We start from the raw sequence: 136369 nt of genomic DNA, 5'->3' as shown, positions 1-136369 counted from the left end.
ACAAGTACATGGGAGTTCCCTCTCTTTGCTCAAGAGACAAAACCAATTTGGTAGCGTGCATATTTCATTCTTGTCCTGCTAAGTAAAACCACTTGGGTGACTCTGTTTTACTGGACTGGGGAGAAAAAGTTAATTTAAGCTTGACCTTCTTTTTTTCCCTCCCTCTTTTGGAGATTCCTCTTTCTCGTTACTTCTGGGGGGAAAAAACCCACTCTTTTAAAGCTAGGGGGACTGGTCCTCCTTACAAATATGACACTGAATGGGTCGATGATGGGCTCAATTGATTTCAGAATTCGGACTGTCTTGCGTTAGGATTTCGCTTCTCCGGCGCCTCTGATTTGATTGACAGTTCCAGAGATCCTTGGTACTGTTGTTCCTGCGGCATCCTGAGCTTTTGCACGGAACTGGCTGTGTCGTGTTCAGATTAACCTGCTGCCTTGCATCGTTTTAAGCCTGGTTTGTTGGCTTTTTAAAAGTTGTGCAGAATCGTTGCTTCGATTCATTCGATGCTTGGCTCTTCTGCGGAGCCCAGCTGGTGCCGCATAAGTTGTCCACCGGGACGCTGTCCCTGAGAGATTCCTAAGGAAGTCGAAGTACAGAATCGTGAAGCGGGAAGGGACCTCGGAGGTCTTCTAGTCCAACCCCCTGCTCAAGCCAGGAGGCCCTGTATAATTTCAAACAAGTATCTTTTGTGTGTTTGAAGGAGCCGCTCCATCGGGGGTTTGTTAACCGAATAGCAGAGTTGGAAGGGGCCTCGGAGGTCATCTAGTCCAACCCTCTGCTCAGGCAGGTGGCAAGCTGTTCCACTGGTTAATTGTCCTCAATTGTCGGGAGGTTTCTCCTTAATTCCAGATTGCTTCTCTCCTTGATTAGTTTCCTGCCCTCTGGTGCTTAGAGAATAGCTTGACCCCCTCTCTCATTTGGGGCAGCCCCTCAACTATTGGGACACGGTGGTCCTTCTTTTAAAGTAACAAAACGATGGGTGATTTCCCATTTATTAATACAGCTGTAGTAGTAGTAGTATTATCAGCTAGAATAGAGCAACTCGTGAGCTGCAGATGTGGATTTGCATAATTGTGAGTGTAGAATTTGGACGCCTCGGTCCCTGTTTGGTATCAAGAGAGGAAAAATACAGTTGCTGCAGCTGTAATTATTAAATTACTTTTTCTCACTTCCCATTCCAGGCCAGATTAAGCCCAGCAGACTCTGTCTGTACCAACAGGGCCCCCTAACCTCACAAGATTTATTCGGGCGTCTATTGAATTTATAGGCCGCCCGTCTCGCTATCGCTCGCGCTTGATCAAAGCCACAGCACAACACGTCCAAAGAATAAAACTTTAAAGTCAAGTAGGAAATTCGCCGGTTTGGGGCAGTGGGGTTATTTGCAGATTATTTTCACTTTTTGGAATTCGAGCAGGGGGGTTTAGGCAGCTAAATCGATTAAAAACAAACTTGGGATCAGCTTAAAAACCACCACAACAACCTACCCCTAATTAAAGCCAACCACAGGGCGTGTGTTTTCGTCCCGTGTTAGTTACTTTCATTCTAGACAGAAAGTCGAAACATCGGTTTGTTTTTCCTTCCACTTCCTAAATCGTTTTTAAAAAAACAGAAACATTATTTCTTCTCTGTGTTTAAAATAGTTTTCTTTTATTTATTTTTGACCTATTGCAAATAGAGATGCTGCTTTCTCTGGTGATCTCTTTTTTTTTTTTAAGGAAACCTTGAAAATGGATGAATTCCACTCCCCAAATTAGCAAGTTTTGTCTCTCCTTGGCCTGCGAAAATGTAGAAGCTTCCGTTGATTTGTGGTTTCTCGAATCGGATCCACGTTCCTCCAGGCCTTCCTGTCCTCTACCGTCCCCTGGAGTCCATTGAAGGTCAGGCCGACTGCTTCGGTCACTCCATCCAGCCACCTCCTTCTCTGCCGTTCCCTTCTTCTTCTTTTGCCCTCTGTCGTTCCCAGCATGAGGCTCTTCTCCAGGGAGTCCTTCTTCCTTCTCATTAAGTGGCCAAAGTCTTTGAGTTTCCTCTTCAGGATCTGGCCTTCTAAAGAGCAGCCAGGGTGGATCTCCTCTAGGACTGACCGGTTGGATGGCCTTGCAGTCCAAGGGACTCAATGCAGGAGTCTTCTTCTCCAGCACCAGAGTTCAAATCTATCCATTCTTTGGCGCTCAGCCTTCCTTAGGATCCAACCTTCACAGCCCTCCATTGCAACGGGGAAAACTAAGCCAGGGTGATGCCTCTGCTTTTTAGCATGGACAGTAAAGGTAAAGCTTCCCCTCGCACATATCTGCTATCGTTCCTGACTCTAGGGGGCGGTGCTCACCTCCGTTTCAAAACCAAAGAGCCAGCGCTGTCCGAAGACGTCTCCGTGGTCATGTGGCCGGCATGACTCAACGCTGAAGGCACCCAGAACGCTGTTCCCTTCCCACCAAAGGTGGTTCCTTGCATTTTTTTAACGTGCTTTCGAACTGCTAGGTTGGCTGGGACAAGGAACGGGAGCTCACTCCGTTAGGCGGCGCTTAGGGATTCGAACCGCCGAACTGCCGACCTTTCTGATCGACAAGCTCAGCGTCTTAGCCACTGAGCCACCCTTTAGCATGGGACAGTACCGGAAGGCTATAGGACGCATTCAGCGTCTGCTCTATTTTCTGCCTGATTTGGTCTCCCCGCCAGGGAAGTTCAGTTCCGCCGATTCTTCCCTGTTTGGCTAGCTTTCTTCTTGCAGGGAGCTATGAAGAGGGTCAGCCGGCCATTTCCCACACCGCGGTCATCCCGGGGACTCTTAATACTCTTTATCTGTTCTCTTCCTGGAAATTGAGACAAAGCCCCCCAAAATCATAACTTTATCTCATCTTAAATTTAGGTTCTTTTGAAGGATGAAGCTGCTCCATCTGGGTTTTATTAACAGAGTTGGATGGGACCTTGGAGGTCATCTAGTCCAACCCCCTGCTCAGGCAGGAACCCTTAGACCAATTCTGACAAAGGGCTGCCCAATCTCTTCTTCAAAACCTCCACAGTTGGCGCATTCACCGCTTCTGGAGGGAAGCCATTATTCCACTGATTAATTATTCTCCCTGTTAGGAACTTTCTCCTTCATTCCCAGTTGCTACTCTCTTTGTTTAGTTTCCATCCGTTCCTTCTTGCCCTGCCTTCAGGTGCTTTGGAGAATAAGGGGGACCTCCTCTCTTCTTGGGGGCAACCCCTGGGATTCTCTTGTTCTCCAGCTCCAAATTGAGCTTCCCTTCCCAGGGTCCACCTCCTCATTCCAAAGCTTTCTTTCATTCATTCATTCATTCATTCATTCATTCATTCATTCATTCATTCATTCATTCCACTAGGGCAGAGTGAATCTCTGAGGCTGCCTTGGTCCTTCCAGCCCCCTGTTACTCCTGATCGGGGTGGATCTCCAAGGATCCCTGAGCCAATTTATGATTGGCTGAGCCAATTTATGATTTGCAACCAGCTGCAAAGTTGAGTCCAGGGCCCTTCCCCTCGCCAACGTTTGAGACCCACGGACTTCAATTCCCTGAATTTGGGGGCATCAAACTCTTCAAAGTTGCCGCATTCGAAAAGCTCTGGGTGGCCGTGGCTGGAGCCAGGCGGCATCTGGGTGGCACACCCATCCAGATGTTCAGGCTGGGACGTATGTCGGCTGTCCCACACCCCGGCTGCCTTTCGCCAGCGAAGCCCCGAAGGGATGGGAAGTGTGGCACCTCAAGCACATCTGGAATGGAGGAGAGAAATTCCATCCCCCCAGCCGGGCCCGCTCTAGGCTCTGCCTCTTCTCGTCACACACAGCAACTTTTTAAATTTTATTTTATTTTATTTAAAAAATGGAATTGCCCGCAAGTGGGTAAAAATTCAGCCATTGGCACCGTCGCCTTGCCAGGGGTTAAGCTGGGCAGAAATTCTTTCCATGGGCCTATCCTTTTGCGTGTGTGTGTGTGTGTGTGTGTGTGTGTGTGCTCGTTCAATCCCCTTCCTCCCCTTTTCCCTTCCCTCCTCTTCCTCCCCTTTTCCCTTCCCTCCTGTTCCTCCCCTTTTCCCTTCCCTCCTCTTCCTCCCCCTTTTCCCTTCCCTCCTCTTCCTCCTCTTTTCCCTCCCCTCCTCTTCCTCCTCCTTTTCCCTTCCCTCCTCTTCCTCCTCTTTTCCCTCCCCTCCTCTTCCTCCCCCTTTTCCCTTCCCTCCTCTTCCTCCTCTTTTCCCTCCCCTCCTCTTCCTCCCCCTTTTCCCTTCCCTCCTCTTCCTCCTCTTTTCCCTCCCCTCCTCTTCCTCCCCTTCTCCTAAGACCCTGGCAGGAAAAGTTCACACTCATGAATGAGAGGCCAAATTTGGCGGGGTGCCAGCATCTCCTTTCCACTTGGGGGGGGGGGGAGAGCAAGCTGAGCCAGCGTCCCCCCCCTCCCCCATGCCGGTGCCATCAGGGGTGGGCGCCAAAAGCGGGCGCCGCCTCCGATGCCACCGACCAACTTATTCCTTCCTTCCTTTCTTCCCCCCCCCCCCCCCCGAAAGCAATAATTCCATGTCCTGAGGTTAAAAACCGGCTACGACTGGTTTTGTTTTTTTTTTATTTTATTTTTTCCCCCCTTCCTCTCCCCTGCCTCCGCTAGGCATCACGGGTAAAAGCAAACCTTTCCTCTCTCTCTCTCTCTCTCTCTTTCTCTCTCTCTCTCTTTCTCTCTCTCTCTCACTCACTCACTCTCTCCCCCCACCTCCCTCCTCTCCCCCTTTCTTTTGTTTAATATAACGGCACCACAGATGATTGGCAGCGACGTGCCCGTTCGGCGGCGGCTGGGCTCGGGCTGGTCCCTGGAGGGGGATGGCACACCGCGGCCACCCCTGTTGCACCGAGGGGGCTTCTGGTGGTGAGAAGGCCCCCCCTCCCAACTCAGCCCCCCCTCTGCCCTCTTGGCGCGCGCCGTTTCCCCCTCCATCTGTCTGCCTGGCCCCCCCCTCTAGACACGAGAAGAGGGTGGTAGAATACGCTACCTGTAAGTACCCATTGGGGAGACCTTTTGCTCCCCATCTTTATCCCTTCCTCCCCCCTTTTTTCTTCCTTCCTTTCGTCCTTCCTTCCTTTCTTTCTTTCTTTCTTTGGGAAGCCCAAACCAAAGCAGTGCACCCCTCAAAAAGGGAGGAGGGGGAAATCAGCCCCCCCCCCAATTCTTCTCCATCTTCCTTCTCTCTTAACAGTCAATTCTTTATTTCCCCCCCCCTCCGCTCCTCCCCACCTTCCAGTCCTGAATTCGAGGCGTCATATATTTGCGCCTCCCTTTGCTCCCCGGTCCTGGAGGGCGGGGGGGGTCCCCACTACCAACACCCCCAAGATCAGAAGTGGGGGTTAAAGAAGCAGCTCCCTCCCCGCCCCCGTGCGGTCAAGTGTCTTCTATTGTCTGGCATGCTGGTAGTTGGATCGAATGCCCCCAGCCTTCTCCTCTTCCTTCCCTTGCGCCCCCCCCTCTCTTCCTCCTCCTCCTCCTCCTCCTCCTCTTTCCCCCCTCCCCCCTTCATGTCAGCTCTCTGAATGGAAGGCAGAAGGCTGACGCTTCTCTTAAGGGGGGGGGAGGCTGGCCCGCTGCCAGGGGCTGGGAATCTGGCCGTCGTGTGTGAAGCTGCGCGCAGGGGCGAACACACAAAAGCTGTGTGTGTGTGTGTGTGTGCAAAGAGAGAGAGGAGGGGAGGAAAAGCCTTCCCTTGCGGGCCGAGGAGGAAGTCAAATCGCAGCCCTCTTATATAAGGCAGGCTGCGTCATGGAGGGGAAGGAAAGAGGGGGGGAGGGCTGGAAACCCACCTACCCCTCCATCCATCCCTCCATCCACCCGCGAGGCTTTGCGTTTCCATCTGGTCCCAAGCTGGATTTTTTTTCCTTCCCCCCCTCACTTTTCACCGGGGGGGGGGGAGTGTCGAGCCCCCCCTACCCCTTCCCAACTTCTCCCCTCTTCCCACTTTGCTCAGGAATCGAAACGATTCGCCATTTGTTAGCCCAAAAAAATCCCTGCTCGTTTTTTCAGGTTTTTTTTTCCCCCCCTCCTGATTTGGGATTTGAGTAGAGGGAGTCTTCCAACTTATAACGCTTCGTTTAGTGACCAGAGTGAAAACGGCCCTGCGGGGGGGGGAGAAAAGTGACTTACAACCGCTTTCCACACTTTGGACAGTCAGGTGATGAAATTTAGACGCTTGGCTCGTATTTATGACGGTCGCGGCATCCCCGGGGGAAGGACGGGGGGTTCCCGCGATTCCTTTTTCCGACCGTCTTGACGAGCAAAGGCAACCGGGAAGGGGGAGGGAGAGACAGATTCGCTGAACGACCGTGCTCATTTAACAACCGCCGGGATTCCCTTAAGCAAGGTGGCCAGAAACCGGGGCAAAGCTCCTTTAACAACTGTCTCGTTTAGCAGCGGCGGTTTTGGGCTCGGTTTGCGGTTGTAAGTCGAGGACGACTTAACGGAGAAGTTGGGGTTTGGGGAGGCTTTGGAAGAGCTGGGCCACGGTGGCAACTCTGCGCTCATTTTGGCCCGTGGACTTTCGGTATCTCCCCCCTCCCGCTCCCCGCGGGCAGGAGCCTTAAGTGGCACTCTGCACATGCAATGTCCATTTGCTCCTGCCTGAAAGTTGTTGGCGCGGCCAAATTTAAGACGGGTGTCGCAGGTTTGGTGAACTTCAGAATGGACAATGCCGACAGGATTTTGGCCTCCCACTCCCAGAATATCGTTCTCGACTTAGTTACGAGGGCGCTGAAAAAGGAGACTTACGACCCTTTTTCACACAACCGTCGCAGCCTTCCCACGCTCAAGGGATCAAAATTCAGACGCTTGCCAACTGACTCACATTTATGACGGTCGCAGCGTCTTGAGGGGAGGGGTGCTGTCCCGTGACCCCCTTTTGCGACCTTCCGACCAGCCAAGTCAACAAGGGATTCATTGAACGACCGTGTTACTAATTTCACGGCCGCAGCGATTTGCTGAAAATGATTGTGGCAAAGAAAAGGGACGGAGCTCACGCTGCAAACGTCTCGCTTAACAACCTCCGTTTCGTTTGCTCCGTTGTTGGTCGTGCCTGTCTCGCCACCGGGAGTCACTCAGGCGCCAAAACTTTTGCCAACTTAACCTTTCCCGTCGTCGTTTGTACACTTCCAACTTGCGATATGCTCCGTACAAATCTCCTGCTCGTTCGTGGAAGATATCTTTTCGTTTTAAGAGAAATTCCATTTTAGAGGAAATTGAGCAGAATTTGCACACACAACCCCCCGAAAACTCTTTTTTTTCTCTCTCTCTCTCTTGGATCGGGAGATTCGGAGTCGGGAAAACTTTTTATCAGAGTCGCGCGAGGAACGCCGGAGTTTTCATCCGCTCCGCTGGCAAATTTTCTCCTTGACGGTTTGAAGTTGTTTCATTTATTGATTTATTTTTGCAGCCTCGCTTTGCGGGGTTTCTCTAAAATTATAAGTTGGTTTTGGGGTTCCTGCTCCTAAATTTAAAAAAAAAATGCTTTAAGACCTGGCGAGTCGGTCTTTCGTTCTTCTCCGAGTTGAAGAATTTGGTGGTTTGGTTTTTAAATTCCCTGCGTGTATAAAATTCGATAAAAGGAAATCAAAATGCCCACTTTCAAAAGAGGGTAGGGTGTTTTTTTTTAGCTCGGCGTAACTTGAAATCAAGTCTGGGAAAGCAGATAATAAGGTCCTCTTAAGTTTCTAGTCCACTGATTTTTCAACCTCTGGAACTTTTCAGACTTAAGGGAATTCTGGGAGTTGGAGTCCGCCCACCTTAAAGTTGTTGAAGTTGAAATCTCTCGCTCTTTTGCATCAGACTGCCGGCCTCCCCACTCCTCCCTCTTTTTTAATATCCAATTTACCCGTGGAACTGCCTGCCTCCAGAAACACTGAATGCTCCAAGACTGGAAGTTTTTAAGAAGAGACTGGATGGCCATTTTTGTCTGGAATGGCCTAGGGTCTCTTGCGTGGACAGAGGGGGGGGGGTGTTGGACTAGATGACCTCCAAGGTCCCTTCCAACTCGGTTATTCCTGTCCCAGCTGCTGGCATGCTCCGAATGGGGCTCTCGTGTTGTTTGAAACGAAGACACAAACACACTCGAAATCCCTCCCCATCAAAACATGCCCCTGTGCCACGCAGGCCTAAACATCTTCCCAGGCGTCGCTCGAAGAAGTGAGCCTGACTGTATCGGCCTCTTCTCCACCCACAAGTCAGTTTCCTTCGTGTAAAATTTGAGCTTTTTTTTTAAAGAAAAACTAGAGTATCTTTCTAGGAATTTCTCTCCACGGGCAGTCCTCCAGTTACGACCGCAACGGAGCCCCCAAATTTGTCTTGCTAAGCGAAACGGGCGTTCATCCCCTTTTGCGGCTCTTCCCGCCGCTGTCATTCAGTGACTCCTCGCCGCCGTGACGTTAGGCCCGCAGTCGTTGACGCGAATCCGGCTTCCCCATCGACTTGGCTTATTCGAAAGGGTCGCTGCGACCGTCATAAACGCGAGCCAGTTGCCAAGTGTCTGAATGTTGATCCCCGGTGATGCTGGAAAGTTTGTAAGTGTGTGGGAAAATACCGTTCGTAAGTCGCTTTTTTTTTTCCCCAGTGCCGTCGTAACTCTGGACAGGTCATTAAGTCAGGGACCACCTGTAGAAGCCCAACAGGCCTTTCGCTTGACATTTTGGCGTTCGGATCCGGCTGGAAATTTCCCTGTCTTTGCAAGCTCTATTTGAGGAGGGGGCTTCCCTCCCTACCTCCGTCTCCCGGTTTCTAAAAAATGCAGCGTTTTTCTTCCTTTTTTCCCTGGTGACATATTGAGGGGGGGGTGTATCACGAACCCCTCGAAAGCCAAGGGAGCCGCATTTTGGGGAGGGGGCTTCGTCTTTGGCTGCAGAGCAGGCCGGCTCTCCCTTCCTTTCCCCCCCCCTTCTCCCTTTCTCCACCTTTGCTCCCCCCCCCTCCCCAGCCTTAAGGACCCATCGCCGGCATTGTGTTCGAATCGCGCAAGGGTGGCGACTGTGGGTCGTGATGAGAGAGAGAGAGAGAGAGACTGTCCAGAAGGACAAACCAGGGATCTGGACTGGATCCAGCGGGCTGATTGATTTAATCTGCTGGCATTTCCCTCCTCCTCTCTTTTCTCTCTCTCTCTCTCTGTCTCCCCCCCCTCCTCTTTCTTTCTTTCTTTCTCTCTCTCTAGACCCCCTGCCCGCCCTCGGTAACCTGCTGGTTGTCAGTTCCTGCTTTCCTTTTTAGGAAATTGTCCTTTTTATAGCATTGTATGGAAACGGCTGTGCGCCTTGGGAGACAGCCATTTTGTGCGTTGTGTCTCGAAATGCATCTTTTTCCCGGCACACACGCGGCTTTTCCGCTTTCAGCCACGCGCTGAGAAGTTGGGAAGAGAGAGAGAGAGAGAGAGAGAGAGAGAGATGCAAACGGGCAGGGGACTAGAGGAGACGGAGGTGGGGAGAGAGATCCAGGAGGGAGGAGGGGAGACACACACACAGAGAGAGAGAGAGAGAGAGAGAGGTAGAGGTAGAGAGAAAAGGAGAGACAGAGAGAGAAAGGGAGTGAGAGAGAGAAAGGGAGAGGTAGAGAGAGAAAAGGAGAGAGGGAGACAGAGAAAGGGAGAGACACAGAGAGAAAGGGAGGGAGAGAGAAGGAGTGGGAGAGAGAAAGGGAGAGAAAAGGAGTGAGTGAGAGAGAAAGGAAGGGAGGGAGAGAGAAAGAGGCAGCCCCCTGAAAACCTCCAAAGGGAGGGGGTCTGCAGGATGAGCTGGAAAAGAGTAGGAGGGGGAATTAAATGGGGATTCTCTGTTGTCCAACCTCCTAGTTGTCCCAAAGATGCTCTTTTTTTCCCTCTGAAGACGTTTCGCTGAGACATGGAGTGAGCGTTGCCCGATTTTACAACCGGCCTTAAATCCACATTTGTTAAGTGAAAACCATTGCCGTCGATAATTCAAGAAATGAAAACAGAAGGCTCACTTTTTAGGAGTTGCAATTTATTTTAAGCCGCCTTTTTTATTTAAAAAAATGATTGCAAAAATGTCTACGTTGAAATGAACTAGGGCTGAATAAGGGAGGAAGGGAAGGGAAGGGAAAGGAAAGGAATGAAGGAAAGGAAGGAAGGAACGAAGGAACTGTTACAATAGAATAGAGCTGGAAGGGACCTTAGAGGTCTTCTAATCCAGCCCCCTGCTCAGTGTGAGCCACAGCAGAAGGATGAAAGAGCCACATTTTGATCCAGAGCCGCAAGTTGCTGCTCCCTGATTTAGACAGTTCTCTATTTAGGTAGATGTCTCCAATCGAGAAAGATCCTTGAAGAATCAACTTGAAATTAAGAAACCTTTTATCCTTTGGGGGTTAAATATTTCCGATTTTGGTTTCTGTTGAGAACAGATTATGGATACCGTTGATACCAAAATGTACTGTAGGAAGGACAACGGAGCATTTGTCCAATCGGAGGACTGTTTCCGAAGGCCAAGCTAGCTCGGATGCTAGGACAGTAGATATTGGCCACTACGGTCAACCACCGAGGGATGGGTGGCTTTGAATGGTAGACGATAAAATTTCGGGGTTAACCGTAGGGGTCCTTGGGTGTTTTCTTAGCTGGCCCTTCTTCTTGAGATGTTTGGCTGCCCATCTCGAACACGTCATTAGATGATGGTTTCTCATTCTTTGCTTTCTCCTTTCCTCCCCCTGGCAGGATGGACCGCATGAGCGAGGATACTCTCCGTCTGAACCGCTTGAAGCGGACCCTGGACCAAGCCGAAGAGCGGGACGATGTCTTGGCCAAGCGGCTGAAGATGGAGGGCCACGAGGCCATGGAGCGCCTCAAGATGTTGGCGCTGCTCAAGAGGAAAGACCTGGCGGGCATCGAGGTGCCCCACGAGCTGCCCGTCAAGCAGGATGGACTGAAAGTCTACGAGGAAAAGCTGAACGGAAACCTGAGGCCCCACGCCGACGGGCGGCCTTCCGGGAGATCCGGCAAGGAGAACATCAACGATGAACCAGTGGACATGAGTGCGAGAAGAAGGTAAGGGGTCCTCTCACTTCTCTTTCTCCCCCGGGGCTGGCCTGGAGGTGCGGTGCCTATTAATTTAGATCCGTTGGAAAGACTTTGGGTGACAAACGTTGCGTGTCCGAGTTCATAAGCGTTTGGGCTACAATGGCATTCTCCTTCCTTTTTATTTTGATAGATATTACTATCAAAATATTTGGTATTTGCCGGTTCTCCGAACTACTCAAAATTTCCGCAACCGGTTCTCCAGAACCTGTCGAACTTCACCCCTAGAACAAAACCTTCATGGGTTGCCTGTGGTTTTAATTCTCTTAAACCGGGGTTAGCGTACCGCCAGCTAACGGTTCGAAAGCATTGGTGGCACCCTAAAAAAAAAAAGCCCCTTACTCCCACCCTTCTTAATCGCGACCTGCCTCCCACGAAATGACAGCACGTCTGAAACAAGAGAGGAAGGCCTTTCCTGACCTCCCTTAATAGAATTATGTTAATGTGTTAAAATTAATTAAATTGGCTTTAATAAGCGAGGCGAGTGGAAGCGGAGAAGAGCTGAAATGCCTCCCCCCTCATTAAAACGGGCAAGGGGGGGTGGGGTGGGGGGAGGTTTCAAGGAAACAAAATTGTCCTTTCTTATCTACCTTTCCTGCAAATTTCCCCTCCGTTCAGAAAATACCGCGACACAGTAGCCAACGTTTTGGCCCCTAAGACTACGGCGTTTGCAAAGATTATTTTATGCGGCGAGATCGCGCCTGAGTTCTCCCTTAGATAACTCGCTTCTGAAAAGATCTGTTCCCGAGAGCGACATCACCGTCGTTATTTTGGAAGCGTTCCAACTCCTCCAGCTTCTAATCTTCTCCCGAACGCTGGTCCCAACAGAGAGGAGGAGGAGGAGAGAAGGGTCAGGGGTCCATAACACGTACTACTTTCAGCCTCGGGGGTGTAGAGAACCCGTGCTACGAGACCACGATGCCGGAGGGAGGGCGGCATAGGCCTCCATCAGACCAAGGTTTAGCAGAGTCCCAGCCGTCAGCTGCGAATCCCTGACTCACAGGCGCTTTCGGGTGGCAAAGGGACAAGCTGTCAGCCGTAGGCGGGCGAGGAGCGTCTTCGAGGCAGAGCCACCTCGGATCTCGCTCGGGTTGCTGGTGACAATCCAGGCGCGTCTGCTCGCCATCTGCCCCACCGCCTCCGCTGGTCGGTCATCCTCTCTCTCTGTCTTTCCTTAACCTTGAACAGAAACAGAAAGCGCCTTCAGCTCAGCCGCGCATCCGTGAGACCTATAAGCTCTTTATCTCTTAGTTGTCCTTGTCTTCTGGCAGCTCTGCGCAGGCGCACGCTGGGAACAGGCTCCAGCTGTTCCTCTGCCTCACTGCTGCCCAGCTCTCTCTCTGCCTCCGACGCAGAGCCCTCGTCTGAGGTTTCCTCAGCCCCCCGGGACTGAGCCTTGTTCCTCTCCAACCTCCTCACTGTCCGACTCTCCTGGCCTCCGGGCGGACCACAACGCCAGGGTCTTAAAAGCCGAGTCCCCGACCAGGTAGACCAGACCGGACACGATCTCATTCTACAGCATTGTAGGCCTACTACATCAAGAGAACCTTGCAAGTCAATTCTCCCAGCCTTCTCCTTTGCGGCTTCAGAAGCTTGGGGAGGTCCCTTCTTTTTCTCCGCTCCTTATGCAGCTCTGGGCTCTGCCTTCCCTTATCTGATCGTTCCCAGGCGGCGTTTCTCTTGCCCTCGTCTCTCAAGGTCTTTCTCGCATACCACGAAGGACAGAAGGTCCTGGATAGGGAGGAGAAGCTCTCTTCTCTGGATTCAGCCAAGCCTCCCGGGCAACCAGGATTCCTTCAGGAGAAGATCCTTCCACCTGCGAAGTTCAATCCTGCCACCCCTTCTTCCCAACTCTTCTGGAGATGAGCCGGGCCGTCTCCGATGACTTATCTCATTCCCCTCTCAGGAATAGAACCCCTCTACGGCGGAGGGCGTTGTGAGAACAGGGCCCTTTCCAGCCCTCCTGGCTCCTGTGGATTGGGTGGGGGTCCCTTGGCCCACAAAACCCCCTGCCTGTGACCCTCCCCTCTGTGTGATGTCACAATGCAACCAGTGGCGCTTGGTTACCACCGGGTGGCATCCTCCGTCTCCAAGCGACGGGAAAGGGGCCGTCCGCCTCTGTTGTCCATTGATTCTCTTCCAGGTCTACGATTTGGCTTCCTCTGGCCGAAAACGGCCATGGAATTCAGGTATCGGTCGGCGTTCTGATGCCAGGGCTTCTGGTGTGGGCATTCGGCCGAGAATTCTGCCCTTAGCCACCCGCTGCTCCCTTAGGAAGAACTGGTTTTCATCTCGTCCTTGTCTCCTGCGGCATCAGAACAGAGCTGGGAGGGACCTTGGAGGTCTTCTAGTCCAGCCCCCCCTGCTCGAGCAGGAAGCCCTCTACCATTCCAGACAAATGGATGTCCAATCTCTCCTTAAAAGCCTCCACTGATGGAGAACCCACGATATCTGGTGGCAAGTTGTTCCACTGGTTAATTGTCATCACTCCTCGGGAAGTTTCTCCTTAATTCCAGGTTGCTTCGCTCCTTGATTCGTTTCCATCCGTTAGTTTCTTCTCCTGCCTTCTGAGACTTTGGAGAATAATTTGACACCCCCCCCCCCCAAAAAAAAATCCCTCTTCCTTGGGGCAGCCCCTCAACGAACTATCATCGTGTCCCCTCTAATTCTTCTCTTCTTTAAACTAGCCAATACCCAAATCCCGCAGCCGTTCTTCCCGCGTTTCGGTCTCCAGGCCTTTGATCATCTCCATTGCTCTTTTCTTCTCTCTTTTGTCGTTGGAACTTGGAACTTGGCTAGGGCACACCAAAGGGCTCTACCGCCTAAGCCCCAGCCCCGGGGGTGATTTTGCAAAATAAACCCCAGAGAGAAAGAGGGGGGGGAAGGGGAAACCCCTTCGGTGACTCATCCTCTGCTGGGTGGGTGGGTGGGTGGGTGGGCAGGCGCTCCGTCTGTTTGCTCAGGTGGGCTTCTGTAATTGAGTACCCCAGAGCACAGACGAGGCCCTTCACTCCATCTGCCTTTTCTTCCCCCTTTCTGAAATCAGCAGCGATCAAGACAGGGGACGGCTCACCCCTTCTCCGGACGTCATTGTCCTCTCCGACAACGAGGCCTCCAGCCCTCGCTCCAGTTCCCGCATGGAAGAGCGGCTGAAGGCAGCCAATCTGGAAATGTTCAAGGTACAGCAAAAGGGACCGGAAAACAGAACGAGCGGGGGTTGCGCCAGAGCGCACAGGTTCCCAGGCCTCTGAAAAGGGGTGGGTGGAGGGTGCCCCTCCGCCGAGGGCCAACAGGAGCCGAGCGTCCCGTCCCGTCCCCCTCCTGCAGGAAGGAAATTGTCCCTCCATCCTCACCTCTTGGTCTCCTTTCCCGCAGGGGAAAGGGGTGGAGGAGAGGCAGCAGCTCATCAAACAACTCCGGGACGAGTTGCGGCTAGAAGAAGCCCGGCTGGTGCTGTTGAAGAAGCTACGGCAGAGCCAGCTGCAGAAGGAGAACGTGGTACAGAAGGTGAGGCCGGGCGCGCCGGGTTCGAGGAAAAGGGGATGGCGGAGAAGCCCCCCCCCCTTACAGGCTGGGGAATTCTGGGAGTTGAAGTCCGCCAGTCTTAGAAAGTTTTAAAAAGAGAGGTTCAGGTTCAGCTGAAAGCCGCATGGACACCTTAACTGTTTACTTTCCCCCCACTTGCCAGGAAAATTCTCCCCAGCCAGGTGGGGTAAGATCACTCACGCACACACACCCCAAACTCCCCCGCGAGGTGATCAAGAAAAAAAATCACCGTATTTTTCGGGGTATAAGACGCACCTTTTTCAATCAAAAAAAGGGCCGTTTTGGGGGAGTCTGCAGTGTGCAAAAAACTTTTTTGTTTTTTTAAATTTGCCTCTTCAAAATCTTGGTGCGTCTTTCACTCCGAAAAATGCGATTCTCCAAGGCCCGTTCCCCTTTCTTTGTTAATCCACAGACTTTCTCGTTTTTTTTGTTGCGTTTTTTCTTTTCTTTTCTTCCTCATCCTCCCTTTCTTTCTTTCCGCCAGACTCCGGTCGTCCAGAACGCAGCGTCTATCGTCCAGCCATCTTCTGCCCACGTCGGACAGCAGGCTCTGTCCAAGCTCCCCTCCCGACCTGGAGTCCAGGGGGTTGAGCCCCAAAACCTCCGAACATTACAGGTAAGGGGACCCCCCCCCCCACCCCCGAGACGTGAATCCACCGGCTTCCTTTATCCCCGGGTGGTCGGTGTGTGGCTCATTTCCCTGTAGTGGGAAACGAGCGATGGAAAACCAACTGCTTGGATGGTCTTAACCAGGGCCAAAGGTTCTTGTTTTATTTTTTTGTCTTGAGCCCTTCCAACTTTCAGAGCTCAGTCACCGACGGCGTGTGATTGTGTGTGTCTTTTACACACTTTCCTTTATCTTCCACCCCTGTGAAATCGGTCCGAATCGGCACCAGAGCAATTCCCTGGGAACATCCTTGTTTTGTTCAGTGGCATAACTCCACGTAGGACCTCACCTGTTGAAGGTCACGTCAAAACCCGAAGTACGAGCGAAGCTGGGAGGCAGACTAGGCATGGTTAGGTTAGCCTGAGTTGGAAATTCAGATTTAAACCAGCCTCCGCTGTTGATTCCTTTGCAGGAGATCATAATCCTGAGCTCACGTGTAAAATTAAGATTCTTGGTTTGGTTTCCTCTTCCTGTAAACAGGAAGAATAAACTTAGTTTAGTTATATGAGTGAATGCAGATAGTCTGTTGAATTCTGACACCGCGAGAAAAAAATATCTTATTCAACCACTCGATGCACAAACTTCTACTTATCCCAACCAGGAAAATTAAATTAAACCAAAGATCATCTTTAAAACAGAAAACAGAACTTATAACTGCCCAATCGAAGTGGTGTTTTCTATTTCTATTGTTTCTTATCTTTGCCCTGTTGCAAAAAATAACATAGGTAACACACGTATGTTTTTCCTAAATGAGCGGGTGGTAATTGGAAAATAATAATTCCAATAATTTATCCTATGTAAATTTCCTCTGTAATAAATTCTATCGAACTTAAAGAAAAAGAAGAAGACGTTAGAACAGAATCGGGGGGGGGGGGGAGCGACTTGTGGCCATTTTTCACACTTAACAACCGTTGCCACAAGCAAATGGGGAAGCCAGGTTCCCTGCAGTAACCCAAGTTACTAACTTAACATCCGCAATGATTCTGTGGGAAGGGAGGTCGTAAAACGGGGCAGGACTCGTTCCGCAGCTGTCTCGCTTAGCCACGGACATTTTGGGCTCCCGTTGTGGTCGTACCTCGAGGACCCCCTGCCGTATTCTGATCAGTGGCCGAAGCAAAAGTTGCGTTCCAGCTCCTTAAACGTTTTAGGAAATTCTAGGAAGAGGCAGTTTGGCCTAGTGGGGAGAGCACTAGGCTAGGAAGCAGGAGGCTGTGAATTTTAGTCCTGCCTTCGGCAAGAAAGCCAGTTGGATGATAAGCAGAGTTCTCGCTTGGGATGGACAACTCCAGGAATCAGGAATTTGGGAAACTATCCCAGCAATAGCCATCCGACTCTTGAAGGACGTAACCTTTCTCTTGCTTCTTGGGACAGGGTCACAGTGTCATCCGATCGGCCACCAACACTGCCCTTCCCCACATGCTTATATCCCAGCGCGTCATTGCCCCCAACCCCACCCAGCTTCAAGGACAGCGCATCCCCCCCAAACCAGGCCTGATCCGCAGCAGCACGCCCAATATGAGCCCTGCTATCAATTACCAGCCGGTGAGTAATGGGAAAGCTCCTGTTTGGAGAGAAAGGGATGGAAGCGCAGAGGAGAAGAGAGCAAGGGATGGAAGCGCAAAGGAGAAGAGAGAAAGGGATGGAAGCACAAAGGAGAATAGAGGAAGGGATGGAAATACAAAGGAGAAAGAGGAAGGGATGGAAGCACAAAGAAGAGAGAAAGGGATGGGAACACAAAGGAGGAGAGAGAAAGGGATGGAAAAACAAGAGAAAAAGGGATGGAAATAAAGGAGAATAGAGGAAGGGATGGAAATACAAAGGAGAAGAGAGGAAGGGATGGAAATACAAAGGAGAAAGAGGAAGGGATGGAAGCACAAAGGAGAGAGAAAGGGATGGAAAAACAAAGGAGAAGAGAGAAAGGGATGGAAATGAAGAATAGAGGAAGGGATGGGAACAGAAAGGAGAGAAAGGGATGGAAGCACAAAGAAGAGAGAAAGGGATGGAAACAAAGGAGAAGAGAGAAAGGGATGGAACAAAGGAGAAGAGAGAAAGGGATGGAAACAAAGGAGAAGAGAGGAAGGGATGGAAGCACAAAGGAGAAGAGAGGAAGGGAGGGAAGCACAAAGGAGAAGAGAGAAAGGGATGGAAGCACAAAGGAGAAGCGAGGCTGTCACCCCCTAACATAGGACCAGACATTGAAACAGTGTCTTGTGTCTCTCCCCCCCCTCCCTCCCCTCTAGCCGTCCTCCTCGGCCGTGCCCTGCCAGCGAACCAGCTCCTCCGCCATCTATATGAACCTCGCCTCCCACATCCAGCCCGGGACGGTGAACAGGGTGGCGTCCCCCCTGCCCAGTCCCAGCGCCATGAATGACGCCGCCAACTCCCAGGCGGCCGCCAAGCTCGCCCTGCGCAAGCAGCTGGAAAAGACTCTCTTGGAGATCCCGCCCCCCAAGCCCCCCGCCCCCTTGCTCCACTTCCTGCCCAGCGCGGCCAACAGCGAGTTCATCTACATGGTGGGACTGGAAGAAGTGGTCCAGAGCGTCATCGACAGCCAAGGTAACGGATGCCCGGCGGGAGGGAGGCTCCCGATGAACCACACCTGAATTGGGAGAGTCCCCGGTTTTAGTTTTGACTCCCCGGCTCATTTCCCATCTAGCGATCCTCCCGGTTGTTCCTTAGGTTGACTCGCTGGTGGCTTTTCACTGGTGAAGAAAACCAGAGAAATGAGTTCTAGTCCTGTTTTAGGCATGAAAGCCAGCTGGGTGACTATGGGCCAGTCCCTCCCGCTCAGCCCAGCCCACCTCGCAGGGTTGTTTTTGTGTTCTAAGCGAGGCTTCCCGAGAGCCTGAAGCCAACTCCTGGTCCCGACAAAAACCCTTTTATTGATTTCCCATTGAATTCTGCTCCTTCCCATCCAGCCAAGTCTTTCAAGGGAGGATTTACGGTCACAGACTTTATCTGGCTTGGAGAGCTGAAAGGCCAATATCTGCAAAACTTGGCCAGGAGTCTCGGAGAGTCCCGAACCAATTAAGCGAACTAATGGACTCCTGCAAGCTCCACTCCCCAGTCGCTCCTCTTTTATTCCCTCTGGGAGGGGCCCTTCATCGTCTTCCTGTGGCCTTACTCCCAAGTCTCCCCCTGTTCTTTAGCGCTTCCCTTTGTGTCTGGCAACTCTGGGAACAGGCTCCAGCCGTTCTTCTGCCCCACTGATGTCCGACTCCGAAGGCAGCTGATAACCGGCATACGGCCGACAGAGCCCTGCTCCCAGCCTTCCCAGGACTGGCCCAGTTTCCTCCCCAACTTCCTCACTGTCCGACTCGGCTGCCAGACCCCTATAACATTTTGTAGGGAGACTAGGAGGAGAAAGGAGAAGTGGATACGTTCACCATCCTGATTGATTGATTGATTGATTAACAAAATAATAATAACAACAACAATAAAGGCAGGGTAACACTTAAGATCCCCGGTTTAATTGCTTTACGTGGATAATTGGGGCTAATATTACTGCTTCCCTCCTCCTCCTCCTCCTCCCGACCCCTCTCTCCCAGGCAAAGGCTGCGCCTCCCTTCTCCGCGTGGAGCCCTTCGTGTGCGCCCAGTGCCGCACAGACTTCACCCCGCACTGGAAGCAAGAGAAGAACGGGAAGATCCTGTGCGAGCAATGCATGACCTCCAACCAGAAGAAGGCGCTCAAGGCCGAGCACACCAACCGGCTGAAAAACGCCTTCGTCAAAGCCTTGCAGCAGGAGCAGGCAGGTCCAGGGGCACCGGGGGAGGGGGGAGGAGTTGGGGGGGGGCGTGCCCAAGGTGGCGCTCGCTGCGGGGGTTGCGCTGACGATCTCCCTCCCGTCTTCCCCCAGGAGATCGAGCAGAGGCTGCAGCAACAGGCCACGCTCTCGCCCACCACGGCTCCGGCCAGCGTGGCCAGCGTCAGCAAGCAGGAGACCATCATGAGGCATCACGCACTCCGACAGGTGAGGCCGGCCCCGCCCGCCCAGCCCCTTTGCCCACCTGGAGGAGGAAGGACCCTCTGCCTAGGCCAGTTTCCTTAGCCCAGGCGGCCCTTCCGTCAAAATGGCATTTGGTCCCTCCTCCCTTCTTTCCTCCTCTTTTCTTTTCCTTTCTTCCCTCCCTCCCTTTTTTTTTCTTCCTCCCTTCCTTCTTAATATCCTTTCTCTGTCTGTCTCTCTCTCTCTGTTTCCCTTTCTTTCTCTCTTTCTCTTTTCCTTTCTCTTCTTTCTCTCTCTCTTTCTCTTTTCCTTTCTCTTCTTCCTTGCTCTCCCTCTTTCTTTCTCTCTTTCTCTTTTCCTTTCTCTTTCTCTCTCTCCCTTTCTCTCTTTCTTTTTCTTTCTCTTCTTTCTCTCTGTCCCTCTTTCTCTCTTTCTCTTTTCTTTCTCTATCTCTCTCCCTCTTTCTTTCTCTCTTTCTCTTTTCCTTTCTCTTCTTTCTCTCCCTTTCTCTCTTTCTCTTTTCCTTTCTCTTCTTTCTCTCTCTCTCTCTCTCTCTCTCTCTCTCTCTCTCTTTCTTTCTTTCTTTCCTTCCCCATCTCAATCACGAACTCCGGCCATTTCAATATTTCAAAACTATTGAACACAACGAAAAACATCTGAAGCACAAAAAAGACACCCAACATAACGGCACCTTTTCTTCCTTCCCTCCTTCCAGGCCCCCCAGCCTCAAAGCTCCCTACAACGTAGTTTACCCACCTCCGCTCGCTCCATGCTCTCCAACTTCGCACAGGCGCCGCAGCTACCCGTCGCCAGCGGTCTCCTCGGGATGCCAGGTAACCAATTGGGACTGGGAGGAGATGGGTGGGAATTCAGCTACAGAGCCAGCCCCCACCCACCCCTCTCTGCGGCAACACCCTGGAGAGGAGGTGCTTCAGGCTAGATGGACTTATCTTGTCTCTCTCTCTCTCTCTATCTGTCTCTGTCTCTCTCTCTCTGTGTGTCTCTGTGTCTCCAGGAGTCAATATCGCCTACCTGAATGCCGGGATGGGCGGTCACAAGGGTTCCAGCTTGGCAGACCGGCAGCGGGAATATCTCCTCGATATGATCCCTCCGCGCTCGATATCGCAATCCATCAGCGGGCAAAAATAACACCAGCCCCGCCCCCCCCTCCTCCTCCTCCTCCTCCCCCGTGACTCCCCATCTGCGCCCCCCTCCCTCGCCCGTCGCATGCAGTGCCTGTACTGGTGCCTACCACGGAGGGACAGAACCCCCTCCCCACCAGAAAACATTGGGGCTGGGGGGGGGGGGAAAGGAAGAAAAACGAAGCAAAAATGAAGACGAGAAACTTGTCGCGCAAACCCGCCCTCTTGGATCATCTCGCTGGCACCCCTATATACCCACCCTGCCCGCTCTGGATTTTGTTTTGGGGCGGTGGGAGGCCTCAGGCCCTTCCTGCTCCCCCTCCCACTTCCCACTCAAAGTCAGAACTCATCCGCTCGGACGACCCTCCTCGCCCGCGTGTTTTCAAGCTTGTTTTTACGCGCTTATCTTTTTTTCCCCCCTCCTTTTGTTCGGCTTTTAACGTCTGTAATTGCAACCTGTAGAATTTTTCACGGCTGCTTTTTTCTTCTTCTCGTTTTTCTTTTTTACGCCTTGTGCTTTTCCTCCCCTCCTCCCCCCCCCCCCCGCTTCCATGGGAGGGAGAAAAAGGAGACCACCTGGAAAGAACGGGGTTCCTGGAATCTCGGAACAGCTTTTTTTCCATTCCGGCTTAAAAAGGAGGGATCGGTGAAGGGAGGGATTATAATGGTTGCCCCTCTCCGGAGCTGAAGCCAATCCTGATTTGGGGGTCAAAACATCCGCGGGAAGGCTGTGGGAAAACCACCAAAAGTAGAATCGTCCATGCTAGGAAAACGAAACATCTGCGTGCCGGAGATTTGTTGGACTCTATCCTTGAGCGCTGACCACGTCAATCTGGGCAATCAAAGGGATCGAATTTCCCTTCTGCTGAATCTGCAAGCTGCTGACCAGCAGAAGGAGCTCCTGGCCAGGCGGGGACCCTGGATCCTTGCCTTCCGTCATCACTTCCACCGCTTGATGCCAGACGCCGGGAGTCCCCTTCCCGCTCGCCAATTCCTCTGCCCGTTGCATTCCCACTTCTGCTTGGTTTTTTCTTCTCAACGTCATCCGTCCCGGAAGTTTCTATTTTCCACGCGGAGGACAGCAAAGGCGCTTCTGGCCAGGCAGCGACCCTGGATCCTTGTTTTCCGTCATCACTCCCACCGTTCAGTGCCGGAGGCATCCCCTTCCCGCTCGCCGATTCCTCTGCCCGTTGCATTCCCAATTCTGCTTCGTGTTTTGTTTTCTTCTTCTCCTCGACATCGTCTGCCCTGGAAGTTTCTCTTTTCCACGCGGAGACCAGAACCGTGGGAGCGCCTCCCACTCTTGGGGGCCCAACCCTTCCCCTCCTTGCTCCAAAGTATTAGCCCTGGGTTCATCAGGTCGCCTCGGCCATCGGTCCTTCCGAAAAGACCGCCAGCTCCCGGGATGCTCTCGCTCTCGGCTTCCTTTTTTCGCCCCTCCGAACCTCCAAGCACTTACGAATCCGCGGGAGGCGGCAGGAACCTTTGCGCGGATGTACCGAAGAGACGCCGAGACCTGGATTTCGCCCCCCTGGCGCTTCTTAAAATCCTCGGGGCAAGTCGGAAAAGGAGGCGCCCCGTCCCGCCGTCTGAACCTAGACAGCCTGACATGCCGCCCCCCCTCCGCAAATGTGCAATTCTCTCTGCAAAGGCAGCTTTTGCGACCCGGCAGCCTTAGAGGCCTCGCTGATGGCTTTATTTTATTTTATTTTCTCTTGCTCTTTCGAACGTGGGACTTTAAGCCCTCTTTTCGGCCCCCCCCCCCTTTCCCGGCTTGCCCTAGACGCCTCCGTCTTTAATATTCCTTCCCTTGTCTATCCCCGTTGTGGCTCCAACTGCGTGAGTTACATAGGTAAGATTTTGGGTTTTAGTTTGGTTTGGATATTGTGCTGATCTTCCTTCCTTCCTTCCCTCCTTCCTTTCCACTTTCCCTTCCTTCCCCTGTTTATTCCTTTCTTCCCTGTTCCTTCCCATTTATTCCTTCCCAATTTCCCTTCCTTCCTTCTCTATTCCTTCCTCTCTTATAATCTTTTTACCTTTCTTTCGGTGATGTAGGAAACGTGCAATAATTTTTGCTCAAGTATCAAAACAAAACAACCCCCCCCCCCCAAAAAGCACCTGTTTGATTTTCTGCCAAGAAATTAGCCAAAAGAGATGGGGGACTCTGCTATCTCTTCCGAAATTCGATTTAATTTTTTTCCCCCGTAAACTTAAGCTATCTCCTATTCCTTTCTCTCTCTCTTTCTTTCTCGCTCTCCCTCCTTTTCTCTTTCTATTTTTTGGGGGGGATGTAATATAGAAAAAAATACCTTTTTTTAATTTCAAAGATTAATATGCTGGCTTCCTTTTCTTTCTTTTTGGGGGGGGGAGCGGGTGGTGGGGGGGTGGAGTTTACTCTTTAGTTGTAGCTGGTTTGTGAATCATGCTGAGCTTTCGTTTTGTTTCCCTTGTTTATAATTTTATTTTATTTTGTATGTTAACGGTTCTGTCGGGAAAACGGGGAGGGGGAAAAGGCTACCCCGTCCCCCCTTAATTTTCCTTCCCCCCTCCCATCCTTCGCCCCTTCCCCTCCATGAAATTTTTTCTCTTTGCTTAACATTAACCTTGCTGCCCGGAAAAAGGAAAAAAAAAATGCCCCGTTATAACAAGGACTTCTTTGTTGTATATAAACTATTTCTTGACACATGAAAGAAAAGGAAAAAAAAGAAAAGAAATGGGGGGGGGGGGGGAAGGAAGAAAGAAAGAAAGAAAAGGGGGTGGGGAAGAGGGGAGGGAGAAAACAAAATAAGTTGTACATTGTATAGAGAAAAATCAAAACCACAAAAACGAAACAGCTTAGCCATGGATATTGTGAGGTTTGTCAATGTCCTTTTGTAGTGTGAGACTCTCTTTGTGTATGACATTAAAATGGTCAAAATGTGGTTTCCTGGGGGAAGGGGGGTGCAGGAGGGGGCTGGGCACCCTCCTTTTCATCTTCCTCTCCCCCCAAAAAAAGCTGAAATGGATTTGGTGGCTCTTAGTTCCCGCAATGGTGCCTTTTCATCTTCTTGTATCCCTGGACATCTGCCCCCCAACCCAACCCAAAGCCAACCTGGGCTCTGCTCCTCTGAAATCCACCCTAGATTTTTTTTCTCCCCAATTTGTGGGGAGGGGGTGTCCCTTGGGACGGGGGGGGGGCAAGCACAACCTACAAGGACGACCCCGGATCTGAACGATTCCGCTGTAAATTTGCACTGATCAAATTCGCTTTGGGGACAAAGCTACTGGGTTTTGACGTTGGCCACCCCATCCCTTTTCACCTAGAGTGGAGCCCAACGACCCTCCAGATGTTGTCACATCTGCACCTCTTCTGCCTGCGAGTTTTGTCTAGGACGGTGTTTCTCAACCTTGGCTATTTGTTAAGATGGGTGGACTTCGACTCCCAGAATTCTGGAAGTTGGGAGTCCACCCATCTTAAAAACGGTTGAGGAATTCTGGGAGTTGAAGTCCACCCATCTTAAAGAGATTGAGGAATTTTGGGAGTTGAAGTCCACCCATCTTAAAGAGATTGAGGAATTTTGGGAGTTGAAGTCCACCCATCTTAAAATGGTTGAGGAATTCTGGGAGTTGAAGTCCACCCATTTAGAAAGATTGAGGAATTCTGGGAGTTGAAGTCCACCCATCTTAAAAACGATGAGGAATTCTGGGAGTTGAAGTCCACCCATCTTAAAAACGGTTGAGGAATTTTGGGAGTTGAAGTCCACCCATCTTAAAAACGGTTGAGGAATTCTGGGAGTTGAAGTCCACCCACTTTAAAAAGATTTGAGGAATGCTGAGAGTTGAAGTCCATCCATTTTAAGAGATTGAGGAATTCTGGGAGTTGAAGTCCACCCATCTTGGAGATTGAGGAATTCTGGGAGTTGAAGTCCACCCATCTTAAAATGGTTGAGGAATTCTGGGAATTGAAGTCCACCCATCTTGGAGATTGAGGAATTCTTAGGAGTTGAAGTCCACCCACCTTAAAAAGATTGAGGAATTCTGGGAGTTTAAGTCCACCCATCTTGGAGATTGAGGAATTCTGGGAGTTGAAGTCCACCCATTTAGAAAGATTGAGGAATTCTGGGAGTTGAAGTCCACCCATCTTCAAAGCAGCCAAGGTTAAGAACCACTACATTAACATCCAACTTTGAAGGTCCTAAGGAAGCTACCAACTTGGGCATACCTCTGACCATCCGTGGAACTTTGCCCCACAGCTGGCAACCCCTGTCTTCGTCTTCTTTTGGTTTCGACCACCGGCCTCTCTTGCAGAAGTCAGATCTATTTTTTGGGAGGGGGGGGGGGGAGAGAACTTTGAGAAAAAAGCCCCCAAGTTCCCAACATGAGTGCCACTTGGCAGAAGGGACCCAAATTGTAAAGTGAAAATGTGGGGGTGGGGGCTAAGGGGGGGGCAGGGGGGAGAGAACAGGAAACCAGCCCTTTTGCACCATTTTAAGAGGGGTTTTTCATTTCGTTTTTCATTTTTATTTTTTAATTTTGGGGGCCTTGTGTTTTTGGATCTGGTTTTAAAAAAAAAAAAAGGCGATGAAAAGTGGACTAAACAAAAAAAAAGAAAAAGGAAAGTCGTTTTAAATATTGCCAATTGATTATGCAGTGACCTGATTAAAAAATAATAATAATAATAATAAGCTAATTTTTGGAGAAAGGATTAAAAAAAAACTTTGTAATATTTATCACTTGCAAGCTATGTTTAATAAAGAAAGGAATGGTTTATACATTTGGATGTGGCTGCGCTGGTGGTGTGGCCGTTTCGGTGGCGGGAATAACTTCTTCTATCCTTTGAGCTCTCTCCTGCATCTTAACAGCCTTAAAGCCCTTCGTTCAAAGAGTTGGCAGCAGAGTCAGAGAGTGGGGAGGGTTGGGGAGGAACCTGGGCCAGTCCTGGGGAAGGCTCGGATGAGAGCTCTGTGTTGGAGGCAGAGAGGGGGCCAGGGCCGTAAGCCAGTTATCAGCTGCCTTCGGAGTCGGACATCAGTGAGGCAGAAGAACAGCTGGAGCCTGTTCCCAGTGGGCGCAAGCGCAGAGTGGCCAGTCGAAGGGAAGAGCTAAAGAACACGCGTCGACCGAACATCCCAAGTTACAAGGTAAGCTTACGATCCAGTTTCAAACTTACAAACCCCGTTTACAGACTCCCAGTTTGTTTCTTTTCACCAGAAACCAAGGTTTAAATTCCAGTTTCTGGCTCCCCACCCACACGCCGCTTTTGGACAAAGGCTCACTTAGTGACGGCAAAGTTCTTTTAACAGCAGCCACGGAAAATGTCATAAAATCAGTTCGTTTACGAAAGGGAAGGTTTGAACCCCACCTAAGTGGGATTTCCCCCCGTGGGATTTTTCCAGGCATCGTACGATGGAAATTGAATGGATTTCATTTCTACAGTGAGCGATCTCAGCAAACAAGCCTTTTTTTAAAAAAACAAAACAGTAACCGAGGTTTAAATTCCAGTTTCTGTGCCTTGGGGACAAAGGCTCACTTAATGACCGCAAAGTTCATTCTACAAAAAATGTCATAAAATGAGCCTCCACTCCTGCCTCCACTGCGGTCGTAAGTTGAGGACTTCCTGTAACACACCTGGCCGAGGGAAAGGGGGGAGATTCGGGCACAACTAAGATCCCCCCAAGCCAGGATTTCCCAGTGCCACAGAGTCGTTTTTCCCCCCGGTGCTTGGACAGTGTCCGTTACAGGCGCAGCTCTCCCGCGGCGATCTTCCTCCAGACGTCCAGAGTGAGAGGGACGTAGGTCCTCGCGGTAATGTCCAGTACGAAAAGGGGGTCCGAGATCCGGCCGGGGTCAAATCCTTCCTCCACAAGACGGAATCGTTTTTGCTTGAAGGTTTCCGTCATTTCCAGCTGCTCCTGCACAGGAGAAAGTTAGCCCGTCGTTAACCGTGGCGGACAGATCTGGGTTGTTTCTTTAAAAAAAAAAAACACATCCTTCACCCTGGCCTCCCTCGCAGGGCTGTTGTGAAACCGGCGAGGGGATTCGAACCCAAGACTCACCTGGAGACGCAGGAAACGAGGCCAGGCGTACGGAGGAAGCATCTCAGCTACGTGCTGGTAGATTTGAGGGCCGTCGAAGTTAGCGTCCGGCTGTAGCACCAGGGTGGCCATTCCTGCCCGGCCATCATGTCCTAGAAGAGAACGCAGCGAGTCCTTGACTTACAAAGGTCCGTTTAGTGACTGTTGGCGAAGTTACAACGGCACTGAAGAAAAAGGGACTTTGGGAGCAGTTTTCACGCTTACGACCGCCGTATCCCCAGAGTCACGCAATCCAAATTCAGATGCTGGGCCACTGACTCGTATTTATGACGGTCGCAGCATCCAGGGAGGGTTTCACGTGACTCCCCTTTTGCGACCTTTCCGACAAGAGAAGCCGAACGATCGTGTTACTTCACTTAACAACAGCAAAGATTCCCATTGTGGCTAGAAAGGTCGTAAAAGGCAACAAAGCTCACTTAGCGACCGTCTCGCTCAACAACAGAAATGTGGGCCTCGATTGTTGGTCGTAAGTCGAGGATGGCCTACAAAGTGTCTCACCTGTCTTGATATTTGACACCCGCAAAATAATCGGAAAAGGGGAAAGAAAGAAATCCGACGAACGAAAGGAAGAAAATTCGTTCCAGATCAAAACCCAGAAAATGCAAAATAAAATAATGAAGTTTGCAGACTTGGAAAACTTTGGGCAACAAACGGGACCGAAAGTTGCAGGGTTTTTTTTTCTTCTTGTTTTCCTAACTCTTACCTGGGACGGTCACGCCGTAAACCGTGACTTCCCGCAAACTCTTCAACGTGCTCAGAGTTTCCCCGACTTCGGTGGTGGCCACATTTTCTCCTTTCCAACTACGGGGGGAGAAAAAACTCAAAACTGGGAAATCACAGAAACTTTGGGAAAAGTTTGCAAATTTAAAAAAAAAAAAAGTGGGTCTCAGCTCTGAGTTTGGGAACAACCGGAGGGATTTTTAAGGTTTTTCTCACATTTTGTCAGCTGACCAAATTCGATCGATTTAAATTTTTTTTTAAAGGGAAAGTTTGGGGTTTGGTCCACTTTTTTAAAAGTTTGGGGCTATTTAAACAAAAAGAATTGAGTCGCATGAAATCCCTGGGAAAGTTTCCTAGGCCCCAGATCACAAAGCCCATCATCCCTGCCCAGTATGGGAAACCTGAGCCATCTTCCAGAGAGTCTAAATCATCCAATTTCCAATTATAGTACAGATCGCATGATCAAAATACAATGGACTCATATTTATGACGGTCCCGGAGATCCCCTTTAGCGACCTTCTGACGAGCGGGGAATTCGGATTTGCTTAACAACTGTGCTAACAACTGCGGCAATTCACTTAGCAAGAAAGGTCATTAAACGGGGCAAAACTGACAACCCATGCCTCACTTAATGGCATCAATGTTTGGCTCGGCTGTGGTTGTAACTCGAGGACTACCAACTGTGGGTCGTAGGTCAAGGACTACCTGTGAATCCTCTGCAGGCCGGCTGCGGTGGAGATTCGCACACTCCCCACCCTAATTGTCAATGCTCCGAGGTGTTGCTACACCTTCGCCTGCACCGAGTAGTCGCCCAGCCTTGTAATTGGGGAGCTCAAGACAGGATTCGCACCCGGCTCAAGCGGAAAACCAGCCTACCGGTAGGTGTCTCCCGTACGGTCCCAAAAGCTGATAAACCCTTTGGCGTCTTGCACCATCAAGTCCCCGGAGTTAAAATAAACGTCCCCGTCGGCGAAGACGCCGCGTAGCAACTTCGCCTCTGTCAGCTCGCGTCCGCCAGCGTATCCGAGGAAGGGGTTACGAAACGTCACCGGAGAAATCAGGAGTCCTGCTTCTCCTGCAGGAAGACAACCAAGCGCACAGATCATCCTCGACTTACGACCGTTCCTTTTTAAAAAAAAGTTATATATTGTTAAATTTATTGCGACGCCCGTCTTCCCACAAGGAAACTCCCGGCGGCTTACGGTATTAAACCGTTTCGCAACTGTCGGACGTTACGACGTCACTGGAAAAAGTGACTTTCGACCGGGCCTCAACTTATGACCATCACAGCGTCCCCATATCAAGCCATCCAAATTTCAGAAACCTAACCAACGGCGTGTATTTCGGACGGTTGACGTGATCACGAATTTACGCCCTTCCAACCAGCTTCTTAATGAGTCAAAGCGATGGGGGGACGCCAGACTTGTTTAATGACCGCATGGTTGGCTTAAAACACTGCCGTGATTCATTGAGCAACGCAAGGTCGTGAAATTGGTCGTGACTCTTGCCCAACGACCGCAATTGGGAGCAAGGCGGCTTAGCCGTGGGACTTCTGCTCCCAATTGCGGTCGTTAAGCAAAGGACTGCTTGTAAACTCGCTGGAAAACGTGGGGCGGAAGGGGAGGGAGATGGAAAATCCCCCCCTTCCAAAAAAGGCTTCCTCCGTCACCTATGTCCACACGCTGGCACCGGCCGGTGGCCTCGTCTCTTAGTGGACCGCCTTGAACAGCGTCAAAACGAACCAACTCGAAGGGGCTGAAGCACTGAAGGGAAGAAGAAATCACGCTGCAATTTTAAAAGGAAGATTTCTCGTCCCAGCCTCTCGTTCTACGAATGCCGTGCACAAATCTTTTCGCTCTTCTACTTCCTTTTATTTATTTTTTTATTCAGTAACCCCTCTTTTACTTCTGAGTTGCACGGACTTCAGTGACCGATACAAACATCGGCCCTTTATAACGTCCTTTTCCAGGAATGTCGCGATGCCCACCTTATAAATCCAGGAGGCGCGTCCCACGGCCCCCACAGTGTTGGTGTAGTTGAAGAGGGTGACGTTCCCTTCGGTCATGCCGTACGTTTCCACTACTTTGATGTTTCCGAATCGGCGGAGGAATTCGCGCCACACGTCCGGACGCATCCCGCTGCCTATGGCCAGGCGCAAGGAATGCTCCCGATCGGCCGGGCTCTGCAGGAGAGGAGAAGGAAGACAGTAGCCCAAAAACGTCTTTGCAAGTTGAAGTGGGGACAACCGACAACAGGCTGCTGTGTTGACCAGCGAAGAGGGGAGACCTTCACCGGGAAATGATCCCATTTTGGAAGATTGGAGGGACCCTTTGTGGTCGCCAAGCGTTGGCAGGAATCATTCTGAGTTTGGTTGCCAGTGGATCAGGAAAAGTGGGGTTTTTTTATGAGGGAGGGGGAGAATGCTGAGGAGGGGGTACCTCTCCCCACCCAGCATGATGCAGAACGAAAGTTGTTTGCAACGGCGGCCCTTTTTATTTATTTATTAAATTTATACACTGTCCATCTCGCGATCCAAAGCGACTTTGGGATGGCTGACCATAAAATCTTAAAAGATGGGGAAAAAAAATCAATGGGTGAAAACTAATCGAGGAGAGAAGCAACTTAGAACTAAGGAGAAATCTCCTGACAAGTGAGAACAATTAACCAGTGAAACAGAAGTTGTCTTCGGAAGTTGTGAATGTTCCAACACTGGAAGTTTTTAAGAAGATGTTGGGTATCCATTTGTCTGAAGTGGTGTAGGGTTTCCTGCCTAGGCAGGGGGTTGGACTAGAAGACCTCCAAGGCCCCTTTCAACTCTGTTCTATTCTTTTCTATTTCTATTCTATTCTTTCTATTCTTATCTATTCTTTCTATTCTATTTCTATTCTATATTCTATTCTATTTTATATTCTATTCTATTCTATATTCTTTTCTTTCTATTCTATTTATTTTATTGTATTTATTCTATTCTTTTCTATTTTCTATTCTATTCTTTCTAGTCTATTCTATTTTCTATTCTATTTTCTATTTTTATTTATTCTATCTATTCTATTTTCTATTCTATATTCTATTCTATTCTTTTCATTTCTATTCTATTCTTTCTATTCTATTCTATATTCTATTTCTATTCCGATTCTATTATTTCTACTCCTATTTCTATCTTATTCTAAATTGCAATGAACCGTTTTGCTCAGCAACCTGGCACCCCACAATATGAAAGAAGCCCCATTCGGCTTCGTGGGGAGTCTTAGCTTGTCAACTTTATTTAGCAATCGAGACAGGAATTTGGGGGACCGGGGGTGTGTGTGTTAATTCAGGAAGTTACTAAGGCAGAAATCCTTGGTGGCCGAGGGAGGGAGGAAAAAATGAATCAGAATTAGAATGAGTGAGTGAGTGAGTGAATCAATCAATCGTGAATAAATAATATTCACTTATTCAAATATTCAATTTAAAAGGTGGAAAAATGGCAGAAATCCCAGCGGTGATACCAGGGGTGGCCACCGGAGGGAGACATACAGGCCCGCCTTTCTCTGCACTTACCTGTGGCTGGTTAACCAGGTAGCGGCATAGCTCCCCAATATATTGGAAGACAGTCACCCCGTGAGCCCGACAGTCTGGCCAAAACTGGCTGGCAGAGAATTTCCTCTTCAGCACGCAGGTGGCCCCTGGCAAGAAACGGCAAGCCTCTTTTTTCCCCCTTTTCTCAAGAAAACTAAGCAAAGTTTCTAGTCCTCAAGGCTTAGGAAGCCGAGTTTTCTTTCTTCCCCCGCCAGGGAGGTTCCCTTCCTTAAACGTTTAGCGGGATGGACTGCAGTCTTTGTCATGGAAATGGAATCCCTCGGTTGGGGAACAGGAACATGATGTAGAGCCTCCAAAGCCAAGAGCAATCTACCCTCAATTCTCGAGGGGAGGGGGAGCAAGGGAGGGGAGGGGTCCAAAGAGAACCTACCCAGCCCAAATGTGCCCAGGATGCCCAAAAGGCTGCCGGACATGTGGTACAAGGGCAGGGTCAGATAGATGACATCGGAGCTGGAGGCTCCCACCAGCTTGTAAAATCCCAGGCAGAGGATGGTCTTCAGGTGGCTGACCTTGGCAGCCTTGGGGAGGCCTGGAGAGAAGGAAGGAAGGAAGAAAAGGGAGGGAGGGAGGGACAAAGAAAGGAAAGAAGGAAGGGGAGGGGAGGAAAGGAGGAAGAAGGTAGGGAAAGAGAAGGAAAGGAAAGGGGGAAGAAGAAAGAGAACGAAAGAGAAGGGGAAAGAAGAAAGAAAAAGAGAAAAGAAGGGGAAGGAAAGGGGAAGGAGGAAAGGAAGTGAAAAAAGAGGAGAGAAGGGACAAAAGGGGGTCAGATTTTAATAAAAACACCGACTGCTACATTTTCATTGGTTTTATGAATTCAGTGCACAACTTTTGTGCAACAACCCAAGGCAACAAAGTCACAACTGTTGCTTAAAGATGCTACTTTAGGCTTCCTGCTGCTTTCCCGACACACAGAGACCCCGATTCCCTTCCTCCCACCCCGAAGCCCCCCAGAAACCTCCCCCCCTGTCACCCTCCCCATACCTGTGGTGCCGGAGGTGAAGATGTAGAGACAGGTGTCCGTCAGGTGTCGGGGGGTGGAGAGCTCATAGGGGAGGGGCTCCTCGGAGGCCTCTTCCAGGAGATCCTGCAGGCTGATGACGCCCGGTGGATAGGGCCCCTTCCCCATCACCCAGACCCCAACGCCCATCTCCTTCAGGGTGGGGAGGATGGGCTCCACGACTCCAAACAGCTCTGCAAAAAGGGAGGGAGGGAGGGGGGATTCAGCTCCTGTGGGGGTTTTGGGCCCCTCCCCCCCCTCTTTTCCTCTGAGCCTGGTCTACTCTGCAGGGCTGTTGTGAAGAGGGGCTGAAAGAGCAGGCAGGAAGGAGAAGACAAAAGTGCCTCCTGACATAAAGTTTGAGACGGCTCAGACCCATCATCCCCTGCCTCTCACCCTCCCCCCCCCACATGTCAGCATGCAGGATTACCATCCCCAGCCCCATCCTCCCCTGCTTCCCTCTCTCCACGTCTCCCCAGCCCCATCATCCCCTACCTCCCCTGCTCAGGACTCCCCGCCCCTCCCCGCCTGGGAGGGACTCCCCTGTCCATCCCCCCTGCCTCCCTGTGTGCCCGGCCCCATCCTCCACTGCCTCCCCTGCCCATCTTCCCCTGCTCAGCCCCCCTCCCGCCTGGGAGGGACTTCCCTGCCCATCCTCCCCTGCCTGCCCCCCTCCACGTGTCCCCCGCCCATCCTCCCCTGCCCGGGACCCCCGTGCCCATGCTCCCCGCTCACCGTGGCTGGCCAGGAGGGCGCGGGCGCGGCAGGCGCGGAGGCAGTGGGCGAGGGCGGCGGGGCGGAGGGCGGCGCCGAGGAAGGCGGGCCGGGCGCCCAGCTTGGCGAGCCCGATCCAGGCCCAGACGAAGAAGGGCTCGTTGCCCGCCAGCAGCGCCGCCGTCCGCCCGCCCAGCCCGGCCGCCCGCAGCGCCTGCCCCAGCCGGTTGCTCTCGCGCTCCGCCCGCCCGTAGCTGAAGCTCCGGCCCTCGAAGCGCAGGAAGGGCCGCCCGGAGACCCCCGGCGCCCCCGCCAGCCGCCCCCAGCGCTGCGCCACGCTCCCCCGCCCGCCCAGCAAGCCCGCGCCCAGCCACGAAGCCCGCGCCACGAAGCCCGCGTCCGCCCCCCGCAGACCCCGCAGCAGCCACGACGCCCCCAGCCCCAGCAGCCCCAGCAGGAGCAGCAGCCCCGCCAGCAGCCCCATGGACGCCCCTTCGCTGCGCTCAGGAACGCCCGCGAGTCTCTCTGTATGTGTGAGCGTGCACGCCAGCGCGCAAAGGGGCCGGCTGTGTGTGTGTGTGTGTGTAAGGGGAGGGTGTGCAAAGACGGGGGGGAGAGAGTGGGTAGGTCTTCCCACGCACAACAACACCCCCCCCCCTTTGGAAGCTGCCTGCCACGCCAACTTTTCACAACTTTGCCAGAGTTTCCCCCAGCAGAAGCGAGGAAGGGAGGGAGGGAATGAGGGAGAAAGAAGGAGGGAGGGAGAAAGGGAGAAAAGGGAGGGTGGAAAGAGGGAACAAATGAGAAACACAGAAGGAAACAAGCAGAGAGAGAGAGAGAGAAAGGCAGGAGGGGAAAGAAAGAACGAGGGAGAAATGGAAAGGCGGAGAAAGGAGGAGGGAAGGGAGAGGAAAGAAAGGGAAATGAGAGAATGAAAGGGAGGAGGAGGAGAGAAAGAATGAGGGAGAATGAAAGAAAGAGGGAGGAGGGGAGAAAGAGAACAAGGCAAAGAAGAGAGAAAGAATGAAAGGAGAAGGAGGGATAAAGAATGAAAGGGAGGGAGGAGAGGAACGGAGAAAAGGAAAGAATGAGAGAAAAGGAGAGAGAGGGAGGAGGGACAGAGAGAAGAATGAAAGAACAAAGGAGGGAAAAGGGGAGAGGGAGGAGGGAGAAAAGCAAAGAGAAAGAGGGAAGGAATGAGAGAGCAAGAGAAAGAATGAAGGGGAGGGAAAACTTGGCACCCCCTCCACAGGAGAGCCAGGAACTCAGTTGCACTAACCTAGTCCAACATCCACACAAACTCTGGTTTGTTTTGAACTGGGCCTGATTAAATCAAACCCCACCCCCCCTTGCAAACCACAGCAAGCCCAGTGGGCATCTCCCCTGCCCCCCCACCCCCCACCCCCAAAAAAGGACAAAAGCCAAGGAGTTGTCGGTTCCCTATTGGCGGCCATGCGTCATTCCTGGCAGGGCTGCATTAAACCCCTGATTAACCCATTAATCCCTGCTTAAGCCCTGCCAAAAAAAGGCCAGGACTTCCATCCATCATGGTTTCCTGGCCTTAAAACTTTTCCCCTAGTTTTGCAAAGCTGAAATTTCCAATTCCCCGAATCTTTCCCTTCCCCCTCCATCCCCTATGAATTCCAGATGTTGAAGCACAACACACAACACACCCAAAGGAGTTGGCAACCAAGCACCCTTGTTTTTTGCCCTCTGGCCACAAAGACCAGGAAGAGCTGGAACGGCTGCAAAACAAGGACAAAAACAAGCCTCAGAAAGTTTCTTTCCGGTTTTCCGAAGCCCCCAAAACTCCCATTTTTAAAAATAATAATAAAATTTCAGACTTAGGTGGGGAGGGGAAAAAAAAACAAGCTGTCCCTTAGTGTTAGCATTGAAGTCATCATAAGGCTTTCTAAACGGGTTACGGCTTTTGGATCAGGTTTCCCTCTTCTGTGCCTTTTTTCTGCAGCCCCTGGGCCTCCCCTTTCCCTAATAATATTAATAACGGGGCTTCTAATAATAAAGACACAGAATAATAACCATAAAATTCATTAAAAAGGTTTATTTTATTTTCTGCCTGCGATCCCGATATTGTCCACAGGAGGGCACACTTTTCTGTCCCTTAGCGTTAGCATTGAAGTCATCATAAGGCTTTCTAACCGGGTTACAGCTTTTGGATCAGGGACAGAAAAGTGCGCCATCTGGTGGACACTCAAATTTTCCCACGATACCGGCATTGTCCTCAAGAGGGCGCACTTTTCTGTCCCTTAGCGATAGCATTGAAGTCATCATAAGGCTTAATGTACATAAAGAAAATGGGGAGGGGGGGAGTTTCCACCCCCCGCAATGTCGGGCGAAACTTCACACTTTCTCCGCCGTTGCGAACTCCGTCACGTGACGCGCAGGGAACGGGCACGCGCCAAACTCCAGGATAATATTCGGGGGGGGGGGGGCAGGCGGGTTGTACGGAAGGGTCTCCCATTGCTGGGGCGGAACGTTCGTGTGGCGCCCGCGGTTTCCCAGCCGGCCGCTTTTGCGACCCGGACCATCGCGGCCGGAAGTGGCCGGTCCGTCGGCGCGCCTCTTCCGGGCCGCCATGATGGAGGAGGAGGAAGCGTCGTCGTCGTCTTCTTGGTCGGCGCTGGATTCGTTCCGCCGCCGCTGGCAAGCCGAGCTGGCCCGGGAAGGTCCGAGGCGGCAGCGGCGGCGGCGGCAGAAGAGCGGCGGGAGCCGGAAGAGGCCTCGGGAAACGGAAGGCGAAGAGCCGCAGCCGGTGCGAAGCTGGGGCGGCTACGGGGCTCTCCTCGGGGGGCTGCTGGAGGAAGAGCCGCCGCTCCAGCGCCTCCTCCTCCGCATCTCGCCTGAGGGGGACCCCGACCCCGCTGCGGAGACCCCCGGAGGAGGCGGAGGAAAGGAGGACCTGCTGGGGCGGCTCATCCGAGACCTGGTAAGGGGACTCAAGGCTCCTTTTGGGGGCTTCAGCGGGTTCTCCCCTCCCCCCCTTAGATCAGGGGGGTCCAAACTGGGGAACTTTAAGACTTGTGGACTCCAACTCCCAGAATTCCCCAGGCCCTTCAATCTAAGGCAGGGAATTCTGGGAGTTGAAGTCCACAAGTCTTAAAAGTTCCTAAGTTTGGACCCCCCTGCCTTAGATTGAAGGGCCTGGAGCCCCCAACCCCCCCCCCCTTCAAGGGAACCTCTTTCCCCCACTTGGCGCCCTGCAGGGCGGGCTGGATGACAGAGCCCATGATCCCCTGCCGCTCGTCCCGCTTTTTAGATGACTCTTCGATTGCTGATTCTGCTGCGCCAAAGGAAGGGGCCTTTTTCTTTCTTTTCCCCCTTTTTTTCTCCCCCCGTTTTTCCTATTGTGTGATTTTGTGTGTGTATGTGTGTGTCTGTCTGTCTGTCTGTCCGTCCATCCATCCTCTAGGCAGGAGGATCAACCTATCTATCTAATCTCTCTCTCATCTCTCTCTATCTATCTACCTATCTATATCTATCTACCTCTCATCTCTCTCTCTATCTAATCTATTTATCTATCTATATCATTATCTATCTATCTATCTACCTACCTACCTACCTACCTACCTACCTACCTACCTATATCTACCCCTCATCTCTCTATCTAATCTATTTATCTATCTATATCATTATGTATGTATGTATGTATGTATGTATGTATGTATGTATGTATGTATGTATCTCTATCTATCTATCTATCTATCTATCTATCTATCTATCTACTTACCTACCTATCTCTACCCCTCATCTCTCTATCCCTCCTTTAATAAATATTTCAGCAACTTGTGGATGTCGGAAAAATGGATTGAGATATATTCATGCAGCACATAAAAAACAAACAGATTGTTTTGTTAGATTTTGCCCAGTTTTAATCTGTTAAAATTTCCTGATTTCCTGGAGGCTTTTTTTTGGGGGGGGGGGACACACACCCATTTGACGTTCCTCAGTGTCTGCTACTCATGAATAGCTGAGCAGAAAAGTTAAATATGTTTATTTTGTCATTCACCATCGCTAAGTGAGGCAGTGAGTTTTGCTCCGTTTTACGACTTTCCGTTTCTTCTCATCTCCTCTTTTTCCATTCCATTCTTCTCTTCCCTCTTCTCTTCTCTTCCCTCTTCTCTTCCCTTCCCTCCCCTCCACCCCAGTTCTCTTCTGTAATCTCTTCTCTTCTTCTCTGCTCCCCTCCCTTCCTTCCCTCTTCTCTCTCCTCACCTTCTCCCTTCCTTCCTTCCATCCATTCATCCATCTTCCTTCCTTCCATCCATCCTCCATCCATCATACACAGTGGTTAAAATGCAGCATTGCAGGCTAACTCTGCTGATTGCCAGCAGTTCTATCCTGACAGGGCTCAAGGTTGACTCAACCTTCCCTCCTTCCGAAGTGGGTAAAATGAGGACCCAGATTGTTGGGGGCAAGAGGCTGATTCTGTCAACCCCTTAGAGAGGGCTGTAAAAGCACTGTAAAGCGGTATATAAGTCTAAGGGCTATTGCTATTCTGCTTACTTTCTTTTCCCTTCTCTCCTAACAGGCACCGAGGCATCATCTACGCCTATGAGTTTTCCATCGACCAGTTGGTGGCCGAGAGCGTCCTTCCTATCTGCCGTTCCTCTTACAACGAAATGACCGGCTACAACTACAATATTGGCCTTGTGGTCCCCTATGACAACATCTAGGCAGCGCCGGAAGAAGGGGAGAACCAAGATGTCTGGGGAGATTCTCCGTCATGCAGGCCAGGATTGTCCCAAAGGGGCCTTTTTTCTTTTCAAGAGGCAGCTGGACTTTCTGGTTTGTTTTGTTTCTCCGAAGACGTTTCGAGGATGAGAGGCGCGAAACGTCTTCGAGGAGAAAGGGAGTCCAGGGGCCTCTTGGGGGGGGAAAAAAAAAAGCACCTTCAGTCCAAGGGGAAGACCAACTAAGCTGGACCCTGGAGAAGGGGAACCCCAAGGATGGAGCTCCTGCAGAGCTCTTGGGAGGGCTTGGGCTGGCCCATCAGGCAGCAGCAAAAAGAGGGGCACATGGGATCTCCCCAAAACTTCTAACAACACCACTGTAGAATGGAAGAAATGATGGCCCACAGGAACCACGATAGATAGGTAAGAATCAGGAGGTAGTAATAAAGACTGAAGCCCAAAAACCAGGAGTTAGGAACACAGGCTGCTGCCCACATGGGCAGAGACCGCAGGGAGGGGCTCCATTCAATTGCACTGCGTTCAACACTGCTTTTCTGGAGCTGGCACCAATGCTACCTGCAACACCTGGAGAGCTACCTGCAATATCTGGAGAGCTACCTGCAACACCTGGAAAAGATGGGGCTTTGGGAGCTTTTTTCTTGTAAATAAAATATCTTTATTAAGCGATGGTCTCGGAACAGGTGTTGGTGTGCTTGAAAAATGGCTGTTTTTATTGTCAGTGATGCTTGTGTTTGAAACCCCAAATTAAGAGGAGATCCGGAGGACGCCCTGCCACGCCTTCCGTGGCCCTTCCACCACAGGTAAGTCGAGCACGTGTGTGTAAGTATCCTTTCTCCTCCAGCTCCATTGGCACTTCCCCTTGATTGCGCCAGGACTGCCGAACCTGCCACCTTTCCTCTTAACCTTGCTGCCTAAGGGCGCTGGGAGTTGTAGTACATATCTAACTCGATGCAGCACGAGGTTCTTTGCCCGATCCGGCTTATCCATGCCAGTTCCTGCTGGCTGGGTCAAAAAAAAAAAAAAATATGTAGCACGAGTCATTTTTGGAGGCCTCCTTTGCTGGATGGGCCAGTGGAGCTACAGAAGAAAGAAATGCACACACGTGGCCGGATGTATATTATTGTGTATACCAGCGAGGGCAGGTGTTTTGCAAACTTGTCGGAGGTGGGGGACCTCAACTCCCAAGTAATTTTGGGAGTCGAAAGCCGTGCCCCTTCGAAGTTGCCAAGTTTCAAAAAGACTGCTCTCTCTTACCAGCTCTAGGCTGCAAAAACATGGTAGGCCACTAGAGGGCGCCAAAACAAAAATGTAGCTTCCCTCTGGTGGCTTGCTTCTACTTTTGCAGACCAGAACTCGTAACCTTAGTGGTATACACACCTTAATGTATGGTAATATGTAGATCAGGGGTGTCCAAACTTGGGAACTTTAAGACTTGTGGACTTCAACTCCCAGAATTCTGGGAGTTGAAGTCCACAAGTCTTAAAGTTCCCAAGTTTGGACACCCCTGATGTAGATGTATAAGCATATTACCATATATTAGGGAATATACCTATTGCTGTGTGTGTCTGTGTACATTAACACACATACATATGCTCACCTAGGCTCAGATCTAGTGGGTTGCTTCCTAATAGAATTAGCCTATATTATTCTATGTGTCTGTTTCTTAAAGTCATCATAAGGCTTTCTAATAATAAAGACACAGAATAATAACTATAAAATTCATTAAAACGGTTTATTTTATTTTCTGCCTGCGATCCCGATATTGTCCACAGGAGGGCACGCTTTTCTGTCCCTTAGCGTTAGCATTGAAGTCATCATAAGGCTTTCTAAACAGAATAATAACCATAAAATTCATTAAAAAGGTTTATTTTATTTTTTCCCCGCGATCCCGATATTGTCCACAAGAGGGCGCACTTTTCTGTCCCTTAGCGTTAGCATTGAAGTCATCATAAGGCTTTCTAAACGGGTTACGGCTTTTGGATCAGGGACAGAAAAGTGCGCCATCTGGTGGACACGAAAAATTCCCACGATACCGGTGTTGTCCTCAAGAGGGCGCACTTTTCTGTCCCTGATCCAAAAGCCGTAACCCGTTTAGAAAGCCTTATGATGACTTCAATGCTAACGCTAAGGGACAGAAAAGTGCGCCCTCTTGAGGACAATGCCGGTATCGTGGGAAAATTGAGTGTCCACCAGATGGCGCACTTTTCTGTCCCTGATCCAAAAGCCGTAACCCGTTTAGAAAGCCTTATGATGACTTCAATGCTAACGCTAAGGGACAGAAAAGTGCGCCCTCTTGTGGACAATATCGGGATCGCGGGGAAAAAATAAAATAAACCTTTTTAATGAATTTTATGGTTATTATTCTGTGTTTAGAAAGCCTTATGATGACTTCAATGCTAACGCTAAGGGACAGAAAAGTGCGCCCTCCTGTGGACAATATCGGGATCGCAGGCAGAAAATAAAATAGTTTTAATGAATTTTATGGTTATTATTCTGTGTCTTTATTATTAGAAAGCCTTATGATGACTTTAAGAGACAGACACATAGAATAATATAGGCTAAGTTCTATTAGGAAGCAACCCACTAGATCTGAGCCTAGGTGAGCGTATGTATGTGTGTTAATGTACACAGACACACATGGTAATAGGGGGGGTATATCCTAAAATGGCAATGTCCCGGACACTCTGTGACTTGAATGTAGTTGAATGTGTGTGCGTGGGGGTAGGTGCTTATGTTTTGGATTTTTTTTGGTTTTTTTGCCGCCCCGCTTCCCATCCAAGGAGCTTCTTCAGTTCTGACTGAATGGTGGGGGAATGGGAAGATTTATATTCTTGGCACTCATCCGGTCGTTAGCACTCCAAAGGTCGGTCGTTAGCTGTCTTGAGAGTCCTTGAGGCCACTTGGGGTTTTTTTAATCTGTACCCTGAATCAGGGTGCAAATGGGTGTGGGACCTTTGTGGGACTGATGAAAGGACCGTGTCGGAGGCAGGAGAGGTAGCATCGTATCCATCCTCCTTTATTGAGAGCAAGCTGTTCGGTTTTAAAACACATGTCCTCGTTGGCCCCTTTCAAACCAGTGTTCCTCTCTGTCCGGAATATGGACTTTGCTCTCTTCAGAAGACTGACCTTCGTCTTTCAAACGCAGGTGGACTTCTCTTCCAAAGGTGCCTTTTCTCAAGAGGCAACTGGCTTCCTTTGTTTTTCCTTGGAAGACATTTCGCTTCTCATCCAAGAAGCTTCTTCAGTGGAAGTGATGAACTGAAGAGGCTGCTTGGATGAGAAGCAAAAAGTCTTCAAAGAAAAAACAGAAAGTCCAGTTGCCTCTTGAAAAAAGCAGCTTTGGAACAACCATGACCTGGGTGACGGGAGAGTCTCCACAGACCAGGGGTGTCCAAACTTGGGGATTTTTAAGACTTGTGGACTTCAACTCTCGGAATTCCGGGAGTTGAAGTCCACACGTCTTAAAAATCCCCAAGTTTGGACAGCCCTGCCATAGACAGATGGACTGCTGAATCTTGGCCTGATGGGTTTGTTTTCCTATGTTGTTGACATGTGTTTGTGAATAAAACCACCACTTCACAAACGCCTGGCACAACATAGAACAAATCCACCACGGCAAGATTCACCTTTGCAACACTGAAGTCTACAGAAAGCCCAATTTATTCTCACCAGCCACTGGAGCAAAACCATGGGAGTCTACTCTACACTCCTGGGCTGAAGGTTTGCCTGCCATCAAAGGTGGAAAAGAAGAACTAAAACATCAAAGAAGGCCTCAGAACCGGTGGCTATCCCACAATTAGTATGTATGGCATAGATTTTGCCAAGGACGGTGACACCATGTCCAATGCTTTAATTTGTGTTCAATAAAAAAAAACTGTTTAAATTTAAAAAAAAGGAATTCTGGGAGTTGAAGTTCTCCTGTCTTAACAGTTGCCAAGGTTTGAGAAACACTACACTAAGGCAGAAGCTTGTTCACCCCAAGGGATAAAATGCTCAGACGCAAACCGAGCAATGCAATATATGCAGCGTGACATGTACAGATCTGTACATTGGGGGGAAACAAAAGCACCACTTCACATTCGCGTGGCGCAACGTGGGAGAACAAACCCACCAGGACAAGATTCAGCAGTCCATCTGCATTTGAAAGACAAAGATAGCAAAGTCCACAATTTAGCCAGAGAGGACGGCTGGTTTGAAAGAGGGGTCACAGATCCCATCTGTGTTAAAACCGAATAACTCTCAACAGGGGGGGGGGGGATATGACACCACTTACCTCCTGTCTCCAACACGGTCCTTTCGGCAGTCCCACGAAGGTCCAACACCCATTTGCACCCTGATTCTGGTGACCCCGAGGGTACGGATAAAAAACCCCAAGTGGCCTCAAGAACCCTCAAGAGAGCTAAGGACCAGACGAATGCAAAGAATATAAATCCTTCCATTTCCCACCATTCAGTCAGAACTGAAGAAGCTTCTTGGATGAGAAGCGGAACGTTGGGGCTTATATATCTATATATCTATACACAGGCAGACTTGTTAGCATAATTAGATATACACATATATACATATGTGCATAATAGCATATTTTAGTACATAAATAGAACTATCTGTACTAAATGCTAATATGTACATAAAAGAATGCCTATATATATTACTACTAAAAAGCTAGCACGGGTAATCCTCGACTTAAAAAAGAGTTCATTTAGTGACTGAAGTTACAACAGCACCAAAAAAATGTAACATCATAGTTTTTCACATTTGCGGTTTCAACATGCCCCATGGCATGTGATTAAAATTCAGAAGTGTGGAGATCACGTTTTGTAACCTGACAAGTAATTGACATTATATATGGCTAGCTGATGAGAGCTAAATAGCTTCAAATAGATCTAATGTCTCACTTAGGAACAATTGGACTCAGAATTGTGGTCATTAAGTCAAGGATTGCCTGTAATATATATAGCCATTCGCCCCAAAAGCTAACTTGCCATGGGCAGGGATAGCACCCCCCCCCCCTCCCTTCTGACTTAGAGCAAGGACTCCTGTTGGTGTTTGGGGGGTGGCTTATCTCAGCCCAGGAAGCTAGAAGTAAAACACAACTGCACAAATATATCAAGCACTACAACGTTGCATCAGAACGAAAGTCCTTTTACTGGAAGCCAAAAAGTTGGTCTTCAACTGAAGATGGGGAATCCATGTGGCTGGTCCAGATGGGTCTGAAGTTCGTGGATCTGTGGCTGCTGCTCCATCAGGCACATGGCCCTCCCTTCCTCCCACCCACCCAAACAAGCTCCCGGCCATCTCCTCCAAAGCCTCCCGCCACCCAGTTGCAGCTACTCCGCCGCTGTCAGTAGCAGAGCGCCATGGGTTCCAGTGTGAGGAAGCGGACGTGCATCTTGGTCTCTATGTCGATGCCTTCCCATATCTGGCATTGAAAGGGGAGAAGAAGAAAAAACACCCCCAGAGTTAGTGGAAGAGAAGACAACCTCCAATCCTTCAATCTTAAGGAGCAAATGTTGTATTCCAGAACTCAACCCACAGTTGACTTGGCCTTAGACTTTCCCCCCCACCCCAAAAATAGCTGATGGAAAGAGGGATTGACTCCAAAGCTGAGGTGTGGGCTTCCTTTCCTTCCCTTGGTGCCGTTTGTGGTGCCCAGTGTCTTCTGCTGTGAACCTTTGGCCCATCTCCCTTAAGGAGGGCTCTTCTCCTCATTCCTTTGGCCAATTCACTTAACCCCACCACCCTTGTAAAGTTGGTAGATAGAGAAACTCTACTGTCGAAAGTTCACCCCCGGCCCCTCGTGGGAGGGATGCCCCGGCCTCTAATCCCCCGCCTGTGTGTGAGAGCGCGTGCACGCCAGCACGCAAAGGGGCCGGCTGTGTGTGTGTGTGTGTGTGTGTGAAGGGAAGGGTGTGCAAAGACGGGGTAGGGGGGGAGAGAGAGTGGGTAGGTCTTCCCACGCACACAACAAACCCCCCTTTGGAAGCCGCCTGCCACGCCAACTTTTCACAACTTTGCCAGAGTTTCTCCCAGCAGAAGCGAGGAAAGGAGGGAGGGAATGAGGGAGAAAGAAGGACGGAGGGAGAAAAGGGAGGGGCGAAAGAGGGAACAAATGAGAAACACAGAAGGAAAGAAGCAGAGAGAGAGAAAGGCAGGAGGGGAAAGAACGAGGGAGAAAGAGAAAGGAGGGAAGGAAGAGAGGAAAGGAGAAAGGGAAAAGAGAGAATGAAAGGGTTAAGGATGCAAGGGTCTTGTAACTTGACAGCTTTAAGACTTGCGTGCTTCAAATGCCAGAGTTCCTGAGCCAACATTTTGGTTGCTAAGCAGGAGCGTTGTTAAGTGATACTATATAACACTTTTAATTAAGCGGGTACCTTGAATAAACATAACTTTGAGTTTCAAATAACACTGATTTCGTTGTTGTCTTAGGTGACACCTGTGAAAAAAATCCAGGTGCTGCTCAGGCATAAAAATGTGCCGCTCAAACACTATACTTTTCTGCTCACACTGGAAAAAAATTAAGAGGGAACATTGCCTGGAAGCCCCCTCACCTCGTGGTCCAGTAGGAGGCCAAACGCTCCGACGTCTGGACCTTCTCGTCCTCCACCAGCGTTTCTTCGTCCGAGCATTCTGGAGTCTGGACGTCCAAAGTGATCGCGAGGGTTGAGGGATTCGGAGGAGAAACAGTCCGAGACGACACCCGCCCTCTTGTCCTCCCCTGGCCAACGGGGACCTCCATCCCGGGAGGAGCATCACAACTATTGCATGCACACTTTGCCGCCCATCACAAGAACCGCAGGTCGTTGGCATGCACAGGAGGAAGGTCTCCATCCTTCTCCCTCCAGGGGTCTCCCTTCTCACCCACTCAGGGAGGTCCTCGGAAGGCCCGGAGCCCCGGAGCGTCAGAGGAAGTCCTTGGTGATGGCCTCGGCGAAGTTGGGGGCCGCCATGAGGATGCCGATGGAGCAGACGATGTGGAAGAGGGCGAAGAGGACCAGGCAGAGGCGGTCAATGACGGCCCCAGCAAACTTCCACTGGTTGCAGGCAGCCCGGGAGGCGTCTTGGCTGCGGAAGCGTTGAGCCACGTATCTCAGCTCCTTCAGGATGGAGCTCAGGTGGGGGGCAGAGAGAGGGTCTTCCGGGATGGAGGGCGGGGGCTCCGGGGAGAAGAGGAAGGGGCGGGGCACGTTGGGGGGGATGGCGGGGAAGGGGGCAGGAGCGACGGCAGCAATGGGGATCCCTGCGTAGACCAGGTGGCCGTTGGCAACGGGCCCCGCCGGACGAGTGGTTGGGCTCCCTCCTCCGTCACTGTTGTCTGAGCTGCAGCTCAGCAAACTGGGGGCGCAGGGGGGGCGCCCCTGGGGCTCTTCTCCCGGTTGGCGCATCCTCAAGAGCCAGGCGCCCCAGTTCAGCACCAGGACCTGGACCTGCGTGGAAGAAGTCGCGGGATGAGGACCCCCAAGTCTCGCTAGGAGCCGAGACCACCGAAAGGACCAAAGGAGAAGGGGAGATTTGTGGACTTCAACTCAAAGATTTGTGGAGTTGAAGCCCACCCCCTTAAAGCTTGCTGGTTGAAGAATTCTGGGAGTTATATGCATAATAAATTTAGAAGATGGGATTAATGAGATATTGCTACTTTAAGAGAAACCTATATTATGATTTATATATGTTTAATTAATTTAGAGGATGGGGTTATTGGGCTATTGCTACTTTAAAAGAAACTTATACTAGGATTGTTGGGAGGCGAGGGGGCACAATATTTGATTGAGAAATCTACTTTAAGACGGGGGGGGAGGGGAGGGGGTAAAGTATTTGGTATAATATTGGAATGAGAAATTTTTGGGGGGGGTTGGGGGGAGGGGGCATAGTATCTGTATGTGAATTACACTGTATGGTGGGGTGGGGTTAAAGGGGGAAAATTTGTTTGTATAAAACTTTTTCAATAATAATAAAAAAAAAGAATTCTGGGAGTTGAAGTCCACCTGCCTTAAAGCCTGCTGGCTGGGGGCTTCTGGGAATGGAAGCCCACCCCTCTTAAAGTGGCCAGCATTGAGAAACCCTTCTCTGGACTGTGTCTGCATGTTTTGATGGAAGCCCCCAACTCACATATCCACAAATACGACCGTGCTCTTTTTTTTTTAACACCCCCAAAACAGAGAATTATAAAAAAAATAAAACGAGTTAGCCAGGAGAAGGAAACCTACAATTCAAGTTGATGAAAGTGCATCTTCCAGGGGCCGCGTTATGCCAGCCAAGGGGCGAGAGATTCACAAAGGGTCACCCCAGTGGGGAGACAGAAATGGCACCTTTGGTTATGGAAAGTTCATATTTTTAATCCCGAAATGTTTCCAGGGAGGCTCCCCTCCGATTGATGGAGAGAACAGGGATAGGTTTCACACACACCCACGCTTAAAAAGAGGAGGTGGCACTCACCCATCGTGGCATGGATCCCCCCTCGGGATCGTGGTGATGGTACTGGAGGACAAAAACCGTGGTCATGACCGAGAGGCCCACCATACCCATGGTGCTGGCAAAATATTGCCCTGCAGAGGGAAAGAGATTGGAGGAATCCCGGTGTGATCTCACCTGGGCTTTTAAAGCCTTTGATTGCCCCCCCCCCCAAACACAAACCAGAGCCCCCCCAGGAAACGCACGACCCAACTAGGTAACATCATCAGTGCTAGAAGGGAGTGGGGTTTGAGGACAGGAGGAGGGGGTCCTGTGGGGTCCTTGGTGTGGGGTCCTTGGTGATCTCTGAGCTTGGTTATCTTCTTTGAAACGTTTCATGACCCAACTAGGGAATATCATCAGTGCTAGGAGGGAGGGAGGTGTACAGGGAGGAGTGGGAGGGGGGAGGAGGAAGAAGAGGAGGAAGGGGAAGAGGAGGAGGCCCGCGGGGTCCTTGGTGATCTCTGAGCTTGGTTGTCTTCTTCCAAACGTTTCACGACCCAGCTAGATGCCATCATCAGTGTTGGAAGGGAGGGGATGGGAGGAAGAGGATTAGGAGGAAGAGGAGGAAGAAGAGGAAGAAGAGGAGGGGGGAACGATGACTGTGGGACCCTTGCAGAGAAATCTCAGCAGCCCAACCGGCTTCTTCCTTCGTGCCAGATTTTGACCATGCCCATCGAGATCTTACTGACCGTCCCTTACTTGCAAGTGTGGAAAATTGGAGGTGACCCAGGTGAACCCCGAGTTTGGGGGAGGGAGAAAAGCCTCGGGTTGAAATTAAATCCCCCTTTTCCAGCCTCACCTATCAGTGGCACCGAATCGGAGGTGGCTGGCATCACTTCCGCCACCAGCAGCATGAAGACGGTGAGCGAAAGCAGCACGGTGATGCCTGGAGAGAAAAAGGAGACCCCAAAAGATTAGGGGGGGGGAGGGGGTCCCATGGAGCTTTCCTGGAAGAGGCAGCCCCAGTCAGCCCCACCTGCCTCGGCCTCAGTCTTCCCACCCGCAAAATGGGGAGAGTTTTTAGACTCTGTTAGATTCAGACCAGTTTTCGGCACACAAAGAAAGGGATTTTTTTTTTTTGTCCTCGTTGACCAGGGGTGGGGAATTAATTATCGCCCTTTTCTGACTTGTGGACTTCAACTCCCAGAATTCCTAAGTCGGCCATGTTTGGACTTCCAACTGAGTTAAAGACTTGTGGACTTCAACTCCCAGAATTCCTTAGCCGGCCATGTTTGGCCATGCCAGCTGAGGAATTCTGGGAGTTGAAGTCCACAAGTCATAAAAGGACCAGAATTCCCCACTTCTGTTGTAGACTATCAGGGTCCTTGCTCTATATAATATTTTATTATAATATAATAAAACAGCAAAAATATTTTTTGTTTTATGATGCTTGTTTCACAGACCAAAAGGTTTTCTACCTCTAACTTTCTACCTGCAAAATAATAATCATAATCATCATAATCATAATCATCATCATAATAATAATCTCAAGTCTTCGCCCGCCGGCTAAACTCTCTCGCTGCCCCTCGCCCGGCTGCCCACACAAACCTCTTTGTGCCCCATGAGTTTTACCCAAAGAAATCTTCTCCCCGGAATCAGCGGGCAGGAGGAAAACCAAAAACGTCACAGCCGAAAGGAGCAAGCAAGGCACCAGCATGTTCAGGGCGTAGTACAGAGTCCGGCGGCGCATAATGACCACGAAGGTGACGTCCAGGTAGGGCTCCCGGCAACAGTCGTAGTAAACACGATTCTCGCTGCCGGGGACACCTGCGGGACGGAAGGTTTTTGCTGAAAACTGGCAGTTCCTTTCAGGGTTTTTTTGGGGGGGTAAAAAAAAACCCTCACCCATTGGTTTGTTTAATGACAGTGGAATTCGCTTAGTGACTGCTCTGTTTGTTTTATGAACGCTGCGTTCGCTGAATGACAAAATGCAAAAATGCTGCGTGCAATTTCAGACCGTTTTTTGGAGCTTCTGGGAGCTCGTTTCCAAGTTAAACTTCTCCTAAAGCAAGAGGTCAAGTTGGTTTTTAAGTTTGGGGAAATCAAGGATTAGAGGGAGGGAGGGAGGGAAGAAGAGAGAGAGATGGATGGATGGATGATAGGTAGGTAGGTAGATAGATAGATGGTAGGTAGGTAGGTAGATAGGATGATAGATGATAGATAGATAGATAGATAGATAGATAGATAGATAGATAGATAGATAGATAGATAGATAGATAGATAGATAGATAGATAGATAGATAGATAGATAGATAGATAGATAGATAGATAGATAGATAGATAGATAGATAGATAGATAGATAGATAGATAGATAGATAGATAGATAGATAGATAGATAGATAGATAGATAGATAGATAGATAGATAGATAGATAGATAGATAGATAGATAGATAGATAACTTCCAGGAGGTGTCGGGGACCTTATTAAAACCAGAGGGACTTCCACTTTGGGAACGGGGGACCTAACTCTTACCCACAAGGTCCCACTCGCCATTGGAGACGTAGCCCGACGTGTCGCTCTCCAGCATACGGAGGTCGAGCAACCAGCCGTCGTGAGTCCAGGACCCGAACTTGAGGTTGCATTTTTGGGTGTCGAAGGGGAACCAGCGGACGTCGATTCGACAGGTGCTTTTCAAGATTCCTGCAGGAAGGGGGGGGGGGACACACAAAGATTTCACGGATTAAAAGCGGAGTGGTTGGTGGTCTCTTAGCTTGGGTTTTTTTTTCTGGCAGACGTTTCGTGACCCAGCTAGGGAACATCATCAGTGCTCAGGTGAAAAGATCTCCTCGGATTGTGGAGCAGGAGCAAAATCTCAAACTCCTTTTCTAAAACTTAGAACTATTTTTCTAGAAAAGTCACACGGAGGAGCCTGTTTGTCAAATAAGACATTCCATCCGGCTCGGCAATTCGAACCCTATGCAAACTATCGGACTGGTCGAAACGGTTTTATTTTTAATTTTATTTTAACAAGAAAAGCAGATCTTATTTTTGTACCCTTCCCGTCTCACCTGGGGGCAGCCACTGGCAGTAACCGCTGGAGTTCACCAAGACGTGGGTGTGGAGGGTGGAGTCGAATTCCTCGTTGGCGCTGAGAAGAAAAATTGGGGAAGGGGTCAGAAACTTCAAAACATTCACACTTCTCACCCCTTCCTGAAACCAAAAAAGACCCTCCCAATAACTGTCTAGGCCAGGGGTCTCCAAACATGGCTCCTTTAAGACTTGTGGACTTCAACTCCCAGAATTCCCTTGTGGTGGGCTGGGGAATTCTGGGAGTTGAAGTCCACAAGTCTTAAAGGAGCCATGTTTGGAGACCCCCTAGGACAGTGATGTTTTTAAAAATCAAGAGTTTTTCACCCAGAAGAGGTGAAACGCCCAAAAAACAGGCTGCTTTCAGACCAATTTTGACCCATAAATTGCCTGAAAACGGCCCGAAAATCAGCCTGAAAATGCCCCCCAAAACCCACCCCCCAAAACAGGCATATGCACGCCAGCCAGCTGTTCTTTTAAGCGTCCAGTGCTTTGATGCATGCACACGGACAGGCATAGGAATATTTTGCAAGATGGAGGGTGGGGAGGGGGGAAACAAGAATTAAACTCTTTAACTAAAAAAAAAAAGCACCCAAGAATTCACATTCTTTAAATAAAAGAATTCTTTAAAGCCCGTCGAGAGGTTTTCACAACTGCCACCGACTTGTCCCTTATGCAAGATCTGTCGTAACCGGTTTTGTACCAACTCCAGGGGCCCCACAAGTCCCCCCCCCATCCATTTGAGGAGCCCTGCCTTACCTGTTGTACAGAAGGATGTCCGGTTTCCACACCTGGTCGGCTGAGAAACGTAGCGTCTTCACGCCGGGATTTTCAGATTCGTTCCATCGCAAATAGTGATCGTACCAGTACTTTAAAAAAAATAACAGGGCGTGTTTTACAAGGCGCCTAATTTTGGGGTGCCCTTTCCTTTATCTTTTATCATCCTTAATATATAAATGCACATACATACATACATACATACATACATACATACATACATACATACAGCCGCAATTTCTAATGTTGGATTTCCCCCTTACCAGAGAGAGCCCCCTTGTGGAGTACTATGAATCTGTTACCATGGCAACTCCACAGCGCAGTACAGTAGAAGCCATTTTAAGGCAGTACGGTAAAAGCCATTTTAAGGCACAACAGGCTGTATCTTAACAGAACACACACCCCGAGGGGCGTTGGGGGTACCTTACCACCACAGTATTTGTTTCCAGAGAGTAAGTCATCTGTGTACCAAGTGTGGTTGAAATTGCCCCAGGTGTTCCAGAGTTATGCTGTGGGACACACACACACACACACAGACACACACACAGAGCTGTTTTTATATATAGAAGATATATAAGATGTACCATCTGCAGCCAGACGTTCGTGATGAGGACTTGATTCTTTTCGTCCTGTCCAGGAAACAGGAAAATAAGATAAAATAAGGAATGTTTGTTAGAAACACACTTTAAAAATTCAAAAGCACCAGAGGCAAATTTGTTTGATCCTAAGGTTGTCCTTGACTTACGACCAATTCAAAGTTACAACCTACATTGAAAAGGGGATTTACGTGGCAGTTCTAACGTTTTAATGGTTCTCTCTCTCTCTCTCTCTCTCTCTCTCTCTCTCTCTCTCTCTCTCTCTCTCTCTCTCTCTCACACACACACACACACACACACACCTTTCCTTCCTTCCGTCCTGAAGAAAATTTGGATTCTTGGCAACATTTACAATCATTTGCAATGTTCTCTGGTTATGTGAGTTCAGGCCAACCAGCCCGAATCGGTAGCATTCCACCCTGGGTGTGGACCCCAAAATATCTTGGAATGTGAAAGGATGAATTTGGCTGGAAAATTAGGAAGATGCCGGAGGTGTCCGTGTCTTGGTGCTCACCTCCGGGACTTACCAGGTCCATGATCTGCATAAGACTGAGGGTGAAGTGGACGGTGATGGCTTGGGCGTCATCGGCCACGGGCCTCTCCAAGGGGAGGTAGTCTTCCATCAGGTCCTTCAGCAGTTGCCGCTGGTGGAGGCCTCCTTTGGCATCTGCAAACCAAGAGTTGAGCATGAATGTTGAAGAGAGACTCGGAACCTCCTGCTCCGGCAAGTCCATCTCCATGCTGAGATACTCGGCTCGCCATGACGGTTAAAAGACAGTTAAGGTGGCTCTTGGGGTTAATAAAATCAATAATTTTATTGATACGATTTGTATAAATCCGTCTTATGGGGGCTAAGAATGTCGGCAACCTTAAAACACTCAAAAGAGCCACAAATGTCCTCACCGGAAGCCCCCCGCCCAATTCTGGAGCCGACCAGAAGTCCTAGAGTGGCATCTGTTTTCCTCTACCTGTCCTAAATGAAAACCTTATCAACTGTGCAGCCGAGCGGCAATAGAGAGCCGCAGAAGAGGGATGAAAGGCTCCAGAGCCGCAGGTGGTCAATCCTTGGTCTAGCCTATGGAAGAGAAGGACGAGCTGGGACAGGATAGCAATCTTCTAGTATTTGAGGGGCTGCCCCAAAGAAGAGGGGGTCAACTTATTTTCCAAAGCACCAGAAAGCAGGAGGAGGAGAAGTAACGGATGGAAACTAACCAAGAAGAGAAGCAACCCAAAATTAAGGAGGGATTTGCTGACAGGGAGGACAATTAACCAGTGGAACAGCTTGCCACTAGAAGCTGTGGAGGTTTTCAAGAAGAGACTGGACAGCCATTTGTCTGAGATGGTCTAGGGCAGGGGTGTCCAAACTTGGGAACTTTAAGACTTGTAGACTTCAACTCCCAGCATGGCTGGCTGGGGAATTCTAGGAGTTGAAGTCCACAAGTCTTAAAGTTCCCAAGTTTGGACACCCCTGGTCTAGGGTCTCCTGCTTGAGCAGGGGTTGGACTAGAAGATCTCCGAGGTCCCTTCGAACCGCATTATTCTGTGAAACGCTCCTGTGATTTTTCAAGACTGACCCTCTTTTCGAGCCATGCTGCTGTTATCCATAATCCCCTGCCTCTAACCCAACCTCATCTTTTCGCCCCCCCCAAAGCTTCTGCCCCAGATTTAAATCCCCCTGACCCAAAGATTTGCCCCCCACCCCACCCCCGTACAATTGTAGCACGGAAGAGTCAGAAAACTCGCGGCTCTGCAAATGCACGTCTCAATCAGCCAGGGCTGATCTTGAATGGAAGGGAAAAAAGAAAGGGGGGGAGGGAAGAGGAGGAGGAGGCGCCCCCCCCTCCCTCCCTCCCTGGAGGCCCTCAAGGAACTTTCCATCCCCCCCCCTCCCTCTCCCTCCCCCTCCCTCCCTTCCCCATTCAGCAAAGCAGCAACGCAACATGCAAAAATGCAACTCCGTAGGCAGGGAAGAGCACACAAATGGGCAGAAGGCAGTGTGGCAAAATAGAACACACACACACACACAGACACACAAACACACACAGCAACGAGAAGGCTATTCTCCATCAAACCATATTACAGAGCTGGACATTATTCAGCATTCAAGCTGGACCTGAAATCTTTGGTGGGGGGCGGGGAATGGAATTCCCCCCCCCTTGGCAACTCTGGGAACCAGGCAGCCTTCAAAGGGAGGGTCCAGATTCATAAAAGGGGGGGGCTATAAAACCCCTTTTCCCAAACCATCCCAAGGGTTTTTACCTCCCCCACCCCCCAACCTCAAAGCCTTTTGAGGCCACCCACCTGCTCCTGCTGGGTTAGGATGCCAGGGGTGAGGTGGGCAGGACAGGTGGGGTGGCTGGAGAGGAAGAGGAAGGAGGGGGAGGAAGCTGCTCACCTGGGAAAAGGAGGAAGAAGGCGAAGGCGAGGAGGCGAGCGGAGGAATCCGTATTCATTGTCGGTTTGGGGGGGAAAAAAGGAGAGGATTTAAATTGCCCGAATTTTTCCTTCCTTCCTGCTTTGGACCAGAGAGAAGAGACGACGTACGGCTTAGCGAAGACGGCAGACCAAGACTTCATCTAGGAGAGAAGGAAGGAAGGAGGGAAGGAAGGAAGGAGGGAGGGAGGGAAAGAAAGGAAAAAAAGAGGAAGAAACTGCATTCCAGCTCTCCTTCATCCTCTTTTAGAGGGGCCTAAAGCATCTCTCTCCTTCTCTTTCCACCACCCCCTCTCTCTCTCTCTCTCTCTCTCGTTCTTCTGGAGACCCCCTCTCCAAGGAATGCTCCCCTCCCCCAGGGATGAGAGAGGCAGGCAAAGGAGTGGGTGGGCTTGGAGAAGGGACAGGGAGGCAGGAGGGGGAAAGAGGGTCTGCAGGCAGCCAAGATGGAGATGCTGCAGCCAGCCAGTCTACAGAAGGAGGAAGAGGAGGAGGAGGAGGAGGAAGAGGCCAGGCTGAGAGGAACTGGCCATTGGCCCCTCTTCCCGCCCTCCTCCTCCTCCAGCTGCATCTCTGACTCCCGGAGTCAGCCAGGCTGCCATCCCAGCAGGAAGCTCCTCAAAGCCTAGGGGGTGCCCTCGAGGTCATCCAGCCCAGCCCTCCATTCAGCTATGGAATCAGCAGGCGCCTGAACATTTAAAAGATGCCGGGGTCACGCTAGCCTCTCGATGGGGAAGGGAATTATTATATCCGTTTTACGCCGAATCCAACTTAATGCAAGAAATTCACTTTTTAAAAAAGGATCCCCCTGTCCACTTGCCGGGAAGATCCGATTCGGTTTTCTCTCTCGTCCCTCCCTTTCTTAAATCCACCTCTCTCTTGAATATCGCCTTCGCTTCCTTAAGGAACGAGGCCCGAGATAAGAGCTGAAGCGTCTTTCTTTAAAAAAAACAAACCAGCTAGGTTTCTAGTCTAATCATTCACTGGAAGTAAACTCTTGGCACAGGAGGAGGAGGGGGGGGTACGTATGGGGAGGGAGGGAGGGAGGGGGGAATGTCCAGCAGGCAAAAATCACATTTAATGGAAATTCAGCCAGGCTTGAAATCTCACTGCTGCTTGAGCAAAAACTGGATTTAAAAAATATCTGCAATTTGCACAGCCATGTGTGTGAGAGAGATCTGTCTGTCTTGTCTGCGTGTATAGAACAGATAGGTAGATAGATAAGGTAGGTAGGTAGATAGATAGATAGATACACAGAGATAGATAGATAGATAGATAGATAGATAGATAGATAGATAGATAGATAGATAGACAGACAGACAGACAGACAGACAGACAGACAGATAGATGATAGATAGATATTGGTAGGTAGGTAGGTAGATAGATACACAGATATAGATAGATAGATAGATAGATAGATAGATAGATAGATAGATAGATAGATGATAGATAGATATTGGTAGGTAGGTAGGTAGGTAGGTGGGTAGGTAGGTAGATAGATACACAGATATAGATAGATAGATAGATGATAGATAGATAGATAGATAGATAGATAGATAGATAGATGAAAGAGAAAAGGGATAGATAGATGATAGAGAAAAGAGAAAAAAAGAAAGATAGATAGATGATAGATAGATACTGAAGATGATAGAGAAAAGAGGAAGATAGATAGATAGATAGATGATAGATAGATAGATGAGAGAGAGAGAGAGAGAGAGAGAGAGAGAGAGAGATAGACACTGGTAGGTCGGTAGGTAGATAAGGTAGATAGATAGATAAGGTAGGTAGGTAGGTAGATAGATCGATCGATAGATGATAGATAGATAGATAGATAGATAGATAGATAGATAGATAGATAGATAGATAAGATACGAGAGAGAGAGAGAGAGAGAGAGATGATGGATGGATGACAGGTAGGTAGGTACATGGATGATAGATAGATAAGATATAGATACCAGAAATATAGACAGACATGAGAGAGAGAAAGAGAGACAGAGATATATGATGGATGGATGACAGTAGGTAGTTATATAGATGATAGATATATTAGAGATAGATACCAGTGATATAGACAGACATTATATATATATATATATAAATAATATATAAGGTATATATTATACGCACACACACCCCTAGGTAGGAGGACAGTGCCCAGAATTGTTGGAGATGAGACAGGAAGCAGATAAATTTCATAATACATAAAATACAAGCCTTACATCGTACAAGGATCCGGGGTTGATCACTTTGGGCAAGATTTATTTCCTGTTCTGCAGCTGTGCACACAGACATATATTATCGGAAAACACTAGCGTATCCCCTCTGAAAAATCCAGAAAAATACATTCCAAGCAGGATCAACATTTCCAGCCCAGGAGAAAAAGCCACCTAGAGATTCTTCCAAGTAAAACTTCTTTTTTCTGTTGTTTTTTTACCTCCGTTCCGGGTTGAATTTTAACAGGCTTTTTTTTTTTTAAAAAAAATGCCCCTGCCTCAAAATGGATTATTAATTTTATCCACCCTGATGTCATATAAAAGATTTCAGGGTTATTAATACCAGCTGACACCTGAAGTTACAATAAAATCCAGGAAAAGCTCATGTCAAATCTTTTTCCGCCACTATTTCTGGGACTCAAAAACTTCCAACGGCTCTGAAGCCCAGAAACCAAGAATGTGTCGAAGCATTTTCAAGTTTCTAGTCCTCAGGGTGGCCGATCCCTGCTTAGGAATTACATCCCACCCCAAATCTAAATATACATAAGAGCCACTTTTTTCAGGATGACAATTAAACGTACAATTCTTTCAGGCCCTGGCCATTGTCAACACGGACACACACACACACACAAATTATTCCAGAATTCGAGGTTGAAAGGTGTTTTTTTTCCTAATGATTTAACTAATGATTAACTTTCTAGTAATTTTTTTTTTTTTTAGATGAGTGGGCCGATTCTTTGAATAAAAGTCACAAAACCATCATGTAAACTGAATCCTTTTATAGACATAGAAAGTGACCCAAATGAAGGCTGGGGGCCGTTTCATCGAATAAATCAATTTATTTAAAAGAATATGTTACAATTAGTTGTACTAATTGATTCTTACCAAACAAATTTTTTTTTTGTCTTAAGAGTAGTTAGCTCTAAAGATGAAGAATGCCCAACCCCACCACCCGCCCTCCTCCCCCCAAATTTCCTCGGAGCCCTTTCTTCCTTCTTCGCCACGAAAGTCCTTCTTCACACCCCCAAAATCGCAAACAAACAAATAAAAAAAAAACGAGGAATATGCAGTGAAAAATTACAATTAGAAGTCTTGTCAAATAAATTAAAACAGTGACAGAGAGAGAGAGACGCACATAGAGAGCACCAGGGAGCCTAGGGCGTAAATATATATATAAATATATATATATATATTTATATATATATATATATATATTTGACCCGAACCAAGGATATTTGTAAAAAGAAAAAAAGAGGAAATTTGAGGGCGGGGTGTTTTTTTTTTCAGCCTATAATTTTTGGATAGCAGATGTTAAAACAACTCACAAATCCTGTGGAAGGAAAAAATAATAATAATAATCAAACCGTAAAAAAAAAAAAAAAAAGCAACGGGGAAAAAACACGTTTTCTTTGCAGCAAAATGCTGTGTTTTTTTAAAGTTGCATCCTTAGAAGAATGGAAAACACACACACACACAAGAATTGCTCAAAAACCGTGTGTGTGTGTGTCATTTTTGCAACTCAAAACTGCGAGGAACGAAGCCACAATACGGGTTTTGATGGAGGAAACAAAACACTTAGGAAGCAATTTTGTTACCCAATTGAGAGCTGTTGGTCCTTCCCCTTCCCCTCCCCATCTGTGAGTCCTTTCGGACCCCCCCTCCCTTCCATCTCTAAGGCATCACCCTCAAATCCTAGTTAAGAATGAGAGAGGAGGCATTTTTAGCTTTTGGCACTGCCCAAAGATATATTACTTCCAGTGGGATACCCTCCGTCTACTAGCGCAGCCAAATCAGCCCGATTGGCACTTAGAAATGTGCTCTCTCGTTTTTTTCTCAGTGTTGTTGGCTTGGGGCTAAAGCAAGGGGCTAGTCCTTAAGGAGAATGTGTCCTTCCAAGCACATCCAAAGCGCTGATAAAACATCTAGCGGGATGGCGGAACGATTGCACGCTTTTTAGTGCAATCGGAAGCATCTCGCGCCATCGAGGGCACACGGCTACCGATACTCCCTTGCCCTTCTAAGGTCCGAAGGGCGTCTTTTGTTACCATCCCAGGCAGGGGCCACCACTACATAGTCCATCCGTCCCCGTCCCCCCAACGCTGAAAATCAGACACGTTTTTCTAATTATGTGACTAGTCCCACCGCTTTCCCCCTTCTTGCAGTTTGCGGGACTGTTTCTGTGGTTAGCAACTGGCTACCACCGGGGACAAATCAGGCCTTAGTTCCTGAGCGACGAATTAGCAAAAAGGGCTTTAGGGGGGGGGGGGGAGAATTAATTTTGCAGGCGCAGAGCAAGACTCCAACACTTTATAAACTGGTTGCAATTTCTACTTTCGGACTCCTGGAAAAAAACACTCAATTATCTCTTTTTTCTTCAGCCAAAGAGAAAATCTGAAACGGCAAGCTACGAAACCAAAGGAAGCGTTAAAATGCCACAAGAGGAAGAGGGGGAAAGCGAGAATATATGTATATATATATATATATGTGTGTGTGTGTGTGTGTGTGTGTGTTGTATTTGTGCTGATAAATAAATAAAGGGAGACTAGTATTTATCAGCGCAAATACAACACAAATATAAAAAAGGCAACATTAAAAATAAAAATATGGTTTTCTGCCTGGATGGTCTTCTGTAATGAGCCGAAGGACAGAAAGGAGGAGTAGTGAGCTCCCTCCCATATTTGGGCATACACAAATACATATATATATATATTGTAAAGTCCAAAAGTTGGGTGAAGTTTAAACCTCAGCCTCTCTTAAAGCAAATCCAAATTCCTCGCAAGAAAAGACGGCAAAATCTGGGTGGTTTTTTGTTTTGTTTTTAAGAACAGGGTTCAAAATTGCGTTGTGGGCCAAGAGCTCCGATGTGGGACATAAAAAGGGAAAACTTTGATTTAGAAGCCCCTCAAACGTAACAGCCTCAATATGACAAAAAAATTATATATATCTATATATATATATATCTATATGTATAGATACGGGCGTGATAAGTTTGTCTCTCTCTATATATATTTGTGGTTTTTTTTTACATACATACATATATATTTCAGACAGTGCAAACAGATGTACGGGTCTCCATCCAGTTGTTAAAAGAAAAAACAGGGGGTGAAAAAATGTTCAGCGCCATCTTCTCTTTCCACAACAGGTGACTCAAAAAATGGCTTCCCCCACCCCCCCAAAAATGAAAATTGCTGGAAACAAGAAATCGGGTGCCCCCTAACCTTGTTCTGGATCATGGTGGCCTCCCTGCCCTCCCTCCCTCCCTCCCACCCACCCACCCGTGCTTAACAGGACATTCACGAATGGAATTAATATGAGTTTAATACAGTAAACCGTTCCCCTCTTTCTTTCTTTCTTTCTCTCTTTCTTTCCTTTTCTCCTCGTTTTGAAAAGTGTTAATTTTTTGTTTTCCAGGAAGGGTTTTTGGGGTGGGGTGGGGGAAAAAAAGGGGATAATACGCTTTTCGGTCGGTCGTCCGAGGCGGTTTCAAGTCGCAATGTCTCGTTGCTCTGTCCGCATTAACTGGAAGATGTTCTGGGAGAGAAAAAGAAGGAGGGAACGAAGGAAAGAGGCTGAAAACGAGTGTTCTGACCTAGGCTTCCCGAGACAGTAAAAAGCAGGTGCTTAGTCCCCCAAACCCTCTTTTTATTTCAATGGCTGTGAATTACGTTCATTCACAGCCCGTAATGAGTCCCAAATAGTTTGTAAATAGTCCGACAGAAGTCTGCCAAAGTCTTTCGGGATGAGGCTGATAAACACCCACCTTTATCTCCCTTGAAGAGCTGCCAAAGACCTAATTGGCAATTAGCTTTGCAAGGCTCCTCCGAAAAGTGGGACACCAGGAGACTGTGAGTTCTAGTTTTGATTTAGGCATGAAAGCCGGTTGGGTGACTTTGGGCCGATCACCAGGAGCCAGGGAGTTCCAGTCCCACCTTACACATGAAAACTAGCTGGGTTACTTTAAGCCTTCTCACCTTGCTGCAAAGACTGTCTTTACTGCAATTCTTGTTGTCCTTGTCGGTGGCGTCCTCTTCCACCTTTCAAAGGGAGATACGGGAGTAGTTGAGGCAGGCCAGGCGCAGGGAGTTCTGGTGCCAAGAGCCCCATCTTCCGCGGAAGGCCTCGCCTGGCTTCTAGGGAGGGAGGGGAAGGGGTTCCCATTGGACGGCAACCGCCCTCCCCACCCCCTCCTGGTCCTCCCCACCTTCACCTCCTTCCGCCACTTCAGTTCGCAGAAAATGCGTTCGAAACACTCGTGCATGTAGTTGAACTGCAGGGAGAGAACAATCCGAATTCAGGGCCTGGGGCTATAGCCCAGCCCCTAGCCCAGCTCCTTCCCCTTGCCAGGGGTCTGGGACCCCCACCCTTCTGCCGCCCCCTCTCTGCTTACGTAAGGGGTGAAGATTTTGACCCATCGTGGCTTCTTCTCTCCCCGGGCGTACTCGAAGCAGAATGCCATCCCTTCTTCGTCCGTGTCCCATCGCTGCATCTCGTCCCATTCGAAAGCTATGACTTGGTTCTGGAAGGATCCCGGCGGCATCAGTGCCGGGTGCGAAAAGGGGCGTTCCCACCACCGCAGGGATCCAGAGGTGGGGAATGCTGGGGGATTGGAGGGCCCGTCCACACCAGGGCTTCCCAACTTTGGGTGGACTTCAACTCCCAGAATTCCTCAGCGCCAGCATGGGGAATTCTGGGAGTTGAAGTCCACCAGCTTAAAGTTAATCTACAATGTGGGCAACAACCCCCTGCCTAGCCAGTATATCCACACTTAGATCCCTTTTCTCCCATTCCCATTCTGAGTAACAGAATAACAGAGTTGGAAGAGACCTTGGAGGTCCCATGGTCAAGCCCCATGGTCAAGCAGGAGACCCTACAACGGCTGTAGGCGGGTGGGCAGGGCTACAGTAGGTGTATAATACGCGCCCAAATTTTCACCCTCTTTTAGGGGAGAAAAAAGTGCACTACGAAAAATACGGTATATTTCTCCTCTTGTTTTCTACCCTCTCCTCCTCCTCCTCACCTCTTAGGGTGGGAGCTTTGTCTCCCTGCCTGGATTGATCTGGAGGGTTGGGAGGGGGAGGTTGGGACCCACCCAACCACCCGTCCCCGTCCCCGTCCCCCCCATGGCTGACCTCGAGCTGGCCCTCCTCGGTGCAAGCGTGGAGCTTAAAGTGCTGGATGCTGATGGCTGTGATGACGTGGCCCTTCCGGCGAGAGTCGCAGGAGCAGTGAGGGAAGACAATCTCATTGTAGCCCTCGCACGTCCGCAACATATTCAGGTACTGTTGGGAGGAAAGGGGGGGGGGAGGGAGAAGGGGAGGGGAGTCCAAGTTAGCGCTCCGCAACAGGCAGGGTTGCAACTTAAGACAAACACAAAGAAAAGCGATTTATTTGGGAAATGTATTTGCCGCTCGCCTCCCGCGGGTGGTCTTTGAAATACGACTGCAAGCGAGCCCCAAGCTTCTGTTACTGAGTGAGAAAGGAAGTGAGTTTCGGCCCCACCCATTGCACCACCTTTTTGTTGAGGCCGCTTGGAGGTTGGCCTGTAGTAGGGTGACCTCCAAGCGGCCTCAACGACTCTCAGAGAGAGTGCCAATGACTCTGCAAGGAATAGAAATCCTTCCGTTCTCCACCATTCCGCCAGAACCTGAAGAAGCCTCTTGAATGAGGAGCGAGACCTCTTCAAGGAAAAACAAGAAAGCCCAGTTCCTTTTGAAATACAGCACCTTTGGGGCAACCATGGCCTTGGTGTCCCAGACTCTCCAAAATCTCCGGAAGTGGAGAAGACCTTACCATGACCATTTTCCTCTGCTCGCCGAGCTTCTGCAACTGGTAGGACTTCTCCTCGGCTTTGATGTAGCCTTTCTTCACATCGTCGACCGCCTGGGGTGGGGTGGGAAAAACATGGGGTCAAGGGACTTGTACAAAAAAAGGGGGGTTTCTGCTTTCCTACAACCCCTCCTTCCCCATGACTGATTCAAGCTTCTAGTCCTCATGGCGGAAGGGTGCCCGATCAAAGTCAGAAGAGCTGAAGAGGGACGAAGGAAATAAACGCTAAAGGAAGGAGAAGATCCCTTAAACTTCCTCTGGCTGGTGGCTGCCCCCAGTAGGAAGACTTGTTCTGCTCCTTCCCCCCCATTCTTGATCTCCTTGATGGGGGGGGGGGGGGAATCACTCGATCCTCCTTTGAATCTAGAGGGCTTCCTGAGAGGGTCCCCCGTAGGAAATAGGGGGGCTTTCGCAGAGGGATCCGCCCTTTGCTTCCTCGTGCTTCTGCTCCTCCCGCCCGGATCCCTGAAACGAGACCACTAGACGTCCCCCCCCCAGGAGGGGACGCCCACGCCTCGTAGGAAGGGGGAGGGGGTTGTAGCTGAGGGTCACCTGAAGGCATCCCACCTGGTGGAAGAAGTAGGTGACGGCCAAATCGTTGTCGTTCAGAAGAATCTCTTCCTCCGTCGTGAACAGCCACTTCCGAATCGTCAGGCAGGTTCCCGGCACGGCCGAGGTGTAATTTTGCACGTAAAGCTTATGGGGGAACTCATTGGGTGCCAGTTTCCTCACTGGGGGGGGGGGGAGGAAAAAGTGAAATGGCGTTGGCGGAGGAGAGTCCCAGAGCAGGGGGGGCTGGAGGGCAACCGCCATCTTCCTGCCAGCCTGAATGGCACCTCATTTCCCCCCCCTCCCTCAATAGGAAACATGTCTTTATCTACTGATGTGTAGGTTAGAATTTTGTCCTATTAGCGCATTTTTCGGACTATAAGACACACCTTTGTCTCTCCCAAAAGGGGGTGAAAACGCCTGTGCGTCTTATAGACCGAATATTGCAGAAGTCCCGGCCATTTTTCTGGCCTCCACACCGCTTTTTTGGGCTTATTTTTGGCCTTTTCCACCCCGTTTTTCAGGGGGGGGGGTGTTTGTCCATTTTTGAGGCTTTCTCCGGCCCGTTTCTAAGGCTTTTCTTGGCCCATTTCTTTTGGGAAAAAAGAGCCAAGAAAAACTTTGGAAACGGGCTGAAAAAAACCTAAAAAACAGGCAACCCACCCCCTCAAAAATGTGCCACAAACGTCCCCAAAATGTGCCAAAAAAGCCTCAAAAACTGGCTGAAAAAAAACCTCAAAAATGGGTAGAAAAAAGGATGGAAAAGGGCAGAACAAAGGCCCCCCCAAAAGAGCCGAAAATGGGATTGGCGGATGCCAAAAACCTTATTTTGTTGTTGTTGTTTTCGTCTTCTAAATTTAGGTGTGCCTTATAATCCGAAAAATACGGCATTTTGTAAATAACCAAAAAAAAAAAGGGGGGGGGGGCGCAAATGTAACTCATATTCCTCCCTCCTCCTGTTTCCCCCAGGACGGCAGCCCTGTGAGGTGGGCTGGGTTGAGGGTGAGGACTGGCTCCAAGTCACCCAGTTGGTTTGCATGGCTGAAGGACCCCCCCCCCTCTGGGGGCTTCCTACTGGCAACCTTTCTAGATGTGGGAGGGGGGGGCTGGGGGGGCAGGAGGGGGGCCTGCTGTGTAAAGGATGGATCCTTACCGAAAGAATGGTTGATGACTTCAAACAAGGCAAAGTAGTTAGCGGTGCTGCTATCCATCCCCACCTTGGAAGTGACAGCCTGGACAGAAACAGAAAGGGACAGAGGGAAGGAGGAAGAAAATGGAAAGGTAACGGAGGGAAAGAAAGAGGCAGGAAGGAAGGAAATGGAGGGAAGGAGGAAGGAGAAAGGAACGAAGAGAGGGATGGGGGACATGCAGGCAGGGAAGAAGGAAGGAAGGAATAGAGGAACATAGGGAGGGAGGGAGGATTAGAGGGAGAGAGAGGGAGGGAGGGGATGGAAGAAGGAATGGAAGGAAGGGAGGGATGGAGGGATGGAGAGAATTAAAAAGTAAAGAGGGAGGGAAGAAGGAAGGAAGGAAATGAATTTTAAAAACCGGGACGTTTTGAGAAGCAAAACCCCCAAAAAGCCAAATCTCCTATTAGGAGCTTCTGTCCTTTGGAGAGCAAGTTCCCTCCTGCGCCCCTATCTTCTCTAAAGCCCCCGAGAAGCCCCCCCCTTCCCAACCCCCGGAGGACCCCCTCCTACCTGGTAGACCTGGTCGGTGGTGCTGTTCTTCTTCACCCGGACGGTCCCAGTCGTGAGGTCGGGAAGGGCCACCCGGAGCTCCACGTCCGACACCCCATTGAAGTTCTAGGGGGGGAGGGAGGTAGAACAGCCCTGAGGAAGGCCATCTCCTCTTGGGGTTGGAAGGGGGGGGGGGAAAGAGTCCCTTTTGGTCCACCCAGGTGTGGGTGGGAGTGACCGCCCGGGAGAGCCCGCCCTCTGACCGGACCTACCTCGTCCGATTCCGAGAGGAATTCTTGCATGACGTCACTCTCTCCGATCACACGGATGGAGCACACTGTGGGAGGGGAGGGGAGGGGAGAGAAAGCAGAGCTGTGAGTGGGGGCCTCGGGTGGGGGGGGGAGAGAGAGTCGGGGGGCTGAAAGGTCTGGGCCTTTCCCCCACACATCCAGGAGAAAACAAGAAACAAGAATTCCAATGGCCCTTTTCCAATTAAACTTCCCAACCAGATTATTATTATTATTATTATTATTATTATTATTATTATTATTATTATTATTATTATTATTATTATTATTATTATTATTAACCACACAATTCATAACCAATTCCGTTGCATACATGATGTACGACGACAATAAAGGCTACACACAGTCAGCCAGATGCTCAGTGGGAGTTTGGCATTCCCGTGCCCCTATCAGGTCCTTCCCAAGGACCGGGGATAAGCAGATGTGGAGGATGGATGCTGTTATTACAGATATCCTCACAGTATGAAAGCTGCCTTTTGCATTATTGTACACCCCCCCCCCGCCCCCAAGGCCCTCCACATACCCTTCTCTAGGTACTCCTCCAGGCCCCTCCTCCGGGCGTCCAGCTGCTGCTCCGACAGGGAGAAGGGCCATTTCCCGGGCAGGCGAGGGAAAGTGAAATTGGCAAATTCCCGTTTCAGGTTATGGTGCAAGATGGCAAACTCCCGGTAACGCTTGGAGCACAGCTGCCTGCCGGCCATGTAAACGTTGTAAACCTAGAAGAGGAGAATTTAGACACACCTTTATATTCACATATACAAGGAAGGAAGAAAAAGAGACCACGGGGGGGGGAAGGCTCGCAGGGCAGGTGATTCTAACAGAATGACAGAGCCGGAAGGGACCCTGGAGGTCTTCTAGTCCAACCCTTGCTTGAGCTGGGGATCATCCTTCTTAAAAACCTAAGAGGGCCAGGCTGGCACTTACCACGAACTTCTCCCCGTTCTGTTCCACGTGCTTGTAGGTGGGGATGGAGATGGGGACGGCCTGCTTCTCCGTGTAGTCGTAGAAGGACTGGCCCAGGGAGTCGTCGCCGGGGTCCAGGCTGTCGGCCTCGTGTGGGGGCACCGACAGGACGGTCAGGATCAGCTCCTTCTCGCCGGCTCGGATCAGGTCCACCACCTGCTTGTGGGTGGCCCCTTCCACGTTGACGCCATTTCTGGGGGGGAAGAAGAGGGGCGCCGTCAGGCCCGGGGGGGAGGGGGGGGCTGACAAGAGGGGCCAAGGCTGGACTGCAGTTTGGGGGGAAGAGTTGGGTGAGCAAGCCACGAAAAGCAAAAAGGAAAAAAAGAGGGGGGGAAAAAAGGCTGGGGAATTCTGGGAGTTGAAGTTTCCACCCTTGTCAAGTGGCCAAGGTTGACCGAGCTTGATTGAGAAGGTTATACGGGCAGTCCTCAACTTACGGCAGCTCGTTTAGTGACCGTTCGAAGTTAGAAAAAGTGACTCAGTTTTGTCACACTTATGACCATGGCGTCATCCCCGTGATCAGGAGGGAGGGAGGGAGGGAGGGAGGGAGGGAGGGAGAGACATCGAGGAGATATAGCAAGAGACAGGAAGGAAGGAAATAGGGAAGGAAGGAAGGAAGGAAGGAAGGAAGGAAGGAAGGAAGGAAGGAAGGGAAGGAGAGAGACATAGAGGAGATATAGCAATAGAGGAAGGAAGGAAGGAAGGAAGGAAGGAAGGAAGGAAGGAAGGAAGGAAGGAAGGAAGGAAGGAAGGACAGAAGATATATAACAAGAGATAAATGAGAGATAGAGGATATATTAGATAGATAGATAGATAGATAGATAGATAGATAGATAGATAGATAGATAGATAGGGACAGATAGACAACAGACAGACAAGGGATGGAGGGAGGGAGAAAGGAAGGAAGGAAAGGAGAGAGAGAGAGGATATATAGCAATAAAGACAGAAGGGAAGGAAGGAGGGAGGGAGGGAGGGAAAGAAGGAAGGGACAGATGAAAAATACAGATGATAAAAGATAAATGATAGAGATATAGAGGAGAGAGAGAGAGAGAGAGAGAGAGAGGAAGAAAAGGAAGGAAGGAACGGAAGACAGATGACAAGAGATCTGAAGATACACCCAGAGGGAGAGAGGGATGGGAGCCTTCAGCCCAAGGGTGCCCCCCCCCTCCTCAGCCCTGGCACATCCCGCCAGTCACAAGGGAAGGGAAAAGCAGGAAGGAAACTGAGTCAGGCCCTGTGTTCAACTCTTCCCCTTAGCCGGGCGCCCTCACTTCCTCCGCGCAGCGCATGGGGCTGAGGGAGAGGCATGTGACAGTGGCGCCTTCAGCCCACCCACCCCCGCCAGAAGCCTGGCTGCAAGGTGAGGGGAGAGTGCAACGCCTACAACCCCCAGAAGCCCCCGGGGCTTGCCAACAGGAGCATGGAGTTGGGAGCATCTCATTCCTAGAGAGGGAGGCTCTCAGAGGTTTGCCTGTCACTCAAGAAAAACCAAGCCAATCTTCCTTTTAAACGTGTTCAGAACTTTCCGGAGCGGTGGACTTCAACTCCCAGCCTGGGGACGATGGGAGTTGGAGTCCACAAGTGTTAAAGTGGCCCAGGCTTTAGGAAATGCACAAATAAATGGCATAAATTTACAGATTGGTGCGTAAAAAGGTCCTGCTTTGGCTTAGGAGCTCCCAAGGATGAAAATGCCCCGTGGCTGGAGAATTTAACTGCAGGCAGTCCTCAACCTACGACCCACAATGGAGCCTCGGATTTATGCCACTAAGCGAGACATTTAAGCCCTATTTTAGGACTCCTTAAAAGTGCCACACCAGCGTTTTACTCCAACTTCACGCTAAGAGCTCCTCCGTCCCTGCAGATAATCAACCTGGGACTCAGCAAAAGTTTATCTTATCTCATTCCTTTCGCCGACAACACAAGGAAGGCAGGTGTGTGTGTGTGTCTGTGCGCACACAAACACACACAAACACACAAAGGGCAAAGGAGAATCTGTGAGGCTGGAGTGCTGGAGAGAATCAAACAAATTGCTATTTTAACCGCTCCAGGAAATGTCACACAGCAAGCAAGGAATGAAAAAACAAAAACAAAACCACAACGGACTACTGTTTTGAAACTAAACAAACACACACACACACAGGCACCACAAAACGGAAACCGAACAAAGGGAGGGGCGTCACGGAGGGAACTCGGGGACGAATCCGGCTTCCCAAGCGTTGTCCGCCCAGAGAGTCCTTGGCTGGCCTACGCAATTGTGGGTCTGCTTTGTTGTGTAGTCAGAATTTGGGCTAGGGAGCTATGCAGGCAGCGCTTGATTGACAACGCTTGGTTTAGCGACCGTGCGGAGTTAACGACGGGGCCGAGAAGTTGGGGAAGGGACTTGCGAGCGTTTTTCACATTTACGACGGCTGCAGCATCCCCGTGGTCGAAATTCGGGCGCTCGGCGACTCATAGTTACGACGCATCGCAGCGCGCTGGAGGGTCATGCAATCCCCCTTCCACCTCAACACGCAAAAGCTCTCGGGGACGACAGCCCCTTGCACCAAGCATCAGCCTTCCCCCCCAAGGCCGGGGACTACCACACCCATCATCCTCTGCAGCTGGTGGGCGTGAAGCTTCCAAGCATATAAGAGGCCAAGAAAGGGGAAATGAGGCTGCTTTAAGGGCCTGCAGATTTTTCCACCCTGCCTGGAAGGATTGAGACGGTGGCCGGGCAAGGCTTATGGGAGTTGTAGTCCCCGGTCGACAAGCGAGCAACGAGGGTTCCCTTGTGCTAAAGAATTGTGCTGAGGTGGTGGGAACCATGGGAGGGGCAGTCCATGCCTTCTGGGAGGATGGATGGAGAAGTCCAGCTGTGCACAACCACATAAGGGGGGGGGGTGAGAATGGGTGCTGTAGTCCACTCCTTATTCTGGGTCGGGGTGATGGGAGGAGCAAGCCCTTATGAAGGTGGGGCAGATGGGCGCTGTAGTCCTCTCCTCCTCCTGGGCCAAGATTCATGGGGAGGCTATGCACGAGGGGGGGAGGGGGGAGGATACACCCCGTGAAGGCGGGGAGGATGGGTTCTGCAGTCCTATCCTAGGCTAGCATGGATTGGGAAGTGATGGATGATGGGAGGGGCACACCCTGCGAAGGTGAAGCAAATGGGTACTGTAGTCCTGGACAAAGACTGACGGGGTGGGGATGGATGATGGGTTAGTGTCCCGTGAACATGGGCTCTGCAGTCCCGTCCCGTCCCCCCATCCAGGCCAGGACTGGAGGCTAAGGATGATGGGAGGAGAGGCACGCCCCACTTCAAGGCAGGGAGGATGGGCACTGTAGTCTGGACCAACATGGATGGGGAGGCTAGGGATGACAGGTTAGGGTCCCACGAGCATGGGCTCTGTAGTCCTTCCCTCCACCCGGGCCAGGACTGGAGGTCAAGGATGATGGGAGGAGAGGCACGCCCCTTGAAGGCGGGGAGGATGGGCACTGTAGTCTGGACCAACATGGATGAGGAGACGGTGCCTGTTGGCTTATAGTCCCAGGCGGATGGGCTCTGTAGTCTCCCCCTCCTTCCTGGCCGAGGGTGACGGGAGGAGGGCCACGCCCCTTGAAGGCGGGGAGCATGGGCAGCGTAGTCCTGGACTGACCGTGCCTGATGGGTTAGGTTCCCAGGCGGATGAGCTCTGTAGTCCTCCCGGGGGCAAGGGTGACGGGAGGAGGGCCACGCCCCTTGAGGGCGGGGAGCATGGGCTCTGCAGTCGCGGGGGGAGGGGGAGGGGAAGGGGATGATGGGCTACTCACACCTCCAGGATGCGGTCCCCCTTGCGGACCCCGGCGCGCTCGGCCGCCCCTCCGCCCAGGACGGCGCTGACGTGCTGCAGCGGCGCGTAGAGCTCCCCGTGGATGCTGCGCAGCTGCCCGCCCTCGCTGACCTGCCCGCGCACGTTGAAGCCGTAGCCGGACTCCGACTTGACGATGCGCACCACGCGCGGGCCCGGGGGGGCGGCGGGGGCGGCGGGCAGGGCCGGGGGGGCGGGGGCGGGCGGCGGCGCCGGGGGGGGCGAGCACGACGGGACCCCCCCGCCTCCCCCGCCGCCCCTCAGCGGGCCCGGCAGCACCGAGCGCGGAAGCCCCTCGCCCGCCTCCTCCGCCATCTTGGCGCCGCCGCCGCCGCTCCTCTCAAACAGCGCCCCCCCACGCACGCACGGACGCACGCCGGCGCGCGCATGTACGGCCGGCCACGCCCCCTCCCCCCCCCGCCCTCTTCCCCTTTCTGCCGGCTTCCGTAGCCGGCCCGGGCCCCCTCCCACTCACCCGCACACCCACCCAGGGGAGGGCGCATGCGCGGCACTGCCGCAGCGGTAGGAGGCTGGAGCGTTGCCTCTCGCGCGGTCCTTGTGCCCGCCGGATTAAGGCACCTGGGTTAGATGTCTCTCTCTATAGATTTCTCAAGTCCTAACAGGTTCATGGTAGAACTGAGGAAGCTTCCGGGAGCAGAAGCGAAACGTCTTCAAAAAAAAAAAAAGATCCCGGATGAGAAAGAGGTCTTATAGGTGTGTGATAATGAGTATGTTAAGCACCAATGTTATATTTAATTTTATACAAATATAATTTTATAAAATTATAATATTTTATAATTAAAATATGGTTATATTTTAGGTTTTGTGTGGCAGAGAGAATGCCAGGACGGTTGCACCATGTACAATGTTTTTGTTTTTATTTTGGGTTTTTTTTTTCTTTTTAACCAATAAAACAAATATATATATATATTCCTGCAAAACTTTTTCCTGCTTAAAAAAAACCCAAGTTCTCAACCTTGGCAACTTTGAAGATGGGTGGACTTCGATTCCCAGAATCCTCCCAAGCAGGTAAGTAATAAAACCACCACCCCTTTTTGGCTAAATAACATGGATAGGATTGTTCTTAGCCACACACTAGGAGCCATTCCGGCTCAGTAAATAATTATCATAGAATAAGAGAGTTGGAAGGGACCTTGCAGTCAAACCTGGTTACAGAATCAAACCCATTTTAAAGGCTCTGGAACACACGGAATCTTGGAACTCATCCCATATGGTTTTGATTGTCCTTGTACAAAATACAACAACATTAGTTGCATGAATGTGAATGCTCCAACACTGGAAGTTTTTAAGAAGAGGTTGGATAGCCATTTGTCTGAAACGGTATAGGGTTTCCTGCCTAGGCAAGGGGTTGGACTAGAAAACCTCCAAGGTCCCTTCCAATTTTGCTATTCTATTCTATTCTATTTATCCTCCCGAGAGGAAGACATGCAAAAAACACCGAACCAAGTTAATGCTAAAACAGCTTAGGGTGCTGAGCAAAACAAAAAGGCACTTTTCTTTAAAGACCATCCTTGCGTTTATTTCATAGATAAATATGTACAGACACACAAAACGGGTTCTAAATTAAATTACAGGAATCAAGTCTTGTCCGTCCGTCCGTCCCCCCAGGGGGGCAAACAGGGATCTCAGCTTGGTTGGTTTTATTTTGGGGGGGGGGGCGCAAGGGTTAAAATGGGTTTTTAAAACAATGGGGAAGAGGAGAGAGAGTGGGAAGCGCCTCGCTCACAAGGCAAAGAAGAAGAAAAGGGTTTTTTATTTTATTTGAATGAAGCTTTATTCAAGGGAAAAGCCACTAATGCTCCTTCACTTCTCCCTCTCGACCCCAAAATAAGTTTGCCCAAGAACCAAAGCTATGAAATTGGGGCAGTCGGGAAGTTTTAAAAGGCACTGTCCTTTTCTTTTTTCTAAACTGAACCCGTTTATCCACTCGCTCCAATTTTCTTCTTCTGCAGTCAGGCGTTTCCTCTTCCTCCGCCTCGATCCGGTATAAAATTCACCGCTTTTAGGGCCTGGGGAGGCCTTCCTGCTCGTGCCAACACTCTCCCTTGGCACAGGAGGAGGGAGTGAGGAACATGGGGTGGGTGGAGGAAGCGATAAACGGAGAGGCAGCGGCCGACATCCAGCGGATTTGCGGTGGGCGCCACCTTGCCAGGCAGAGTCGCGAAAAATCCCGTTCATGTTTCCAAGACTCGGATCAGGGGCAAAGGTTTCGGTCCCACAGGCTTGGTAAACCTTTTGCTGGAGGGAAAGAAAAGAGAAATGAAGGGAGGGAGGAAGGAAGGAAAAGGAGAGAAGGGGGGGGGGGAAGAAAGGAAGGAAAAGGAAAGAGGGAGGAAGGAGAAAAGGGGAGGGAGGGAAAGAAGGGAAGGAATTGGAAGGGGGAGGAAGGGAAGGAAAAGGAGAGAAAGGGAGGAAGGAGAATTGGAGAAGGGCGGGGAGGGTGGGAAAGGAGGAAGGAATTGGAAAGGGAAGGAAGGAAGAATTGGAGAAGGGGAGGAAGGAAGGAAAAGGAGAGGTAGGAAGGAAGGAAGGAATTGGAAAGGGGAGGAAGGAAAAAGAGGTGGGAAGGAAGGAAGGAAGAATTGGAGAAGGGGAGGGAGGGAAAAGGAGAGATGGGGGGGAGAAGAATTGAAGAAGGGAAGGAAAAGGAGGGAGGGAGGATGAGAAGAGGGGGAAGGAGGGGTGGAAGAAGATAGAAAAAAGCCGTCTCGGAGAGCTTTGGTGCTTTCTGAGCTCATTTTCCTGAAACGTTTCATGACCCAGCTACGTAACCACCTCATGGCAAGGAAGAGGGAGCTTTGCAGGCTGTGAGTCGCTTGCCTAGGCAGCCAGCCCTACCTTCCCTCCACCTGATGAGCTTACCTAGCTGGGTCCCGAAACGTCTGCAGGCGAACCCAAAAGTCAACTCTCTGAGCTAGAAGAGGAGGCCCCTCGCCCTCACCTACCAACAAGCAGGAACCCCCAGACTGCCCCACACAAGGGCAGGGGTGTGTACCCGCACAATGGCAAGCCACAATCGCCTCCGACGCAGTGGCCGCTCACCTGCTGACCGTCTCCGACTTGGAGCGGCTGCGGCTGTGGAAGGATGTGGGGTTGGCCTGCTTTTCAATCAGGTGCTCCATGCGGTCGTGCATTTCCAGGTTCTTCCGTGCAGGAAAAGAAGAAGAAGAGGAAGAAAAGGGATTTAAGGGAGACATTCCAGTTGTGTCGTGGCCAGTGAGGAGGCTGGGGAAGGCTCGGACGAGGGCTCTGCATCGGAGGCAGAGACGGGGCAGAGGCCGTCTGGCAGTTATCAGCTGCCTTCGGAGTCAGACAGCAGTGGGGCAGAGGAACAGCTGGAGCCTGTTCCCTGTGTGCGCATGCGCAGAGCTGCCAGAAGAAAAGAACAGCTAAGAAATCAGGATCGACTTGGGAGTAAAGTCACAGGTGGAAGGTGATTGGAGCCATCTCATAGGAAATAAAAGAGGAGCGAAAGAGGAGTGGGCTTTTGCAGGAAACAATTCCTTCGTTAGATTCATTTCAGGAGTGTGAAGATCTGTCCGTGAATCCCAGAGACTCTGTGCCAAGTCTTTCCTTGCACTGTGCTGCGTTTGGGAAATAGGTGCATGGCAGCTTTCCAAGCTAGATAAGGTCTGTGGGTCTATAAATTCACCTTTGAAAGACTATTTGCCAGGCCTTGGCTGAGGAATTCAAACCGTTCCTTCCTTATCGATGCCACTGTGGGGGTGTGTGTCCAAATTTGCTGTAGAAAAGTTCCCACCCCAAAATCTGGGCTCAATCCACAGGCACTTCTCCCCCAACACACACGCAAAGCCCATTTTCTGACACACAAATGGGACAAACACAACTTTTTTGATAATGGAGCGTGCTCGCGCCTAGATTCTAAAAGTTCTCTAACATTCCACCAGGGGGCAGCGTTACACACACACACACAAAAACCCCGCCCACCCGCCTGGATTTTTTTTGGGGGGGGGGGGAAGAGGAGGGCGGGGCTGCAGGATAATCCAGAGCCCTGCTCCCAAGCCCTTAGGAAAGATTCTAGTATAATAAGGGGAATTTGTATTTAATATTGCAATATTTTGAGGGCGGCAAGAATTGCATTGGCAAAGTATTGGAAAAAAATGAGGAAACACTGAGAGATGAAGATGTAATTTTAAAAAAACATATTAGATTGCACAGAAATGGGTAAAGGTTCTCCTCGCACGTTCCCGACTCTAGGGGATGATGCTCATCTCCGTTTCAAAGCCGAAGAGCCAGCGCTGTCCGAAGACGTCTCCGTGGTCATGTGGCCGGCATGACTCAACGCCAAAGGCGCACGAAACGCTGTTCCCTTCCCACCAAAGGTGGTCCCTATTTCTCTACTTGCATTTTTTACCTGCTTTCGAACTGCTAGGTTGGCAGAAGCTGGGACAAGGAACGGGAGCTCACTCTGTTACACGGCGCTAGGGATTTCGAACCGCTGAACTGTCAATCTTTCTGATTGACAAGCTCAGTGTCTTAGCCACTGAGCCACCGCGTCCCAGCAGGACACGTCCCAGTACCCAGAAAGGGGCAGACTTGACATTAAAGTCAAAAGTAAAGAAAGATACACTTTCAAATCTGAGATTTGTTTTATAAAGAGTTGAATAACAGAGATGGGAAATAAGGAGCGGGGAAAACATGATTATGTAAGCAATCGAACCAGTGTTCAAAAAGCATTGATGTATGTTAATGTTACAAATAAACTATTAAAATTAAAAAAAAAAGATTCTAGTCCTCACTGTTCCGGATATGCAGCCCCATGGATAGCTGCCACGCAAGCTTATGGACGCGCCGTTCCCAGCCACCCCGTTCTGTCCCCCCCCCCTCTGGAACCCCAAACGAGAACCAGCTCCTCACCTCGGCCTCCAGGTACGCCACCCGCTCCTTGAGCTCGTGGATGATGGCGTCCTTCGACTGGATCACCGTCTTGGAGTTCTGAAGCTGAAGGGGAAAAGGCCCGGATTCAGCCCCCTGTCCATCCCCAACCGGACCACCGCCCAGTCCTCGGACCCCACGGGACCAACCTGCTCAATCATTTGCCGGACTTTCCGCTGCTGACTCTTCAGCATGTCGTCCAGGTGGTGGATCTTTTCCCGGAGACCGGCTACCTCCTTCTCTAACTTTGCCGACCTGCGACGGGAGGGAAACCGGAAACCGAGCAGCGTTGACGGGTGGCGAAGCTCTTTGCCGAATCAGATTCCCTCGGTCTCGGCTGCCGAGGGTATGTGTGTTTGGGGGCCCAGCCCAGCCTCCACGGCGGCCTCACCTTTCCTGCTCGGCTGCCTTGTCCTTCTCCGAGTTCCGCAGATCTTCCAGTTGCATTTCGCCATCCCGAACTTTCTGCAGGAGGATCTGGTGTTCCTGCCGAGGAGGAAGAGGAAGGTCAGGTGGGACGGACGGCGAGGGTGAGCCGCTCTCTGCTTTCTCAAAAGGAACAAGCCGGTTGCCCCAGAGAGACTCGGACGCTGTTTCCCGCTTGGTTATCCTGCTCCAGGGTTGCCCCCCCCCAAAAGGGGCCTGTTTGCAGCCCACGTAATCCAGCAAGGATCTCAATGGCCTCGCAGCCACCAGGATGCAAGACCCCCGAGGAAGAGGGGGGGAAAGGGGAGGGGCAGGATTGCGTGGTCCTTGGTGCTCTCTGAGCTTGGTTATTTGCTTGTAGACATTTCATGACCTAACTAGGCAACATCATCAGTGTTAGAAAGGAATGGGGTTTCTGGAGAGTAAGAGAAAGGAAGAAAGAAGGCAGAATGAAGAAAGGAAGAAGGAAAAGGGAAGAAGAAAAGGAAGAGGAAATAGAGGAGGAGATGGGGAGCAGGAGAACGGAAATAAGAAGGCAGAATGAAGAAAGGGAGGAGGAGGAGAAAGGAAGAAGAAAAGAAAGGAAAGGAAGAGGAGATAGAAGAGGAGGAGATGGAATATATACCTTCTCCATGCCGGTGAGGAGCCGTTGCAGTTCTTCCAATTTAAGGTCCTTCATTTCCAGTTCCGTTTCGGCTTTCCGGAGGGCAATGCCCGAATGCTCCGCTTCCCTCCGGTAATGCGAGATGGACGTCTGGACACAAGAGGAAAATCCGGATTTAACACTCTTCCCGCCCAGTTAAGAGCTGCATGCAACAACATTTCATTTTTGATGTATGCCAATTAGTGTACGTTCAAAGTGACAATAAAGTAATTCTATTCTATTATATTCCAATCTTCTATTCCATTCCATTCTATTATTCTATTCCAATATTCTATTCCATTCCTTACTCTATTCTCTATTCTATTCCAATATTTATTCTATTCCAATATTCTATTCCAATATTTATTCTATTCCAATATTCTATTCCAATATTTATTCTATTCTATTCCAATATTCTATTCCAATATTTTATTCCATTCCTTAATTCTATTCTATATGCCAATATTTTATGCCATTCCTTATTCTATTCTATATGCCAATATTTATTCTATTCTATTCTAATATTCTGTCCTGTCCTATTCTACTCTATTGCAAAAAAAATTCCATTTGCAACCCAATATTTTGCACATCAGGCTCACTTACCTCATAGGCCGCGCGGTCCGACTGGTGCCTCTTCTCGGCCTCCTGAAGTTTTGAAAAGAGTCTCTTGGTCGTCTCGCGCATGACGGAAATGTCCTCGGTGGGATAGGTGGGTTCGTCCTAAGCGCAGAGAAGGGGGGGGGGGTTTAATCCCGGGGGTTCCAACGGGTTGTTTTTTTTTTAAAGGGACAAATGTGACTTTCCGTTATTTCTTTCATGTTTAAAGAAACCATCTGAATGTGGCCAGGAAAACTTAGAAAAATAAGAAATGAAATAGATGAGTTTGCTAGACTTTTAAGTTTCTTAAATCGATCCGAGGAAGCTGCCCCCAAAAAACATCACCCCGAATTCTGGGGGACACCCCCATTTTTTTATTTATTCTTCATTTACAGTATTTATTCCATGCTGGGAATCTAGAGTGGTGCTCTGGTCTCACAATCAGAAAGGCTGTGAGTTCAATTCTAGGCAGAGGCAGATATTTTCCCACTCTGGGCACAATGAGAATATATCTGCCGAACGCCACTCTGGCAACAGGAAGAGCATCCGGCCAGTAAAACACTTTGCTTGCTCCATTCAGTTGTCCAGACTGCACCCGCAAGGGATTATGAGGCCGTTGAAAGGTGGACCGACAGCCTTAAAAAACCTTGCACAAATATTAGAATAAAAACAGGGAAAACCAAGAATTAAAAGCCAGGAAAATATTAAAAATCCAAGCACTGACCTGACTTATGGATACGGTACGGTACGTCACCGTTCGAAGAGGCTGGAAGCCGTTTGACTTATGGGAGGGAAACTGTTTTATCAGAAGCGGAGGAAGAAGAAAAAATAAAAATGCGATTTAAGCATGGCACCGAAGCCGCCAACCCATTCTCTCGAAAAACAGGGTGCTGAGTTTGGTAGGGAGACACAGTGAGGGGCCCCCAACTGTCACACATACACACCCCAATTCTGAAGTCAGGGACACCCCTTCCCAGAGCTGCCGAGGCTCCCATCGGGCGCAGTGCGTGCACGTCTATGCCAAAAAACTCAAGAGACAGAGCCAACAAAGCTGTGCCAGCCAACCCCAACATCTGCGCATGGCTGGGCGAAGGAAAGGAGGAGTGAATCAGCCGGCTTGGCAGGCTGAGTTTTGGTGCCAGGGAGACGCAAAGCATCTCCTGCCAAGCTGGGAGGTGGGGGGGGGGGGGATTATTGGCAAAGCTGGAAAATTTGGCATCTTGACCAGGCTGTCAAAGTAGGCACGGATTTGGGGAGTGGGCAGGAATAAAAGCCTGCCTTTTTGTGCCAAACCTCCCCCCTCCAAGTGATTTTAGGAGGATCAAACATCTCTCCTAGGAAGGGAAATAGTGTTTGTTTCTGTATGTGTTGGGCTTTCTCTCCTGTATATCCCTTTTTAAAGTCGTATTATTTGCACACACACCCCTCACCAAAACTTCCACTTTTCTCTGCAAAGTATTTCCCTTTTTATTTTTTAGCTGCTTCTTTTTTGGGGGAGTATTTCCCCTCCTTTCCTCTCTACTCTTTCTACCTTTCTCTGAATTTCCATAATATTGTCCGATGGATTCTTGTTTTTCACTTCTTCCTCTTCTATATTTTTAACTTCTTGCGTTTCATTTAAATCCCCCCCCCCATCAAATTCTATTTCTATCTTTTTTTTTCTGTGGGTGTAAACAAACTTTCTGTCTCTTTGTTGTCTCTCAAGGATTCACACACTTTTTTTAGCTTCAAAAATATTTCTCCATATATCTGAAAACTCCATTTTATAACCATTTAAAAGGTTTTCATGACCACCCCAATTATCTACTTTTCACAACTGACCCAATTTAAAGTCTCTTTAGTTTCCTTCTTTTTCTCCTTTTCTTCCATTATTCCTCTTCTTGTGAAGAGGAATGATTTTGCACTTCTATGCAGAATTTTGCACTTCCAATGCAAAATTTAAGGATGGCCCCAAGCACAAAAGAGGAAATTTTTCCAGCAAGATTTGATGTGGGGGAAGCACTCAAAATGACAAGCAAATTTTTGCAACCAAATTGGAAGAGGGGAAGGGGCCCACCTGTTCTCCAAAGCACCCGAAGGCAGGAGAAGAGGCAACGGATGGAAACTAACCAAGGAGAGAAGAAACCACCTGGAGAACCCTTTGTCGGAGGTGATATGACCTCGACCAGAGGGCTGGACTAGAAGACCTCTGAGGTCCCTTCCAACTCTCTTTAAGTCGGTTTCGGTTCTGATTTTTGGAGCTCACCTTCTCCGTCAGGGTGACATCCAATTTTATTTTGTTTTATTTTATTTTAACAGGCAGGGCAGGAAAAGTTTGGAAACTTGGTCCAAGCAGCCAAGAGACGTTCGGAATTTTCTTCCCTCCCCTCCCAAATGCCAGCTTCCATCGGCCTCTCCCCGTTTTGCTGGCTGGGGTACCTTGTCAAAAGGCGTCCATTACCTCTGGCGGATGACAGTTGTTTGTCAACGGTTGGGGGCCGTTTTCATGCTTCGCCCTCTCTTCGGCCCGGGCTTTCAGGTACACCTGAGTCACACAACAAGACAAACCACAACACCCGGTGAAGAGACAAGAGAGAGGAATGAGAGGAGAGAACCAGACCGGGCCAGACGGATATTTTCCCGGGGTGCACGAAAACTGGGATTAGGAAAGGGGAGGCAGGGAGCGTGGAAAAACACGCAGAGAGAGAGACACAAACTCACTCTCGCGCACACACACACACCCTGAGGCGCTTAAAAAAGCAGGCTGCACCGGTTTTGCGAACACAACGGCATCCCGGGGCCGTTCGACGCGCACAAAACCTTCCTTGCTAAAAAAATGTCTCTTTTTGCAGGATGAGGGGTGTCTGGGCTTTGAAGGCGAAACTTGAGGCAGCTGGAAGCCAGGAAAGAGGAAAAAAAACGGCCCAACAAGACAGAGACAGACTTCAGAGGAGAATCGGAACTCCAGAAAATACAATTAGTGCCAACCTGCCTTCCGTTGAGGACCAGTATATTGACACGAGTCAAAAAGAGGGCCGTGAAAATATCTACAGACCCCCTCACATCCTGGGCATAAATTGTTTCAACTCCTACGCTCAAAACGATGCTATAGGGCACTGCACACCAAGACAACTAGACACGAGGAGAGTTTTTCCCTGCAAGAAAACCAGCCAGCTCAGAGAGCGCCTTCATTTGAACCCTGAGCTACAAATATTCTCCTTTATCGACCTATTAAATTTATTGTTTGCCCATCTCACTATCAAACAACTCTGAGCAGCTGACAAGGTCGAAGGGAGGGAGTGGTTAGGTCTGGTTAGGTTCTCATCATCCGGGGAGCCCCTCACCTTAATTATCTCTTCGTCCCCCTCGTTAGACTTGATGCATTCGGACGCCAGGCCGTGGCTGCTCGCCGGTCGGTTGGCCACCATGGCGAAGGCTCGTCCCACCGGCTGCAACGAGAAGACACAGAGTGAGAGTTAAGTGTTCTGACTGAGTTTGTGTGAAGCAAACTCCTGGTCCCAACAAAAAAAAACACCTTTTATTAATTGACTGTGAATTCTGCTCCTTCACATCCAGCGAAGTCTCTCAAGGGAGGATTTACGGTCACAGACCTCATCTGGCTTGGAGAGCTGCAAAATTTGGTAAGGAGTCTCGGAGAGTCACGAACCAATGAAGTGAACTAATGGTCTCCTGCAAACTCCACTCCCCAGTAGCTCCTCTTTTATTTCCTCTGGGAGGGGCCATTCATCGTCCACCTGTGGCCTTACTCCCAAGTCGACCCCTGTTCTTTAGCTTTTCCCTTCATCTGGCAGCTCTGCGCATGCCCACACTGGGAACAGGCTCCAGCTGTTCTTCTGCCCCATTGATGTCTGACTCCGAAGGCAGCTGAGAATTGCCAGATGGCCCTGGCCCCCTCTCTGCCTCCGACACAGAGCCCTCCTCAGAGCCTTCCCAAGACTCCAGGACTGGCCCAGGTTCCTCCCCAACCTCCTCAATGTCTGAATCAGCTGCCAGCTCTGCAGGCGGGCCACAACATTAAGAGGGGAGAGGTAGGGGGGGGGGGTCAAAGCCAGCAAAGACCCCAAAATACACCACTTTCCCACCCTCCAAGGTTGGAGTGAGCAAGGAACTCGTCCCGATTTTGTTTAGACCAATGGCGTCCAACTTCGGCCATTTTAAAGACTTGTGGACTTCAACTCCCACGATTCCCCTAGTCTGAAGAATTCTGGGAGTTGAAGTTCACAAGTCTTAAAGGGACAACCTCGACTGAGACGGAGGCCCCGGGATTTCCAGCTGCTGAAGTTTTTCTGACAAAACAGAACAAACATTGCAGAAACGGAGCGGGCCTTCCTCGCAGGGCTGACCGGCGCATATGCTCACCTTTTGCTTCACTTGGTCTGGCCGGTCCCCCGGAAGGTCATTCTGAAGGGTCAGCCTTAAGACTTTGACGCTGTCCTGAAGTCACCATAAGGAGAGAGGTTGAAAAAGAGGCAGTTAGCAGCGTTTGGCTCATGCAAATGTATTCAGATTTATTTTAATTTATCGCCTGTCCCACTCTGGGGGCGTCTCTAAGCGGAGAGGGAAAATATTTCCCCATTTTAGGCCTGGGAGAGGAAAAGAATGCAAAAAAAGAATAACTTTCCCTGGAAAAGAATTTGTCATTCGCAACCCGCCAGCATTGGGGGAGACGGAGGAGAATCAAAACGAGATTTAAAATGAGGAAGGCTGTGAGTGAAATTAGGCGTGGGAACCTCATTACCCTATGCAAATGAGCTGCCTAACCTGCCAACCAGATGTCTTTCCCACCAGATGTTCCCATCCAACACTGATGGATCCGGCAGCTTCCTACGACGCTTGTCACCCTTTCATTATGGCTAATGCAGGTATTTCTTGACTTGCGGGTTCGTTTAGTGACCATTCAAAGTGACAGCGCCACAGAACCTAGTTGTTTATGATGAGCATTTTTCACCGTTACGACCTCTGCAACATCACCATGGTCCCGCCATCAAAATTTGGATGCGTGGCAACTGGGCTTCAAATTATGACGGTTGCAGAGTCCCCTTTGGTGACCTTCTGACAAACCAAGTTAATGGGGAAGCCCGACTCGCTTAACAACCAGGCTACTAACTTGTCAATGGCAGCGATTCGCTTAACAACGGAGGCAAGGAAGGTCGCAAGATGGAACAAAACTCACTCAACAAATGTCTCATTTGGCCATGGAAAATTAGGAGCTTAACTATGATCGTAAGTCAAGGACTAACTAACTTTTTGAAAGAGGATATTACCCCATCATGGCTTTGGGAGGTCACTTCCAGCAGGGGTGTTGACCCCTTGACCATCCTCCTGCCAGGCCACATTGTCAGCCGCACCAGCGGCTGCCCTGTTGCGACCCCCGTAAAGCATTTTGACCTCTGGATGAGGAAGAAAAGAAATAATCCTCGTGCCCGTTTAAAACTACGCTCGAGCAGGGAGGGAGGGAGACAAGTTTTTCCTTATCCTCAGACGTAATGGAATGACACCTTTCCAAATGGCGTCACTGCTGCCGTATCTCCAGAAGCCATCAGGAAAAACAAATGAAGTTAACACGTGGGGCAACTCAACCTCCCCAAATATGGTAGCGGAAAAGGCAGCCAGCCAAAGATCTGGGAGGTACAGGTGAGTCATTCCTATCGGCTGCCTGGTGTGGAGAAGGTGGAGGAAGAGGGTGAGGAGGGTGAGGGGGGACAGCTGGGAAAGCCCCCACCCACCCTCCCCAATCTGATATAGGAGACCAGGGGTCACACACACACACATCCTTCCTGGAGAAATACCAAGGAATTTGGAGGGGTGGTGGCAGAGCAAATTCACAGCAACTCTCTTGCAGACTTTTCCTGGTTTTTTTTTACAACGCTCACCTTGCAAGGTGGACTTTCGGCCACAGGGGGACCCATGCTCCCCTGCCGGATGCCCTTAGCCAGAAGGACTCGTAACAGTTTGAAACTGCGAAGAATTCCAGACATTTCTTAAGACCTGTGTTTCTCAAACGTGGGCCCTTTAAGAGGTGTGGACTTCGACTCCCAGAATTCCCCAGCCAGGAATTCTGGGAGTCGAAGTCCACTTCTCTTAAAGGGCCCACGCAGTCTGAAACTGCGAAGAATTCCAGGCATTTGTTAAGACCGTGTTTCTCTTAAAGAGCCCGCGTTTGAAAAATACTGATTTAAGAAAGAGATGCAGTTTCTGGGCAGTTAATAACATTTTTATTATTTAGGGGTAAATCCTTCCAACAGAGGTGTGAAAAATTAGAAAAAAGGCAGTTTTTAAAAAATGTTCCAAGCATCATGGTCTGTGGTCAGGATGAAAGCCCACCCCCCCTTCCCCGAAAATTATGCAGCCTGCAGGCACCATTCACCAGAGGCTGACTCAAGAGTAAGCCCCATTGAGGGTTTCCTACATTAACCAGGGAGATCAAAATATGAGAAGTTGGTTTGTGGCATAACCACTAATGTCGGATTTGCTCCGCCGAAAGCAGAGAATAGCAGTGATTCGTCCGCTAAACTTTTACGGAATTCCCCACCCAAAGAGAGTCCAAAGTTTCATTAAAGTTCCTTTCTGCCTGGAAACCACTTGTGGGCTTTATCCTGGAAAAGAGATTTGGGGGGGGAGATGGAAGTTTTGAGGATCGGAATGAGTTTGTTGTCCTAGAAACGGGTTGAAAGGCAGAGCAAACATGAAGAAGATAATAATAATTTTTCGATATTACTGCCCTGAAAAAAATTGGACGTCATTCCTTCCTTCCTTCTCTTCCTTCCTACCTCCCTCACTCCCCCCTTTCTCTATTTCTTCCTTCTCTTCCTTCCTCTATTTTTTCCTTCCTTCCTTCCTTCCTTTCTTCTCATTCCTTCCTATTTTCCTTCCTTTCCTCTTTTTTTCTTTCTTTTTCTTTTTCCTTCCTCCTTCTTCTTCTGCTCCTTTCTACCTCCCTCACTCCCCCTTCTCTTCCTTCCTCCTTTCCTCTATTTTTCTTTCTCTTCCTTCTTTCCTCCCTCCCTCCTTCTTTTTCTTCTTCTTTTCTCATTCCTTCCTGTCTATTTTCCTTCTTTTCATTCCTCTCCTTTCCTTCTTTCTTTCCAGTTCAAATCTCTACCCTAGCCATTCCCACCGGTAATGTAACGAAGATGCCACCAACAGACACCCCCTCTGTACTCACAAAAGTAGAAAAGCTGTCTTGGATATCTTATTATTATTCTAATTCTAATAATTATTTTTCCTCCAGAGATTCAAGCTCACATCCGGGTCTGCAATCCAACGCAAGAAACCACGTTTGACAAAGTTGGTGCGACGGAACGATAGCAAAACGGAGCCTTCACAGCCCTCTACCCCAAAACAAAAAACACAAGGAGCCATTCCAGAATTCCCTCCACACCCTCCCGCTGTTGTGCACGCAGCGGCTAGCCGGGGTTGCAATCTGCGCTCTTCAAAACCGGCACGACAACTTCGCTTTCCAACCGGGCTGTCAAAACACTCCTGTTGCCTCTGCCCTTCGCAACTCAAGATAGGATCAGCGACAATAAATTCAGAGGAGGAGGAGGAGGAGGCTGTTCGGAAGAGCTGACATACCTCCCCCCTCCAAGGAGCTGTGTCGGTATGTAAATTGGCCTCGCTTCCCGAGCTAAAGGGAAGTCCTTTTTCTCCTCGTCTGACCTTCTGCTGAAAGCCCATTGGCTCCGTTTTGTTAAGAGGAGTTTTAGCCAGATGCCGGAGAAGAAAAACCAGCAGCATCCAAGAAGACACAATAAAAGTGATCTTGTCTTAACTGGACCCCACAAACACAGAGAAATAAGAGGTGGATGGGACCTTGGAGGTCTTCTAGGCCAACCCGCCTTGCTCAAGGCAAGATATTGTATAGTACCACTCCAATCCAGTGGTTGTCTGGTCTACGCTTGAAAACCTTGAGTGATGGAGCCCTCACAAGATTGCCAGGACCACGAAAGCAAGAAAATCAACAGCCTTGTGTCGAGCAATAAGTTACTGAGAAGTTTCCTCAATAGTTACCCATCAACCAACCAGATCAGAGTCCAAGGTCTTCTGAGAAATATGGGCTGTTTTACTTTCCTCGAAGACTTATAAAGATAATTCTGGAAGAATTATAAAGAGAGTTACATTCGGGAAAGGTCCATTAAAAACATGTCATCAAGAGGAAAGGAAAGTCAAGAGCTTGGACCTCTGAGTGGCTCAAGAAATTGGTCCACCATACTTGGAGAGAAGAAGCTTCATCAGATGTTGTTGGCCAGCAGAGATGTGGGAATTTTATCCAGTCAAATATATGTACGTACGTACGTATGATATATATATATATATATATATATATATATATATATATATATATATATATATAGTTTACTTAGCTCAGTGGCTAAGACGCTGAGCTTGTCGATCAGAAAAGTCAGCAGTTTGAATCCCCAGCGCCGTGTAATGGAGTGAGCTCCCGTGACTTATCCCAGCTTCTGCCAACCTAGCAGTTCGAAAGCAGGTAAAAATGCAAGTAGAAAAATAGGAGCCACCTTTGGTGGGAAGGGAACAGCGTTCTGTGCGCCTTCGGCATTGAGTCATGCCGGCCACAGGACCACGGAGACGTCTTCGGACAGCGCTGGCTCTTTGGCTTTGAAACGGAGAGGAGCAACTAGCACACATGTGCGAGGGGAACTTTGACCTTTAGTTTATTTATACATTTCTAATTAACATATATAAGTGCCTTGCGAACAGTGTATTGTCTGAGTCAGTTGCTTACATAATAAAGCTTTCCCATCTCCTCATTTCTACTTCTATTATCCAACCATTGAAAAAACAATTCCCGTATTTGAAAATATTCTGCATCTTCCTTTTCTTTGATCTTTAACGTTAGTCTATCCAATCTAGTATTTTTTAAAAAATTCAATTCAATTCAACCCTTATTGATTAGTCCTCTTGGGCCGTATTGAAGGGCAGAATTCCAGAAACTAAAATTTGATGCTTTTTAAAAATTTTATCTTCTTCTCCCAGTGTTTCCTCATTGTCCCGCAAGACTTTCCAAAATGGGGCAGTCCTTGACTTATGACACAAAAGGGAGATTGTTCAATGAGCTGCATCCAATTTTACTGCCTTTTTGTGCCGCGGCTGGTAAGTGAAATATTGCGGTCGTTAAGTGATTCCAGCTTCCGTCGTGGGTTTTGCTCGTCGGAATGCCAGCCAGGAAGGTCGCAAGTGACAATCACGCAATCCCGGGACGCCGCAGCCGTCATAAATACGTTATCGGTTGCCGAGGGTTTGAATTTTAATCGCGCGACCTTGGGGAACACTGTGGCAGTTGTAAGCCACTTTTTTTTCTCAGTGGTGTCATAACTTTGAACGGGGGCTAAAGAAACAGTCGTAAGTCGAGGACCAGGTGTATTTGTGACTTGTCTCAAGGGCAGCCAGAAAATCCTAAAATTTAGGGAGGATGAGACAGGCTATACTTTTCCACACCTTTCACAACTGGGGAACTGGTTTATTTTGTGAGATAACAACTATAATTTTAAAATCCCCAGGTTGAACGTCTGAGAAGGCACATATTAAAAAAAAAAAAAAAAAAACTTCTACCCAACTTGTTGAAAGCTTTAACTCATCGCCTTCTTCTTTTTTTTTAAAGTTGTTCTTTCTCATCTCCTAATTACAGCTAATAATTCTGGCCTGTAAACGAGCAGGATTATTCAGATTTATTTTTTAGAAAAAAAAGTTTCTTTCAAAAAAAAAACCCGAAGTCTATAAAAAACAGCTCAACGTTATTGGACCCATAAAATTCTTTATTTTCAAATGGGCAACGCCTGCAATCTGGGTGTTCAGGCACCCGGCACGAGAGAAGATATCAAGCACTCTGTACATGTCCAGAGGTCTTTTTTTTAACTTTGAGAGTCAAGGAAAGAGGAGGAAGGAAGGAAGAAATGCAATTAAACCTAGAAAGGAGTGGGGAAAAGGGAAGGTAAATTTTCTTGCCAAGTCGTAGGAAATCACGGGTAAAGTCAGAGGCACAGAGTCTGTAAATATTCCAAGAATCCGGGTGGGAAAATGCAGACGGCCAAGGAAAATAAGAGGGGGGAGGGGGGAGGAGGGGCAGGGGTAAGCAACACCCAGTGCATTTTCAGGAGATGACACTATCCAGATATGCTTATCAGCCTCGGTTTTAAGGAGGGGCGGAATTCTGCAATCTATCTTATCTGTGGGAGAAAATTTAATCAAGGCACGCTAGACTGACTTCTTCCTACTTGGAAAAGAAAAGTCAATTTTGGATTTTGGGAAGGAGGAGGAGGAGGAGGAGAAGAGATGGGTGGAAGGGTGGGTAGGTAGGAAATTAAAAGGGGGGAAGAGAGAAAGGAAGGAAATTAAAGGGGGGAGAGAAAAGAAGGAGATTAAAAGGGGGAAAGAGAGAAAGGAAGGAAATTAAAAGGGAGAAAGAGAGAAAGGAAGGAAGGAAGTTAAAAGAGAGAAAGAGAGAAAGGAAGGAAGGAAATTAAAAGGGAGAAAGAGAGAAAGGAAGGAAGGAAATTAAAAGGGGGAAAGAGAGAAAGGAAGGAAATTAAAAGGGGGAAAAGAGAAAGGAAGGAAATTAAAGGGGGAGAGAAAGGAAGGAGATTAAAAGGGGGAAAGAGAGAAAGGAAGGAGATTAAAAGGGGGAAAGAGAGAAAGGAAGGAGATTAAAAGGGGGAAAGAGAGAAAGGAAGGAGATTAAAAGGGGGAAAGAGAGAAAGGAAGGAGATTAAAAGGGGGAAAAGAGAAAGGAAGGAAATTAAAAGGGGGAAAGAGAGAAAGGAAGGAAATTAAAAGGGGGAAAAGAGAAAGGAAGGAAATTAAAGGGGGAAAGAGAGAAAGGAAGGAAATTAAAAGGGGGAAAAGAGAAAGGAAGGAAATTAAAAGGGGGAAAGAGAGAAAGGAAGGAAATTAAAAGGGGGAAAGAGAGAAAGGAAGGAGATTAAAAGGGGGAAAGAGAGAAAGGAAGGAGATTAAAAGGGGGAAAGAGAGAAAGGAAGGAGATTAAAAGGGGGAAAGAGAGAAAGGAAGGAGATTAAAAGGGGGAAAGAGAGAAAGGAAGGAGATTAAAAGGGGGAAAGAGAGAAAGGAAGGAAATTAAAAGGGGGAAAGAGAGAAAGGAAGGAAATTAAAAGGGGGAAAAGAGAAAGGAAGGAAATTAAAGGGGGAGAGAAAGGAAGGAGATTAAAAGGGGGAAAGAGAGAAAGGAAGGAAATTAAAAGGGGGAAAGAGAGAAAGGAAGGAAATTAAAAGGGGGAAAGAGAGAAAGGAAGGAGATTAAAAGGGGGAAAGAGAGAAAGGAAGGAAATTAAAAGGGGGAGAGAAAGGAAGGAGATTAAAAGGGGGAAAGAGAGAAAGGAAGGAGATTAAAAGGGGGAAAGAGAGAAAGGAAGGAGATTAAAAGGGGGAAAGAGAGAAAGGAAGGAAATTAAAGGGGGTGGTAAAGAAAAGAAATTTTCCCTATCTGGGGAAGAGACGTTGAGGGTGTCTGTGTCTGCATGCAGGCAGTCCTCAACTTATGACAGTTCACTTAGTGACTGTTCAGAGTTAGAACGGCACTGAAAAATCTGAGTTATGACCCCTTTTCACGCAACCGTCGCAGTGACCCCGGGGTCACATGGTCAAAATTCAGCCCCTTGGCAACCGACTGAGATTTACGATGCTCGCGGTGTCCCCCCCTCCCGGGGTCGTGCGATTCCCCCTTTTGCGACCTTCTGACACGGGGAAGCCAGATTCACTTAGCAACTGTCTGACTAACTTAACAACGGCAGTGATTCGCTCATCTTTGTTTTTCCTTTTGTCCTCGAATCCAAAGATTGCAACTTGACACCTTGGCTGCCTCAAAGCCAGGCGCTCGGTCTTCGTTTCCATTTAAGGGCAGGCTTTTTAAAACTGCAGATAACCTGGTTCATTTGCAAACCTCCTTTAACATTCTCCCAAGGTTTTGTTGCAAAGCCTTAAAAAGCAACCTTAAAACACCTTTAAGAGCACCTCCTGATGTCATAAAAAAGGAGAAATTAAACAACAGGGATGGTTCATAAGATGCAAACCACCGCCGTGTTTTATCCGTGGGAGGAAAAAGATCTTTTAATACAAAATGCGTTGAAGAGTGCCATCTTTCTTTTTTGTTTTTAAAGAAAATCCCCTTTGAAATAATTCAGGCACAATTAAATTATTTTACAAACCACATTAACGAAAAAGATAATTAACAGACCTCGATGGTTTACTGCAGCAAAAGAGCGATCTTTAACTTACAGCATTCCAACAATTGGTATGTAGACCGTAAGGGTTTCGTTTATCCAGGAATTATTTTATTTTACAGGGAGATGGGGGAAGAGTCTTAGATGTGATAAAAGAATAATGTGAAAATAAAGAAGATTCCTTTGCTTTCCAAGAGGCCTATCGACTGGGAAGGGATATAAATAATTCAATAAAATTCAACCGACTGAGCCAGGGACCATCTGCACACACCCTGCCTGGAAAAACACACATACACACACAAAAATGCTCAGATGTTAAGTTAAAAAGACAGCTGCAGCACGCCTACCCAGGCCAGCTAGAGAGATCTGGATGTCTGAACCAATTGCACTTTATTCCGAATTCTTTTCCTATTTAAGACTCCAAAAGGGGATTTATTGGGGGGTCACATTTCCACACTCATACACACCGCAAAAGGTTTAAATTTAAGATGAATTTGGATCCAGGCTGAAAGGGAAATAGAGAAGCGGCATTTTGTGGCATTAAGTGAAGCACCCTTGAAATAAAGTTGTGTGTTTTGTGGGTCTCTTTAACAACCTCGGCAAGGTTTCAATCGCACAAGCCCCAACTGTGGAATTTGGGGACAGAGGGAATAATATCCTAAATAATATGATGCGTTTGGGGAAGGGGGAAGAGTTGGTGTCAATTCCAAGGAGAAAAATGCAACTTTTGCACATGGAAGTTGGGGGTGCAAGCAGAAAAAAAAAGTCCACCCATCCATCAGAAATATTGATGAATGATCACCAACAATCCATCAATATTATTGATTTATCAATAATATGTGATTGATATTACATGTATCTGGTTGGGGGGGGGGGGCAATGTTGGGCCAAAAGCATGTTTTTGGCAGGGGAAGTCTTCATGCAAAGCATCTTCTCCCTAGGAGGAGAAGGAACTCTGCACATGGTCAGTGGCTCTCTTGAGCCCCTGTTTGGCCAATGGGCTTCCTTCCCAAGGAAAAGGCAGCGGATTTTTTCCCCTCTTGGATCCACCCAGGAAATGGGTCCCTTTGGCGGCTCTCCACGCTGCACTGCAGACGCATAAATCCAGGAAAGGTGGCAGCTTAGAAATAAAATAAAATAAAATCCGATTTTTGGCCGCTCCCCAGCGGTCATTAAACATTGCAATAAGGTATCTATCTCGATTGCAATACCAGATAGACAGACAGCAATAATCTAATAATACAATAATATAATCTAATAATCATCTAATGGAATAATATATATAATAAAATAACCATAATAGCAAAGCACACACACACACACACACACATATATATATATATGCACGTCACTTCCCAGCACTTTTTCCCAACACGGCCGCTGCTTTTTTGGACAATTTCCGCGCTTTTCCAAACCAAAAGCAAAATTTAGCAATGGGGGAAAAAAGTGCAAGGGTTAAAACGAAGCCGCATTCGCCCCCTCCGCACATGCGAGCTTACCGGTTGCTCGTCCAGCGGCTGCAGCTGCACCAACGTGCAAAGGCCGCGCGAAGCACTCATATCCGCCGCGAGGCTCCGGCGCGAATGAGGCGGAGACCGCCACGCCCGCCGCTTATATACCGGCCACGCCCCTCCTGACGCCGTCAGCGTTCCGAGCCGCTCCAAGCCACGCCTTCTCTCCCCCCACGCCACGCCCCTCTGGAAGGTGGTTGGCCGGTCTCCTGGCCTTCGACTCTCTGCTTCCGCGCATGCGCCTTGCCCTCTAGTGTTCTCTTATCTGGTTTTTTTTTTTAAAAAATAACTTTATTAACTAAGGAATTAGAATTTCTTTTTCTGTCTTCACTGTGAGTTGTATTGTGTTGTGTGCACTGAGGGATCTCAACCAATCCCATTATACATATGTTGTGCACTGACAATAAGGAATTATTATTATTTATTATTATTATTATTATTATTATTATTATTATTATTATTATTATTATTATTATTATTATATTCTTATTATTATTATTATTATTATACTTTGTTCATTAAACATGAAACTGAAGTCAACTGAACATTCAAAAAATGCATCACAAATACCAGTGACTGGTGCTAATGGTTGATACGGTTTGCTGCCAGCGTCCTAGGGATCAACCAAGGACCTTCTTCAAATATAAGATCTTCTGAGCAGTGCAGTTTTTTGCAGTTCTGCTGGTGTTATTGCAGGAAGCTGCAATTTGTGGATGTATCTTGTAAAATTCTTGGACATGGTGCCAAGTGCCCCGATGACCATGGGTACCCCTGTGACATGTTTCATCCATCGCCGTGTAGTTTCGATGGCCAGGTCGCCATATTTCATTATTATTTTTTTCTAGTTCTTTTTCTTCGACTCTGGCATCCCCAGGAACAGCGATATCAATAAATTGTACACTTCGGCCCTCCACAACTGTGATATCTGGCGTGTTGCGCTCCAAATGAGAATCCATTTGTATTAGAAAGTCCCACAAGATCTTCACCGTCTCATTTTCGATTCTGAAGTCCCACAAGATCTTGACTTTCTCATTCTCTAAAACCTTCTCAACCGGATGGTCCCCAGTGGTTTTTGCTGTACTCAAATCCAAAGTTCTGGCACAATTTCCAGTGAATGGTCTTAGCAATGCGGTCATGGCGTTGTAGGTAGTCAGTTTGTGAAATTTTGCTGCACCCGCTCATCAAGTGGTCGACTGTTTCATCTTTCTCATTACAGAGGTGACATTTGCTGTTGGTGGTAACATGTTGAATTTTTGCCTTCATGCAGTTTGTGGCTGCTTGTTCTTGAGCTGCCAAAATAAAGCCTTCTATTTCTTTTTTTCAGTACTCTTAATCTTAACCAGTTCCAAGTTAGTTTTTGGTGGTCGTCGTCTTCTTCTTCTTCTTCTTCTTCTTCTTCTTCTTCTTCTTCCTCTTCCTCTTCCTCTTCCTCTTCTTCTTCTTCTTCCTTCTTCTTCCTCATTATTATTATTATTAGGCGATGCAGAGGGAAGCCGTGCATTTAAACTAGGAAAACGCCCAGATGTTGAGGGTGGGGAAAAAGAGTAGGAAAAAATAAATAAAAACAAAATAAAAACAGCAGAGCCCCCAAAAATGGGAAAGTGTAATTAAAGCCCTTTTCAAAAACAAGCCTCCTTCCTGCCTGTCCATCATCAGGTCAAAATTGTGTCAAAAAGCATCACAAACCATCAACGGAAACCCCCAAGGAGAATTCCCCCCAGGGGGGTGATTGAGGGCGGATAAGGTGTGTCCTGCTGCCTAGAACTGCAGGTGTTTTTCAAATTTCATGGCTTTTTCCATGAAATGTCAGCCTGGGTGCCATTTCCTGTTCGGTCTCTAGAACAACAAGGACAATAAAGCACCAGCAGCTTTTGCATTCCTTAAAATCCTTCGCCACCCAATTCCCACCGACCGGTTGTTAACGTCTTGTCCTACAGCTGTAAGAAAGGTCCATTCGGCTGAATTGGAATCAACGGAATAAACGGGAATTAAATTTGATTTTACAACACTCCCTAGGAGCCAGTGTTTCCCCCCCCAACCGTGGCGGTTTTGAAAGAGGTGGACTTCAACTCCCACAATCCCATGCTGTCCAGGGAACTCTGGGAGTTGCAGTCCGTGAAGGTGGCAGGCTGGGGGATTCTGGGATTCGAAGCCCACCTGTTTTCAAGCTAGCAAGGGGGAGAAACACTGGTTTAAACTATGAGGGGAGATTTAAAAAAAAAACACTTCCATATGGTTTTCACATGAAAACAGGGTCCTAATGGTCTCTGAGCATGGGCAAAGTGCATAGGGCCATGCCAGGGGAGGAATTCTCTCTCTAGTCTTCCTCTGGGGCAGCCTTTCTCTACAGTTTAGTAGTTTTCAAATGGGTGGATTATAACTCCCAGAATTATAATTATAAACTGGGAGTTGCAGTCCATGAAGGCAGGCTGGGGATTTCTGGGAGTTGATGTCCACCATCTTAAAACTACCAAAGTTGCAAAACTTTTACGTTTTCAACGTTTAGAAGGACGGTGTGCCCAAAAATGTTCTTGGACAATCGATTTGTGTAAAAATCACCCCTCCGTGCAGGCCAAGTTGAAAAGGCCGACCAAGGAGCTAGTCCTCAGGGAGGCGAGGAGGGTTGTTTTTCGGCTCTTGTGAAGCAGCACCTGTTAAATCCATCCTCGGGGCGTGTGAAGGCGGCAGGTTGCCAGCCCAAATTACAGGGATCCCTTTGCCAAAATCTCCCCGTTGCTGAAAACAGATCCTGGTTTCTGCTCCGTCTCCCGGGGGGGAGGGGGAAATCTCTCCCCCCTCCCCCCTCAGCCCAACCTCACCCTCTGCTCTGATGCCAGCCTTAAAATCCAGTTTTCCAAACATTTGCTGCCATAAACAACACAAACACACCCGTAATGGTTTGGCTGGGTTCTCTCTGCGATTGTCAATCTAGGTTTGTGGCTCAGCCGGCGGGTGGGGGCACATTGCAGCCCCTTGGCAACCGAGGCATCAAACCCAGTTTGGGGTGAGCTGCCAAGCCAATCATGGCTGTCAAAACACAGCTTCTCTGCCTTCCAACACTGGGGAAAGGGTTAAAGATGGTTTTGCGTATGGATAGAGTTTGGGCACAGCCTAAACCACGGTTTGTTTAACCTGGGTTTATCAAAGCCAGGGACTTGCAGGTCTGAATTTGTTTTGCTAAGCAAAACAGTTGTCAGGGCTCCAATGGATGCCCTAATTAAATCATGAGCCTCAAGCCAATCTTCCAAAGAAATCCAGTTATTTATTAGGAGCTTCATGTCGGCAAGTACCCAATCATGTTTCCCATCCCTCCCATGGCAACTCCAGAGCAGGCCAGGGATGCTTTGTGAGTTGACAACAGTTGTTAACCCAGTTATTTAAGATGGATTCCACCACCTTTTTTTGCCGCTGCCCTTAAGTGAACCATTGCAGGCATTAAGCGAATCAAAGCTTCCCCGTCAATGTTGCTTGTCGGAAGCTTGCTAGGGGAGGTTGCCAATGGGGATTTATATGACACCCCCCCCCAGATGCTTCCACCGTCATAAATGCAGAGCGACCGTACAAAGAACAATGGCAATGGGGGGGGGAAGGGACCGCGTTTCACACTTACGACCGTGGTCAAAATTTGCTTGCTTGGCAACGGACTCGTCTCTGTGATGGTCGCAGTGCTCCGGGGAAGCGAGATTCACTCAACAACCTTGTTACGAGTTTAGCGATTTGCTTAACAACAGCGGCAAGAAAGGGGATAACGGAGCCCAACTCACTTAACAACCGTCTGATGTAGCAACTGAAATTTAAGCTCCGTTGAGGTCGTAAGTCGAGGACTACGTGGGAAGCTACTGAGCGGCGCCACGGGGGGCTTCCTATGAGGCGTAAATCCAGTTACTCGCTCCCCCAACGGCTGCCGTTGCTTCCCTCCTTCTCACTTTCGTTTTTTCCCACCGCCAGGCACGCCGGAGGCCGCGAACGCATTGGCCTATTTGGGATCTGGCTGCTTTTATCCCAAGGTGAGGCAAGAGCTGTGTTGATAAAAGCTGCACGTTGCAACCGTGGAAGCAACAACCTGCCCAACGAGTCCGACCGGATCCTGTCGGTTGGCGTGCAGAAAGCGCGTCGTTTTTGTTGTGCTTGCGAACCGCCTGGTGCACAGAACGACGGGCCATCGGAACGGATATCGGAGGCCCCCCGAGATGCCTTCCCTCCCTTCCCATCGCTCAAAAGGTTTCATCGGCTGAATTTTCTTCCCAAAGGGATCAAAATGGGTTTTCTCCAAAGATTTTGGGTTCTCCATTGAGGCCTCTGAACAGACCGGAATTGTTGGTTGTAATAAATTGGGCTATATTTTATTCTATCTATCTATCTATCATCTATCTATCATCTATCTATCTATCTATCTATCTATCTATCTATCTATCTATCTATCATCTATCTATCATCTATCTATCTATCTATCTATCTATCTATCTATCTATCTATCTATCATCTATCTATCTATCTATCTATCTATCATCTATCTATCTATCATCTATCTATCTATCTATCTATCATCTATCTATCATCTATCTATCTATCTATCATCTATCCATCCATCCATCCTACCTATCTATATTTATCCTGTCTGTCTATCTATCTTTATCCCATCTATCCTGTCTGTCTGTCTGTCTATCTATCTAATCCTATCTATCCATCCATCTATCCATCTATTCATCTATCCATCCATCCATGCAATCTATCTATCTATCTATCTATCTATCTATCTATCTATCTATCTATCTATCATCTATCTATCTATCTATCTATCTATCTATCTATCTATCATCTATCTATCTATCTATCTATCTATCATCTATCTATCTATCTATCATCTATCTACACAGTCATTAATGGAGCCTTGTGAGCAAAGCAGACGTACGATAAAGGAATGCTAGACAGTATTTTTCCTTTTAATTGTTGCTGTTTTAGCCAAATAAACATTCAAACATCAGAGTCAGAAGGGGCCTTGGAGGCCTTCTAGTCCAACCCCCTGCTCAAGCAGGAGTCCCTGTATTATTTCACACAAATGCTTGTCTAAACTTTTCTGGCGTTTCCCGCCTGCCTTTTTCCTGGATATTTGAAAAACGGCATGGCAGCCCTGCCAGAATGCAAATTAATTTCACTGACGAGGAATGGAATAAATGTCAGGCAAATTAGCCCGCTACGAACGTTTTAAATCGGCTACTCTCCCACGGTAGCGGATGTGAATAACAACCGGCGTCTGCTCGCGTTGTGGAAAAACATGAGTTGTGACAACTGTCGCGCAATAACAACTGAAAGGCTATTGTGTGTCATTTATTTTCCTTTCACGGCTGTTGTAACCTGAGGCGGGAAGAGTTTGCAAAACTGAGCGAGAAACTCTGCGGGGTCGGGATTTGGGGATAGACTGCACTGCCGGAGGAGGCTCCGTTTAGGATCAAACGCCCATCGGGGAAAGCAAGCCCCATGGGACACCGACGAAAAGCACAACACCACAAGAGTTGCAATGCAACGTCGTTATTTGAATAATTCTAATTTCACCCATCCATCTGGGCCCCAAAGAGGCCGGGCTGGGCAAAGAGGCTGCCAGCTGCCAACCCCGGTGGCCAAACATTGGCAGAAATGCAACGGTTCCAAAATCACAGACACACACAAACTCTCTCTCTCTCTCTCTCCATGGATGCTGTGTTTGAGACTCACCTGGATGCACCACCATTTATTGTTCTCCTCCCCAGCAGGACCGGTGAGGGGGGGTCCAGGTGGGTTTCGCAAGGCCGCAGCCGGCAGGGACAGCCTCCTGGACCGGGCCCAGAGCTCCTTGGCTTCTGCGGGGTTCAGGCCTTCCGTGCACCACCATCGTCTCACCTGCCCTCCGAAGCTGCCCAGCCGGTCCTGCCGCCACCTCTCCATCCCTGCGCGTCAAGGTGTGTCGCTCGGCCTCCTCCTCCTCCTCTTCTTGAGGATGCTGTAATTGCCACGTTCCTAAGCGGTGAGCTCATCCCGTCCGCAGGAGCGTAGCTGCCCTCCTCCTCCTCCTTCTCCTCCTCCTCCAGCACCTGTTTGCCCAGCAGGAACCAGTGGCTGGGGCAGCTGGTTGGGCTTCCCAAACTGGGCAGAGATTTCCCCCCCCCTCCCTGCGGGGAATGAAGGAAGGAGTACAATAACACCCGGCTTGTTTGCAAAAAAAGGACAACAACTTGTCTCGTTGCACGCCGAGCGAACCGTCCAAGCACAGAATAGGCAAGGTGTTTCAAGGGTTAAATGGAGCCTCCATGTACAGGGGCAAAATATCTGTCAAATGCCAGGAGGTGGAATCCAGAATTGGGTGTTGGATTTCCATCCTAAAACATGACGTGTGTGTGTGTGTGTGTGTGTGTGTGTTACAACCCCTGGTATGCCCAAATACTGGGTATCCTTCAAATCCCAGTAAAGGTATGGCTAGCTGATGAGAGCTAAATAGCTTGAAATAGATCTATACTAGTCTCCCTTTATTTATTTATCAGCACAAATACAACACACACATACACACACACATATGTGTTGTATTTGTGCATATATATATATATGTGTGTGTGTGTGTGTGTGTGTGTGTGTGTGTTTTCACACTTACAACCCTCGCCGCTTCCCTGGGATCGCGTGATCACAATTCAGATGCTTGGCAACTGACTCACATTTATGACGGTTGCAGGGTCAGGGGATTCACAGCTTTCTGACGAACTGAGTCAAGGGCGGGGGGGGGGGGGGGAAAGCCGGATTCGCTTAAGAGCCACGTGACTCACTTAACAACTGCTGCGATTGGCTCAACAGCCGCGGCGAGGAAGGTTGTAAAATGTAGAAGGGAAAAAAAGTCCCTTGGCTGTCTTGGTTAAGGACAGAGATTTTGGGCTCAGTTGTGTCATGCGCGTCAAGGGCTACTGTAGACTGCTCCTGCCCATGGGGGATCTGCTCAAGCCAAGGGGAGGAAGCTACAGTCCCCCCCCCCTGGTTGGTTCCGAAGGCTTTGAGGGAAGAGGGACAGAGAGGAGGAAAGAGGGGAGCTGCGGAGAGAGGGAGGAAGTGACCAGGAAGGAGGAGAAGAGAATTAAAGGGCAATTTGACCGGCTTCTTTTTCGGCTGAGTCACGGCGACCGATAACCAGGTTAGAGGAGGAAGGAGGGAACGTTGCTGAGCAATTAAAGGAGAGTTTTCTCTCTTATCACCACCTGGGCGAGGCTGGCACAGAAGGGAAATCTGGGAAGTGCCTAGCATCGCCTTGGCTAAACGACCCGTCTGGGGAAAAGCAGGGGATTAAAAGCTTAAAAATAAAACAACTGGGGCTGGGCCAAGGATGCCGGTTTCTCTCTCTCTCTCTTTTTAAAGTGAAGGTGGCTTTTCTCCAACCGCCCCCCCCCCTTCACCCGCCCACCCCAAATCCTTGCATCTGATTGTCACGAAGAAGTGGCAGAAAAGTGGAAAGGAGGAGTTTGTCTAAAAGAGGAGAGAATTGGGAATTTGCATTGGCAGAGTGGAATTGATTTGTAACTGGTTTGATTCTTTTTCTTTCTTTCTTTCTCTTCTTCATCTTCCTTCCCTTCCCCTCTTCTTCCTCTCCTCCTTTTTCCTCCTCCTACCCGTTCCTCTTCTAATTCTTCTTCCTTCTTTCCACTTTTTTCCCCTCATCTTTTCCTTCATCTCTTCCTCTACTTCCTTTCTTCTTCCTCTCTTCTATTCCTCCTCCTCTTCCTTCTGTTTTCCCTTCCCTATCATCTCTTCTTTCTCTCCCTCCTCCTGTTCCTCCGTCCCATTCCTCTTCTTCCTCTTCCTTCTTTCCTCTTATTTTTCTTCCTCCTGTTTTCCCTTCTCCATCATCTCTCCTCCTCCTCTTCCTCACTCTGTTCCTCCTTCATCTCGCCTTCTTTCTCCTTCATCCTCTCTTCTTCTCCTTCTTCCAAAATACGATTTGCCACACAAAGTTGTGGCAAAAACAAGAGACAAAAACAAAGACTGCGTCTGAATTTTCATGGCAAGGCCTGGCACCATCCTTGACACGGGGACAACCTGTCTGTCTTAACACACGCGCACACACACACTTGTGTAAGCAGGCGAAAGGAGGACAATGACCCCTCAGATGACTTATCTGGTCTAAGCTGGTCGTTGTTGCCCGGGTGAGCTGCGATTCACCTGAGCTGCCTCGGGTTTTTAGGCCTTGGGGGATATTCCAGATGGAGAAACTGACTCGGTCACGTCCCCTGACCGGTTGAGGTTGCCTAAGAAAAGTTGCTAAAACGTGTCACAAAAAGAACGAACTGATCTCATTGGCAAAATGACAAATTGGGTAACGCAAGCACAATGGCCTTTTGCTTGTGCTCGGAACCCACAAAGATACACTGCTCCTATACACGGAGGCTCCATTTCAGGAGGCAAATAGCTCTTAGATCTAGAATTCTAGATAGACCTTTCAGTCCCTTCTTAAAGAAGTGGATTTTATTAATTTTTGCATTAATGAATATATCATTTTAATTTGTTTATTAATTTTACGATTGAAGATGAATTGGAAGGGGAAGAGAATAGCTTTAGACCCAAAGTTTTTTTTTTACTTTTTTGGAGTGCAACTTCAAATTCTAGTAATAAATGACATTTTCTTTTGGAATTTCCTTGCATCGCTTTTTCGTATAAAAATAAACATTTTTTTTTATTATTGGGCCATTCGACAAGAGCGAGGATGGGAAGAAGAGGAATATAAACTCTGAAAAGAAAGAATAAACTGTTTTTTTCTACTTATAACTGCTGCGAAAGGGATGGGAAGCCATTTCTACATATCTGTTTTCTTTCACTCCCGTTCAACTTTCTTTCTTTCACCTTTATTATTAAATATGATTTATTTTTTAAAACCTCAACATACAAGGGTTTTGATTTGGGGTTTTTTTTCCCCCTCCCCTCCTTTCTTTATATTAATTTGCACTCGTTTTTTAATCTCCTGGTTTAAAAGGAGGTTGAATGGCACACAGGAAGAAATATGAATTATCTGTGTCATTTTTCTGCAGGGTTTTTTTTCCCTCCCCTTTAATTCATTAAAGCCAAGAATGGAGAAGGATGTGTTTATTTTTCCTCTTTCCTGCCCGAGGGGGGGAAATAAAAAAGGAAACCACCCAAAAAGGGTGCCAATCAATCTTCCTTTCCCCACCAGCTGCTGGATGATGTCTTCATCCTAATAAGCAGCTTAGGAAAAGAAGGGGGAAGAAATCTCCAATTCGCACCCGCGTAAGATTAAAGCTGGCATTTTAAGCGTCTGGACACCCTGCCCGAAAGTTCACCAACGTATCCGGGAAGGAATGCACTCGAGCATGACTCACTTTTGTTTGTGTTTCACGGAAGGGACACTGAGGCCACCGGGTCTCATGTAGCTGCCGTGTGAGTCAAGAGAAAGGAATGGGAAGTGGGAACCCTTGAGGGCATCAAGCTTCCCTCCAGATGTCGTGGGGTGCTCCGAGGCTGGAGGTTTTTTTAAGAAGAGATCGGACAGCCTTTTGTTTGAAATGGAATAGGGTCTCCTGCTTGAGCAGGGGGCTGGACTAGATGACCTTCTTTGGAATCGAATTACGTTGTACAAATTTAGGACTGTGGGAAAGGAAGGAGGCCAAATATGGAAATAGAGAAGGGACATTGTGGGATAGAAAAGTAGAATAAGAGGCCTTTTTGCACGACGCCATGAACATGTGTGAAAATATTTGCAATTAGCACCCTAAAGAAAAGAAAACTTTCTTGAAGGGATGGGAAATCTTCACCTAGACGTGGGAGCTTCATCCCTGGAAGCTTTCAAGAAGAGACTGGACTGTCAGAAACGGTGCTTGGTCAGAGGAGGGTTGGACTAGATGACCTACAAGGTCCCTTCCAAGTCTGTTAAATCTGTTTAAAGGATACGAATCCAATCTCAAGAATAGGGCCCAGGAGTTAAGCACCTCGATAAATATAGCTCTTTTATTTGAAAAAATCAACATACAAGGGGCTTGATTTTTGCCCAAGGAAAATATATATATATCATAAAGCTCCAGGAAATTAAAAAAAAAAAAAAAAAGATCCATTCTTAAAATTCAGCCCGGATTGCATTAGCAGCTATTTAAAATTGTCTCGGCTTAAAAGTTTTTCCCTCTGAGCGAACTATTGGCCATTTGACCAAAATAATAATAATAACACGAATAGGAAATGAAACATTTGGAGTTGGGGATAAAATTGAGCTTTGTTTGGGGTGGGGTGGAAAATCGTGCCTCGATGAAAACGCCGCTGTTTCCGACGGATTGGGATTCCCGATTTAATTCCGATGCATTGGGGGAAGTTTGCAGAAGCAGGATTGCGCGCCTTGAAAAGTCAGGGGGGACATCCAACCTTGGCCGCTTTTGAAGATTTGGGGCTTCGACTCCCAGAATCCCCCCCCCCTGGCTGGGTGCCGAGGTACGGAGCTGCGTTGCGTCTCCAAGCACATTCCTGGGGCAAAACCCAGGAAAAAGTCCTCACTGACAATAAGGCACGTGAAGGTGCCAGGCGAGGCCTGGAGAGGTGATTTTTGGGTGAACCTGAAGAGGAAAAACCAAGGAAGCAAGCCCTGGGAGAAAAATAAATTGGGTAACGCGGCAGGATTTTGCAAGCCAGCCGCGTTCTTCTGTGCCAGCTTCATAAACCAGCCTCACCCGACAGGAATCTGGATCGCGCAGGGACGCCAAGGAGCTGTCGACGCGCGGAGAGGCTGACGGGTTGCCACTTTTGCCGTAAAAACACAATCCGGGACGGGAAAAACATTTCGTTTTTTCAAGGATGCTTTAAAAATGTGCCCGCTTGGCATCCAAACTTCAGCCTGCCTTTGAAAGAGATGCTGAGGGAAGGCAGCTTTGATGCTCCATTTTAAAGGAGAGAATTGTAAAAAAAAAAGGAGATTATTATTATTTTTTTCTTCCGTTTTCTCCCCCTCCCTTCTCGGAGTTTTGACTCTGCTCCGGTGTCGTTTTTTTTATTTTCATAAGCGGGATGGTCTACTTGACCTCTAGTTGTCCACTGGAAATAATCTCTTTTTCTTTGCCTTTTGGGGGAAGAAGGTGGAAAAGGCACTGCTTTAAAACGAGAAGAAGAAAAAAAAAACCAGGGATGGAGAAGTCAGAGAGGGGCAGCCGTCTTCCAGATCCTGCGGAACTCCCTGCCACCGGATCTCACAGGCAGCGGTCTGAAGAGAGTTTGGGATTCAGACGCATCTGGAAGGCCACCTCTGGTTGAGATTTCTGGGGGGAGGGGGGCGAGGGTGGGGGACACAAGCCAAGCCAATGTGGGAAAGATTCAGTTGGGGAAAACCCCAAATATTTCCTCCAGAGGGACTTGAAGAAGCCAATTCCATGCAACAAGGCCCCGTTTTTCTAACGTTCCGGATTGTTCCGCCATATAATTGCACGCCCGTCGCCATCTTCATGCAACCCGACGTATGTACAAAAAAATATACATATTTAAAAGGAGGCTCTGCTATTTTAACCGCTCGTCAATGCCCTGAGAACCAGATTTTTTTAAAAAAATCCCCTAAATAATACTTTTTTTTTTTTACAGACTCTGGTTTTCCGTCCCGTAGCAACTAAAAATTTAAAAAAACCTTTCCTCCAATTTTGTTTTTTTTTTAAATCAAGAAGTTGGTTGCTTCGGTGACACGCACCCACACGCACCCCAATTGGGGAAGAAACCTTTTCGGAGATCCCTCCCTGCCCCCCGTGGGTTTTGCCAAGCTCCCGGGGGATCTTTAGAGAGCATCCAAACAAACCCCGAGAGGGCCTTAACAGGAGCTGGTTTGGAGGTTTCCTTCCGTCAGAAGCGAGGCGATGGAGGACGGGCCATAAGCGCTGTCAAACTCTTCGTCCGAACTCAGCTGGTCGTCCCGGAGAGAGGACTCGGCCGTCGAGCGCGCTGCCTTGCGCCTGGAGGCAAAAAACAGGGGAGGGGGCATGGTCAAGAGGGGGTCCACTTTAGGACAGTGGACACCCTCCTGGGCTCCAAAGGGAAGGAGACATTTTGCGGGGATCAGAGACAAGGGAAGGTCCAACGTTATGGGCTACCAAATGTAATCGGGCATTGTGGTCAGATACTCTGGGATAAAGTGCCCCTGTGCATGGAGGTTCTACTTTCAGCCATTGGATGTCAATAAGCAGGTCCCTTCCGGATGGATGAAAAGATAGATAAATAAACAGGTAGGTGGGGGATGAACAGACGGATCTATGAAGGACAGCCAAGTAGGAAGGTAGATGGATGGATGGATGGAGATATGGATGGACAGGTAAGGGATGGATGGATGGATGAATGGACAAGTAGCTAGATGGGTGGAAGGACAGACAGACCAATGATGGACAGCCAAGTAGGGAGGTAAATGGATGGATGGATAGAGGGAGATATGGATGGACAGGTAAGGGATAGATGAATGGACAAGTAGCTAGATGGGTGGAAGGACAGACAGATCAATGATAGACAGCCAAGTAGATAGGTGGGTGGGTGGATGGATGATAGACAGGTAGGGTAGATGGATACATAGACAGACAGGTGGTAGGCGGGTGGGTGGTTGGATGGATGGACAGACTGACCAACCAAGTAGGTAGACAGATTTTAAGCTATAGAAGGAACATCCGTTTAGTCTCAGGTGCTGAGCCCAGAGAAGATGTTTAGGGGACGCCTGAGAAAGGTGGACCCCCAGGGGCCCACTCTGCTCACCAGAGGTCCTTCTCCAGGGCTTTGACCCGGCTCTGGAGCTGCTCGTTGGTCTCGTGCTGCTCCTCCAGCTCCCTCAGGGCCTTCTTACGTGCTCCCTCCAGCCGCTCGATCTCCTCTTCTGCCTCGTCCACCTGCCGCTTCAGCGCCTTGACCCTCAGGCTCAGCTTGGCAAGGGAGAAGAACATGCCCACGGTGAGGGTCAGCCCCCAAAACTGAGAGGTGGGTTGGAGACTCCTCCTCTCCCTCGCCCATGGTTGCTGAAACCACAATTCCCAGCATGCTCTGGGGCCGAGATTCTTAGGTGGGTCACTTCTTGGAAGTTCTCCATCCCTGATCTGGAGAGTCCGTGAAAGGAATTATGGGCCTCCAGGCTGTGATCATTGATCAGGCTAACTAAGCCTTGCTTGGTTTAGGGTTGGAACAAACTGTAACGCCACCCATTAAGCCAACATCGGTTTGGCTCAAAGCAAAACTCAACCATCCTACCTTCTCCAGATCTTGTGCAGGAGATGCCCCCATTCCCTGATCCCCATCATAGCTGCTGGGGATGGAATACCCTTTCCAAGACACATTTGTGAGTTGTGATACACCTCACAACACCAGAGCTTCAACCTTCGCAGCCTCCACCTGGGCAGCTTCTCACCTGGTCCTTCTGGTCATTGAAGTGCTGCCTCTCTTCGTCAATCTGGATGCTCAGCTCCTTCATCTTCCTCTCCAGCTTCCGGTTGGAGGAGAGCAGGACGGTTTTCTCCCTGTAGACACACAAGGGCCAGGTCATTCCCAAGACCTCCCGGCCACCGGACAAATGGCCTTGGGGGTAAGGCAAGCTGGGTTGCAGGATCGCTGGATGTGATCCCAGGAAGCTTTCCGGGATCAACCACTCATCCATGGCGTGTGACAGGAGCAGGCAATTATCTCGAGAGAGGCCAGAAACCACATCCTTGTTACTCCGTGTTTCAGCCACGGATGAAACAAGCGGCTACTTTACGGAATTAAAAGCCTGTCCGATGGTGAATACCACAACTTGGTTGTGACTTTGTATTTTGCCAGGCCTGCAGCCATCTTTTCTTTTGGATCTTTGGCCTGTCCTATTATTCCGCTATGCATTTTCCATTGTGGGAATAATGGGAGAGGGGATTGTACCGAGTTAGACGATATGTAGCCATAACCAAATTCGTTCTAGAAAGCCAAGGTCATTTCTTTGTCTTTGCACCTCTGCACCTGACCGGATCTAGATGGGTGGAACTGGGGCGGCCTCGGGAGACCAGATATACCAGGTGAGCGAATGTCACGAAGAGAACGCGCGGAGGGGTTACCTCTCTTCCGCCAGGAGTTTCTCCTGGAGTTCTTGGATCCGCGACTCCAGCTGAGAGACGTTGATGCTGGACTTCTGGAGTCCTTCGTTGCTGGTCAGTCGGCTTTTGAGGTCCTTGTTCTGGCAACAGGAGAGGGGGGGGGGAAATATGGTAGAAAGTGAGCAGGAAGGAGTGGGGAAGTTTAGAGGGGATCCCACCCCACCCCCCTCAAATCCTTCCATTCTCCAGGATGAGACAGCAGCGGGAAAGAAAAAAATAAAAGGCAGCGGGAAAATTTCGGCTGAGTCGGGTACGTCACGATTATAAACAACGAGCCTACAATTAAAACGCAAGATTGTGTAATTCCTGTCTGACTTTAGTAAAGAGAGAGAGAGAGAGAGAGAGAGAGAGAGAGAGAGAGAGAGAGAGAGAGAGAGAAATCTCTCTTCTTCATCTCCTGGGTTATATAACAGGCATTATTATTATTATGTTTACTATTATTTTGCAGTGGACCGTGTCCAGGTGGAACAAAGGGGGGAAAAAAAGCTTTTTAAAAAATATTTAAGAGCTGCGTTGAGCCTCAAAAGGTCCGTAAACATCCTCAAGCCAAGTTCAAACTTGTTGGGGTTGGTCTACCGCAGGGACGGGGTGGAGAAAAAAGAGAATTTTTTGGATCAGCAACTTATGAGAATTTTATTGCTTTAGCACAGGAATAAAATTCAGCCTCTCTTGAATTCCTGGGGGGTTTTTTTCCCACCAAAAGCAGAAAAAGAGGGGAAGTCCTTTGTCCGGAGCTGGGAGGGGGGGGGGGAATCTGCAGGAAAGAGCAAAAAAAAAATGCATCTTTTCATTGGAAAATGGTGAAAGGAGGCCAAATTTGGGCTCTACGGGAAGATAAAATATAACGAATTTCATAATTAGGTGAAGGGGTGCATTGCATGCATTTTTGGGCTTCTAAAAAGTGGCCGGGTGGAAAATGAATTTTGGGTTAGGGTGAATTTATTTCCCAGAGGAAATAAAAGAGGAGTGACCGGGGAGTGGAGTTTGCAGGAGACAATTTAGTTCGCTTAATTGGTTCGTGACTCTATGAGACTCCTGGCCAAGTTCTGCAGATCTCGGCCTGGCAGCTCTCCAAGCGAGATAAGGTCTGTGACCGTAAATCCTCCCTCGAAAGACTTTGCTGGATGGGAAGGAGCAGAATTCACAGTCAATGAATAAAAGGGGTTTTTGTCGGGACAACAAGGAGTTTGCTTCAGGCTCTCGGGAAGCCTCGGTCAGAACACCGTCGTAAGTCGAGGACTGCCTGGAATCCCTGCTCTGCCCTCCTGTCGCAGCCTTACCTGCCTCTCCAAAGCAACTTTGTCGCATTCCAGGTCTTGGCGGGCGGACCGTTCCTGCAGCAACTCCGCTCGCAGTTGGTCGATCTGCGAGGAAGGGAGGAAAAGCAGAGAGAAAGAAGAGGGAATAAACTTAAGTCCGGCCACCGGCTGCCCATCCCAGCCGATGGACGCCTCCCTGAACTATAATCTCCCCATTTTTTCTGCTGAAAGTTAGACTGCTCCTGCACAGTGAGGCTCCACTCAAATTAAGACACCCCAAAGAGGCCAAAGTCTGGTCCTTGAAGAGCGTTCTTCTTTCGGGGAGCAGTCGAAGAAACGGAGGAATTCCCCCAGGAATGCCGGCTGAAACCTCACGGGGATACACTGCGTTTGAATGGGGAGGCTCCATCAGGGCCCAGAAGGATTCCTAGGCCTGAAATATCCTAGCACGAATACCCTCTCCTCAATCATCCTTGTCAACGGAACAACTGGCCACCCTCGGCAGCCAAAAAGGGCGAGCTGAAAACCAGGGAGTCTTTAGTTCGAATCCTGCTTTACGTTACAAGCGCCTTTGATCTTCGGCCCAGCCCGACCCAACCCTTCCCTTTGCGAGATGACAATATTTATGCTGAAGGTTGTCTAGACATTTGCAAATCTTAGCAATAATAACATCTTTCGCTTGGGTTTTTTTATTCATTTTTTCCCCCCAGATTTATTTATTTTTTCCCCCTCCCCAAACTGCTGGGGTGACACAGCTGTAAAACGCAAGGAAATGATAGTCTTGCAGAAAGCTAAATATAGGCATTGACAGGGCCGGGCTGGGAGGAGGATACAAGAAGGGATTTAAACACACTGACAGACACAGCCTCAATCTGCTTTGACACGCCCGGCAGATTTTGTACGAAACAGAAATGCCGGAAACGCCGAACTCTCGCTGGTCTGATGCAAGAGAAATATTTTTTTCTTTTATTGCTTGCAAACCAGCGGCAGGGCCAAACATTTGTCTGAATCATGAGTTGGCCATCTGCGGCCTAAGAGCCACATGTGGCTCGCTCATCCCTCTGCTGCGGCTCCGTCCCCGGTCGGCTGCACAGTTGATAGGGCTTTCGGTTAGGACAGGTAGAGGAAAAAGGCCGCCGCGCTAGGAAGAGACTCTATGGTGGGGGAACCAGACTTCCGGTCTGTTCCAGAATTAAACGGGGGGCTTCCGGTTCGGACTTTTGTAGCTCTTTTGTGTGTTTAAGGTTGCCGACCCCAGGAATGACATTAAAGTCTAAAATACGGAGGTAACTTGGCAGGGAAGGAGACAAATTAACAGGTCCAAATAACATGCAACGCGTGAGATTTTTGGGGGCGTCTGCCATTAAAAGTAGGAATTGCGTGTTTTGCAAACATTGAGGTACCCCGTTTTCTACTCAGTAGGACTTAGGGCAACATCCGAGGCCTGATCGCCGCTCACCTGATCTCTGGATCGGTTGATCCTCTCGGTCAAAAGTTCCACCGTGTTGCGTTCCTCGTCCAGCTCCACTTCCAGACGCTTCGATTTGTCCTGCAAACACAAGGAGGGGCTTAGCAAGGGCGGGGGGGACACGACCCTTCTGGATCCGCCAAGCGCTTAAAAAACCCGAGGGAAATGTCCCTGTTTTGTGTTGGGTTTTAGCAAACGGGCCGGTAACTTATTTTTTCCTGTTGTGGAACTGGCTGCCTTTCTTAACATGGAGGGGTGTGTGTGTGTGTGTGTGTGTGTGTGTGTGTGTTTTCCTAGAAAAATGCTGACTTGTGGAAATTGCGAAGTTTTGCAGTACGGAAAATGCCATCTTCAGCATTTTCGTTTTTTCTGGGAGGGAAACGCACCGAAAATTAATTGGGGTTATTGCAAAAACTGATTAGCGCAGCGCGGAGTTTAATAAAAGGGGAGGGTTAGTTTGAGAGCAGGCGCTGCCCTCTGCTGGTGGGTGGAAGCAATGACGACAGCAAAAACAAGCTGCAAAATTGGGCATGGCTCACTTCGCACCTTGTTTAGCGATGGATATTCTGGTAAACTCCAGTCATAAATTGAGGACTACCTGTAGCTGTGCCCAAAAGGAGAGAGAATGGGATCCGTTCAGAGACCGTACAAACCTCCAACGCTTTGACCTGGCGGGATCGATCGTCCTGGGATCGCCGCTTGGTCTCCATCTCCTGCTCCAGGTTGTGGAGTCGCTGGGCCAGGAGCTCCTTGTCCAGGACGGAGTTCTCATGCTCGGCCTGGCTGTCTTGCAGGGCCTGTTTGAGACGCAGCACCTGGAAGAGGAGGAGGAGGAGGAGAAGGGATGGATGGAAGGGTGGGTTGGTTGGTTGGAAGGAAGGAAGGAAGGAAGGAAAGAAAAAGGAAAGGGACAGAGGGAGGAAAGAAATTAAAAGGGAGGAAAGAGAGGAAGAAAGGAAGGGATGAAGGGAAGGAAGGAGGGAAGGAAGGAAGGAAAGAAAAATAAAAGGGTCAGAGGGAGGAAAGAAATTAAAAGGGGGGAAAGAGAGGAAGGAAGGAAGGGATGAAGGGAAGGAAGATGGAATAAAGGAAGGGATGAAGGGAGGGAAGGAAGAAAAAAGGAAAGGGACAGAGGGAGGGAGGAAATTAAAAGGGGGATGGAAAAAGAGGAAGGAAGGAAAAAAGGAACAGAGAGGAAGAAAATTAAAAAGAAAGTAGGGGAGAGAGAAAGGAAAGAAGGGAGGGAGGGGGGATAGAAAGATTGGATAGAGATAGGGTTAGGGTGGGTGGATGGATGGATGGATAGATATAGACAGAGAAGTTGATGAGAGGGAGATAATAGATGGAAGATCGATAGATCGATAGATATCGATAGAGAGAGAGACGAGAGGGACAGAGAGAGCAAGAGGTGCCTACCTCATCTTGGCATCTCCCCAACTCGTACTGCATCTTCTCCACTTCCACGTTCCGGTCCTTCGCCTGCTTCTGGGAGTCGCTGATCTCCTTGCGCGACTTCTCCTTGTACTCCTCCAGCTGGGACTGCAGCTCCGAGAGGGCCTGGTGAGATTCCTCGGTCATCTGCTTCAGCTGGAGGAGGAGAGGACACCCAAGGGTCACCACAGGGCTGCTTTCGCCCGGGATCCCCCCCTGTTGACCTTCTTCTGCATTCAGAAAACTTGGGGGGTGACAGGGGACAGACAGGTAGGTGCCCAAGGGGAGAGGTAGAAGGCCCTGGGATGTCAGCTCCCACCTGTGTCTTCAAGGTGGCATCTCAGAAAGCTTCAACCTATGGTTCTTGAGCCTGGGGAACCCGTTTGACGGCCCTCAACGAGACTGACCTCCTTGCTCAGCTTCACGATGCTTCTGTCCAGCAACCTCTTCTCCTCTTCCAGGTCGTTTTTGGCCCTCCTGAGCGCCTCCTTCTGCTTCAGCTCCTCCTGGTAGGAGGTACTCAAGTCCTGGTGCTCCAGGGTGAGCCTATTGAGGTTGCGCTGAGCCTCCTCCAGCCGACTCTCCAGGGACCTCTTGGCCAGCAGCAAGTCCTGCTCTTGGTCTGCGGCGTTGTTGACGGACTCTTCCATCTGCTTGCGGTCAGCCTGGAAGCAGGAGGAGGAAAGAAGAAAGGGGAAACTGAGGCAGGGCCCAAGAGATCGACCATGGAGGAAGCTCCTTTTCTGCTCAAGGAGAGTTACCGAACCGGATTTGGGGTGGGGTCATTGGGGCAAGAGACCCCCTCCTCAGATCTGGGCCTACAGATGGAACACCCATCTACTCAAAGAAGAAATTGAGAAGTTGACTATCAAGTCACCAAGAGAACCTCGCTTCTCCTTCCCGTACCTCCAACTTGAAAATCTTCTCCTTCAGCCTGGTCTCCACGTCTTGCCAGCTGTCAGCAACATGGTGGTACTCCTTCAGTTGGGTCTCCAACCCCAAGATCTTGCGCCGAAGGTCATCGTTCTCTTCCTGGCTTTCCTGCAGGGTGGACTCCACCAGTTTCCTGGTCTGCTCCATGGCCTCTTTCTCGCCTTCCAAGGCCGCCTTGGTCTACAGGAGGAAGGGATGGAGAAGACAACCAGGTGCCCCATCACAATTCACCACTAAGCCAGACGCTGAACCAGTTTGGAAAAGCCAGATCTACTTCCTGAGGTTCTTCTTACCTTAAATGCTTCCTCGTAGTCCTTCTGGAGCTGCTGCATCTTCTCTTGGAACCTCAAGTTTAATCCCTGAAGGTCCTGGCTATGGGAAGCAACCTCATCGTCAAGTTTCTCCTTGAGGTCAATAATCTCACTCTCCCGCAAGCGTAGGACCTTGTGTTGGTCCTCCTTCTCCTCCACCATGTCCTGCAGCTGTTCCCGAGCCTGACGGAGCTCCTGGCGGGAAGATAACATGAGTCAGAGCCACCCCTTTCCCTGCAGGAAAGGACCACGAATGGTCCATGGCTTCCATTGGCATGTCAAGTTATGGCAGCCCAACCAATAAGCGAACCCATTTCAAGAGCTGGAAAACTGTTGGAGGACCAGATAAGAGGCATAGCCTCTCAGGAATCCAAGCTGGGATACTACAAAGCCCCTTAAGAGTCACCCTTAAAACATGCCCATGTTCCTCAGCTCTTAAAAACGGCAAAATATGGACATATTTGCCCCATTGCCCTATTTGGTGGAAATCAAAGACGCAGAGTGAAGAGGATGGGCAACGAAGACGACATAGAAACATATGTCCTCTCTACACTAGGAGTAGAAGGACCAATCTGGCACTCAAGCACCCATCAGGCCACGGGGATGTGATCAGGGGATGATGGAGCTTGGAGTTCTTCAACCATCATTGGAGGTCCCGACCTGGTGGTGTTTCCACACACAGTTATGAGGTCCATCTTAGCGTTTCTCAACGGTGAATTTCAACTCCCGTGGAAGCTGGGGAATTCTGGGAGTTGAAGTCCATCGCACGCCTTGAAAGTGGTCTCGTTGGTGGTTCTTTGCTGCTAGGCGCACCTTTCTTAGCTTCTGGAGCCCCTCGGCGTCCGTAGAACGGTTCCGGATCTGATCCATCTCTTTCCGCGCGGCTGCAAACTGCTCGCGGCTCTCCTTCAGGTCCTCCTCAAACTCCTCGCGTTCCACCTTCACCTGCATCAGCCTGGAAGAGGGGAAGGCCACCAACCGCGTCAACAACCAAGGGAGGCAGTAACAAAAATGTATCGCCACAATGTTGGAAAGGTAATGCTGCACTAGGGACCTTCTGCCATAAGTGGTGGGAGTGCACAAAAGCGAGGGCTTTTTGGCACCAGGTAAGGAAGTATTTGGAAGAGATGCTAAATCGAAAGATGGCGTTGAGGCCAGAATTATTTCTACTAGGGAACACAAAAGAAAAAAAACATGGCAAAGGAGGACTATGTTTAATGCTGCATATTTTAATGGCGGAAAGACTGGTTTTTGCACAAAAATGGAAAAATAAGGAGACTCCCTTGGAACAAGAAATAATAAAGAAGATACTGACGTGCGCAGAGATGGGACAGACTGACTCTAGAGCTCAAAGACGAGGGTGAGACGGAATATCATGAAATCTGAGACAAATGGTGAAAGGAGGGGAAAAGGCCGGGACAGAAAAACGCAGACAAGTTAAGAACTGGAAAATATGGTATTAAGAATGTGTGATAGGTAGGAATTGGATATGTATTTGTACGGTTAGTAATTATACAAAAGAAAGGATCAACTGACTACATGCACCTATGTAGTGGATATAAAATGTACTTGTTGTAAGATCTAATCACTATATAGAAACGTTTGTGCCAGAAATGTCGTACTATGTCCAATGTTTTATCTAATAAAAAACTTTTTATAAACAAACAACCACCACCAAGGGAGGCAGGAAGTCAGAAAGCCAACGACAGCAATGGGGTGTCAAAGACAAGGTCACGCCATAGTTGAAGCCGTCTGGTGAACGGCGGCTGGAGAAGCAGCCGAGATGCGTGGAATCCATGCGTGAAGCCCCTCAAGGGGACTCAAGATGGTTGAAAGCGATGGGTGGGGTCTTCAGAGGAGACGAGGGACCGGAAAAGTTGGCTTACTCACTCTTGTTTGACACTACGGAGTTCCTCCTTGTTTCGTTGGGAGACCTCCTTCCAGTGAGCGGCCTCCTCTTGGCTTTCCTGAAGCTCCGTCTGGAGAGTCCTCATTAGGGAGTTGACCTTCTGTCTCTCGGCCTCCAGGCTGGCTTGATCCTACCCAGAAGAAACCCAACGTTCAGAGATTCCAAGAAGAGGTAGAACCCAAAACAAGATCTCCAAACCCAAGGTGGACCTCGTTTTGGAGAACGATCACCGGGTTCTCTCAACGTCTCACTCCTAGACATCCCAGGGACTAAACGGGAGACCTTGAGCTCCCAAGCTCAGAAGGTTAACAACTTCCTTTCTTTGCCTAAATCCTGGTCTCGTGGTCACCTCTTCTGAAGGCCAGAAGATACCATGCTCTTCCCCGCCTCCTGGCCTCAGGATCCCTCCATAGAAAGATCGAGCACAGGGGTGCCAAACTCAATTTCACTGAGGGCCGCGTCAGAGCTGTGGTTGACCTCAGCGTGGCCGACTGGGTGGGTGTGGCCAAGTGGGTGGGCGGGGCCAACTTGACGCCACTCCCCAAACTGCTGGCATGTTTCCTCTTTGCATTGGGCAGACTGGGCCTGATCTTTCCACTTGGCATTGGGTGGGCCACATCTGACCACATCGCGGGCCACATCTGGCCTGCAGTCCGTGAGTTTGACACCCATGTCAATGGGAGGTTGGGCGAGCATCCTCACAGGTGGGACTTCCACCTGCAAGATGAGGCAGACCAGATCACTCACCTGGGACACGTCCTCCATGTTGCGTCTCAACTGCTCCATGTCCTGTTGGTACTGTTGCCTGACCCGATCCAGCTCCTTGTCGTGGCTGGCCACCTCCTCTTTCAGGGCCCCCTTCAGAGCCGTCAATTCGCGTTCCCTCTGGCGGAGATGGTCTTCCTGCTTCTGCTTGGCGGTCAAGATCTCCTCCAGGTCTTCGCGGGTCTCTAGAAGTTCCTGAGGAAACCAAGGAAGAGAGAAACGTTGTCTCTGGGACTGGCTCGGCCGGAAGGGTTTTGGACCGCGTCCACTTGGGTGTCTCCGCTGACCTTCAGCAAGGCTTCCTGATCCGGGCTGGCCGAGGGGACCTCTTGAAAGCGGTCCAGGGCCTTCTGCATCTCAGTCAGTTGGTCTTCGAGGTCGGCCAGCTTGGCTTCCAGCTGCTCCTTGACCGCTCGGACGTCTCTCAACCTTTAAAGGGAGGGAAGAAGCGTTAAGTGTTGATCGAAAAAAAGACACAATTCCAGACACACATCGGCTCTCGCGCAACGACCTGTTTGATTTAAGACGGTCCTTGAGTTACGAACACAACTCCCGCGGCTAAGGTTTGAGGCTGCAACGGTCGTTAAGTGTGAAAAAGGGCCGTCGAAACTTTGAATGGTCATTAAATGAATTTTTGCACAGTACTATCTATATTTGGAATAATATTCATCCCGTAAGCAAGTTCCTGATTCTCCAGCCGGGGAGAGCAGCCCGGGGGGGGGATGGGGGAAGCCTGGAAGGGGGACGGGGTCTGCATCGCACACACACACACACCCTGCACCCTCCCCTGCAAGGACCCCCTACTCACTCTTTCCCCGTGCTCTGGAGCTCCTGGCTCTTCTTCTCAAAAGCTTCCCGGAGTCGCTGGCATTCTTCCTCCAGTTCCTGCAGCCGGATTTGGAGGTGTCGAGGAAGACTCTGGGCCGCCTGCGTGGAACCCCGATTTAGTCACCCTCCTTTTTCACCCCTTCATTTCAATCGTATTTATTGACTGAAATACGTCGAGGTGTATTCATTAGGTCAGGCCTGCCACACTTTCTATTACTCTACTACGCCTTTGTCTACGGTGGGAAAACGGGAGGGGGGGGGATTGTACGGAGTTAGATGATATGCAGCCATAACAACGTTCTTTCTGGAAAGCCAAGGTCATCCTTTGTCTCTGCACCTCTGCACCTAAACCGGAACTGGATGGGTGGAATCTGTCTTCGTGGCAGTGGGAGATTGGGCCATGGGATGGACGTGTGTGTGTGTGTGTGTGTGTGTGTGTGTGTGCGCGTGCAAGATCTTGAACTTCCAACTGGGTGGGGAAAACCGGGAAGCTTTCAGATTTCAGGTTTCCCCAGATGTGCCAACAGGGCTCTCTCAATAAATTGGAACTTTTGAGCAATCCTTTGCCTCGGACTCTTGATTTTACTTCTGGATGCTATTTGGAACCCTGAGATATTTTTAAAACCGTTATTAAATTATTCCTGTTATTGTGAGTCACTGGGCACGCAAGGTTTCGTCGTTACTGTTTTTGCAAGCTGCCCCAGAGGTGCCCAGAGGCCAGGCGGCAGATACGTCCAATTAAAAAATTACATATGTTTATATGTGCATATTTAAATTGGATTTGAATTTTTTTTAAAAGGAGCAGGACGCAGAGGAATAAACTTCGGCAGGAGTGAGTCAGCCACGGTTTGGGGTGCCTGTTTCCACACTTCATTGGAAGTCTTTTCTCCCCAGCTCTGACTGGCACGGCCAGTGGCTGGGGAAGATGGGAGTTGGAGTCCAAAAGTCTCCTCCCCTCCTCCAAGGAAATTAACTGCAGCCAAGCACGCAGAGACACACACAACCTATAGCCAGGAGCAAGAAATGTAAGATTATTTCGCCCACCTTTGTCCGGCTGTCCACTTCGTCCACCCTTGATTTTGATTTGGTCATCTCCACACTGGACTCCCTCAACTCCGACGAAGGGACGGCCTTCCTCCCCAGCCAGGAGAAAAGAAAAAGTGCTTTAAGTCAAATTTTCTTCCAAATTTAAAAAAAGAAGCAAACTCCCATTTCTTAGGGGTGGCCATTTTCTTAAGGGAACCCTTGCGTCAAGTGGCTAGACCTCATGGTTGAAAGGGGGACGCCCCTCCCCCTCGCCAGCAGCAACTGTGGTGTGTATTTGGGGGGGCAAACTTACCGCGAACGCCTGGATTTTCTCAAAGATCAGGTTGGTTTTCCGCTTTGCCGTGGCGTCACTTTCGCTGCTCCTGAAAAACGACAGAGTAGGCGGACGAAAGTGAAGGAGGGTTTGTAGCAACCTTATAATCCTGAATAAACCGCAATCTCCTGACGAGCGGTAACCCTGGTTAAGGAACCGCCAGCGAGGGTCCCATCGAATCTTACCAAGAGGGGGCTGAGACAACAGAGCCTCCAGCTTTAGGGAGAGTCTACCCCAAATGCCAGGGGGAGGGCTGTACTAAAATATGAGGGAAGGCCCTGTCTAGCCAGGTGTTTGTGGACTTCCCGGAAGCTTCCAGCTGCCTGCTGTGGGAAACCGAGGCGGGGGTGTGTGTGACCTGGGTGGAATTCCCGCAGGGCTATTTCACATTTCTCAAAACTTCAAAGAGCACCGCGGCCAAAGGAAGAAAAGAAAAATGTGGAAATGTACTGTATTTTTCGGAGTATAAGAGGCACCAAGATTTTGAAGAGGTTAAGTAAGAAAAAAAAACATTGTCCTCCCCGGCCCCCAGGAGCACTCTGCACACTTCAACAGGGCTGGGGGAAGGCAAAAACGCCCCCGTTTTTGCGAAAAATGACAGTTTTTCGCCAAAAATGGGAACGGGGACAGGGCTTCGGTGTATAAGGTACCAACATGGTCCAACCTGGTTAGTCCTGGCATGGGGAGAGTTTAAGGATTCAGATAGGAATTGGGAAGCTGGAAGAGAAAAGGGTGAAGCAAATCCACGGGGCCTCCCAGATAGATTCAGGGAGATGCCTGGGTGAACTCAACCGGGGTTAGGCTCAGCTCAAGCCGCCTTTCGGGGTTTACCTGTCCTTCAGGATGCTGTAGATGACTTCCTTGGTGTATTCGCTGCTCCCCGGCTGGGCCACTTCCTGCTGATCCCTCAGAAGGTCTGGGGTGGACTTCAGCTGGAAGAGTAAAACCAACTTTGGTGAGTCAGAGAGGGCCTATGCGCTAAGAAGAAAGACATTCTCCCTGTGGCTACCTTACCGGCACCTAGCCGGAATTCACTTCCCAGAGAGAAGCGGTGACAAAGATGCTACTGGACTACAAGTCCCATCATCAAAAGGATTGCGGTTTCCCCACCAGATCCAGGACTGATCGGGAAATTGAGAGTCTAGCAAAGATATCCAGAAAATTACCTGCAAATCAGACTGGATTTTTCTCGTCTGTTTCTCCGTCCCGGGCTCGTCCAGACTCTTGTTGACCCAATCCTGGATCATCTTAGACTTGTCTACTTCCTTCTCCTTCTTCACCTCTTGACCGGAGGCTCCTCGGCTGCCCGGGGCATTCGCCAAAACGAGCGGCTTAGCTGCCGAGGATTGTGCTACTTCTTTGAAATCTCCTGGATGATGTCTGTTGATCTCTCGTTCTCGTTCGTCATCCATATTGCGGTAAGCGCTCCTTCCATCAAGGCTCCGCGAGCGCTGATGGCTCTCGGGGGAGATCCGGGTCCTGCGGGAAGCTCGGCCCCTCGGAGGGGCCTTCCCATCAAATTTGTGGATCAAGGAGTCCACAGAGGACAGAGGCTTTGTGTCAATGTCGCCCTTGTTGGTCCGGATCGATTGGGTCTGCTCAGGCAAGTCTGTGTCTGAGGACACCAGCTTGGGGACCGGTCGCAAACCAGAGAAATTGGTGGTCGTGGGTTCCCTGAGGTTGGGGAGCTTGGGGGGAGAGGGATTCCGTGCACCAGAACCCCTTTCTGGGATGCCTGAAGGGGAGGACCGGGAACTATGACCCGAGTTATGAGTTCGAGAGTGGCTTGTCTCTTGAGGATCGCTTGTCTCAGGATCAAGCAAAGAACTGTGGGACTGAGTGCGCCGCAAGTGCTGCTGCCCCATGGATTTTTTGTGGGGCAGGGTCCGATAGCCACTATGGCCAGCAGAGGAAGGATTGGTGCGAGACACGCGAATCCCCTCCAAGCTATCCGCTTGGGGCACTCGTTGGAGACCCGGTTCCTCATCCGAGGTGCTGTACTGAGACCCGTATCGAGAAGGTTTCACCCCGTAAGGATTTTCGGGAAGATCCGAGTCGGAGCTGATGGACCCCGAAATGTCCTTGGAAGAAGACCCCGCTCTGGGAGAGCCCGGAAAAGTTTCCTCAAAAGTCTGAGCTGGCCTTTCATATTTGTTTCCTCCTTTGATCTGCACCCCGAAGGAATCGCCTCCTTTTTCACCGCTGTTGAGGACCACAAAAGGTTGACCGTCGATACCCTGAACTCGCACGGCAACGCCGTAGGAGCCCGTCTTGCCTGCCTTGGGGCGGGCTTTTTGGGATCTCCTGGGCTCCTTCAGGTCATCGATGAACCGGATCTGGACTCCGTAATCTATGGGGTTGTGCTTTTCCACTAGGGTGCCATTCACAGAATGGTCCATTCTCCACAGGTCGGGGGTCGCGAAGGATCCTGAATGGGGGAGAAGGCGAAGAAGACAAGACAGAGGATGAAGCTGCTTTGCTCCACATCGCAGAGCGGCAAGGAAAGTTATTGCAGTCATTTGGGGGTGGGGGAGGGGGGGTGGAAAGACCGATAATTATTTAACACACACAACATTACACACACGTGCATTGAGTCACAAAGCTTGGAGGGAACGCGGCCCCTTCTCCAAACCACACAATTTCCCACTGTCTCCTATACGTCCTGAGAAACTAGGGAGGGTCCCTTCTAAAGTGTCTTTCTCTGCCCGTTGTGCGGTTATGGGCTCAGCCGTCTTCGGCTGCGTCTCCATCTCCCAAGGCCTTCCTCGCACACCTACACGCAAACATTGGAAATAGGAACCGAAAGAACCCACAAAAGGAGAGGCAACGACCATTTCACTCGGGTTCACGTCCAGCTTTTCACAAGCAAAGAAGCCGCAAAGCGGCTTGGAATCCACACACACACACACACACACACACACACGGCGTGCAAGGAGGCGTGAGAAGCGAAGGTAGGGCAAACACAATCACTTTCCTTGCTTTGGATGCTCTGGAGGTGCTGCCAATTTCTTTTCAGCCGAGGGATCCAAGACCCCATCTAGTGGGAAAACTTGGCTCTCGACCCCTGGAAGTGGGAGCAACGCTCTTCTCGCTTATTTTTCTCACATTATTACCGTTAATTATATTGGCCTCCCGCTTGCCAGTTTCACGGGAAGTTTCGGATCGCTGCATGTCCCCACCGGGCGCCCCGCGTTTCAACTGGCGCAGGGCTGGTCTCGTTCAGCGTAACTCGGCATCATCATAATGGTGACGCCGAAGGGGAGGGAGGGGAAGGGGCTGGGGACCTCGGATGTGCACAGCAGGAGGAGGAAGAGGAAGGAAAGCTGAGGATACCGACTGCACAAGCCTGCAGAAGGCATTATAGGACCTCGCAATCAGGAGTTGAGAGAGAAGGAGAGAGAGAAGGAGATTCTGCAATGCTGTTTCAACTGTCAAATGGAGCCCCCCCCCCCATCCCCACTGCCACAGAGCCCCTGGGCTTCTCCCAAGAACACCATGCTGGAAACCCACTTTGATCCGTAAAGACACACACACACACACACACACCGACATCCCTCGTGATCCAAGGCTCCGTACTCACTGCGGCTGGTGCAGCATAGAGAGTCATCCAGGAAAGAGTTGTGAGTTCTGGTTGGGAGGGAGGAAGCTGTGTGAGACCCCTCCCTCGTCAAAGGAGGGACAACAGCGGGCTCGGCATTGGGGGGGGGGGCTAGAAGTTTGCAGGGCCAGCTCTCCCCCTCCCCTCCCCCCAAAAACTCTGGGTCTCAGCTCTGACTTTTTCTCTCTTTTTTTCCCTTGCAATATGATGCAACACCCATCAAGGTGGCCGGGCTGCCCTTGCGCGCGGCCGGATTGGCTTCTCCCTGCCCCCTTCTGCCTCCCCTCTCCTGACTGGACGCCTGACCACAGCCTTCACTCCCCCCCCCCCGCCACTCCCACCGAAACACAGAAGCTTCCACTCCTGGAGGCCCAGAGGAAAGGAGAATATTCCCCCAGGAGGAAACAAGAGGTGAGAGCAAGGATGGAAGCAGGGAGGAGGAGGTGGAGATGCAACACACACACACACACAAACCCATGGGCAGCCGGTCAGCTGGAGCCAGGGAAGGGGGGAGGGTATCGCAGAGTATTTCTGGAGCTCGGAGGTGGGGGGGGGGACAGGACTGCGGAGTCCTTTCGGGCAGTGCGAGCTGGACAGCCAAGCTGGGAGGGGAGAAGGAGAGGAGAACAAAAGATAAGGAAGAGGATGAGATGCTTCAAATTTATGGGTTTTTTGGGGGGATCAGTGAATGATGAAAGGCGGGAGATGTGGATGGGAAGGAAGGAGGGAAGGAAGGAGAGGGAGCAAAGATGGATAGAAGGAAGGAAGAAGAGAGAAAAGGAAAGGAAGAGAGGGAGGGAGGAAGATATGAATGCGAAGGAAAGGAGGGAAGGAAAAGAGAGAGAAGGAAAGGAAGACAGGAGGAAGGAAGGAAAGAAGGAGCAAAGAAGATGGAAGGAAGATATAAATGCGAAGGAAGGGAGGGAGGGAGGGAAAAAGAGAGAAAAGGAAAGGTAGACAGGGAGGGAGATATAAATGCGAAGGAAGGGAGGGAAGGAGGGAAAGAAAAAGAGAAAAAGAAAACTAGAGAGGTAGAGAGGAACTGAAAAACTGACAGGAGAGCCAACAAGGCTATTCTAAGATCTGTTTTTCCAACCCCTACTTTCCAGCTTGGATGGACTACAATGCCCATCACCCAAGGGACGGGGAGCATCGCAGCCCAATAGCCAGAGACGAGCAGGTTAATAAGAGAGGCAGGCTGGGAAAAGAATATCGCTTGCAGCCAGGTGGACAACAGCCTTGCAACTTCTGGCCGGAGGAGGAAGGTCGCCCGATGGCCGACCCTGAGCGCTGAGAAAGGATCGGTCGCTAGCAGGCTCGAGAGCTGCGTGGAGCCTCCGTGGGGAAGAGCAGTCTACCCCTCCATGCCCTTCGCAGAGGGCTGGGCAACTTCCTTCTGGCGTTCCTCTTTGCTTTCCCAACGTTCCTGGCTGAGGACGGGGCTGGTCAGTGTCCAACTTCCCTGGACAGAGGCCAGATCCCTGGTGGGGGAGATTGGGGGGGCAGAGGCCTCCACAATGGACTGAGCCAGGACAGCTGGAAACACCAGATAAGGGACAGCGAAAGGACTCCAATGCAGACCGGGCAGCGTGCCCAGCTGGCCTTTCTGGCTACCACCAACCCCATCGTCCCCCGCCGGCCTGTTTGAAGTCCCTAGGAAGAAGAGGAGTGCAACATGGGGGCGTCACCACTTCCCTTTTGGCTTTTATATAAGTTGATTTACAAGCAAAGATAAACCTCGTATCACCGCCCAGAGTGGGTAGGAATTGGGCAGCTCATCCATTATAATAATTTATAATATAAATTATTATTATTATTGGACACACAACAATGTGGAATCACAGCTGCCATTTTTAAGGGGAAAAATCTGTGGTAAAAGAAGCTAGGAGAACTATTATTATTATTATAATTGCTATTATTTCTGTCAGGACTGAGAGGGAACAGTTTTAAGGTTGGACTCCAAGGCCAATCAGGCACAGCAGAGGAGTGGGCCTAGGGAGAATAGGTGAGGCCTTCATGCTTCACCCTTATAACCCCTGGGGTTCCAAAGCCCGCCATTTCCAGCCAATTAGGAAGAGGTGGCCTCCTTGGCCCAGACAGACATTGGTCATTTTGAGCGGGCTCGGGGACCAATGGAAGGGCCCGGCTAAGAGCCAATGAGAAGCCGGAGATGGTCCACCAATCAGCTGAGGGGCGAAAGGGGTATAAAAGGGGGTGCTGCTGAGGCAAAGGGCCAGATTGCCCAGAAGAGCTGGAGGGAAGGAGAGCTGAAGTCACAGCTGAGGAGAAGAGCCTGGACTGGAAGGCTGAAGAGCTGAAGCCACCTCAGCTGCAGGAGGCTGGAAGGAGAAGCAGCCTGAGGGGAGAAGAGCTGAGATGTGGAGAGGAGACAACCAGGAGAGAAGACCCTGCATGATACAGAAGGAGGAGACCCCCCTGAGGCTGAAGTCACTTGAACCCCAGAAGGCCAAGACTTAGGAAGAGCAGAAGCAGTCCCTGAGGTAAAAGGCTGAAGTCACTATATGTCTCAGGAGGTGAAAAGGAGGCCACCAGGAAAGCAGGACCAGGAAGTGTCACTTTGCAGACAAAAAGAGCCTTAAGTCACTGCCAATGATCTCTGCTTGGCCTCCATCCTGAAAGGAAGGGCATTCATGTGAGGGGGGGGGGGGTCGACTACATGTGACCTGAGTTCACAGGTTATAAATCAGGTACATGTGGGTTGTGGCTTCAGGGAGGGGCCAATCTCAGGTGGGCTCCTACTAGTTTGGGCCAGTTTGGCCAAACTGGCAGTTGGGGTGGCCTGGGGTCATGCCAGGAGCAACCCACCTCTGGTCAATCTGATTTGTAGCTACAACACACATTGCATTTTGTGAAGTCCAATGCAAAAGTTTCCTTTTGCGATTTAGGAACATGGCTAGAGTTCCTAAACCACAAAGATTTGCAGAGAATGTGTGGTTGTGTTGTGTCAGGTGCTGTGGAAATGCCTGTACATGTCAGACATAAGGTCAAAAGTTGCCTCTGAGGCCTCAAGCATAAAAACCTAGGGAACCAATTCTCTCCTGGGGGCAAGAAAGTCTCAGGTGTCCCAAGCCCATAAGCCACAGCCTGTTATTATGGCTCTTCCATGCTGTAACAATCCACTCATGCAAAGAGAAACAAGTTACCACAACATTTCAATCTTTTCAGGCAGGAACTTGGGGTCCTGCTTATAGGCCCCTGCTTGGGTGGGCCTTCCTCTCACCCCCCCCTTCTAGTCCCCAGCCTCAAAATTAATTATATGTCTTTAAATTACAGAGCTCAAAATTAAACACTGAATAGCCAGAATAAATAAAGCTTTGGGGAGTCCCACAAGCAGACGGTTAACAGGAGCCTAGGAAAGGAAATCAATCACCTTCTGGCACGAGATACAGTGCTGCTGCACATGGAGGTTCCATTCCTCTAATTAGGGTTAATAAATAACCTAAAAAATATTTTTTTAAAAAAAAGAATAAATTGCCCTACATTAATTCACTCCACAAAAGCCGCCTAAGGCAAAGAGCGCCAGAAGTGGATCATGATTATATTGCGCATAACTGTTCCTTTGGCTCACAAGTCGTCCAATTCCTGAACTACGTGAGCTGCTCCGCCACGGAGTACATATTGTGTGTGTGTGTGTGTGTGTGTGTGTGTGTTGAAGATAGCAAGCCAAAGCCCACTCCTCCCTGTTCTGAAGCAAAATCTGCGTTCAAAATGGGTTTCTCCGAGGCTGCATCCCCGTCATTAAAAAAATAAGAGGAATTCTTCCCACAACAGGGTACCGTCAGGGCCGGATTTAGATGAAAAGAGGCCCTCGGCTATTCCACTTATGGGGCCCTTTCACCTCCCATTTTTAAGTTTGTAAATTACATGAGAGATAATAAAATGCATCATTACTGTGACTACTGTAACGCTCTCTACATGGGGCTCCCCTTGAGGTGCGCCCGGAGACTGCAGTTGGTCCAGAATGCAGCCGCGCGGGTTATTATGGGGAGATCGAGATTCTCCCATATAACACCTATCCTGCGCGAGCTGCACTGGCTTCCTGTGGCCTACCGGGTGCGCTTCAAGGTACTGGTTACCATCTTCAAAGCGCTCCATGGCACAGGGCCTAGTTACCTGCGGGATCGCGTCCTGCCCCATACATCCCTGCGACCCACCCGCTCACACAGGGAGGGGTTGCTCCGGGTGCCGTCCTCTAGAGAGTGCCAGGGGGCGGTGCCCAGGAGTAGGGCCTTCTCTGTGGTTGGCCCTACCCTTTGGAATGACCTCCCCCCAGACATCCGGACAACAACCGATCTTCGCTCCTTCCGTATGAAGCTGAAGACCTACCTGTTTTGTCAAGCCGGCCTGGCATAACGTTACAATCTTGCCACCCCAGGTCATTTTATAATGGGAAATATTGTTTTTAATATTTTTGGGTTTTAAACTTTGTAAGTATGCTTATTTATGGACTTATTTTTACCTCCTCTGCACGATATATGGTGCTATCTTGATTATTGCTCTGTACGTCGCCCCGAGTCCCTGTGGGGAGAGGGGGCGACTAATAAGTTCAATAAAATAAATAAATAAATAAATAAATATATTAAATGAAACATGTTGTAATTGGTACTAACCTTCATAAAAAATGTGGCACGGATAATAAAAATAAAAGGCCCCTCTTGATCTTGAAGCCTAGTTAGCCTATAGGAAAATCCGGCCCTGGGTACCGTGGGAACTTTTGGGGAGACCCTCCAGCATCATTGCAAAGGACTGAAAGGGAAGGGCCCCGGCCAAGCGACTCTGTCGTGCCGGAGAAACTTGAAACCGACACTGCACCTGAGCTGAGCTCACCAACCCAGCCGGTGCAGCAGGCCAAACGGAACTGGCAAGGTGGGGCAAACTTTCCTCTCTTGTGCAAGGCCGAGTAAACAGCCGTGACGCCCCCAGAGTTGGCATTCCTTGCCAGAGAAATCTAGCACCTCCAAGTGCCAGGGACACCTGTGACTCTCCCTGACCCGGTGCGCCAAGAAAGCCAAATTCCTGGTTGTTCGAATCACCACTTGGAGCGTTTCCATGAGAGCTAGAAACTTCATTTCAAAAACAAAAAGACCCAACAAAAACAAAAAAAAAACCAACCAATAAGAGCGCCAAGGCGTGGCCTGGGTTATCAAAGACTGATTGCAAAAGGAGATGAGTGGTAGTCAACGAAGGATGGGATAACACAAAAGGATTTGGGAAGGAAAGAAGTGGAAAATGTATTGGAGTTGCAAGAAAAGGGTGTGCCTGGCTGGCTGGCTTAATCGGAGAAACCGATTTTGAACACAGGTTTTGCTGCAGAACTGGGAGGAGCTGGCTTTGGCCTGCTATCTTCAAAACACACACACACACACACAAAATATGTACTCCGTGGCTGGCTTAATGCCACCTTCCACTCCCAATCCAGGTTTCTCTCCCAAACCATCCACTAATTCAGAGGCCTGATCCGCATTAAGCGTCCTTAACCAGAGTTTGGGATGCAGAGTTAGCAAAGCTAAACTGGGGATTTTTGCAACTGCAACATGTTTTCATGCCGGATTCACACATAAACACCGAATGGTGGCTTGCAAGAATGGCTAAAGAGCTGGATTCACAACAAACTGTGTCTTTAGCAGGAAGATGTCCGAAAGCATTTCAATGCAACCCGGATCCAAAAGCTTTGCACAGCGCAGTTCCCCCCCCCCCCCCCCACTCTCAGATGCACCCGTGAGTCACCGCTGGGGAGTGCGTTTGTGTGTGCAACATTTTCCCAACCTGGACTCGCGCTAACCCCGGTTGGGCGCAAAGGTCTGAATCACCAACCATTCCCACTTTGCCATCCCCCAGGCAAGGCGAACGAAGCGCATGTTAATCATCAGCTCAGCTCCTGGAATGCAAACACCGAAACTGCTCCAGAAAGAGCCAGGCGGAAGAGGCCGCCAGTGCCTCGCAGCGCCCTGAAATACATGAAATAATTCCGAAAACTTTCCCCAGGCTCTGCCTGGAGAAGAGGACTGAACTCTCAGGCCTGTAAGTGTTCCAATTTCCATTTCGCCTTCCCCAAAATATCCCAGAAGTGCTTCTGGGATCCGAAATAAAGAAATCAGTTGAGAATCTATTGGAAAACAGGGGTTGGGTGTTGAGAAGGCTGTAATCCAGTCACTTAATCAACTAAGTTGTTAGGAACTTTACTTTGGCGTTTCACAACACACCGGGACACCTGAAAATGTTTTTTCTGAAGAACCTGCCGCTCCCAAAATATCAAGATTATCTGGAGGATTTTGAAGTTTGAGGAGGAGAAGAACTATTATTGGTATTTTTCTGCCATTTCCTTCCCCAAAAAATCCACCTGTCCGTCATTCTACGGAGGTAAAAAACCTGATGCTGTTTCCTTCGACATTTCTCTTTGTGTGTACGTGGGGTTATTGTGAGGCCAAAGCAGCACAGACTCAACGTATTCTAATTAAAACATTTTTTCAGTGCTTTATTGCGGTCACACGCTGTTCCAACGTGAAAACCAGGAATCAAAAGTTGGCAGGAACTTTTCTGCTGCTGGATAGGTTCTTAAGTGTGTTTCCCAACAGAAACTCGAAACTTTCTTAGAAGGGGAAGAAGAAGGAAAAAACCAGCCAAACAGGTCCAGAGGGGGGATAAGGAAAGGGGGAAAGAATCAATAGAAATCAGTCTATATTCAACAAGAGAGAGCCACGCAAGCAAACACAGTTGGTTTAGGAGGAATGTTGGTTTGTCCTAGCAAAACAGAATTAATTCTTATTTGTTTTTATAACAACAGGTACCATGATCAAACTCCAAGCTCTCATCCTGTCCTGGCTGGATTCAGTGGGAATTATCCCAGATATATGATTTCCACCCGCTAAGAATAGGAGCAGTCTGTTTATAAAATGCTATAGTCATCATCAACAAAACAATAACAAACCAATAAAACAATAAACAATACATTTACTTTAACCCAGAACTAGGGCTGAACTAGATGACCTCTCCAGACCCATAGCCCAAAGCACCAGGAATGTAGCACACACACACACACACACACACACACAGCCCAAATGTTTCCAATAAAGTGTGGGAGGGCTGCATCTTTTCCCGGTTATCTCACATTCCAGTTCTGCTGTCTCTCACCCCCTTCTGCGCTCCCACCTCTCCGGCTTTGCTGGTTTGGGATCAGAGGTCACCCAACCTCTGGAAAAATCGCATTCTCCGTGCAGATTTAATCTCTAGAAATCCCACCTAGATAAGTTGGGGGTCTGGGAGGAGGGGGTGTGGGGGGGGGGGAGAGAGAAACCTAATCAGCACCAGGCAGGGAGTGACACCAACTTCAAGGGGCCGAACGGAAGCCGAGATCGGCCGAGAGCAAATCGTTTTTGGATTATCCAAAGGAGGGCAGAAAAAAAAAATAATCCTTTAAAAAAAAAATTCCACCCAGGAAGAATTGCAGCCGCTCGTCCCTTTTCCTGAAGCAGGGATGGGAAAAAAAGTTTTAAAACTTTGACAAGTCTTTTTGGGAGAGCGGGAATAAATCGACCTTAAGAGAAAGGAAGCAGGCTTGTTTAAGCGGAGGGCGGAAATAAGAGCCTTCCAATGCCATCACCTTGACGCAGGTGTCACCCAGGAAGAACCAACAGCATCCCTGCCCTTAACTGGCAAGGCCAGCTAGGTGGCCACAGCCTTTGCTGGGCCATTATTATTCATCCTTCCGGCAACCGGTCGTGCCAAGGGTGCCAGCAGGCGGCCACCAGCGCAGGCGACAGCGTTCCTGCCCTGAACGAGCCCAGGTAGGTCAGGTTCTGCAGGTGGCACTTTTTAAAGAGGCTGCAGGAAGTCCAAGTCTTCGCTTACGGCCACAGCGGAGGCAAAGCAAACAAGAGGACCCCTGAGCAAGCGCAGAGTGCAGATCACTTCCCTGCCCCTAAGGCTGACCACCTCAGAAATGCCGGATTGGGAGAGAGTGATGGATGTTTCAAGCAATGAAATGGAAATAAATTAAAGTATCTGGTTCAGAAGCTGGGCCCCGGGGAACCCCCACCCTTCCCACCCACCCCCAAAGCCCCCCAGCCTCCAGGGCGGAGCAAAATCACCCATTCGGTTAGCGACTGTTCAAAGTTACAGCAGGGCTGAAAAGGGGGACTTATGGCCCATTCCTCACACTTGCGGCCATCACGTTACGTGATTGCAATTGGGGTGTTTAGCCACCCGCTTATTTCTCTCATAGTCGCAGTGTCCTGGGGCCGCCTATTTGCAACCATTCCAACAAGTCCAAGGTTGCAAAATTGAGCAGGACTGACTTAGCAATTGCCTTGCTTAACCACAGAATTATGGCCATAAATCGAGGACGTTCTGTGTCGGTCGCCCTGCTTGGATTTTGGTGGTCGCCTACGAACTAAGTTTGGCTTTGCTTTTATCAGCCACTTCGGGAAATGATTAAGCCCTTGTCTGTGTGTGTCTGTCTCTCTCTCTCTCTTGTCTGCAAACAGGATTTGACAACAACCAGGTCTTTTTGGAGGGAGGGTCAATTAAGCCCCCACCCCACCCCCAATCACAGCGGGAGACAACAACCACACAGGGACACAAAAGCAGAGGGAAATTGCTCCTGGCCAGTTGTTTTTCCCTTTACTCCAGTTTCAATCCAGGCTGACCTTGCAGGTGTAAAAGGAAACCAGAAGAGAAAGGTGGGGAGGGGGGAGGGAGAAGCCCAGAAAGGTATTTAAAAGGCTGCAGATTAAAAGCAGCAGAGAATCCCCCCCCCACTCAGGGATTAAAGGCTTTAGGCCCCTCTGGGTGTGTTGGGGTACAAGAGGGGGGTTAGGAGAGAGGGAAAAGAGCAGATGGAACTTCAGGAGGAGGCTGGCTGAGGATGGGGGGGGGGGGGTCCAAGCTATCTGCCAGGGTTGGGGGAATGTTTAAAGACCCTCCCAAGGCTATGGATGCTTCCTTCCTTTCCGCCCTCTTTTTTTCTCTTTCCATCCTCCTTCCCTCCTTTTTCTCTCCCTCCTTCCTTTCGTTCCCTCCTTCTCTTTTTTCTCCCCCTCCTTTCATTCCCTCCTTCCCTTTCCCCTTCTTTCCGCCTTTCTCCTTTCCCCTACAACCTTCCTTCCTTCCTATCTTCCTTCCCTCCCCCCTCCCCTTTTTTTCTTTTCCCTCTTTCCATCCTCATTCCCTTTTTTTCTTCCTTTTCTTCCCTTTCCCCACCTTTCTCCTTCCTTCCTCCAAAGCCCATCCCACTCATTTCAGAGGAGTTCCCTCCCCTGAGCAAAGGTGGGGCCGTTTCCTGGGCAGAGGGGAGAAGGGCAGGTCACAGTTCCGAAAGTCCCCACCTGCCTTTCCGGGACCCTCCCTGGGGCTGGCTGGCTCGGACCCCTTCCCCGCCCAGTCAAAGGGCTGGGGGGGGGATGGAGGCGAGGCTTGCTCCTTTGCCCCCTTTGCAGGCTCAGGGCGGGATGGAGGGGGCAGCATGCCAGCTGCGCAAAGCGGGCACAGGGGCGTCCCTGGACTTTCAGCAGAGCCCCCTCCTCTCTCGCTGAGCCGGACTGCAACCCCCATGGTCCGCGGCCGGCAGCCAGGCAGAGAAGCCCCCCATCCATCCGTCCCTCTGCTGACCCCCGAGGAGGGGAGACTCACTCCCTTTCCATCCCCTCGGACTGGGGTCGGACGCCCCCTCCAGCCTCCTCGCCCTCCGCAAAGGCAAAGGGGCGCCCGCGGAAGGGAGGGAGCGGCGGCTGGAGGGGGCGTCCGAGCCCAGCCGGAGGGGATGGAAAGGGCTTGAGTCTCCCCTCCTCGGGGGTCAGCAGAGGGACGGATGGATGGGGGGCTTCTCTGCCTGGCTGACGGCCGCGGACCATGGGAGCTGCAGTCCGGCTGAGCTGGAAGCAGCAGCGAAGGTGCCGGCCGGGGGCAATGGGCGGTGTAGTCCTGGAGGGAGGGAGGGCATGCCAAGAGGGGGCAGCGCTGCAGAGAGGATGCCCCGGAGGAGGGGGGGCAAAAGGGAGGCGGGAGTCTCTCCTTCCCCCACCCTCCCGCAGGACACTCAAAAGGGGCGCCCGTCGCTATCCGGGACGGCGGGGAAGCCCAGGAAGGCAGCAGAGCCCGGGAGAAGAAGGGGAAGGAGAAAAAGGAGAAGGGGAACCCACCCTCCCGCTGACCCCACGTCTTACCCGCCCGGCTTCCTCGCCCACCCGCCGCCTCTGGCTCCGCTCCGCTTCTGGCCGCCGCCCCGAGCGGGCGCAACCTGTTACCTGAGCCCGCGCCTCGGCCCCGCCCCCGGCGCTCCCCATTGGCGCAGCCCGCGGCGCCGGGCCACGCCCCCTCCCCGGCCGCGCCCCGCCCCGCCGCCTTGCCTACTCTTCCGCACTGGCGGGGCCCGGAGCCCTAGCAACGGAGAGCGCAGGCCGCCGCCGCCGCCTCCCTAGCAACGGGGCCTGGGAGATGCTGCAGAAAGTGGCCCCTTCGTTGCAGGAATTGAAAGTGGAGAAATCCCCCCAAAACACACACACACAGACGCACACACAGACATAGGAGGATCAGGCTCAGCTGCCATCCTGTGTGGGATCCCAAGCCCCATTCTCCCCAGCTGTAACGCCCCATGCTCCAGTGTGGTCCATGGTACTCAACAGGTGCATGGTCCATCGTGACCCATGGTGCCCAACTGGTGTATAGTCCAGTTATCTGCTGTATCTTATAAAAGATTTTTCTGCATTTCTTGTCCTCATTTTTTTTTTCAAGTCAAGAGGGAAATATGAGTGGAAGACTCTTAATAATATCTTCCTGCCTAAGTGAAGGAATCCTGGATAAAAATTCAAAAATGGTTGGAGGAAATAACGGAACAAAAAATTGATATGAAGCCAGAACTGTTCTTTCTAGGAATAATAAAAGGAAATATAAGTAAAGAAATTCAATATATTATACTTCACATAATTATTACAGCCAGAATTACATTTGCCTAAAATTGGAAACCCAAAAAAAGTCGCCTCAAATGCAGCAATCATAAAAAAAAGGTGCTAGAATGCACAGAAATGGATAAACTAACAATGGAACTAAGGGATAGAGAGGAAATAGAGTATTACAAGACATGGAATAGGCGGTATAATTGGCTTGGAAAGAGATGTAAAATTAATGCATAATGAATACATAGAAAACATACCAAAAGGAGATGGTGTATATTCAGGAAGCAACAGAGGTGTAAATATTGTATGTATTGTAAAAATGAGTAATCATGAAACAAGGAGGTATGTGTATAAAACCATAGGTTGTAGAATGGAAAATCCAAAATTAGGAAAAAGAAGGCCGATAATGGAGAGCTGTAAAAGTGTAATTGTGATTTTAATGTTAAAAAAACACGCTGAATAAAAATATTATTTAGAAAATATATCTGTCTGTCTAACTAGTCACTGCTGAGAGTGACTTGATAGTATGTGATCAATCCAAAGTGGAGGCCCCTCCAATCGGATTCATTTGGGGCTGGAGAAAAAGGCATCTTTCGCACCTTCTGTTTGTTTTGGTAAATGAAGTGAAACAAAGGCGGCATAGATCCTGAATCCATTGTGAGCTCAGCGGCTTTGCAGAACAATGCCATGTCAAAGAAGGAACTCCAGGTTCTTTCTGATTACTTATCCAGCCATGACAAAGGCTCCCATTGAAGTCTTCAACTTCTGCAGTGGACAGAAGCAATTGGAGAAGGTTAGATCTCCCCCGCTGGCTCAGTATGTCCCGATTACAAATCAGGGGGGGATCCTGACTTAAGTTTCAGAGTTTCTGCTGCCATCTCCTTGCAAATGTTTATTTGCTGCACGTTTGCAAATGCATGCTTTCTGCGTGCTGCAAAAGGCATTTATTTGCACGTTTGCAAAATGCGATCTAGTTTGTCATTTAACATTTCCCTGCTGCCTCTAAACCTTTTTGTTTTTTGAACCCCCACTTTGGACGTGGAACTTTTAAAGGCCAAAGCAACTCTTAGGAAGTGCTGACGGGCACCCAGAAATTTCTTCTCTGGTGGAACAGCATCCCATCTGCTCTCTCCAGCCGTTCGAAAGCAGCCCGAATAAAATCCTGCTTCCCTTCTTCCCCTTCCCCCCCCCCCATCCCAAGGGATTCAGGGTGGCACGTCACTCTCCCGCACGGGTCACCCCAATTATGTTCTGTGCTGGGCGATCTGGAGCTTGTTAGGTCGAATCAGATCATGCAGGCTGTCACTTTCTTTTCTGCTGGTGAAAAGCAGTGGAAAAAAACAAGCGCCAGATCTGGACTTTGGAGGGCCGAAGGGCTGGTTTTTCAATGAAAAATGAAGGAGCTCAGCAGCCTGGAGAGGACAGCAGGAATGCGAACATGCAACAAGCCAGCCAAGGTCATATTTTGGTTTCCGGCTGCTGCTGTGAAGTGGAAGCAGCTGGAATGAGGGTGGCAATGTTGCAAAGGGTTTCTTGTTCCCAGGCAAAGCAGAAAAACAAAACAAAACAAAAATGACTGAGTGGATCAATAAAAGCGGTGCCACTTTCCCGTCTCCCTCTGCCCAGACAATCTGGGGCTTGTTCGCCCAATACTTGGATGCTGCTTATTCTCACACTTCTCGTGACCTTGAAAAAGAGCTGGAGAAAGCCATAACCCTCGCTTCATTCACTATATTCCATTTCCAGTTGATAAGTGTTAGATCTGTAGCCCTCCAAGAGGGTTTAAAAGATAAAGGTTCCCCTCGTACCTTTGGGCTAGTTGTTCCCGACTTTAGGGGGCGGTGCTCATCAGTTTCAAAACTGAAGAGCCAGCGCTGTCTGAAGACATCTCTGTGGTCATGTGACCGGCATGACTCAACACCAAAGGTGCACGGAACGCTGTTCCCTTCCCACCAAAGGTGGCTCCTATTTCTCTACTTGCATTTTTAACCTGCTTTCGAACTGCTAAGTTGGCAGAAGCTGGGACAAGTAACAGGAGCTCACTCCGTTACGCGGCGCTAGGGATTCGAACCGCTGAACTGCCGACCTTTTGATCAACAAGCTCAGCGTCTTAGGCACTGAGCCACCCTTTCAAGAGGGTTAGGTCCCACCAAACAGCCGTCCACAAACATCGCCAATGACCCAAATAGATTGTTTAAAAACTATTTCATTACTGGATTTGTCCCTCTCACCCTTCTCCCACCCAAGCTGACCACCAGCGACTCAACGTTCCAGCCAAGGGATAATTCCAGCCAAGGGATAAATGGATGGAAACGGATCAAGGAGAGATTCAACCTAGAAAGGAGGAGACTTTTTCTGCCCGCGAGAGAGACATCAACCCATGGAACAGAAGTTGTGGGAGCTTCATCCCTGGAAGCTTTCAAGAAGAGACTGAATTGCCATCTGTCAGAAATGGTGTAGGGTCTCCTGCTTGGCAGGGGGGGTTGGACTAGAGGACCTCCAAGGTCCCTTCCAGCTCTGTGATTCTGCCATGGTCTTACGCTTGGGCAAAGGGTTGGATTGGAAGACCTCCAAGGTCCCTTCCAACTCTGTTAGCAGACTACTCCCCTTTGGCAAGAGAGCCCCGTTTCACAATGTCCTCGCATCGGAAGCCCCGGAGGGAGTTTTTGCATCTTTGCAAATACATTTAATGATAAATGTTTCAATCCCAGGCGGAGGTTGGCCTGAAATCTCGGCTTTCCCAGCTGCAAGCAGATAAGACTTTATTGCTGTGCAATTCCCATGCTGGTTTTGGCAGCGCATATAAAGCGAATGGGGGGCGTCCTCGCCTGCTCCTTGCCCCCCATTGTTGGCGCTGCTCCCTTGCAATGCCGTTGCATGCGCATTGCAAGGGATCCACCTTCGTTGTTGCACAAACTTCATTCTCGGGTGCGGAGATTTGCAAAAAAAATAATTTACAAAAGCAATTGGCAAAAACCATCCGCCTTCCTGGAAATGGGCAGCTCCCTCGCTGCGTGAAGTCCCCCCCCCCGCGCGCGCGCCCTGTCCCGGAAGTGCTTCTTCCAGCATCGGCGGCACCACGCTCAAGATGGCGCCCTCTTCCAGGAGGACTTTCTACTTTCCCGATCCCTCTAAAAGAATTCACAACGGCAATTCTCGGGCGCTGACTGGGCTTCCCCGTTTTTGCCCTCTCCCCCCACCCCGGAAAATTCGCCCCTCCCACAAGTAGAGTATGAAAAGCTTTTGCCTCGTATCCGCCACACCCAAGATGGCGGCGCCCCAGCTCCCGGCCTACGGAGTGCCGACGCAGACAATCGGGAGGCGTCCCGCGCCGCTTGGCTCGCTGCTGCGCATGCCCCATAGCGCCGCCTCTTCCTGCTCCGTGACTAAGCGGCGGCCGTTCGGGGAAAGATGGAGGTGCCCGCGATGCTGCCGCTGCCTTCGCTGCTCTGGGCCGGGAGTCCCGCCCCGGGGAGGCTCTTCCCACTGGGCAGCCCGGCCCAGGACTCCCGGGCCCAAACCGAGGCCTCCAAGAGGACCCTGTAAGGCTGGGGGGGGAGGGGGAGAGGAGGGGGAAGCCCCTTCCCACGGGGCGTGTGACGTCATGATGGGAGGGGGGAAGGGAACCACCTCGTGGGGAGCGGTGCAAATCAGGGTGCTGAACTAGAGTTTCCTGCATAGATGGGAGTTGTAGTCCCAACGGTCCACCTGGAGGCTCAGGTTTTTTGGGGTGGGGGGGGTGGGCTTTCTCTTGATGGGTCTGTAACTGCCCCCTCCCAGTCAGCTTTGAATTAAAGAGCCCCCACCCACCCACAGACACATCCCGAGTCCTAAAGGTAGGCTGCCCCTAGCTAGGGAAGCTCCACGGGCGAATGGGACTGGAGGATTTTGGGGGAGGATGTTTTAGAGATGGGGGGAGATCCCGTGTCCCCTGGATCAGCAATTGGAGGGGGGGGGCAGGATCCTTCCAGCATGCAGGGAAGGGTCACCCAGATCTACAATCCCCCTTGGAGGAATTGGCATCACATCCTTTCCTTCCTTCCATTTACCTCCATCTACCTACCTATCTCATCTATTTCTATCATTTCTACCTATCACCTACCCCCCTCCCTCCCTCCCTCTCTGCCTACCAATCCAACCGCCTCCCCCTCTTCCCCCCCCCCCCTCCAGGAGCCCCATGGTGACGGGCACCTCTGTCCTGGGCCTGAAGTTCGAGGGAGGGGTGATGATCGCCGCCGACACTCTGGGCTCCTATGGCTCCCTGGCTCGATTCCGCAACCTCTCCCGGATCATGAAGGTCAACGACAGCACCGTCCTGGGCGCCTCGGGGGACTACGCCGACTTCCAGTACCTCAAGCAAGTCCTGGAGCAGATGGTGTAAGTGGCCGGGCCGTCGGCATTTGGTGGTGGTGGTGTCCCCCATCTGGCTCCTTCACCCGCTGAATTGATCTTGAAAACAATGAGAGGAGGAATTAAAAGAGGGTCTCCAACTTGGGCCACTTTAAGGCTTGTGGACTTCAACGAGTTGAGGTCCACAAGTCTTAAAGGGGCCAACTTTGGAGACCCCCCCCCAAGGAACGCAATCCAGCTTTGATTTGCTTGTGAAGGGGTCCCCCCTGAGCTTTTCCCATTTAAGTCAGCGTGAAGGTTTAAACACCTGGAGAACTTTGAGGTGGGACCTCTGAAATCAACATCCCAACGCACAATCCCTGTATCGACCCTGGAAATAAAAACGTTGGGGGGGTCTGTAAGCTGGCTTGATAGCCTTGGGGCTGAGACGTTGGAGACCCGTTGGCCCTTTCCATGGGGCTCCCTTCTCCTCGGGCGATGCTCGGAGCCCCGGCCTTCGCAAGGGAGCCTGGGCGGGCAGAGGGAGGGGCTGGGGATGCAGTGTCTCAGCTGGGCCCCTCTTGTCTCGCAGGATTGACGAGGACCTCCTGGGCGACGGGCACAGTTACAGCCCCAAGGCCATTCACTCCTGGCTGACCCGAGTCATGTACAACCACCGGTCCAAGATGAATCCCCTCTGGAACACAGTGGTCATCGGCGGCTATTCCCACGGGGAAGGGTAAGGCCGGGAAAAACTCCCCCACCCCCCTCCCGGCTGGCTGATTGCAGAATACTTCTCAAGTCTCTTTTGGACCAAAGTCCCCATTTTATTTAGGGGGACGCTCAGGTGGCTCAGTGGTCAAGACGCTGAGCTTGTCGATCAGAAAAGGTCGGCAGTTTGGCGGTTCGAATCCCTAGCGCTGCGTAACAGAGTGAGCTCCCGTGACTTGTCCCGGCTTCTGCCAACCTAGCAGTTCGAAAGCATGTAAGAAAATGCAAGTAGAGAAATAGGAACCACCTTTGGTGGGAAGGGAACAGCGTTCCATGCGCCTTTGGTGTTGAGTCCTGCCGTCCACATGACCACAGAGACGTCTTCGGATAGCGCCGGCTCTTCGGCTTTGAAACGGAGATGAGAAGTGCCCCCTGGAGTCGGGAACGACTAGCCCGTATGTGCGAGGAGAACCTTGACCCATTTTATTTAGCCGCTGTTCAGTTTACAATGGCACCGAAAATGACTTATGACTATTTCACACCATGCCAGCATCCCCCCGGTTATCAAAATTTGGGCGCTTGGCAACTGACTTATGTTTATGATGGGGGGGGGGGGGTGTCACGTGATCCCCTTTTGCGACCTTTGGATAAAAAGTCCGCGGGGAAGCCAGATTCATTTAACAACCGTGCGACTGATTTAGCAACTGCAGCGATTCACTTCATGGGCAAGAAAAGGGGGGCGAAACTCACTTAACGAATGTCTTGTTTAGCAACAGATTCTGGGCTCAGTTGTGGTCATAGGTCGATGACTACCAGTAGCAAAAATTGTGTCCTTCATGTTGCGTTCACCAATTGTCACCCGACAGTGAGCTGAGCAGCACATAAAATTTTAATTCATTAACTGCCTACAATTCGGTTTTGGTCTCCTCATCCTGCCCTTCGATGGGGGAGGTGGGTGGGGGAGGGGCTTCAGCGCTGCAGCCCCCTCAATCTCTTCCCCTCTCAGCTTCTTAGGCTACGTCGACATGCTGGGAGTGGCGTACGAGGCTTCTTCGTTGGCAACCGGATACGGCTCTTACGTGGCACAGGTGGGCAGAAAGTAAACTCGCTGGCATTTGGGGGGATCCAGTGAGGCTGGGATCCTGGGTTACGAATTGTGTTTAAGCCATCGTGGCTTCTCTCTTGATCAGTGCCCCGCCTTGCCAATTTCAGCCGGCCTCGTTTTTCAAGCGTTGCGTGCCGAGCGGCGGCTATTTGCGGCAAGCCAGAGATGGGTTCGAGTGACGGGGGCCCAGTTTTAAGCTGTGCAACTGAACCCCCTCCGTTTCTTTCGCCCCGTCGCAGCCGTTAATGAGGGAGGCGCTGGAGAAGACCCCCAGCCTCTCCCAGCAGGCGGCCAGAGCTCTGATTGAACGGTGTATGAAGATCCTGTACTACCGGGACGCCCGCTCGTTCAACCGGGTAAGAGGGGGGCATCGGGGTGTCCTCCTCCTCCTCCCTTCCCCCCCCAGCCCAACTGGCATGCTGGGGTCCCTTTGAAGGCGGGCCTCTCAAAAGAGAAGGCAAGGAAGACCCTAACCCTCCGCCCTCCCTCCTCAGTACGAGATCGCCACCATCACCGAGAAAGGCTTGGAGGTGGAAGGACCCCTCTCCTTGGAGACCAACTGGGAGATCGCTCACCTGGTCAGGTAAGGTGGGCCAGGTGGTCTTGGCCGTCCAGTGGTCTTGTTCTCACAATTCTCGTGGCCGCTTTCCCTTCCTCCCTAACCTGGAATTTTAAGAACGACCGGCTGAGATGTTTTTGCATGTTGTTAAAGTGGCTGATGGTGTTTTTTTCTTCCCCCTTGCAGCGGTTTCGAATGAAACATAAAACAGAGTTTTTCTATTTGCTGGGAGACAGAACTCCAAATCCTTTTGTTTCTACTGTTTGAAGCTCCACTCTTTAATAAAGATGCTCAACTCTTGTACAACAACTCTGCTGTGTGAGAATTTTTCGGTTTCAAAAGGTTCTCCCCCCTGCCCAGGATTTATAGGGGTCCCTTGTAACATTACAGTGCTTTCACAACCCCCTCTAAGCGGTTTACACCATCAGCCTCTGGGCCCCCAACAATCTGGGTCCTCATCTTTATCATCCTTCAACCTTCCAAAACAGTTGAGCTTCCACTCCCATCATCCCCCACCCTCCCCAGCACAGTTTGAGCTCCAAACCAGCCTAGGAGTTTAAGCAATTTTGGTAGCTCCTACCAGAACGTTTAAAAAAAAAACCTACTTTTGGGAGGTGTTACTTATTGAAAGGTTTTCTACTTAGGAACACCAGGAATTCTGTGGAGTCTAATGTAGAGAGTTTGAGATCTCCGTTTTCTGCATGGGAGGGTCGACGGGTGGGGGGGGGGGGAGACGGGGACTATTCAGACATGCCCTCTTCTCCTGCCAAACTATCTAGCAATTGTGTGTTACCAAAAAGCAAAATCTATGGTCAGGCCTGCAGCCATCTTTTCTCTTGGATCTTTGGCCTTTCAATTATTCCACTATGCCTTTTCTATGGTGGGGAAATAGGAGCATTGTATGGAGTTAGATGATAGGTAGCTATAACAACATTCCTTTCTAGAATGCCAAGGTCATCCTTTGCCTCTGCACCTCTGAACCTGACTGGAACTGGATGGGTGGAAGCTGCCAGCGTGACAGTGGGAGATTGGACCATGGGATGGACTTATGGGTGTGGGGGAAAGATCTTGAATTTTCAACTGGGTGGGGAAAACCGGGAAGCTTTCAGATTCGGGTTTCCCCAGATGTGCCAACAGGGCTCTCTTAATAAATTGGGACTTTTGAGGAATCCTTTGCCTCGGACTCTGATTTACTTTTGGGTGCTATTTGGAACCCTGACATCTATGGGAACTGCAGTGACCATGCTTAGCCACCAGAGGGGGCCAACAACTTGGAAGAGTATGTCCGGTGACCTTGCCGAACCGCTAGAGGGCAGAATCTTCAAATCTTAACACAATGGGAGTCTCTTCTTCATCTGAAGAGGAAATGGAGAGGAGGGGGTTATCATACCCAGAGTACTTAACAAGCAGGTGGATGGAGGGGCTTTCCTGCTCACCATCTGCCTGGATTTCACAGCTCCAGAGCTGGAGGGGAGCTGCAGCGCCCGGTTTCTCTGCCACTTCAGGGGCTCTGAAGAAATAGGTACCTGCAGACGGATGAATTCACAATCACAGAGCGAACTAAACTGAGTTAACAACCAGAAGGGGGCAACAAGAAACTAGCATTACCTTGCGGTTCTTTGAGGGGTGGGCACACGAGGGTCTTAAGAGACCGGGAACACGGTCTGAAGCCAACCTTTGCTCAATAAATGAAACCAGGATGAATTTCAAAACCGAAATAAGTCCAATTTGTGACCCCAGCTGCATTTCCAACCCAAGTTTTCCCTCACTGGCTGCCAAACTCTTTAAGGTTTTCTCTGGAATGAAAACACGTGTTTATAAATCCATTTCTCTGGTTTTATTAAATGTTCCACATATGTACATTTTAAAGATGAACCATTTACAGGTCAAACCACCCTATTTCCTGCTTCCCTTGAGTTTGGCCTCGGGGACTTGGGGGGCGGGGAGGGGGGGAAGGGGAAAGATGAGGGAGGGTTTTAAATCCCCCCCCCCAACCTCAAAAGGTAAAACAGAAAAGATGTACAGGGTGAGACAGCGGGCAGGTGGGTGGGTTGTTTTTTCTATGTGTCAAAATGTTTTGTCATTTAGACCATAATACGTTACAATTTAAAAAACTCTCAAACATGCAAACAGTAGAAAAAACATTTCTTTCTTTCTTTAAATGTCTCTGGGTTGGTTTTTTTTTTTTTTTATGCTGGCAGTGTAAAATAAAACAAGAAACTTCCCTCGTTTTTGTGCACGTCGGAGTTGGGGGTTCATTGCAGCACTTAAGTCAGGGAACGTAGTGTCTCGGCGAAAGGCGTCAGTAGCTTGCAGAGTTTTTTTTTAAAGGTGATGTTGGGGGGGGAGGGAGGGGGGTTTCCGTTCAGAGAATTCCTTGGCGATCGGCCGCTGTAGAAAGGGGGTCGCAGTGGGGTACGAATTGCCTCCCCCACTGCGCTCTCTCGGTAGCAACTCAGATAAACGTTTCCCCCACTGGGAATTTTAAAAGGTTTTGCATCGACTGCTATGAAATCTGGGTGTGTTGTTGTTTTTTTCCCTACAAGTAGATTTTTGCTTCCGTTTCCAGGTTTCGTACAAAAAACATAAAAAGAGAGATTTTTGCCTCTTCCTAAACAATAATGCCTGCATTGAATTGCCGTTCTCGTCTCCTTTCCATAAAACGCTCTCCCAATTATTCTTGTGGGCAACTCTAGGTTCCAAAAAAAAAAAAAAAAAAATCACCGGTAGCTA

The 136369-nt window shown here is 49.7% G+C and overlaps 8 protein-coding genes across 17 annotated transcripts in view; 3 read left to right on the top strand and 5 right to left on the bottom strand.

Annotated features, from left to right (window-relative positions):
* Positions 1 to 25113, top strand: part of GATAD2B (GATA zinc finger domain containing 2B) — a 31314-nt gene extending 6201 nt beyond the window's left edge. Inside the window, exons 2-13 of one of the 3 annotated variants that reach the window (XM_081967985.1) lie at positions 10690 to 11019; positions 14096 to 14228; positions 14425 to 14556; positions 15080 to 15211; positions 16634 to 16804; positions 17503 to 17818; positions 18811 to 19013; positions 19122 to 19235; positions 19927 to 20044; positions 20227 to 23815; positions 24195 to 24276; positions 24441 to 25113. In XM_081967985.1, coding sequence (XP_081824111.1) covers positions 10691 to 11019; positions 14096 to 14228; positions 14425 to 14556; positions 15080 to 15211; positions 16634 to 16804; positions 17503 to 17818; positions 18811 to 19013; positions 19122 to 19235; positions 19927 to 20044; positions 20227 to 20360 — 1782 coding nt within the window. In that variant the 5' untranslated portion in view covers position 10690 and the 3' untranslated portion in view covers positions 20361 to 23815; positions 24195 to 24276; positions 24441 to 25113. Of the gene's footprint in view, positions 1 to 10689; positions 11020 to 14095; positions 14229 to 14424; positions 14557 to 15079; positions 15212 to 16633; positions 16805 to 17502; positions 17819 to 18810; positions 19014 to 19121; positions 19236 to 19926; positions 20045 to 20226; positions 23816 to 24194 lie in introns of all 3 variants that reach the window. The other 2 variants (XM_081967986.1, XM_081967984.1) reach the window with 2 other exon arrangements.
* SLC27A3 (solute carrier family 27 member 3) lies at positions 25040 to 33197 on the bottom strand. Its single transcript, XM_081967983.1, has 10 exons — positions 32459 to 33197; positions 31708 to 31917; positions 31097 to 31255; positions 30688 to 30812; positions 29135 to 29329; positions 28817 to 28910; positions 28024 to 28222; positions 27131 to 27228; positions 26389 to 26519; positions 25040 to 26244 (listed from the first exon to the last, which is right to left on the bottom strand). Exons 1-10 carry the CDS (start codon positions 32919 to 32921, stop codon positions 26068 to 26070), a joined length of 1851 nt encoding a protein of 616 aa, XP_081824109.1. The 5' UTR covers positions 32922 to 33197; the 3' UTR covers positions 25040 to 26067.
* Positions 33198 to 34680: 1483 nt separating this feature from the next.
* Positions 34681 to 37812, top strand: LOC309399719 (uncharacterized protein). Its single transcript, XM_081967791.1, has 2 exons — positions 34681 to 35384; positions 36987 to 37812. The coding sequence occupies exons 1-2, from the start codon at positions 35034 to 35036 to the stop codon at positions 37011 to 37013; spliced, it is 378 nt and encodes a 125-aa protein (XP_081823917.1). The 5' UTR covers positions 34681 to 35033; the 3' UTR covers positions 37014 to 37812.
* A 1814-nt stretch (positions 37813 to 39626) lies between these two features.
* Positions 39627 to 57829, bottom strand: LOC309399849 (neuronal acetylcholine receptor subunit alpha-7-like). The gene is made up of 11 exons (XM_081967991.1): positions 52395 to 57829; positions 50527 to 50666; positions 49988 to 50032; positions 49386 to 49495; positions 48608 to 48687; positions 48072 to 48239; positions 47170 to 47364; positions 46397 to 46483; positions 45580 to 45689; positions 43698 to 44573; positions 39627 to 42568 (listed from the first exon to the last, which is right to left on the bottom strand). Exons 1-10 carry the CDS (start codon positions 52573 to 52575, stop codon positions 44049 to 44051), a joined length of 1641 nt encoding a protein of 546 aa, XP_081824117.1. The 5' UTR covers positions 52576 to 57829; the 3' UTR covers positions 39627 to 42568; positions 43698 to 44048.
* Positions 57830 to 57945: 116 nt separating this feature from the next.
* On the bottom strand, positions 57946 to 68123 carry SNX27 (sorting nexin 27). Of its 4 annotated transcripts, none has more exons than XM_081967987.1 (13): positions 67757 to 68123; positions 63932 to 64163; positions 63531 to 63723; positions 62972 to 63036; positions 62721 to 62825; positions 62174 to 62252; positions 61024 to 61202; positions 60436 to 60525; positions 59775 to 59924; positions 59033 to 59161; positions 58847 to 58912; positions 58617 to 58679; positions 57946 to 58176 (listed from the first exon to the last, which is right to left on the bottom strand). In XM_081967987.1, the coding sequence occupies exons 1-13, from the start codon at positions 68107 to 68109 to the stop codon at positions 58129 to 58131; spliced, it is 1752 nt and encodes a 583-aa protein (XP_081824113.1). In that variant the 5' UTR covers positions 68110 to 68123; the 3' UTR covers positions 57946 to 58128. The 4 variants fall into 4 exon arrangements, with proteins under 4 accessions (XP_081824113.1, XP_081824114.1, XP_081824115.1 ...); XM_081967988.1 differs by having other exon boundaries at positions 58853 to 58912; XM_081967989.1 differs by having other exon boundaries at positions 61039 to 61202.
* A 1345-nt stretch (positions 68124 to 69468) lies between these two features.
* Positions 69469 to 94787, bottom strand: TUFT1 (tuftelin 1). 3 transcript variants are annotated; one of them, XM_081967993.1, is made up of 13 exons: positions 94769 to 94787; positions 93798 to 94062; positions 78737 to 78811; positions 77701 to 77805; positions 76818 to 76901; positions 75102 to 75173; positions 74384 to 74500; positions 73763 to 73891; positions 73103 to 73197; positions 72861 to 72966; positions 72694 to 72777; positions 70858 to 70958; positions 69469 to 70053 (listed from the first exon to the last, which is right to left on the bottom strand). In XM_081967993.1, the coding sequence occupies exons 2-13, from the start codon at positions 94005 to 94007 to the stop codon at positions 69990 to 69992; spliced, it is 1242 nt and encodes a 413-aa protein (XP_081824119.1). In that variant the 5' UTR covers positions 94008 to 94062; positions 94769 to 94787; the 3' UTR covers positions 69469 to 69989. The 3 variants fall into 3 exon arrangements, with proteins under 3 accessions (XP_081824119.1, XP_081824118.1, XP_081824120.1); XM_081967992.1 differs by lacking the exon at positions 94769 to 94787 and having other exon boundaries at positions 93798 to 94090; XM_081967994.1 differs by lacking the exons at positions 93798 to 94062; positions 94769 to 94787 and adding an exon at positions 88074 to 88204.
* A 3357-nt stretch (positions 94788 to 98144) lies between these two features.
* CGN (cingulin) lies at positions 98145 to 126309 on the bottom strand. 3 transcript variants are annotated; one of them, XM_081967981.1, is made up of 22 exons: positions 121854 to 121875; positions 113591 to 114852; positions 113256 to 113356; positions 112404 to 112473; positions 112109 to 112195; positions 111045 to 111163; positions 110524 to 110665; positions 110219 to 110431; positions 109453 to 109601; positions 108376 to 108517; positions 107545 to 107757; positions 107225 to 107431; positions 106726 to 106983; positions 106304 to 106474; positions 105541 to 105702; positions 104879 to 104968; positions 103441 to 103524; positions 102122 to 102240; positions 101449 to 101557; positions 100806 to 100969; positions 99840 to 100021; positions 98145 to 99798 (listed from the first exon to the last, which is right to left on the bottom strand). In XM_081967981.1, exons 1-21 carry the CDS (start codon positions 121858 to 121860, stop codon positions 99880 to 99882), a joined length of 4011 nt encoding a protein of 1336 aa, XP_081824107.1. In that variant the 5' UTR covers positions 121861 to 121875; the 3' UTR covers positions 98145 to 99798; positions 99840 to 99879. The 3 variants fall into 3 exon arrangements, with proteins under 3 accessions (XP_081824107.1, XP_081824108.1, XP_081824106.1); XM_081967982.1 differs by lacking the exon at positions 121854 to 121875 and adding an exon at positions 126204 to 126309 and having other exon boundaries at positions 98145 to 100021; XM_081967980.1 differs by having other exon boundaries at positions 98145 to 100021.
* Positions 126310 to 130291: 3982 nt separating this feature from the next.
* On the top strand, positions 130292 to 133945 carry PSMB4 (proteasome 20S subunit beta 4). Its single transcript, XM_081967995.1, has 7 exons — positions 130292 to 130474; positions 131103 to 131309; positions 131854 to 132000; positions 132979 to 133060; positions 133317 to 133433; positions 133572 to 133660; positions 133823 to 133945. Exons 1-7 carry the CDS (start codon positions 130344 to 130346, stop codon positions 133833 to 133835), a joined length of 786 nt encoding a protein of 261 aa, XP_081824121.1. The 5' UTR covers positions 130292 to 130343; the 3' UTR covers positions 133836 to 133945.
* The last annotated feature ends 2424 nt before the right edge of the window (positions 133946 to 136369 follow it).

Source organism: Natrix helvetica (genome assembly GCF_964273705.1).
Source record: "Natrix helvetica genome assembly, chromosome: 16".
In the NCBI taxonomy this organism is placed as follows: domain Eukaryota; kingdom Metazoa; phylum Chordata; class Lepidosauria; order Squamata; family Natricidae; genus Natrix; species Natrix helvetica.
The sequence above is the reverse complement of the archived record's forward strand: the minus strand, read 5'-3'. Positions and strand labels throughout refer to the sequence as shown.

Excerpts from the sequence above, each read along its gene's own strand:
- SLC27A3 (XM_081967983.1), bottom strand. The coding sequence starts at position 32,921 with ATGGGGCTGCTGGCGGGGCTGCTGCTCCTGCTGGGGCTGCTGGGGCTG. Across the intron at positions 28,911-29,134 it reads GCGCCTCCTGGATTTATAAG|TGCTTCAGCCCCTTCGAGTT; the intron begins GTGGGCATCGCG and ends TCTTCCCTTCAG. Across the intron at positions 26,245-26,388 it reads CTCGTTTCCTGCGTCTCCAG|GAGCAGCTGGAAATGACGGA; the intron begins GTGAGTCTTGGG and ends TCTCCTGTGCAG.
- LOC309399719 (XM_081967791.1), top strand. The coding sequence starts at position 35,034 with ATGATGGAGGAGGAGGAAGCGTCGTCGTCGTCTTCTTGGTCGGCGCTG. Across the intron at positions 35,385-36,986 it reads GGCGGCTCATCCGAGACCTG|GCACCGAGGCATCATCTACG; the intron begins GTAAGGGGACTC and ends CTCTCCTAACAG.
- LOC309399849 (XM_081967991.1), bottom strand. The coding sequence starts at position 52,575 with ATGAAGTCTTGGTCTGCCGTCTTCGCTAAGCCGTACGTCGTCTCTTCT. Across the intron at positions 46,484-47,169 it reads CGGGGAGAAGATTTCTTTGG|GCATCACCGTGCTGCTTTCG; the intron begins GTAAAACTCATG and ends TTTTCTCTCCAG. Across the intron at positions 45,690-46,396 it reads CGATTCGGTGCCACTGATAG|GGCAATATTTTGCCAGCACC; the intron begins GTGAGGCTGGAA and ends TTCCCTCTGCAG.
- SNX27 (XM_081967987.1), bottom strand. The coding sequence starts at position 68,109 with ATGGCGGAGGAGGCGGGCGAGGGGCTTCCGCGCTCGGTGCTGCCGGGC. Across the intron at positions 62,253-62,720 it reads CCACCGACCAGGTCTACCAG|GCTGTCACTTCCAAGGTGGG; the intron begins GTAGGAGGGGGT and ends GTTTCTGTCCAG. Across the intron at positions 59,162-59,774 it reads CCGAGGAGGGCCAGCTCGAG|AACCAAGTCATAGCTTTCGA; the intron begins GTCAGCCATGGG and ends GGATCCTTCCAG.
- TUFT1 (XM_081967993.1), bottom strand. The coding sequence starts at position 94,007 with ATGGAGAGGTGGCGGCAGGACCGGCTGGGCAGCTTCGGAGGGCAGGTG. Across the intron at positions 75,174-76,817 it reads ACAACTGTCATCCGCCAGAG|TTTCCCTCCCATAAGTCAAA; the intron begins GTAATGGACGCC and ends CTGATAAAACAG. Across the intron at positions 72,967-73,102 it reads AAGGCAGCCGAGCAGGAAAG|GTCGGCAAAGTTAGAGAAGG; the intron begins GTGAGGCCGCCG and ends CTCCCGTCGCAG.
- CGN (XM_081967980.1), bottom strand. Across the intron at positions 107,758-108,375 it reads GGCTCCAGAAGCTAAGAAAG|GAGCTCCGTCAGGCTCGGGA; the intron begins GTGCGCCTAGCA and ends TCTTCCCGCCAG. Across the intron at positions 104,969-105,540 it reads GCCAGGTCAAAGCGTTGGAG|GACAAATCGAAGCGTCTGGA; the intron begins GTTTGTACGGTC and ends TTGTGTTTGCAG.
- PSMB4 (XM_081967995.1), top strand. The coding sequence starts at position 130,344 with ATGGAGGTGCCCGCGATGCTGCCGCTGCCTTCGCTGCTCTGGGCCGGG. Across the intron at positions 131,310-131,853 it reads CAAGTCCTGGAGCAGATGGT|GATTGACGAGGACCTCCTGG; the intron begins GTAAGTGGCCGG and ends CTTGTCTCGCAG. Across the intron at positions 133,434-133,571 it reads ACGCCCGCTCGTTCAACCGG|TACGAGATCGCCACCATCAC; the intron begins GTAAGAGGGGGG and ends CTCCCTCCTCAG.